Consider the following 133,056-nt stretch of genomic DNA (forward strand, 5'->3'; position numbering starts at 1 on the left):
CTCGCCATGAGGGAGGACACAAAACTCCAGACCCCAACACCACAAACTTGGGGCACATTGAAAATCTGGACAGGGGCCGTGTGGTGCAAAGTACAGCGCTGGGGCCAGCATTCACCGAAGCCACGTCCCCTGCCATGTCCTTGGGGCTGGACCCGCGGACTCCGGCACCAGTGTGGCACAGGCGCCTGTCCTCAACATCGAGAGATGCTGCAGTCCCAAAGCAGAGTCCTCGAGGAACAGGCGGAACTGACAGAGGTGGGCACAGACTGGATAGGAAATCACATATAAAAATAAGTCCCAACTGTTAAACGAGTTGGGACTTGGCAGCACTTTGCCCAGAGTTCAGGGATTCTCTTCCTTCCCCTCCTGCTCCAGCGACTCTCCTGCCCAGGGGATCGGGGACAAGAGGGTTTACACACCACCAGCTCCGCCAGCTCTGCCCTGGCACGGCACTCGACCTCCTGCTTCGGCTCCCAGGCACTCTGACTCGTGTCCCGCTTTGGCACGCGTGCCCTCCGCCATACGGCTGCGGGATGCTCTGCGCCAGTTCTAAATCTTCCATCCCTCCGGGAAGGTGGAGCTACCATGAAGGAGACGAGTGATGACCGCTCAGAAGAGCCTCAGCCTTGCTGTCCACAGGCCAGTCCTCGAGAGAAGGGCTTGCTTTGTGCCAAGCAGGGCTGTGGCTCTGGCTTTGCCCAGCTGCCCGTGGTGCGGCATCCCTCCCGCCCTGTGCCAACTGCAAAAGTTGAGCTGACAAGGGGTCCTGGAGGAGAGTCTGCCAAAGAGGAGACAGCAGTGTGAATCCTGGCACGCGTCTGAAAGGAAGGCCGCCAGCTTTAAGTGAATTTCATGAGAAGTGCATTGGGCTACTTATCATTTTAAATGAGACCCGCATCTAAAATGAGAGGCACAGGAGGACGTAAGTAATGTCAGAACAGAGCCCTTTATTAATTAATAAACAGGAGTGCAAGCTAAAAGCTTTACATCTACCACTGCTAAATGCACAGTTAAAAGCCCTATAATAACCTGTGTTCATAATATATTCCAAGTGTTCTGCCTCGCTCTGAAGTGCATGTGATATGACACCATCTACCTGCTGCAGCATGCAATTAAAATTAAGCAGCAGTTCAGCCTGTGATGAATACGAAGTGAAACGCTGCACAGCAATATCACCTGGCAGATCAACCTAATTGTCACGGCATCTGCAATGCCAGAGTTCAGCTGGAATGTATGTGTTCATTACAAATCCTGGCTTTGCTGGGATTTCTGACGGGGCGTCGTGCTCTCGCGTGCTAACTGAAGCTTGCCGGTGCGGTATAGCTCTCAGCTGATCTTTTTTTAAAATAATACCTAGGGCTTCCTAAATCATTCTAAAATCAAGGCACATTTTGATTTACTTGGTTTTCTTCTGCCATCATAAAGCGCGTGCCATGGTCGTTACACACAAATTCACATGCTCTCATTCACCAAGCACAGTTACCATAAGCGAACATGCAAAGTAGGTATTAGCAGGCACATGTGGCCACTTAGATGCCTACTCATTTGCATACGCAAATACTCGTTTTGCATGCAAAATGTGATTTACAGAAAATGGACATCTAAATCGAAGTCACAACGCATGTACTAGCACTGGCCGTGGTAATGGCTTTGCCACTGCTGCAGACAATATTGACATATATGCTAAATTATTATGAGTACTGTTGATGAAAAGTGCTGTAAAATGGCCAGGCATTATTATTATTTTTACAGCTAGGGGGATTCATTAGCATTCATTAATTTTTAAAAGACACCTTTGGAGTGGGTCAGTATTATTAACTCCTCTGCCCTGGCCTCCCCTCTGTACAGCAGGAATACGTGGGCTGCCTGGCACTAGGGAGGAGGAGAGGCTGTGAGCCGTCGGAAATGCCCCCCTTCCCTCTCACCTTGCAGAACAGCCGATTTCCGACAAGTCCGCCCTGCTCAGAGCAATGCCAAGGACACCTTTTAAGAGCATTATGAGGACAGTATCTCTAACACTGACTTCCCGAGAGACCCTGGGAGCTTCCAACAGTCGGTGTGTTTGGCAAAGACTCCCCGGGTGTTGCTGAGCCTCCGGGCGCGGCATCGCCCACAGCCCCTCTCACCGTGTGTGCCGTCCCAGCTGCCGCCGGGATGACAGCGTTGGCGCGGCCGTGCCAGCGGTGCTCTGTGGATCAGGGGGTTGGGAAGCGCTGAGCACCTCTTTGTGAAGACAGCCAACAGGCGAAAGATGAGCGCTCCAAGCCCGAGGGAGAGGACTTCTCGCCCCAAGCAGCTGAAGGCAGAGCCCATAAGACCAGTGAACCTTCCCGCTGATGCCAGCAGCCCCGCACCCCGGTCGTGTCCAGCCTGGAAGCACCCCTGCGTGTGCTCCTGGAAGACAGCTCCGTACATCCCGCACCTCCACCACGAGGCTTTCCTGCCTTCCCTGACCTTGTCTTCTGCTTAACTCTTTGGCAGCGTGCTGAACACGCGTGCTGGTGCTCTGCTGCACACAAAGAAGTCATTCTGGGAAATCCTGGCTTTTGGCATGACTGAGGTTTATAGCAAAAAGAGATCCCATTTTCAGGCAGATTTCCACTAATGAGTAAAGACTTGACGACCATATGCTCTCCGCAGCCTCTCCTGCTTACTGCTAGTTCCTTCCACTTTCTTCTTCATAATGGGGAAGAGACATGATAAATTTCTGTGCTGTTTCAGTATTATATTAGGACTGTTAAGCTTACCCACGTTAAATCAAAGAAATTAAAAATAACAGCAGGATATCAAACTTAATTACTTCTTTAAGACTGTGCTGTATAGCTTGATGGGCCAGCCTCCTGCACACTGGAGACCAGAGATCCCTTCCCTCCAACTGCATGGCATTAATACAGTGCACGTGACGCAGGTGTGAGTGGAAGTCAGGACCCCTTATATATGTAACATCGCACAATTATTTAAATACATGTGAACAGAAATACAAAACAGTATTTCTATACAGCTATATGCACAAAAATGCATACATCCTCTTGCAAAACTTTTTGAGCTATTGCAGGTCTCTGCATCCTGTAAGAAAACACAGAACTACTCTCTCCTTCAGTGCGTCTGATTCTGTCTCTCTCATATCTCAGGACAAGCGATCCTTGAAAACTCTGCAAAGCTGGAAAAACTTCTTTATCCTTGGCAACCTCATAAGTAATGTACTGGAGAGCCAGAGAGGTCTTTTACCTTACCTCACGGATATAATACCACAGAGGTACAATTTGCATTCCTCTCTCCTTGGCTAGGTATTATCATTCCTCTTTTAGATTATATTTAGAAAATATGTGTTGGCAGTTAGACTTGGAATGCTTGTTTAAAAGCTTTAATAACAAGGTAATGGGAAATTTTTCTTTGAAAAGGAACTGGGGTGTTCGTATGAAATTCTGGAACTGATGAAATGCAGCAGTCAAAATCGGTCATGTTACATTTACATACAAAATTGCAGCGATGCTGTTGACTTGCACACTAGGGTTGCTTACTGCAGGCGACAACAGCAACCAGAAGGTGAGGGAGGCCGGCCGCCACTCGGTCCCTGCTGGCAGCCCCGTGGGGTGCCTGCCTGTTCTCGGGGGGTCACACCGACACACGCGACCGGCACGTAACGCCATGTCTGTGCTTATATTTTCCTGTGTCTCCAGCTGAGCTGAGCACCCGAATATTCAAAGCGATGAATTAGATAAGGACATGCGATTTACAAACAGAGCCTCCGGCTCCCAGAGCGGTGTGACAGTCAGAGCCTGCTCCCCGGGACGCAGGCTAGATCACAGCCGACAGCGACAGCTTTACGAAAAGAAAAGAAACAGATTCAGAACAAAGTTTGAAATAGTTCTTCCAGTTTGTGCAGCTGCTAAAGGCAAACAAAAAGTCAGAGAAATGCTCACATGCAGTATGACACACTTTGGTTTACATTATAATAAAAGCATGATTTGACATCAATTCTCCACTTTCTGTAGAAAATCCCTGTGCAAAGCTTCTTAGTCACTAGCCCGGTTTGATGTGCAGAGCAGCCAGGCTTCACACAGAAAGGGTTAAAAGAAAATGTTATACTAAAAGAAATCTTTCTACAAGTATAAAAAAGCAAAATGATTGTAAATTCCACCAGGGGAATTCTGCCATGAATATGCTTCACCTTTCGCAGAATCTCCCACCCTGCCTCAGAGGATAACTGACCTTTGGAGAAAAATAATGAAAAGAAGAAATTCCTTGGAGAAAATAATGTGGCCAGGCCTCAGTAATGAGATCTGCTCCCTTTATGTTGCTATGACAACCGCAGTCATTTTATAATACAAAATACATGAATGGGAAAGAGGGCCATCTCCTCTCACCGGAGCCGGCGCCTCGGCACCCTTTAGCCCTCGCACACTTCTCGCAGGACGGCAACATGTTTGATTTGATTTGTGCTCTGCTTCATTTCCCTTTAATGCACACATGATCAAGAAATCCTACTCCTTTGAATACTCTAATTACTGCTCATTAACTTGTTTCTGGGGCTGCAGGCGCTGGGGAGGGAGCAGGCACCCTGGCCCGGCTGGGCTGTGCCCGTGGCACCCAGCCTGCCTCCCTTAGCGGGGCACGCCGGGCACATGCCCCCCGCTCCTTCCTGCAGCCAGCTGGAAGCTTCAGGCTGGAGATGGTTCTTGGAAAGAGTCTCCTGCTCTTGACTTAAAACCGCAGGTTTCCCACCCCAGCTGAGCGGTGACACCCTCTCCGGGGCGCATCGGCCTCTGCCCAGGCGCCGGGCAAGCAGCTGGGCTGCAGCGCAGGGCCCGGGCTTCCATGTGCAGACACCTTCCCCACCGCTGGCCACGGGGACGTCTGTGGGCTGTAACATCCGAGTCCCATTTTCATGACCTTAATTCCTGGTCCCCCTGTCTCCCTGCTGCCTTCCTGCACCGTGCCCATCAAGGCAGAGCGCCGTAACTGAGCCTCCCAAAGCCTCAGTGACTCGCGGCAGCAGCCAGCTCCATCACGTAACGATCAGCAGAAACACATCAGTGACGTACACCCAGAGGATACGTGCCGCAGCAGGAGCTGCAGACATCTCACCCCTCTCCTCCCCCTCCTACAGCTTGAATTTTTCCCCCATCTCAGCTAGAAACCCATATCTGTGTGTGTTTGAGTCTTTGCCTTTCTTGCCCGGTCTGACAGGGTAGCTGGAAGAGGGCAGGAAGGTTGGGTGCGGGCAAGAAGGCTGGGTGCAGGCAGGAAGGCAGGGTGTAGGCAGGAAGGCTGGGTGCAGGCAGCAATGGCTGTGTAAGTCACAAGGCACAGGTCCAAAACTCTGAAAGGAGAGGCCTCGGCTGAGCCAAGGAAGCGGGAGGTCAGGGGGAGAAGGGTATTTATTTCCTGAGAGCTATTCTTGGATGCACTTTCTGGGTGACCCACTTCTCCGAGAAATCCCGCGGTTGCTGTGCTGGACCTCCTGGGCGGCTGGGACAGGCCCCGTCCCAGGGCCACTTCCACGGCACGCCTGGGTGCTTTGCAACCAAGTGCTGCTGGCCAGGGACAGAAACGGGGCTGAGAAAGTATGAAAACAGTGGGAGCAGATATTTGTCAGGATCACGTCCAGAACCGCACAGGAAAAGAAGGCGCTTTTACCGCCGAGACGCCTGTACATGGCCCATGCATTCCTCCCTGTCCCTCACTTTTAGTTTAAATTACACTTTATTTTGTACGCCACTTGTAGGCTGGAGCTGTGCACTTCCAGCCACTGCTCAGGGAGGGTAGTATTTCAAAAGCAGTGCAACCAGCTCCATGTTGCAGACACAAAGGCAATTCCCTGATACCTCTCAGCCAGGCAGAGGAAGGCGTTTTACTCTTGCAGCTCAGGCAGCTGCGACAGAGGTGCGCACTCATGCCAGGGACGGGGATGCACAGCGGCCGAGCGCCCAGCTCAGGTCAGAGAACAGGCAGCTACAGGGAGGTCTCGCAGGCTGGTGGTGCTGGCTGGTGCCCACGCCATCCGTCTCTCGGGCCAGCGGCTCCTGCCTACAGAAGGATGTGGCACCAGAAGTGTCTTGTCAGATCCTCAGCGTATGCAAAATCCTGGGGTTTACATTGCGATTTTGTGAAGAGGTTGCTGATGCAATCTCCATTCCTCGCTTGGGACTTGGGAGACTTTCCCAGGTCTACAGGCACACTGCCTGTGTTTGTGCAGGACTTTACACCTTAGCCAGCTGAGCAAAACATTGCAAGTAAAACAGAGAAGTAGCTTGTGACAATGAGGAACGAGGGGCCAGACGGTGCCAGTCCCAGAGCAGGTTCGAGGCCACCGGGGAGCTGCCTCATGAGCACTACCCCTGCTCTGCAGGGCCTCAGAAAGCCGAGCTTTTGTCAAATCGGATGTCAGCAAAGTGGGAATATTTGTATGAGAGCCTGAATGTACATCCCAGGCTTTTCCAGAGGAAGATACACTTACTCGTTGGCGTGCGGGGCTCTCCAGCTCGCCTCGAGCCACTTTCATGTGTGAGCACGATTATGACTGCTAGGACCAAAGGCCCAAAATCAGACCAGGAGATGGAAATGGAGAAGTCAAGGGGGAACTAAGTATGGTCTTTCAGTTAATCCGGAGCTTCAGCGCGTTTCCTGTTTCCCAGGTGGTCTGCTGGGAGACCTGAGCTCGCCTGCACAGTCAGCAGAATTGCCAGGCGAACTGGAAGAGCGCTGGGAAAAAACTACAAAGCCGAGGTTTGCAAATGAAGAAAACAGCCAGAAAAACGAGGGAAACCAAGAGGGTGGAGAAAAAGGAGGCCAAGAAACAAGGAGAAAAAGAGGCTCCAGTCCATGCTTTTATATAGCTCAAGCAAGTAGCAGCATGGAGGAGGGTGCCGGGGCTGTCTGACGGGATGGGGCTGTGAGGAGGACAATCGGGACAGGGTCACTTTCGTCTCCCTCTCTGCTGTCCTTTCATGGCAACATTTCCCAAAGAACAGAGGTTAGCAGAAAAGGATGAAAAGCTGAGGGAAACAGAGTCTCAGGCAGGCAAAATCCAGACTGCTAAAATCAACTGCCATTTTCCAGCTGTTTCCAGTATGGTGATAGACATTTCCAGGACAGGTTTCTGGGTCAGCACTTCTGAGGATAGAAATCGAAGTGGGCTCTGCCTCTTCTCCAGCATCTGAGGCAGGCAGCACCATTAGTCAGATCTCTGAATCTCCTTTTTCCACTCCAAAATCCTTTCACTTGCCTCTGGTGACTAAGTCTGGGGACCACGGAAGGATTTCTGCAACCTTCTAACTATCTGAGCAAGCCAGAAAGGTGTCAGGAGTAACCACTACATCAGGACAACTCTGAACCACTCAGATGCAGGGAGCCAAGGTATTTCCAAAGCCAGAGTAAAATTTAAGTTGCCCTCTGACTGGTGCCTTCTCTGCATACGGAATTTGCATGTGGCAGCAAGATCCGCCTTATATCAAATACCAATGCAAAGGCTAATTTAAATTCTTTTTATGCAAATGTTCAGTAGTATGGAACAGTAATAAATCTGGGACACCACTGGAAAGATGTTTAAGAGGACATACAAATTCCGGTCACACATCAGCAATTAGGAATCCCAAGAAGGAGAAAGCACCTGTCTTGGCCTTTATTGAATATTATTCTCAATTAGAATATTCATCATATACACAAGACAATTCCTTCATTCAAACTTCCATAGACATGTTCAAATTACATCATATCTGCAAAACAGAGAGATGGAAGTTATCATAACCTGTCTCTGAATAAAGCGTTATTGAAACTATAAATGGTCCTGTCTGAAGCTTGCTGAAGTGCAGAAGCCTGACAGATGCTGCACAGAAATATGACTGCCTGGATGATGTCTTCTGAAACAGCTTGCAGGAAAATGATCCCATTATGACTGAGGCTTTCCAAGCAGCCACCATGAATATCTAGCAGGAAGCCGAGGTCCTGATGCGGGGAGGGCCATGCACAGCACAGCAAGCGAGGTGATTCTGGAGATGCTGCTGGCCCATGGGGAGCACGGTCCCACCTGGAAGGCTGTCCAGGCACGTCGCTGCAAGATTTCCAGTTCAGGAGCCGGGTAAGCCATCAGGTGGGCAGCCACAAGTTCATGCTGGCTGGAATCGAAAATGTGAGCTTACCGTGTTGCTATTCATCGCTCGAAAAGCCGTGCTCTGGGCAGAGTACATGCGTCTGTCTGTGAGGTTAGTAAACTCTGAGGTTACTCTTTGCCTGGGGCTACCCCTGTGCACGGCTCTGGGAGCAGAGCTTCAGTTCAGAAACGCTCCTACCCCGTCCCTTCCCAGTGATGCCAGTCAAGCTGCCAGGTGTTTTCTAATAACAGATCATACATTTAAGGCCAGAGGGATCCTCACGCTCATCTGGCCTGTGTTAAGCAGGAGATCAGACCTGAGGGCTTTTCTGTGTCGGTTCCTGATACAAATCCCGTGTCTGTGCTTGAAGTTTCGACAGGACTCCTCTGTGATAAGGGCTCTGTTCCCCAGGAAGCAATCTGGAGACTCCTCACCTGCCCCTGCACGCCTTTTTCTGAATAATCTAACAAGACGGAGCTGCTGACATCTCTCCTTATTGCACACATCTGCCGCAGCCTGAATTCGATCCAGTGCCTCTGCTGTGGACCCTGCTGAGCTTCCCGCAGCCTCTCGATGTGTGGACACCAGCCCCACACACAGTTCTCAGCCCGGGCACTTTCCATCCTGCTCAGTGCTGCCATTTATCCCCCAGCAGTTGTGTTCCTGCCCCGTTCTCCATCACCATGACGGCTCCGTTGTGTACCAACCAGACGTAAACCCTCAATGAAATGTGAAATTCAGGCTGCTTTCTCAAGAGCTTTTTTTAACACCTTTCATTCAGCCTGTCAATAATTTTGTCCGAGATTGTCAGCTGACAAACCTCTAGCAGTTCAGCTCACCCTCCTCATCCTTTGCCAATCCTTGCACAAACTTTTCTCCTCTGGAACATCCTCAGTGCACCAAAAAGTATGCAAAGTTACTGTTAACAGTCCAGGAAGGATCTCATCCTGCTCTTTTAAAATGCCTGAGTGCATATGTTAGCTGGCTCTTTAAAGGTCCAATCTCAGTGGCCTTTCCAAGGTCTGTCAGTGAACATCCTCCTCAGCGAGGTCGTATTTTGTACTATATGGTAATGAAATATTTTTCAAAACTGCAGTGAAAATGAGAAACATTTACTGAACACTTCCAAGGCTGTTCACAGCCAAATGATCTCTCTCTGCAAGATCTTCACTCGCCCCCCAGGAGTCAGCGGTGCCAGCTCTTCTCACTGCTTGGTATATTTGCAAATGCCTCCCTGCATTTTCCCATGCTGTTTTTCCTGCAGGCAGAACCTCCTCGTTACCGCTGGAAAAGCCATGGGAACATTCTTCTTTGATTTCTGCAATTTTTTTGTGAAATTCAGCAGAAGCGTAGCAGCAAGGCTGAGCACACAGCCTGACACCATGACCCATATTCCCATGCTTCCTTGCACTTTCTGCTCTCTCTCTGTCATTCCCACTACACATCCCTTGTCCCTACAACGTCAGCTCCCTGAACGAGGACCACTGTAGTGGTACGTGCGAGCGCAGCCGGGGTACGACCCATGGCCATGGTCTGCAGGCGCATGAACAATACGAATAAGTACTGATACTGCGAGACGCTACGGTTTGACAATAAAATCCCATCATCGGTGGAAGGAATCAGATGAAAAGATTAATTATCAGGCTTAGCCCTTGAAATGGGGCACAGTATCTTTAAAATATCCAGGTCCCTCCCTGTCACTTCATCCATTAAATTTTGGTCAAATTAGCAGAGGTAGAAAAATGAACAAGGAAGAGTTTGGAAGGACGCGGCTGTAATAAGAAGCAGTATTGATTGCCACCAAAAAGGCTTTATAACTCTTTCATGCTCTCTATCCATCTAGACCTGCCCCACTGAATTTCCCAACACTGCTTGTTTCTAAGGTGAACTCCAAATAAAAATTTGTTAATATGGACCAGTGGCTCAAAGAAATCCCGTCTCTCCTTTTCACCCCGTGGTCGAGCTCGCTCCAGCCCAATCACCGGTGGAGCCTCTCCTCGTGCCCGAAACGTGGGGCCACCGCGCCCAGCCGTGCGGCCCGCCCCGAGATGCCTCTTGGTGCCGGTTTGGATGGGAGCGGCCCCGAGGGGGTCTTGCCCAGACAGGCCCCACATTTTCGGGGGCCACGGAGTGGGTTTATGGGGTATCTGTGGCTCAGGCCCTGCACAGGGGGGGTCCTCTGGAGAGCCGAGGACGGGTCTGGGCTGAGCCCCTGCAGCGGGGTGACTTATCACCAGCCACGACTAGAAAACCCCGGGATGATAATTGTGTTGCCATAGCAGCGATGTTCATTTCTGGATCGATAAAACCAAACCCCGGAGTGGGGACACTGCACAGTGACGGTGTTTGGTGGAGCAGGCAGCAGGACCCCCTCGCAGACCTGGACGCGGCCGGCTGCCAGGTCCCTTGCCCTGGCACATCCAGGCCGGGACAGGTCACTGCACATGCTGTCCCCATGCCATCCCCACACTGTCTCCATGCTGTCCCCACACTGTCCCTGCGCTGTCCCCACATGTGCCATCCCCATGCGATCCTCTGGGTCTCGGCCACAGAAACCCAGCCTGCATTGGCATGAGGGCCTGGGGAGGGCGGCGGCGCCATGGCGATGGGGGACGAGAGCAGCAAACAGGGCCCAGGCCAGGCCAGGCCAGGCGGGTCCCGAGCTCCCGGCCCTGCTGCCCCGGCCCCAAGGCAGCCAGAGCCAGAGGGAACCCCCTGCCCCAGCAGCTTTCGGCTCTTGCAAGAGCCAGGGCCAGGCCACCGGTGCAGGTTCCCATCCTGCCCACGGGGCCGTGGTTGTGGAGGTGCACGGCAGCCATGGGCTGTGGGGGGGTAACACTGAGCTTCCAGCTCTGTCCTACACCAGCTCCAGGAGAAGTCCTATTGCCCAAAGTATCAGATTTAGGATAAAAAATAAAGCTGAGGTAATGTGCTTTAAACAGAAGTCACCACCCTGGAGAGGGCTGCCTGACTTCTCAGACCAGCCAAAGAAGGAGATGTAAATCTGCACGGCGAGCAGCATCCTTGGCCCCCCGCATCATCTTCCCCCCTCGATCGCGGCGGCGGCAGCCCGCGTGCTGTCAGCACCGCGCACCGCCGCGAGCGAGGTGCCACCACGGCCGCTCAGCGCCAAACCCCGTGGGAGCTGGTCCTGCCGAGCGCCTGGGCAGGCAGAGAGGAGCAGCAAAGCCCTGCCGCGTGCTCTGTGGTATCCCAGAGGGAGCCGGGGCCCCAGGGCGATGCCTGTGATCCTGCCCACCTCATAGATCTCCTGGGTCCCTTTGAACCATCACCTCTCGCTGCAATTTATCTGGCTTGTGCAGAAATAAAAGGTATTGAGAAAAATCAATGATAATTCATTGTATCCTGTGATTTTTAAAGGCAATTAAGGCTAAGACAAGGTAAGAGGTTAGCAAAATCTCTCATTCTTTAATATATTGTATTTTCTCATTAATTCTTTAATCTTGTGACAAATTCTCCTAGGCAGAGGGCCAGCTTCCTGCCCACTTGAACTCTGGCTGAGTTATGAGGTAATGCCTCAGCCCCAACTGCCGGGCTGGAGCTAACGAGTGGCACTGGCCGTGTCCGGCGCTTCACCTTCCCCGTGCTTCCCAGTCGCATCTTGGGAGGCATGGGGGGCCCCATGTGGGATTTCCCCCGGCACAGGGAAGCGTCACCTTGCAAGCAGCTTGTCCTTCTGACCCTGCGCCTGCACAAGAAGAGGGGCTTCTCTGCAAACCACCGCAGCAAACCGAGGGTCTGGGCAGATGAAGCTTCCCTGGGGCACGAGACCTAAAAGCAGCAGGCAAAACACTCCCGTGCAAAAAGAAGTCAACGCTCCCCAGTTCTATCCCTGCTCATTTGCACCAAAGAGTTAATAACTAAATTACTGCTAATTAGGGATACTATGAATGAGAACACATCACACTTCTGCTAATCACCAGTGTTTCTGTGTAATGTCTGGAAAATCAAAATTATTAATGAAGAAGTTATTTTGGAATTCAGAGTTTAATTCCGCAAATTCTGGATAATGGCAGTCTAGTTTGCCAGCTAATTTTCACATCATAACATCAGAACCCCTTAATTAATAGTGAAATAATTAGAAAACACTAACTTAAAGACAGCAATAGAAGTTCCTTTCGTAACGAACGGCGGGTCAGAGCAAGGCAGCTGCGAGCCCTCCCGGTGCAGAAGGCACAGAAATGGAGAAGGCAGCTGCAGGACACAGGCAGAAGATGAGGGTCGTCCTGTCACCAGCGCGCGTGCCGAGGGCCACCCTCACAAAGCCAGGCTCCCCACTCAGAAGGTGAAGGTCACTTTCAAGTCCCTCGGGCACCAGCACTCCCAGTTGCACCCCAGTGACCAACCACCGCTGCGGGGCAGACCTTGCTCCGGGGGTCTGCCATCAGACACACCCTGCGGAGACCACCCCGGTCTTTTGGTAGAGGTGTATTACAGGGACCAGCAGGACCCGCCACTTCTCTCCGTACTTGCATATCACAACAGTCACTGCCGTCTGTCTGTGCTGCGAGAGGTGCAAGACTTCTTCACCCACCGCTTTTTGTTTCTGCAGCCCAGGTTTGCTCTGCCTCCCTCCCTCATGCCCTCCAGGCTTTGCTCTTCTCACCAGCATCCTTCCTTGCAAATACAAAGCCGGATTGAGCTCAACACTAAAATTCAGCTAAACACTTCAAGTAGAATATTTGATTGAAATCTCCCTGTCGCAGTTGTGCAATCAAAAACTTGCAGATGTTTCGCCTGGTCTGTCCTGTACTGATGGGTATGGGCAAGGGGCGAAAGGAAATTCTCAGTCTTGTTTCGAGCAAGTTTAAAATCTATTGCTCTTTGGATGGCTCGCCATGAGGCCTCTCTTTGGAAGTGCTGGGAAATGTCTCCTTCCCTCCTTCAAAATAAGGGTGAGAGCTTTAGCCCTGTGTAAGGCAGACACAATGTTAACAACCTAAATATTTACCTGCTTCATTCTGTGTCCTATTTATTAGGAATATTTTCCATCGCTCCACCTAACTAAGTAGAGTTTCCCCTAAAAATGGCAAATATTATGGCCCTTCATTCTACAGAAATTTATTACTATGGAGTAAAAATGCTACTGTATTCCAAACATTGGCAAGAAAGCTGGGAGGCTCTGGTCCTGCCAGCTTTTAATAAGATACACATTTAAGCTGCATGTTGCTTGCAAGTTGCATGTTTATTTAAACAAGAATTTCCAAGTGTTTAGGGACAGAGGTTGCTACAACAAGTCCTTATCATTAAAAACAATGGTGCTGAAACTTTCAGGAAGGAGAATTACAAATGGAGTCGCTCTGCAGAATAAATCACTGATAAACTTTCAGCACAACTAATTTTAACCCAGGAAGAAGTACTGCTGGATCTTAACTCTCTCCTAATGGATGTGCACACTCCCAGGATGGTTTGGGACCTATTATGAGATGAAATGATTTATTTAGGGATTTCAAACGCTTTAAATAAATCTTTCTTTTAGTCTCTGAATTATGTATTTTTCTAGCAGAGCCAGAGATATGATGCTTTCTCGAGGTAATTCTACAAGGCCAGGATTACCCAAACCTTTCCATTCGCCTGACGATAGAAACCTCTTCTGTGACTTCCAAAAAATTAAGTACAGAAACGGGTGCTCAGGGGCTGACATTCGCCTTCGGTAGCGATGATAAATGAAGCTTCTCAGCTTAATTGTGCCAGGGGGCATTGTCACACCCAATTAAAACATTACAGGCACGATGCCTGCTGAAGGAACGCTGCTTGGGCCACAGGGTCACGCTCTCCCGCGTGAGGAAACGTCACTTCACAGCTGCCCGCTCGAGCCTTACCCCAGCTCCCAAGCACTGCCCGCACACCGAACGCGAGACGTGGGGTTTGTACACGGCCTGTCATTATTAACGAATGGCTACCAAAGACCTTACAGGGGCAGGTTGGCCAGTGGGGTGACGAGCCTGGGCATGGAGGTGGCAATTGCCACCAGCTCCTCAGTGCCCAGCACCAACCCGAGTCGCTTGGGGAGCATCACGAGGGCACCGGCACCAATTCTGCTGTCGCAGCTTCGCACGGCCCAGCACAACCAGCAGCTGCTTTAGCCTCTGTAATTAAAGATATAAACTGCCGACAAGGGGACACACCACACTGGAGACGGGAGGCCGCGTGGCTGGGGATCCCCTGACGCCCTGAGATGCCCCAGCTGGCCCTCTGCCTGTCCTGAGGCAGCGTCATGGTTTAGCCTTTGGCCCCTCACCAGAGGAGGGACCCGGGCCCCAGGCTTCTCGTCCGGATGCACAGGCCGCTCTCCCAGCCGTCGGCCGTGCACGGATCCCGTAGCAGGGATCCCCAGCTGGTGCCTGGTTCAGTCTTGCTCTTTACGCCTGAATCTCTGCGTGCCGTCCCGGAGGGCTGCCGGGAGCCGGCTCAGGGCAGAGGCGCACGCCGAGGCGGCCCCGTGCCCGTCCCCGGCAGTGCTGGCTGTCAGAGCTGGGTGCAGGAGCACCCGTGGGGCTCGACACCACCGCAGAGACCCTCACAGGGGTCCCGCCAGGAGGGAGCCGCACACCACGGTGGCCTGGGGGGAAGGCAGGAGCGTGGCCCTGATGGGCGCCGTCCCTGGGACCAGCCCCGACCCTGCGGCAGGAACCATGAAGGGTCCAGTTTAATGAGATCTGAAAGCTGAAGAGCCGCACATTGGTCTTGCGGGATCGCCGGCCGGTCTGCTGTATGGGAAATCGGCAAAGATGTCAGAGGCGATCGGATCTCAACCCGCTCACGTGTCAGAAAAGAGCTTGCAGACGTGAATCCTTCGAGTTTACAGCTCTGTAGTCTAAATGCACCCATATGCCTTCCACGTCCAAATTACCCTTGGTTGCCAACCAAATCACAGGGGCAAGGGATAAAGTCCGCTCCCCCCGACCTACTTTCGATACCCACCATCGCTCGCTGATGCCCCAGAGATGGAGGAGGCAGGGTTTTAATTCACTTCGCTCTTACTAATCTTAATCAGGCTCCAAATGTGGTGGCCACTTATTGCATTAAAGCAGGACAGTGATGCAGGCTCCAGAGCTGCTCCCACAGCGCATGCATCGCTCCCCTCGTTTCACGGCCGTGCTGCAAGTGCTGCACCGCGAGCCACATCCAGCCATCGGCCCCAGGCCGGCTGCTGAGGAACCGGAGGAGAAAGATAAGCGATCCTCTGCCACGGTGCCTACAGAAAACTGCTGGGGCTCAGTAAATAAAAGGAGACTCTAAATATTATTTTTGGTAGGGATTTTCATATGAAAAAGTAAAACACCATAAATCAGGCACAATGCTACAATCAGCACATACTTGTGAATAAATGCATCCTGTAGTACATTTCAGCATAAATTATAGCCATTTGATTTAGGCTTTGCTGCACAAAGCCATATTATTTAAATTCAGCCAGAATTGAGTCCACTCACATTGCTACACATTTATAAAACATATTCATGGTTATTGTCATAAACTCCTGAGAACTGGCTGTTGAGTTATTTTGCCACATCATCATCTATAGTAAACAAGACTTATTTTACATTTCTCTTTTCTTTCCTGACAATCTGCTACAAAACGCTCTGCAGAATTAATGCCGAAGTTATGACGAGATTTCCTCCAGCAAGTGCGAAATAGTACCTATACCCAGTATAGTAAAGGCAAACCTGTGCACAGGCAGAAGCTTTGAGCTCCGCTGCAAGACCCCGTGCGAGGTTCCCCGGGCCCGCTCCCTCCCTCCCTCTCCCTTTCTCTCAAAAAAATATCAGCTGGTACAAGCGCACAGGCCTGAAGGCTTAGGGGAAAGGAGGGGACTCCTCCCTTATGGCAGGTAGTTCTCCAGGCAAAAAGGGGTTTATCTGTAACACGGAGAAGGATGACTGGGAACTAAAAGAGAAAAGTCAGGATTCTACATGGCCAAAGTCTCGGTTTCCTGGGATTCTCTGTCTGGGTGGTGAGTCCCGCTGGGGACCAGCTCTCCCAGTCTTTGCAATAATTTGCAATTATTCTCAGCAGTACCCTGCTTCACCCTGGCAAGCAAGACTCTCGTTGCCCAAGTCAGCACAGCCACCCATGCCGTTCGGGGAGCGGATCAGCCGGCACCTCCGGCCGGCACACCTCGGGCACCCACCCACGGGAGTCCCGATTCCCGAGCCTGAACACCCGCCAACATAAGGGAGCAGCCCCAGGCGCTGGCTGATCTGCTGAGCGCTTTGATCTCCCACCTCAGAAGGGCAGCTGGGCTTCAGGAGAGAAAAATCAAACGAAAAGGTAAGGCTATGGGGTGTGTTTCAGTGCAGGATTTCAGGGGAGGTGTCTCAGTGGCGTGAAATGGCACCCTGTAACAGTGGCACCGGCAGCGTCCCCTCGTCCTGCCTGCCACCCACGGGTAAAGCAGCGACAACCCCAGCACACATCTGCCCGATGGGCTGCCCCTCCGCTCACCGGGCAGCCACGGCCATCCAGCCTGGAGACGAACGTCTGGGATTAGAGCGTCAATTGGCTTTGTTTGGTTCCAAAAGCATTTACTCTAGATACAGAGTTTTTGGTTGTGAATAATTTTTTGTTCTCCATGCAGAAGGTAAACCCATGATCTCTTCAGTAGAAACCATAGAGACAGGAGCAAGACAGAAAGTGCACTGCAGTTTTAAAATTTTCTGAGTTCATCAGAGCAAGTCATGGAATATCTGGCCTGAATAATAAAAACTCCCACAGTTACAAAACTGTCCAGTGCCACTTTTGCCCCCCGCCATGATGGCAGTGTTCCTCCACTGGCCTGGGAGGATCAGTCACTTGCTGGCTTGCTTGTCTAACTAAATTAATTTTCTACATTTCTCCTCTAGTTTGCAAACTTTTAAAAAATTAATTCCATCATTTCAACAAGTGTAACAACTAAATTATCATCTTTGCATGATTAAAGTCTGTGCTGCGTCTTTTCTTGGCAAACATTACATGCACATAATTTTACTAAATGTAATAAACCAACCATAGAACTATTAATTTTAGCATGGTATTCATAACAATTAGAAACGTATGAACCTTAAAATGATAAAAACTGAAATGAATACCAAAATAGCATGAAACACAAGAATCCAGCTCCTCAAACCAGGGAAATGGGTATTATTGTGTGGTGTCACAATATCCATTTCAAGAGACAAAACCAAGCACCGCCAGGGATGCCGCCCTCCTCACTGGGGTGGGTTCAGCCTGTCCCCCGCTCCCCAGGGAGGAAACCTGCAGTGCCCGGGGCGGGGGCTTCACCCCCTTCCCTGCCACCCCCGGCTCCGGCCGACCCTGCTGCCCAGCCCTGCCACCGCGTGCTGGCGGCAGTGGGAGAAAACCGGCTTTCCCCAGAGCCTCGCACGACGGCGGCACCGGCACCGGCAGCGCAGTGCTCCCCAGACCAGCTCAGCAGGCAGGGTGGACGGGCTGCAGCAACGAGCGTGTCAGTCCTCAGACCAGGGGTCCCAGGGGCTTTGCTCTGAAACGGTCCCGGCTTCAGAACGGCCACAAGGAACCCCGCTTCTCCATCCACGTGGGCTGGGTGCTCGCGGGGAGCTCGAGCTCTCCCTGCGTCTGGGGGGGCTGCCTTTCCCCACAGCCCCCACCTGCGGTGCCGGTTCCCCCCACCTCTGCGAGCTGCCAGCCTCAGTGCTTCCAAAGACCTGGAAATTATTCCTCTTAACTCGAAAGAATCACATGAGTGAGAAGCTTCACAGTTTTCTTTTCTTTTCTTTTACTCACTTTCAGCAGCTGAACTCTTTTTTTTTTTTTTTTTTTTTTTTTTTTCCAAAAAAAGGGGGGGAGGCAAAAAAACTAGACATTAAGTATTTGATCAAAAGCCAAAAACAACCTTTGGTATCAAGGCATTCTTGAGCTGCTTTGTTTATAGATACCAAAATACACACACCATCCCACACTGCTGTAACCACTTAGAGCATAAAACACTTCCATCAAGAGCAGCCCGTTGTTACAAATCACACACTGCCGCACTTCCGAGGTAACGAACACCCGGGAGCGAGCGGCCAGGCTGGAGCAAGGCTTTCTGCGGGATGGCATGGGAAAAGCCACTGCCACGGGGACGGCAAGGGCCGAGCCAAGCCCTACCGCTCGCCGGCTTGCTCTGCTCGGAGTGTCCTAGTTTAGAGAATTCCTGACGGACTGGATGTTTCTGCATTTCCTTTCCCGTTATCGCCGATTGCCAAAATATTTGTGCAGTGATGGAATTTGCCTGCCAGAACTAGAGCAGGAGGAGGGAGCTCTGCTTTCGTCTGACCTCGAGTCATGAGAGGTTCTGGGTCCCCGGCTTGAACTACTGGAGCTGAGCTCTGGCAGGAGCCCAGAGCTCCTCATGGGAAGAGCCCAGCTGGGCTCTGCCTCCCCAGCGCCCGGGAGGGGACGGCGGGAGGGCTCCTGCCTCCTCCAGGACCAAGGGAGCCGATTGCAGCCACCAGAATGTTTCCACTTTGCCTGAGCGCACTAGGAAACTTTTGGAGAGGGACTACTTTAGCAAAATATGCTAAGTGCCTCCAGATCGATGCCTGTGAGTAGGAAAAATCAAATAGCTTTGCCATCACAAACAGCAGAAGGATGGCAAACAGAGGAGTGCAGTGAGCAGTGGGACAAACAGGAAAGACTTGGAAATTTCCAGGGTATTGTTTGAAACTCAAGACAGAACATTCTGATCTACTTTTACTGTTTTGATGTTACATTTCATGTTTTAAAACACTCCGTGCCTTTACAGAAACACTGCAAAGACGTCAAAAGAATTCAAATACACCAACTGCTCTTTATTTGGCTCTCCTTAGTTATTTCTGATTAGCAACATTTTCATCAGAATGGGAATGAGACATTTAAGGGCAGACACACGATGCCACTTTGCTAGTTACACGGCCCACATGAAGGACAGGGGACTTTTCCTCCTCTTGAAGAAGGCACGGCAGCTTCCAGCTGTGGCTTCACACCGCAGCAGGGCACCGCGCCCCAGGTCGGAGGCAGGTACCCCACAGCACGGCAGCAACACGCTGGGGCACAACCTTTTATGAGAACAAGCATGAACTTCCCAACTGAATGGTGACTCACTTTCCATAGAAGGGGCATGAGACAGCTCAGCTGTTGCGGGACGCTGGGAAGGAGAGACCCAGCACGCCCGCTGCCTCCTTGCCGAAGGGGGTTCAAGGGTCCGAGTGCACTTTTCAAGGCGCCGAGCAGTAGCCGGCACCCGCCCAGAGCAGCTGCCCCACGCAAGGTATCGCTGGCAGCTGCTGCTGACTTTGGACAACCACAGGGCAGCCTGCTGCGCTCACTCCCGCTCGCCAGGCTGGGCATGCAGTTAACGCCCTGCACGGGGAGATGCCAATGCCGCTGTGGCAGCAGCACCCTGACCTTCCCCACGGGTGCAGGCAGTGGGCTGCTGCGAGACTGACGGCAGCCCCCCAGTAGTCACCCCCCCAGCAGCCGCTCCCAGGCTCACACATAAAATCTTATCCACGACACACCGTTTCCAGTGCCATCGCTCCTGCGCAGGCATCTGTGCTCCTTCCCCGCTGGGCACACGGCTCGGCTGGTCCCCTGGCCCCGGCGAGGCTTTGAGCCGCTCTCCAAAGGCTTTAGATCTGAGGACGCCGTGGGTCATGGCTCTGTTGCAAACATGTGTCCTGGACACTTGTGATGATTTTGGCAACAGAAATGGCCTAAATATTTGTTCAGGAGTAGCGAGTGTCTTTGTCTGTCAGGCACAGAGAGACTTTTCTTCTGCGTCTGCTTAGCCATTTATACTTCTTTGTTGCTGCCAGTTGGAAGCTGCAGTTTGCAAACCAGGCCCTCCCAGAGCAGAATGAATTTTAATGCAGGCAGAGGAGCGTGTTGCCGAGCCGAAGCCCTCCGATTCAGTTTTACAATACGTGCTCACCGCTCTCTCCCCCAGCATACCTTGATGGCAAGGTAGGTTCCCACTGTGAACTCAGCTCCGAGCCTGTGCTCTCCAGAGCCTCCCGGTGCACTGTGCCCTCCTGGGGAGCTGTCGCCGTCCTCCGTGAGCGGACGCTCTGCTCCCCTCCGAGGAACAAAGCCATTCCTCTGCACTGACGACTGCTGCAGAGCACTCCTGGCATTTCGGCTGAGCAATTTCCATGCTTCCAGCATTTTGAGTGCATAATATAAGCTTCACTCCTGGTTCAAATTTTAAGTAAATGGGCATTTCACTGTGACAAACAGTGAAGGGAGGCAGATCAGATTTGTTCATCTATCTACTTAGATAGTCATAGTATTTGAAAGTATTATTATGCTCCCAGGAACATGCTCTAGTGGCTTACAACCAGGTTCAGGAGAAAGGTGGAAGAGCGCAAAAATCCTCTAATATGGTCACTGCACGTGTTCCACCTCCTCAGGCTGGAGAACAGGACGCTAGAAATAGGTGGCAGATCAGGCCATCTTACAAGGCATCTCATCACAACAGGCTTTACCCAGCTTTCCTATACTGGGGGAAAAAACAGGCTTTTCAAAGATAGATGCAGCCCTGAAGATGCCATCCCACCAACGACCAGCCAATGCTCTCCTTTTAAAGGACGTGCCGTCAATGGATGAGCTTCTCCCGCAGCCGGTGCGGGCAGGGAGGGCAGCGGGAGGCTGGAGCCAGGCAGGACGTGACAATTACTTCTACATTCTACGCTCTGGAGAGTTTTACTTTTTATTGTCTAGCCCTTCAAACAGATATCGGAGCTGTCAAAACATAAAATCTCCTGCCGATAAAAATACTTTGCAGCGTAGGTCCTGAGGCATTCCTGGGCGAAACACCCTGGGAGCTGCAGCAGGCTGAGGGTCAGACCTGTCCCCGGTCCCTCCCCAGGGCTGCGCTGAACAATTAGTCTCAAGTGAAAATCAACCACAGAAGTTCAGATTTTTTTTTTCCTTCCACTTCCACAGATCACCTTCTGCTCTGAACATGGAAACCATATGGCAGACAGGTCCTATCCCCTGCCAAGAAATTCCTGCTTGATGAGATCCCTGTAGCTATCACTGAGGCTACATGGGCTTCCAGCAAGGGAGTTCACTTTCTGCTTCAGACAAACTCTCCAAGCAACCCAGGGAGGAAGAGCAGGGCCTGAGGTGCCAGAATTTGTGCTGTAGCTGTTGCCTGTTGAGAGTAATTGCCCTCAGAGGGAATATTGTCATGCTTAGATCTTCCTCTCTGGCCCTCCAGCTGATGGAGGCTGTGAAGCTGGCCCCGCTCCACTCTGCTGCGGGCAACAAGGGACACCTCGGATGGAGGCAGGGATCGGCTTCAGACCCTCTTCTCCATCCGAGAGGCATGGGTGGAATGCATGGAGAGCACTTCCCCCTGAACTAGGGAGCTCGCACTGCAAAAGGCAAGTGTTTTACCCACGTACATGGTCCGGGCTTTAGAAATACTGCGAATTTCACCATCCCTGACTGGTAAAGGAGTCACATGAGTGGCTGGGTTTGTAGAGGAGTAAAATCCAAAATTCAGCCACATGTTGGGAAGCTTCATCTAAATACCATACAAATCCATAGAATAGCCCAAGACAGGGAGGGATGATTGTAAGAGGTTGGAAAGTATATACCAAATGACCCAGAGTCGACTTTGGTCAGGGCACAGCACCCACACAGCCACTCTTTATGGAGACCGAAGCCTGCAATGCCAGCACTACCCCAGCTTCAATTCCTCCTGTGGTACAAGTACCACTTCTCATGCTGGGTTTTCTCCTGAAACAAGTGCTGATGTGGGAAGGAGTGATGTGGATGGAGTAATCGTTGGTTTGAGTGATTGCCTTGTGAAAAGGATGGGGTCTGATGCATGGACAGGCTGGTATCAGGGGATCAGTGTCTGCACAGGGCACTGGCTCTTATCTACATTTGTGTCTTGTTTGCAGGGTGCTGGTGATGTGCATCCATTTGTCAGCAAGAAAATGATTTGCAAATACAAGTGCTGGTAAGAAGGAATCATGAACGAAAGCGATAACAATTGAAGACACGGCCTCTCCTCAGACACATCCTCAGCCTGAACCCAAGTCCTGTCTTGCTACCGACAGCTCGGGCTGCCGGCACAGGCGAGAGCAGAGCCCTGCCTCGGCGGAATATGGCAAGACTCACGTAACCAGGAGCCTGCAGGAGAGGGGGCTGCCTTGGAACTGAGAAACCAAAGGCCCTGACGCCCCGGGAGGCAGGGGGACGCAGCAGCCAGAAGTGGGTCTGGGGAGCCCCGTGGGAGCCTGCAGCCGCAGCCTGCCTCTGCAGCCGGGCTGAAGGAGGGTTGCTCATTCTGAGGCCCCCCACTCTGAGAGGGATGCCCACGACGCCAGATACCAGCCCGCAGCTCCAGTTCCCGTGGGCACACCCAGCACACCAAAACGAGCAGCAGTGCCTCCCGAGAGCAAAAGCAGAGGGGAGCCGCGCCTGGCCCCCACGGCAGCCACACCAGGGTCCAGCCTGAGGCCCCACCAATGGCAACTGGACCCAGCACCGAGTTGGGGCAGTGCCCCAGCACCACTGAGCCCCTGCCCGTGCCCACCGCCTCTCCGGTGTCACCCTTCTGCCTGCGCTGGGAGGCAGCCCTGCAGCGAGTGCCCAGGGGCAGGCAGCTGGCACTACCCCCACGCCCATCGGTGACTCAGAGCTTTGCAGGAGCATCCCGTCCCCAGGGGCTGGGGATCCCCACCTTGCTTTCTGGGGGGGTTACCTTGCATTTAGCTCCTTGGTGATGCATCATGTTGGCTTGTGACCATTGAACCAGGAGATTCACAGCTCTGCCCTTGCTGCTTACAACAATACCAATCTCCATGTCATCTGCAGACACTACCAGCAAAGGTTTTTATCATTACTGTTGTTAAATCACACATTAAATCACATCGGAACGCTCCTTGGGAACGCTGCGGGAAGCGACACTGCCATTAATGGCCATACTTTGAAATCTGTCATTAAGCCAATTTTTAATCCACATAATATGTGCTATTAGCTACAGGTTCTCTGGGCAAAATGTCAAACACCTTCAAAAAAATTGAAATGCACAGCACCAACTGCATTACGCTTCCTAACCAGGCCCACAATGTGATCATACTGGACTATTCATATGGTTTTCCCCATCGAGAGCTACCTGTCCCTGCTTTGCACAGCGCTGTCCGATCAGCAAGGGAAAGTGCACGAGATGTTTGGCCATTGTTGTAATTAACTGTTTGTTCCTGCAAGGAACGCTGAGTTCCTACTCCCGGGCTGCCCTTTGCTTTCCCGAGCAGACAGAATCTCCCCAGGGCGTGGGACTTGTTCACTCTGCATGCCCCCCTCCAGCGCGGCACAGCGTGCCAGCCACGGCTGTAAAACAGTTGTGTAAAACAGCCCCAGAATGGTTAATGGCAGGGAAAGCTTGCCAGCAGCCAGATCCTAAATAAAATATATAGAACCACAGCGAGCCTTACACTAACCTGGTGACTGTGCTATAAAATCCTACTTATTAGTCGATCATAGGAGATCGATAGTCTTCCCAGATGCCTGTGGCTCTCGGCCAGCCGAGGCAGCAGCTGCCCACGGCTGCCGGGTCAGAGATTGCAGGACACCTCGGGCAGCGCCAAGCCTGGGAGCACGGGCGAACGCTGGGCAAACCCTCCCCAGCATGCCGGGGAGATGCTGCGCGGCTGCAGCAAGCAACCCAGAAACACAAGATACTCGGGGGACCCCGTGGTGCGAAGGCAGCAGGCTCTGAGCAGCAGACAGCACTTTGCACTCATAAATCCCCAGATTTAGTGGTCTTATTACTTACTCACAGGTCTAACACTGCTCGAGCCTTTTTGCCTTCCCAGAGCCCTGCTGTACTACTTCAGCCAGCGCAAATGAGGTTAACAGTATGGATGGAGAACTATTTCAAGAATATAACCTCTATAGAAACTATTGGGCTGGATCAAGCCCTGTTCCTCTCGGCCCAAGCTCCCCACCAGCGGCATTGCTGCCAGCGGTCCCAGGGGAGGCCTGGAACCATGCAGAGGGGAGCAGCAGGGCAGCCTGGCAAAAGGGAAATAAGCTCTTTACCCCAAATTCCTGAGGCTCTTCTCTGTCCTGAAGATGCAGTTATTCACACTGCCAAAACTCCTGGTTTTATTTGCACCGATACCTCTAGTACAGCTTTCCCTGTTTCTTACGAAGGTGTAACTTTCTCTCCCCTTTCCCCCAGCACAGGGTGGGTAAGTGCTGGGGTGCTGCTGGCTGTCCTGGAGCATCAAGTCACAGCTCCATGCTGACGGACAGGGAGCCAGCAAACACCACACTCAGCAAATTAATTACCATTACTCCAAACACCGACTCTGTCGGCTGGGGACGGCTGCAGGCCCTGGGAATGGGGGTGTCCCTGCATTCTCCACTTCAGGGGGAAAAGGTGAAATTTTGCACCGTACAAGTGACTCGCATTTTAACAGGAGGAATTGGCTTTTCTTCCAGAATTTCCCACATGCATTTGCTGTCATTTGCCAGGGTCTAAGCTATCACCTTTCTGACCTCCAGCACAACACCGGCTCTTTTTCCCTGCCGTGCCTCAGGCAGCACCCAGACCCCCGGTGCCATTCGGTCGCTCTCCCCAATGGCTTTTCCTGGTCCGTGATGCACAGCCCAAACCGTGCCTGGCTGCTGCTTTCAGCAGAGGGTCTGGGCCACCTGCTGCCTCCCCTCCCTCACCCAGCTGAGGCTATGCTGCCATCGGGCTGCTTTTTGGGGGGTGCCTGTGCTGGGGGCAGGGCTGGGCTGCGGTTGCACCCGCCGGCGCTGGCGTGGGTCTGCGGCAGCTCCCGGGGGTCCCGCACCGGCAGCCATGGTGTGGGGCACAGCTGCCTGTCCCGGCTTTCCCGAGGGGGCCGGCAGGACCACATTTACTGAAGAACTGGGAAGAAAATCAATGAACGCGGTGCAGTCAAAACAGATTCTGGCGGAGCCTGCGCCATCCTGAAGTGAATATTACTTGGGACTAAATTGTTTTCCTTATCTAGCAGTTTGTCCTAAGGAGCTGGACTTAGCCTCCCAGCGAACCCAATAAGTCTTTCGGTTTGACTGGAAACTCCACATTTTTCCTTTTTAGAAAAATGTCACAGACATTCCTCCGTTTCATTACTCTCTGCTGCTTCTCCTTTCCCTCCTATTAAAGCTCCAGCAAGGGGAGGCTGAGCCGAGCGCCAGCTCGGAGCTGGACACAGGCCCAGACTGTCTGGACGTGGCTCAACAGTGGAAAGACCTATTGTTTTGCTTGGCAGGCTACTGGTATTTTTCCTTATGCCCAGAAAGGCTGCGCCAATTTACAGCCCATGACCTGGGGAGGGGGAGGAAGAGCCAGACTTGCGTCCCACCCTTTTCCCCTCCAGTAATCTCAGTCCGTGGCGGCACCGCATGCCCTCCCACTGGGCAGAGAGCATCGTCCTGAAAATCAGCTCCTATATCCACAGCAGCAGTCCTCCGCCCCCCCTAGATATCCTGTGCCCCTCACTCAGGTTTATCATCTGGATGGGATCTGATCCTGAACATAACCCCAGGGAGCGGGTCGCCTCCCCGGCTCCAGAGCAGCCTCCCCAAGCCCTTCCCATGCTCGCGAGGCCGCCCCGGCCCCCTGGGCGCCCCGGGGGATGGCTGGCACGTCCTGCTCCTGCCTGGACAGAAATCCCACCAGCACGGTCCCCCGATGCTATCTTGGTACTTCCAGCGCCAGAGCGAGCAGGAAGCACAGGGCTGTGGGAAAACTAAACAAGGAAGTTAGCCGAGGTTTCTCACACCACCGAGCAGGTTTGCTCCCTTCTCCTTGAACGTGCTGGGCACAAGTTCAGGTCAGGACTTGCCTTATCACGAATTGTTTCTTCCAGGCCCCGAAACCATCAGCAGCTTCCACCGTCCTGCTCCTGCAGCATCCCTGGGCTGAGCCACAGCCCCATGCTGGGGCAGCTGCAGCAAGGCTCCTGCGAGCCCTATGTCTGCCTAAAAGACAAGGCTTGTCCCTAACCATCACGCTATGCAGTGCCACAGCACCCTTTCTCACCCCGTGCATCAAAGTCTGGGGGATCTTTAGGCAGTTTCCATGACAGAACCAGCACACGAGCTCTTCCCCTCCTCACCACTTGAGCCAGCGCCATCAATCTGCTTGGCCGGCTGTCAGCGGCAGGAGTTGGGGGAAGCGATCCGCACGCCATCGCCAGCATCGGCCTCAGCCGCAACACCCTGCTGCCAGACAGGGCCCTGGCGCAGAGAGCGGCTCTGATCAAGCTCACCTTCTGGAGGCAGAGCCGGTTCCCGTGGCATGCCAGGCTCTCGCGGCACGCGGTACCCGGCGCTATCAGGAGCCCAAGCAGGGGCCTGTGGGCCGGTGGCTCCCGGACCGGCAACATGCGCTGGGTGGGTGAAGCCAAAGCCAGCCCTCGCACCCACGAGGAGCGGTGGCAGCACAGGGACTGCAACACAGGGGGCTGGCTCACACTCCCCGCATTTGGGGGAAAGGAGCCATAATTCCACACGTGCCGAGTCTGCCAATATCCTGAATCGGCCTCAGGAGAGCTCCTTCTGGGGCATCAGAATGGGGAAAAACTCAACATTTCATCAAGGACTTGCTCCTGAGCCCTCTAAGACTCTCCCCACCCCAACTCCTGAATCGTCATTTACCTTCCCAAGACAGGGATTGCTGCAGTGCTTTAGAAAACTGTAAAGTCCTGCACTTCAGCAGCAAATCTCCTCCCCGGGGCTGGGGGAGGTTTCCAGGCCTGCTCTTTTATCCATCAGCAGGGACAATGCTCAAAAAAGGAAAAAAGGAAGGAGTAAAGCAGAGGGCTCGTTTAGTTCATGCATCCCTCCAGCTTTTCACATTAATTACTCCTCTTTCCTCCCAAGCCTCTGCTTGCCAAACACTTTGCACCGCAAGCCAGGCTGTGCTGTGGCGGACAGCACGAAAGGCGAAGCCCCTTCAGCCTGAACTGCGCTTCCCCGCTGCCTGCAGCACGCACTGGTAGCTGTTCACAAAATCTGGGTTTAAAGGTGAGCTGAAGAGCAAGCGTGAGCCCAAGCCAAGGCCCACCATCCGCGCCAGTTCCTGCCTCATCCTCAGTCCCAGACTCTCCTGTGCCCCTGGCTCACACCGTATATCGTGCCTGTCATGCAGCTTCTGCAGGGTGCCCAGCGTGGCAGGGAGCATCGCGCTGCCCACTGTGCCGGTGGGGGCTGTGGGCACAGAGGAGCTGACAGACCTCCACAGAGGGAGGTTGGGTTTGGACTCTGCCCTGGAGAAGTCCATCTGTCCTCACTGCCTACAGCCAGAGCCTGAGGAGACGAGACCCCTTGCCCGGACGCCTGCGGCACACACCACGTGCGGGGCAGCGGGGACATGCCCGCTCGTCCTGGGCGTGCTCTCAGGAGCAAGGCAGATGGCTGCGGCCCGGTCTCCATCCAGCGCAGGGTGCAAACTGCAGCAGCCAGAGCCGACAGCTGGCCATGCCCAGGCTGTGCAACTGCCGAGCGTGCACAGCATGCCAGGGAATCTGTGTTTCTCTGGTCCTCTCTGGTTTTTCAAGGACAGAGCAGGAGTAGGTAATCCAGACTAGGGGATGGCAGAGCAGCTGTAGGTACAAAGCTTATCTTGCAAGTGTTCTGTTTGATTTTATACTGGAAATGGTCCTAGAATCTAGCAAATGGAAACTAACTACAGCAGAGCAGCACTGGCAGACAGAGCTGACGGCCCCAAGGCTTCAGCTGAGGGCTGGTTCCAAATCCCCGTCTGTGGTTGCATCCAGCAATCACCCTGGTCCTCAGAAGCTGCATCTGAATGCCCCGATCCTTGGGAAGCTCTCTTGGAGAGCACTTTCCACCATACGACAGCAAACGTGGCAGGTCTTTGAAACCTGCCAAATATTTAGCAGGATGATGACAACAAACACTAATTATTGCTCGGGTTCTGTGGTCCATCTACCACATTTCTACAAGCTGCACAAAAACACCCAAACGGTCTCAGACAGAGACTTCCATGACCACAGATATAGATGGAAAGGAAGGGAAGCTGAGCGACAACGGGGCTAATCAGAAAGGAAATGGCCCTTGTAACTCAGCCAAGTCAAACTCTGATTGTCTCCTGGATTTAAAGTGCTGCTTTAAAGAAGCAGGAAAGCTTTAAGAGCACACACAGTAATTGTCTTGCAAATAGGATGGTGCTGAGCTTTCCTCCTCAGCTTTGGAAAGGACATAGCAGGACGCAATACATGGCCATCAAAGGTCACAGAGCGGTGATTCGGCACGCAGCAGAAAGCTCATCTGTCAGCTCTGCTAACTGAGAGTCCCTCCAGAGGCTCCCGAGGTACCTGCTCACAGTCCCCCGAGCCCCAGCAATGCGCTCCAGGCAGGGCAGGACACCCCCGCGGGGCTGCATGTCCATTCTCAGGGGTTGCATCTCCCCCCGTTTGCTTCTGTGGTCCTTTAAGAGGTGATTATTCATCTTTCCGGACTCTCCGTCACACCTCATGGCGGCAGGACTGCAAAGCTGCTCTTGGCATTTCCATCTGTATTATTGCTGGCCGGGAACGCAGCTTCCAGTCTGGCCCCTGCCCCTGCCTTTGACTCCTGAGAGAGTGGAGGCTCCTGCTGGGGACTGCTCCAGCTGTGGTGAAGAAAATAGTTCAGAGGGATTGTTTTCTCAAACCTTTCTATTGCCAGTTATTTTGATACCACAAGTCATCCCTGCAACGGGGAGGGAGAGGCCTCCCTTCCCCTTCCCGCTTTGTCGGGAGGCTGCTGGGTGCCAAAGCAGACCTCATGGAAAGCGGGTCGAGGGCTGCTCCTCTAATCAGGGAGGTCCTTCCTGACTCCTTTTCAAAGCATTTTCCAAGGAAACTGGATGCATCGGCAGCAATCTGGACGACTTGCACGAGAAATTTCACTGGCTTCAGAGGCAGACAGTTCCACAAGATGGAAAGTGTCGGACATTTCTTGTCCTTGTAGCAAATTCCCATCAAATGATTCAGTTCTGCCTAGGAGGTATGGACAAGCCCAGAAGAGCTGAGGATGCTTTCAGCTGCAAGCCACAAGTCTTTCATCACCATGGCTGGTGAAATTACGCCTCCAAACCCACAGCAGCCGAAGAGCCGCTCAGAGGACCCTGCTGCCCAACAAGCCCCGGGCCCAGGCAGCCAGTTGGGTGGCAAACAGGAGGCTGCACCTGGGAGGACCCGGGGATCGTCCTCATCCGTGCTCTGCTGGGTGGCCATGGAGTTGAGCGAGCAGGGCTGTGCAGGAGGGGATGCAGGGGCTCAGTCTAGAGCGATGACAGGCTTAAGTACTTTGAAACAGGGAAAGAAAAAGTCCCACGTTATGCCAGGTTTCCAGCTCAAGCCTTGCTTTGCCGCAGCTCTTGGTCTGCTCAGCACAGGCAGGAGGGAGAGGGGAGCTGGGGCCACGTGGGGCTGGAGGTGGCTGCTGAGCACTCAGCCCTGCGGCCAGGGCACGCTCCACGCAGCCTGAGCAAGCCCAGAGCCAGGAGCCCACCCCGCTGTACCTCAGGGGTGCTTGAGCTCGGGACCCCCTCCAAGGAGTCCAGGTGGTCTCCTTGTCCAGGTCACAGCATGGTGTTGCTCCCCCATGGGAGCACCCACGTTTGCACTACACTCTCCGCCTCTCTTGGCTCGGGGACCACGGGGCGCACACAGCATCCTGCTGCCTTTACCCCAGCCCCGTGGGGCCAGGAGGAAACCAGGCGGCTCCTGACCTGCCGGGCACCTGGAGCAGCCATCCCACAAGCTCCCCTGTTCCCTGCCAAGTAAAGAGTTAAGGGGCTGGGAGCAGAGCATCCAGCCGAAACAGGCCTAGCAGCGCTGGAGGAGCATGACTAACGCCACACAGCCGCTGGTAATGTGAGCCAGTACCACGTACACCCCAACGCAGGGGCAGGCGCCGCCAGCACCCAGCCAGTGTGAACACGCTCGTCTGGTGTAATTGCTTCAGAACCAGGATAAATAAGGAAGCGGCAGAGAAGCCAATGACACCAGGCATGAGTAAACCCCAGTCCCGCAGACCAGCTAACTTCGTTACCCATAATGATTTGCCCTGCAGCTGGTTGTTCAGACACCAAGGGGGACGTGTCTGGGGCTGGGCTCTTCCCAGCTGAACCGCATGATCCCATCCACCGCAGCCGCCGAGAGAGCTCTCCCAGGGACTGCCAGTTTGGCCAGTTACAAAGGATTTCATCCCCCTTTGGAAGAGGCAACACCACAAACAGTTTTCTCTCTCACCCGTGTGCTCACCCACCGGGTGAGCTTTGCACATCTCCAAGGGGCGAGACCCTCGTGCTTGGTCACAGGGCTCTGCCCTGGCCTGACGTCAAAGCGCGGTGCCCCACTCGGGAGCACCCCGAAGGGCTCAGCTGCTCTGCAGGGACAGGTCTGCTACGGAGCGGGCTGGGTGCTGGGGTCAGACGCCTCCACTGCCTGCAAAACCCAACTCTCCTGTTCATCACACCGAAGCAGAACTTCTCTCAGGAACAAAGGATCTTTCCATTTGCATATGGGCAGCCCCAGGTTTTTTGTCTGGGTGTTCTGGGAGGTCAGCTGTAGCTTTCAGAAAAATGACTAGCACAAAGCAACGCTGTAAGTATATTCATATGTACACACAGGAAAACAAATTGTGATTTTTCAACATCGCAGATCAAATAATATTCCAGTTACAGCTAATTACACACCCCCAAGTACATCAAAGGGAGTGGTGTTTTTCCAAGATCCTTTTTCTTTGATTTACAGCGTGCATAGGGATTTCACGCCCGACTGTCATACGCCGCATTATCTTCTCCTTGCCATTATTTAAAGGTATTCTGCACTGGGTGTGACTTCAGTGTCTGGGGAAAAACAATGACAAGGGTGAACTCAGCCACCTACGTGGCACCAACCAGAGGCCAGCCAGCTAATGGTTTTGAACACTGATGTGAGATGTGCTTTCATAGGCTCCTACAAATTTATGCCAGAAGGCATCAGTAGATCATACTGTCTCATTTCCAATACACCACAGGCTTTTCTGTTTTAACCAGTTTGCCCTGTATTGAGCCAAATAGCTTCTTTGGCCAAGACACCTTTCAGAGAAACATTAATCTTGGTTTGAAGATGTCAGTTTGGAGCACCTACCACTTTCCTTGGACCTTCCTTCCAGCAGTTAATCCCCACCACTGTGGAAGTACTTATACCCTCCCATTAAATCAGCTCTCAGTCTGCTTCATGATAAGCTGAGCAGGCTGAGCTTTGCGAGCCGCACTGAAAGACATTTTTCCACAGCAGGTCCCCTAGCCCAGGGGCATTTTCCCCCAGACTCCTTCATCACTACGCTGTTTGGACTGCAAGATGTCTCGACCTTCCCAGCCAGCACGGCTTCGGGTGCTCCCCAGAAGTAACGGGCCAGGGTCAATGTCAACAGAAAGACCTCACTTATGGCAGGGAGTGCAAACCAGCCCCAAAAACTACGTTGGTCTCAGCCTCCAAGCCATTGGCAGACCTTGCCTGAGGCACCAGGGACCACGCTTCCCCTCGTAGTTTTGGAAACCAGCATCAACCCTCAACTAACCGTGAACAACAGTAATATAACAGCATTGGCCAGCATCAGGCATTACAAGGCTCTGGGGCTGGAAAGAGCAACACAAGGGCATCGGATGAGTTTCCCATGTCAGTGTAAGCAGGAACAGCACTGTGTACAACCCTCGCTGTGTCCATTCCAGAGACGTGAAGACAGCCTGGTCAGAAAAAACACACTCCTGCTCCCTTGTCTGCCCTGCTCTCCCCGTACTCCCATGGTGCTGGCAGCCGGATCCACAGCGCCCACTCCTCTGCAGAGGGCCTGCCCTGCTCAGCCCCCCACCAGCTCCAGCCCCCCACGCCAGCGGTCCACACCAGTGTGGCTGAGCTCCCAAAAACCAAAGTGCAAAGTGAGAGACAGCAAAATATTGAGGCAGGACTGCACACCCATCACATAGCGTATTTCTAAGCTCACAGACCGCGTGGGCAGCGAGCAAAGGTCTGTGCGGCGGTCAGCCGCTCACCCCTGCCCGGCTGCCGGGGACGCCGCAGGAGCCGGGGCAGATGTGGCCGGGGCAGGCACCGGCAACTTTTGCCCAGCTTCTGCAGCCCTGCTCGGCAGCTCACGCACAGTCCCACAGGAAGGCTGAACTGATTGATTTAAAAGAATTACAAGGGCTCTGTGGAAATGATTTGTTACCAATTAAGGCGGAAGTCAATTAAGGCAATTGGTACAGGTTAAAGAAAAGATGGCCTAAGAAATTCCTAATTGACAGGAAAAAAAAAATACAAAGAACAGCCTTCCAGAAGCACCGCATTAACCAAAGAGACCAAGGATGCTGTGAGGTTTCATGAGTTCATTGCGTTTATGAGCAGGAGGAATACAGAACTCCAGAGGCTTGCTGTCCAGATGAATGGCTAAGAGAAGGATATTGCATATCATCACTTGTCTCTCGACTGCTTTAATTTTCCTCTATTTCCATTTTCTCCCCTTCATTGTGTCAGCTCTATCTGGACTCTGACACTCATGTGAGTTTTCATGCACAAGCAACATATAACAGCATGCAACCTTTCACATCCACCCATCCAAACAACCAACATCCGTCGTTACAATTCCAGACACACATTTATATCCAGCTCAGGAAACCCTCGAGCTAAAAATATTTGGAGGCTGGAAATATCCTCAGACACCAATCACCTCTGCTCACCCAGGTCCTGCTCTTCCTGGCGCAGGCTTCTGGCCACTGCTCTCACCGGTCCTCCCTCGGGGAGGAGCATCAGCCCACGCTACCCAGACCGATATCCCTTCGGAGGAGCCAGGAGCTGCAGAGGCACCAGGCAATCCCAGGGAACAAAGGCGCAAGGGCCAAAGAGTCAAAAAAGCAAAGACAGAAAGGTGGAGGTAGTGCTGAGGAGAGACATCCTCACCACTCCAGCAGAGCTGCGAGGAAGGGCTGGAGAGCCCGCGGGTGCTCCCAGCGATGGCAGGACCAGGGCACCACGGGTGCTCCCAGGATCAGACCTCTCTGGAGCCAGGGACAGCAGCACAGCCACAGGGAGGAGAGCAAAGCGGTCCCACGTGCCGGCAGGGCAACGTTTCAAAGAAATCACTCCATGGTGCTGGAGGAGCTCCTGGTGCAACTCAGCCCTGGTCCTGGGGAGAGGGTGACAATGCTGTCCACGAGTGATGAGGAGCACCTCTGCCACCAGTGCCCCAGGGCTGGACAGCCATCCCAGCCACCCCTCCAGGAGCAAGCTGCCCTTGTCCCACCAGCACAATGCCAGGCTTTGGTGACCCGCAGAAGCGTTCGTACCTTACCAACTGCTGTGTGAGCGGGTGGTTGCACCTTAACCTCCCCTATGATCTCTACAAACCATCTGCTGAACACCTCTGTCACCACCTCTGGCCTCCACCTCCTGCCCCGAGGAGCTCTGCTCCCGCAGGTGCCGGCACACACATCCATTACAGGATCCTGCGGTCCTTCGCAGGAATAACTCTGATGTGCTGCAGACTTCAGATGGGGCTAAATCACTTGCCTAGTATGAAGGATGCCTTCCTTGGTGACATTTTTAACACTTTTTAAGGAGCATATTGCCCAGCTGGAAATGAGAATCCATCAGGCAATAGCATATATCGTAGGTCCTGGTCAGTAAGTGGAAAGAATTGGGGTTTATGGCTCAATAAATCATAGAACTTTCAATTAGATGAGCAGCTTAATTACTCTGCTGGATTTAGCATCCTACCTCTTTTGTAAGATCGTATTCTTTTAATGGCAACACAGCAGTTACACAAGAGCCTGACAAATTAAGCTTCATTCCTTTCTATTCAGCATCTGAACTAAAGCAGATGGGACGCTACATCTTAAATTCATGAAATTACTCTTAACATACAACTTCCTTTAACTTTCGGTAGATTATTCAAAATAAATGGCATCCCACAAACCCCCCTCTTCCACTGGGCACAGGATTTGCTTCACTTTCGTGATTCTCTCTAAACAGAAATGCACACTGAATAAAGGAAAAGTGAGGTAAGCACACGTTTGGGCTTTGGGGTGCTTCAGTGGGACCAGACTTCTGATGCTTAGACTCCTGGTCAGAGCAGCCGCCACAGACGCCCTGGCTGGCCCAGGGACAGCACGTACGTGTCCCTGCCATCTCCTTACGCAAGTGTCCTCCAAAGCCCGGGCTTCTCGGGGCAGGCAAACAGGGCGTGTTGTGGGTGAGCTAAATCAAAGGGAAGGCTCTAAGAGATTATCCAGCTTCACCAAATACTGCCACCTGAAGCGTGTCCGCTTGCAAGGAGTTCAGGATACTTCCAGACCCGGTGTCACCACATCAGAATGATACATGACATCATCCAAAATACAGTGCTAGGACACAGTGAGAAACAGCTAGTTCCTTTAAAATATCTGAATGTCAGGTTCAGCTGTTTGTTAGAGTGCTGCTGAGTCCCTATTGATCATCCAATATGGATGGCACGCGATACCATCCTCACCTCAGCGGTGAGAGCGCAGTGACTTGCAGGTTGTCCCCAGCACCCGCAGCCACGCAGGTCCAAGAACAGCACCTGCTGCTCCTGACTGTCTGCAGCAAAACACCAGGGTTTAGTTTCTAATCAACCTGAGCTTGCACTGTACAAACCCTTAATAGGTTTACAATACGAGGCGCTCATTTTGAGCACATTCCCCCATGTTATGTAAAGGTTAAAGCTCAGAGCAGGCTGGAAGCATGTCTTTCCTGAGCAAGTCAGGGCCAGCAGCTGGCAGAAAGCTCTGCTGTGCCATAAGCAGCACGCTGGCAGCACCCATGGGGCAGAGTGGGCAAGGGGAGGGGACGGGCCACCCATCACAGCACGGAGGAAGGCGCCCATGGCCTCTGCAGAGCAGCCTCCTGCTCACAGAGTCTCAGGGCTCCTTCCCTCTCTGCAATAGCACGAGCTCAGCTCTGCGCTAGCCCGAGCTGTCTCCCCGCTGTCTCCAGGCTGCAGCCCTGCAGCCCCCAGGCCCAGAGACACAGCCGTGCACGCCCAGCCAGACCCCACGGGGAGGGCCACGCATGCGGTCTCAGCTCCTGTGCCTCGTCCCAAGCACCCATCCCAGCAGGGCAGCTGGCAGCGTCCCTGCAGCGTCTCCTGGCCAAAGAGCAGAAGCTGTGCCATCGTGCCGCCCTTGGCACGAAGGGTCAAGTCACACTTAGCCGCTGCCGCCCAGCTGCAAACTCTTAGCTTAGGAACCCATACCATGAGCAACACTAAGAATTTGTCATTGCTTCCTGGATTGTAAGTGTGGCTGCAGAGGTATAACTAATACGTGCATGTTTCAGGCACCTGAAACCTCCCACTACCAGTTTCTGGTTTAGCGGTCCCACCTCTTTCCAGTTAGGTACCGGTGCAGCACAGGCTGCCTGCTGTGTACCTGCTCTCAATAAAGATTAAATTTTTAACAACATCATCTAGGGGCTGAGCAGCTCCTGAGTCCTACGGTCGCCGTGTCTCAGGGCAGGTTACCGGTACTTCTACCCGTGGTGGGTGATCATTTCCTGCTGCTATCCGGCACTCTTCACATGGGATCAGGACACTTTACAAGGCATAAGTGGAGATATTAGAGATAAAACCTCGCATAACTTTAGCAGCCTTCCAAAAAAAGAAAGAAAAATGTCTGCAAAGCATTAGCAAAGCATGCATCCAGCAGAGCACCAAAGATCAATGACATCCCCGTGTCCAGAGGAAAGGAGAGCTGCGCTTCTGTCAAGAAATGTGCACATTTACAAGTCGCCGCAGTTCAGGGCCCCGAAGAGGAGAGGCACACGCTGACGTGCACAGCTCTCAGCAGCCCGCAAAAACGCGGATGCGTTTGGCTGAGGAGGTGTTTGCCAGCACACAAACTAATCACTTACATCCACATAAATATTGCTACAGAGCTGGAGATAAACAAACACAGCTTTTGACACAAAATAGACAAGACACTTCTCACCCGGTCTGAGTGCTAAAGGCCTGACAGGCAGCAAGCGGCAGCAGGACCCACCAGCAAACCCAGCCCAGCCCCGGCCCCGACGGCTGAGCACACCACACGCGAGAACTTCAGGAGAAAATCAGCAAGGTGTTTCAGGAAAAGACAGACTGTCGTAAGTTTTCCAAAAGGTTCTGCTGGCAGCCATCCTGCTCAGCTCTTTGAAGCTATAAAATTTTACTGGGGGGAAAGCTCTTGACTGCTAGCAGAGTCTCCCGGGATTAGGGCTGCAGAGCACACCCTGGGTGCAGGGCAGGGCTCTGCCAGCAAATGCTGCTTGGTCCTACCGCCCCTGCCCAGCGTCCTGCCCCCTCCATGGACCCCCCTGTCCCAGAGCATTCCCTGCACGCCGCTGCCCTGTTACAGTGAGAGCCAATTTAATTGCTGATCGGTGCCAGGGACACATCACTGGCACAAACAAAGCTGCAAGGCCCCACTTGACTTTACATGCCCCGCTCTGGGGTGCTAGAACACGCAGAGCTCCGAGGGCTGGGCGCAGGGCAAAGCAAACAGCAAGGGTAATCTCCAGGAGAGCGGCAAGACGTGCCTCTATCAGCACTCTGCAGGAACAAAGAGCACCTGAACCTGGGTAACAGTGTGTAGCAGCGAGCCGGAGGGATTTAAATCAGCCTGGTACTGCTGGCAGACAGGTGCCCAGTGCCTGGAGGAGCTCAGGGCTGGCATGTGGGCGCCCAGAACCACTTGCCACACCTGAACATCTTGACCCATGGTCATGACTCATCCCTCCGCACCATCAGCCAAGAGGAGCAGCCCAGGAACATCTGTGGGGTGCGCCAGTCTCAGGGGAAGCTTTGGCAATTGGTGCGAAATGCATCTTTAACTCATCTTCACTTCTGAAAAGTCCGGGTTTTAATTGAAAGCGAGCCCTTCCCATATACTAAACAGACTACCTGATCCATGCAGACTGACTCCCTGTCTCCTCACTTTCTTCCCATTGCACCTCATGAGTTATAGATCTTTCACACTCATAAAAGATAATCACCCTTCATGGGTGAAGTAGCCTCTATTTATACCACAGCAGCAGGATTGATAGACTGTGCAATTAAAACAGGAGCTGCAGCAGAAGGGCTGGGCGCAATTCCTATTAAAGGGAAAATCCAGTATTTAGGTGGTTTTTACCCCTGGGGTAGAAGCCCAAGAGTCAAAGATTTAATCCCAAAGCTTAGCCATGCCACTTCCCAAGATCAGCACTGCAGGAGGTTAGCACCGGTCCCACGTTCCCCGCTGGGGCTTTGTCCCAGCACCGCCGATTGACCAGAAATGACTCCTGCCGTTGAGCAGAGCCCCGTGCCCACACAGCTCCCTTAGCCAGCAGCGTTCAGGGTTTTCCTGCAAACACCCCGGGTTCCCCAGGGCCACTCCCAGCACCAAGAAAACCTTGCCCCTTGCTTTCTGCCCCGTTTCCCACACGTGCGGCCCTGCCCGAATAGGGACAGTTTTTGCACAAGCAGCAGCACGCTTCACATGCTGCAAACATGCATGTGCACAACAGCTGCTCCGGGCACTGCACCACGGTGCCCATGTGGGAGCTGCAGCCGCATCCCTGGGCGCCCGCCCAGCAGGAGCACGGGGGTGGCCGACATCCCTGCCCAGCCAGGGCCTCCCTGGGAGCCTCGGCCCGCTCCCACCGAGCCCCAGCTCTCCGGGGGATCTCCGCCGCGTGCGGCTCCGCGGGGGCATTATTTACCTTGTTAATTTCTGAGGGAGGCGTTTTAATTGCTTTAAATTACTGCTGGAAAAACTGGAGTGGTCAACAATCAATCAGGCTGATTTACCACCCCGTGCCCACCCGCTGCGAGCCGGCAATCAGCTGCCGCCACAAGATCTATTATTGATGAACTTTGCAGGGCTGCTAATTAGCTGCAAGCGCACATCCCCAGCATTGCTGCGCCAGCGGAGCAGCGGCGGGTGCCCCGGCACGGTGTCGGTCACCGCTGCCCGTGACAGGGGACCCACATGGCACAGGCAGCACGTGGGGGCACAGGGAGCGATCAGCCCCCACCCCGGTGCCACGGGGGCCATCCTGCCCGGCCAGCCCCACCGAGGGGCTGCCGCACAAGCCAGCGGCGGCTCAGCCTCCCCAGGCCGGGCTCCCGCAGGCAGCAAGCGCTGCCTGGTAAACAGTATTTATCACTGCCATTATTAGATTACTTAAAAGAAATCTTCTTTTGAATGGGGCTATGAAGCAAGAGACTCTCTTGGTGCATTGGGCATTTATCTCCTATACCATTAAGTGGAACAGCATTAGCGTTACCACAAACGCCTTAATTACTGCTGGTGCAAGTTGCTCCCAGGGCCAGGGGCACATGGGGGCACCGGGGGCTGCTCCACGCGCAGACACTGCACCAGCCCCTGGAGCATTTGGTGACCGACAGCTGCTCGCAGGTTGCTCAGATCCGCGTCCACCCAGGGCTGGGTGAGATGCCTCCAGTGACAACAGGAGCACCTGGAGCATCCCCGGGGCCAGGGGCTGGCGGCAGGTCTGCTGGCAGGTGCCCCCACCCGCAGGGCCGAGGGAGACGCTGCCAAAGCAGCACGGCTCTCCTTCCCCCCCGGGGCAGGAGGTACCCCGTTCCTAGAGGCAGCGAGGCGCAGGCCAGCACACGGGTGAAGGAGGCTCCGCCGCAGCCCAGCCATCGGGCACTGCCCCAGCAAACCCCGGCCCAGCCATGGGCCAACTTGAGAGGCAGGATAGCAGAGAAGGCTGCAACCTTCCCCAAAACGCAGGGGACAGCTGTGGGGGGAGTAAAGCTGCCTGAGGAGCAAAGTCCCCAGTACAGACCTGTATTTAAACAAAAGCAGGGAGGGAAGAGGGTGGCATTGCAATTCTGTGCAGGAAACTGTAGCTCCCATCCCTTGCCAAGAGCGCCTCGGCAGCGATGGGTGCTCGCGTGCCAGTCATCCATCAGCCCACTGATCTCATCCTTGATTTTCATGGACATCTTTGATTTTTCATCATAAATTATCCTTGTTCCTCACTGGAGACTGACAGGGATTTTAAGTACAGAATGAAATGGAGAATATTAAAGTGGCTGCTATTCTATTGTGCCCGTCAGCTGTTTCACTTTAAACGCTGTCCTTATTAATGATAACACCGTAACACTTTAAGACCCTCAGCTAAGGCCTTCAAGGACGTCTCGCTCCTGGAAGACCCTTCCTTTTCCTTAAGTGCCTCCCATTTTAAAGATGAGGCAATGGAGGCACGAGGGTCCTGCCTGTGCCGTTCAAGGTCACTGCCAGGGCCGGGTAGGACTGCAGCAGCCCCAGAGCAGCTGCCCTCAGCCCTCACCAGCTCCTCCTGCCAGACCCCTGCCGGGTGTCCCCAATGCCGGTGACACCAACGGCCACGCTGGCCCAGCTCCCCATGCACACCACCGCAGGCAAGGATGCAGCAGGATCTTTTGGCATGGGTTACAGCAGGGCAGCTGCTGGGAGGGGAACTGGCGGGGATGGGACCCAGGCCAGGTAATTGCTCCTGAGCTGCGAGGAGGAGGGCGAGAAGTGGTGCGGGGCCAGCCAGGGCTTTGCGGCACTGGCCACGTGTTCCCCAGCCCACGGGAGGGGGTGGCACATCCCCCCCAACCACAGGGGCAAGGGCCTTACCCCAGAAAGCTCCTCATCGGACCAGTCCTGAGAGGAGCTCCTTGCCATGATCCCAGGAGCCCAAAGAGTGGGGCCAGCCCTTGGGGTGCCCAGGCAGAGTGGCAGCACCATCCACGGACGCCCAGGCACAGGGAGCTCTGCTTGCAGCTCAGCAGAGCCAGACCAAAGCAGCCCCCATCCTTGCTGCCAGGGAGGCCGGGGGCATCAGCTCCCCTTCCACGCCAGGGAGAAAGCTGCTTTATCATCCTCTCCTTGTCATAATCCCATCAAAGCACTCCTGGCTGACGGCTCCCTCTCGCCCAGGGTGCTGCCCTGCGCCTCTTCCGCAGGCACCAACGCAGCACCTGTGCCAGCCACCTCTCCCTGGCAAACCCATCCACAATTTTTTATCTCCAGACGTAAAGCAGCAGTGCCCTGCAGCTCCTCCAGTAACAGGTGATTAAAAGTGCATAAAGATTTACTCATTTCCCCTTCCTGGTGCTGGTAAGCAACACAAAAAATAAATATTCCAAGCACTCAAATATTAGGACTCCAGATTCAGAGGGAAATGACAACTCCAGGCTACGAGGCAGAGGTTTCCAGCCAGCTGCAGGAGGGGACTGTTTGCTAATTCTGCTTCACAATCACTCACTTTGTGCTGCTGCGGCAGCTTCCATGCATTTTTCTCAGCAAAGGTGCTCAATGCACCAGCTGTCAGCGAGGCAGAGCAGCTCCACACAGGGGAGTGTCCCCAGCATGGGTCTGGCCCGTGCTCCCACGGCCCCCAGCCCCTCCAGCCACCCACCACCCACACAGACACCGTGGTCTATCAGGGCACAAGCACCAGTGGAGTGAGCATACTGCTCCTTCCCAGGACAGGGCTGGACATGGAGAGGTGCCCTCACAGGGGAGGGGGGTCTCTGGTCCGGGTACATGGGCCAAGAGGTTCCAGCCACAGCCCCCAGCCATGACGCCGTGCCAGGATACCCTGGCAAGCGTGCCGGAGGTGGCCCAGGCTGCGGGCAGGTTGTTCTGGGTGAAGCAGCTCAGATGGGTGAGAACAGCTCCGGTCTGTGCCTTTACAGGCAGGAACGTTGCTGATGTTCAGAGTTTGCATAGCATTCCTGACCTGCCTCCAGCACCGCTTATCTCTGCTGTGCATCTCGCTCTGCTCCCAGGGCAGGAAACAGCCACAGTCCCAGGAGCAAACAGTAGGTTTTGCTCACACTGCGTTTACACCTGAAAGATCAGTTGTTTATCCAAAGCTGTGCAAACTTTGTAGGCCTGGAAACAGGACCAAAGCCCTTACGCAACCACCCTTCTGAGCCAGAAACAGCCCAACACTGCTGACACCATCGCTCTCAGCAGTCCAACGCTCGCATTGTTTGACCCAGAGCAAGGAGGGTGTAAAAACTGGAACAGAGCCAGGAGCAGGTCCATATGCTGAGCATCCCTGTGCCTCCAGAAAGGCACGGCCTTCTGGATGACGCTGAGGTGGCACTTCTGTGCTCCCAACACACATGTTCCTGCACAGCTGGGAGACTCCTCAGAGGCTGGAGAAGGGGAATCCTACACTGAACGGCACCTCTAGCCCATGCCCAGGTCTCATGCTGCGCAAGACCTCCCCGTGCAGAGCTGCCCTCTGCACAACCTCTACCCAAGGAGAATATGCTGCAGGAGTCCCAGGTTTGAGCTCTCTGTAAATCACTGCATCCTCTGCTGGACCACCCAAGACCTTACTACATCAGCTCTTCCAAATACAGAGCACAGGACAGCCACAGCATTTGGTCTGAGTGTCACATGCCAGGAGGAAGATGTGACCACCCACTCCTCACTGCTGCCAGTTTGTTTCCAGTCTAAGAAAAATGCTGGTTTGTAGTCAGACGCACCAAGATCACCCAGAGACATGGCATCTCTGCTTCCCTGGTCTCCGTGGCCAGGTGAGTCACTCCAGCCAGAGGGGCAGGATACATCCCCCACAGCACCCAGAGCCAAAGGACCCCCTACACTCCCACAACACAGAGGCAGGGAGCTAGGGGTGCAGAGCCCCCCATGCAGCCCCTCATGGGGGGACCCTCCTTCACCAGCCCAGGGCAGGGAGACCAGCACCCTCCCACAGCCACAGCACAGCATTCAGATCTGACCCTGGCTGTTCATCATTAGCCACCCAGCAGCATCAGTGATGCAAGCAACAACTGCACTAATCCCTAGCAGTTTATCATCACCACTATATTAACCTCCATGAAAATTACATTTTGATTTGTCTATTGATTTTTAAATTTTCAAATCAGCACAAACTCACTTCTTACCTGCTTCCTCCTTGTCACTGCAGCAGAGCCACCACCCCCAGCACCTCCAGCTCCCTGGAATCTGCCTCTCCCTGCCCTGGCTCCTGCTTTATAAAAACACACCCCTGACAGCACGGCTGCACCATTTAGCACATTAGGGCTTCCGACTCCAGTAAGAAGCCCTTGGTTCCAGGGCACAGCTGCTGCCAATTACCACTACTTAACTGGCACATTAAACACATAGTAAGGAATGAGGAGGTTCGGTCTGCTCTCTACTTAACAATAACAAAGTCACTTGACCTTTTTTCAGCCACCACAATGGCTGTGTAAGTGACTGTTTGACAAACGCGCTTTGTAATGGTCTCTGTTCTTTCTCATGCGACTGGTGGAACAGTTAATATCTTGAGTCACAGCATTAGGACGAGTGCTCGTGATTAATTTAAGATGTCAATTAATCACCCCAAATGGACTGGTTTGTCATCACTTCCTAATGGGAAGATGTTGCTTTGTCCCACAGAATTTGTAATGGGAACGTAGGCTGAAGCCCCTGCTCGGGGTGGCTGGAGCAGCCTGGCTACAGGCGTTGCGACCTGGCTGGGAGCTGCTGCTGCCCAGGCTGCGGCACCAGTGCCAGCGGGAAAGAGAGAAAGAAAGGAAATAAACACTTCCACATACAAATGGTCGATTTTGTTCCCATTTCAAAAATGACACCGCCCTGGGAAGAGCTCTCATGTATTTTTTCCAAAGTGCCCGTATCGATTTTGACTTTAGACACCTTCTCCGAGCAGTCCGAGGTGCGTCGCCCGCAGCGCAGGGCGAGCGGGGCAGTGCCAGGGTGCGCAGCGCGGGCGGGCGTCGGGGGCACCCTGCGCTCGCTCGGTGGGGTGACACCGTCCCCAGTCCGACCTGCAGCACCAGGCAGCGCCAGGCGCATGTCTCTCGCCCTGTGTTCTGCATCCAGAGCACGCAGAAACAGCTCGACGAGGGGAAAGGGAGGAGGCGGCCGAGGGCGGCGGAGCGGGTTCGCACTGTGCTGGAGGCCCGTGGGCACTGCCAGCCTGGTCTGGGGCAGCCCCAGCCCTCTCCTCACTGGGAACCTTCAGAGGGAGTCGGAGCTGAGCATCACAGCCTGCCCGCCTCGTCCTCCCCCGTTCCCTTTCCTGCCCTTCTCGGGTCACCTTGCTGTCACTACCTGAGTGTGAAATCAAATGGGTTTCCAGCCATCTCTTGTAGAACAACCCAGGTCCCACGTTCGCTTTGCTGGAAGGCTTAGCTGAAGTGAGAGGTCCTTTCTTATGTCAACTAGTCTTATTCCTATACACAGATGAATGGGTTCAGGTGGGATTTTCAGAAGCGCCCAAGCCTCATGAATATAAATGAGACTTGCGCTTCTAGGTCACACACTTGGAAATCCTGCCTTAAGTCCTTGCCTTACACACGTTCTCATTAGGAGGGTCCTGCACAGCAGCTCATGCTGCAGCCGCCCAAGTTCACATGAGAAGAGCAGGTGGGATACCAGGGCAAGAAGGCATACCCTGTGCTTCAGACGCTGCGTATTGGTATCGGGTCAGCATTTACCCTAAGCCAAAGGAGTTCGGATGTCCAACGCTGGTGCAATTCTTGTAGCCGTGCTTTCTCACCTGTGTATAAACATCTCTCCTGTTTAAGGTGTCCAGTGCATACTGCACTCTAATTTTACATTGTACTGTTTGGAGATAAAAAATCCAGGTCCAGTCTTTAGGAACCCCACGCATTCCTTCTCTCTAGTGTAGACAGCAAGGACTGGAAAAATCTTTGATTTTAGCCGGACGAAGAAGACATTGACGATTTCAAATCTGTCCTTGGTGTCTTTTTATAGAAACAAGACATGTGCAGCGATGATTCAGAAATGTAGCTCAGAAGATTGCCAGTGCTGCTTTGTACCAGTCCCTCTGAGCTGAACAGCGATCTCTTGCAGACCCCTCCTCGCTCGGAGCCGCCTGCCAGCGGGGGTCCGTGGACGAGGAGCCGCTCTGGGTCTCGGCTCTCGTCTTGCCGGATGCGGCCGGCAGCCCCGTTTCTGGAGGGCCGGCAGAAGCCTGTCGGTCACCGAGAGCGTTGCAGTGCTCTGCACCGATGGTCAAAACATGTCAGCCGATCTGACACATGGTACGGTTGTTGTGGACAGGCGCTGCTGAGCCCTGCAGTTTTGTTCCATTTCTTAAAAAATATGTTGTTTACTACATCTGCACTGATTGCTGAGCCAAATGCCACTGTGGCCAGCACACACTGCCTCTAGGAAGCCCATCCCTGACTTTAGATTGTATAAGAACATCCTCCATTGGGAAATGCAAATGCCCAAAATACCCCTGCATCAGCCCTCGCACTAGGAACAAGCTCCAAGTTTCCCTGTGCTCTAGATTAGATGAGCAGGCTTTGTTTGAAAAAAATCGTGTGCAATAGTGTGACAACCGTGGTGAAAAGGAACTGAATCTTTCTGGATTTCAAGTGGAGAAGTTCATACTTGATCTCCATCTCTTTACGTTCTGCAGTGTGGTGTTGATGGTGCAAAATCAGATCTGTGGTCTGCCCCGCGCTGCCTGGCTGACCATGGTGGGCGAGGGGTCTCCGTGTCCCTCTGGGTGCCCACAAAAGCAGGAGAGACACGTGTGTGTGTGCCGGAGCGCAGGCTCACGCCTGCACAGGCGTGCAAGCAGCCGTGTGCTCGCGGTCACTCTGGAGAGCAGGGCTGGCTGGACAGGGCAGAGCTGCCACATCATGGCACAGCGCTACGGCACGGCGCTACGGCACAGCGCTACGGCATGGCGCTATGGCACGGCGCTACAGCACAGCGCTATGGCACGGCGCTATGGCATGGTGCAGCGACAGCAGACTACTCCACCACGCACCACAAGCCCTTCCCGCCCCGCTCCCCATTGGCAGGCGGCTGGCAGCAGGGCTGCGGTGTGGATGTTTGCAGGAAGCCAGCTTCAGAGTCCTGCACACAAACCAGACGGGGAACCTCCCACCCCATCGCCCTCACCAAGGGCGCTTGTGGAAACGACTTCGTAAAGAGGTATGGTAATGACTGTGGTTACACTCCTCGGCCTGAGCAGCGGCACTAGGCATTGAGCATCCTCCTCCTCCCAGCGCTACGATCTCGATGCCAACGCCTGGCCGTGGAAGTCGCTGCTCAGCCGGTGCAGGTCCAGGGGCTCTGCCCGCCGAAGGCTGGATGCGGCACTGCGCAGCCCCAGCCGCAGTGGAGACAGCAGGTCCCTCAGGAAAGCTGTGGCCAGGTGCCCAAGCTGGGTTTTTATCTTTGCCTTTTATAAATGACTCTGCTGTAAACTCTGTCCGAGAGCCGTGAGCTTTCTTTAACCAGCACGAAATGCCCTTTTTATGCACATTACCAGCTGTAGGAGCGTCTCCTGTTTGATTGCTGACATGGATGGATGTGTTGACAAACTTTCAGCCACGACTAGTTCTTAATACAACACAAACCTGTCTCCTGGCCCTGCTGATGGCACGTAAAACGTAAGGAGTGCTTTCCACAGACAACTAACTGACAAGTTTACCGGAAGGAGAGAAAAAGCACCGTTCCGATGGAAATAGGAAGCAGGGGCCGAGCGCTGCAGTTTCCTCTTTCTGCTGGAGGAACCGGACTCGGAGAGCCTCCAGCCAGCAGCGCATGTTTGCAGATACCTCCTGCTCCTGAATTGGCTCCTTGTCTACAATCTCCTGCACACTGCGAGGATGTGTATTAAAGCGAGTGTTATCGCAGTGGTGGGGCTTAATGAGCTCAGTGTGCTGGGAAGGCAGCGTGCCGCACGGCAGTGCACGCAAGCCCCCCCGCACACTGCCGTGCCCCCCGTCTCCTCTGGCACCAGCCTTTAACTTTTATTGACAATTAATACCGCAGGAAGGAGCCCTGCCACCGAGGCGAAGAAAAACCCAGGGCTGTTTTACAGCACCATCGTTCAGATATTCGTGAAACAACTAAACAAAAATGCCAGCTTCTTGTAGACATAAAAAAATATTTCAGACTTTTCAACAGATCTGCTCCACGACACTGCCCGTGACCAGACTTCGCAGTCGCTGACGTTGCCTAAGACCAAACTGCTGGGGAAGCGATGCTCCTCTCCCTGATCACAGCAGGCACCGAGACTCAAGAGACAGCTAACGCCTGCAAACACCCTGACTTACTCCAAGGGGCTATTTCCTTGGCTGCACTTTTCCAGGATGTTTCTGGGTCACTTGCTACCGTATGAGGCATTACCTGGACTCGTGTGAGCTGTGTCACCCCTAATCAGTCTCACACTGTGGCAATAAATAGAGTCCAAGTGGAGACAGAATTTTTTTCTACCCCGAAGTCTGTGAGAGAAAGGGCTGCTGGAGTCAGAGATAGAGCATCACCTGCCTCTGGCTCCCATGCAGCTCCCAGCAACACGTAAAACTCCAGGCTGTAAGTTCACAAGGCATATTAATCACATAACAAAGAAGTCACTTAGGATGTTAGAAAATAAAAGCAAGGGCGGAAAAAATAAACTGGAAGTGGGGTGCGGATGAAAAAAGCCCACAGAAGGTGTAACAGAGACGTATAATTGGACTCTATCACACTGCCTCAATGTCTAGTAATGCCAGCCATCAAAACAGCTTCGTCTTTCCCTTTTCACTTGTTTTTTCGTCCTGCAGCTGTACAGAGACATGGGGGCTGGCTGGCACGTGAGCCCTCAGCCCCAGGCAGCGCAGCCCCCAGCTCAGGTCAGCTCTGCCGGCCCCGCAGCTTGCCATAAGGGCGTTCGGCATGCTCAGCTCCAAATAAAGAGACCCAGGGTACGAGTGTGCTCCAGAGGTTTCCTCTGGCTCACTCTTCGCGTTGCTGCTGGCACTGCTGCATGGGCAGCCAGCTGCAGGTCTGGCTCCCCAAGATGCCATTGCTCTAGCACGGCTCTAACAGGACTTCTTCGTCCTCACGCTGACATGTGCAGCATCTGCTCTTCTTTAGCATCTTTATAATGAGCCACGTTTTCCCCCCATGCAGGCAGGTACCTCTCCAGGAGCCAGGAGCCTCTCCTGGCTTGTTGCATGCCCAGGGGCCCACGAAATCCCGCTCTCTCGTCAAACCCTGGGAACCGTGCTCCTCTTCCCAGAGCTGCGGGAAACACGTACTCTTTTCCTACAAGTTCCCATGAAATCACAAAAATGTTGGGGGCCTGGAGGAAGGACTGCCTTTCCCATCCATCCACTGCCTCCCATGCAGGAGGTTTTAAAACAACTGTCCTTCTGTCCATGTGCGATTTGCTGCACGGCAGCCACAGGACGGGTCCTGCTTGCTGGGCTGTGCGGGGCCGCCAGCGCTCGCCCCACGGGGCGGCTGCGTTGGGGACCCCACGGTAAGTGTTAGGAGCCTGTTTCTAATGGGGTGCCCCCAAGAAAGTCGGAGGAACTCCCCCGCGCACACAAGACGAGCCCAGCTCAGGCAGGAGGAGGCGCAGCATGGCACCCAGCGTGCGCTCGCTGGGATTTCTCCACGGCTTTCGCTGGCCAAAGCTCCATGACAAAAACGTCAAATCTGGAATTTTAACCCATAACAAACCCATGAAATCTCAGCTGCATTTCCATGAAAACATCCAGCCCCTTTCCTAGACGCTCCTGGGCTCACACTGCGGGATGCCGGTGCCTTGGTGCCAGCACCAGCACCTCCAGCAGAGTCACAGGGTTTTAGCAACTGGTACCAATGGGGAAACTGGTCTTACTGGGCAGTCAGGTCCCAGGGAGGGAGGTACAGGTGGCACAGTGCTTCCCACCACTCAGGAGCCTTCCCAAGGGTCTTCTCCAGCCATCACATACATGCACACACATATGCATGTTGGTCCCTTTGTCCGTAGAAGAATTATTTCTAATTCACACCAGCACAGAGGTGACCCATGAGGTGGGAGACGCTCTCCATCCGCACAGCCCCTGTGGCAAACCCACTGTGGGAGACGGGCAGAGACCCTGCACCGGGCCAATGCCACTCTGCAGATCATCCTCTCGCACTGACAAGGAAGGATTTCGGCATGAAATCAGAGTGTGAGACTACACCGCAGACGGCTGTGTAAATTAGGGAAAAAAAACTCCAGTAATTAATTTTCTTCCTTTAAAATCACTCTTGCAGTTGATTCAGAAAAAGCAAGGTTGTAATAACAAAAGAAAATATTAACCTATTTATTTTATCTCAAGCCCCTTAGAATAAAAGTAAGTGCACGTAACGAACATCTGGAGAATGCCCAGAGAGTGGCACTACCCGGTGGGACAGCAGAAGGGATCAAGGTGAGCTAAGCAACAGCCTTTGAAAAGTTTCTGCTTTATTCAGACTTTGAAGTGGCAAAAGCCACTCGGCTCACTGTTCCCAGCCTCGGGAAGCAGCAGAGCCATCACCCATCGCCGACGAGCCGCAGCCCCCCTTGTTGCCCCCCTTGCTGCCTGCCCGGCTCAAGTCGGTCCCCATGTGGGACGCAGACCCGTGGGCCCGACAGCCAGCACCGAGCCGCTGTGCGAGCCTCGAGCTGCCAGCACAGGCACATCGTCTCATGGAGAGACCCTTTTCTGTGCAAACTCCCGAGAAAAGAGCGGGTCTGTCCTTCGGGGTGGGCAGGACACGGCCCCGCTCCCGGTCCTGCTCCGGGTGCAGAACAGGGCTCGCCTAATGCCGCTGTTGGGCAGTGGCAGGAGAGCCCTGGCATGCTCATCTCACCCATTTCAGAGCCGCTCTGCTCTTTTGTTTATTAGCTTCCCTAAGACAGACACTGGAGCTGTAGCATGTCATCTCCAGCAGCGTCCTGGGAAGCAGCGGAGAGCGTGGCCCTGGGAGGAGGCAGCTCTGCTGCGTGGCGGCACTGCTCTGATCTAACTGGGAGTGACACGGCGGCTTGGGGTGCTCGTCTGCGCCCACCCCCCTTCTTCTGCGCTTCTGGACGTTTTATTTGCAGCACTGCAACAAGAAAAAAAGTTACAGCCTAACCCCAGCTATCGTGGGCAGCCAGGCAGCCTGCAGGAGCAGGCTCTTTTGTCGCCGGAGCCCCACGGCACAAAGCAGAAGAGTGGTAACCCCAAAGATAATTTCCTTATTCTGATCGGGGATCAATTGACCACTTGCTCCCGTTTGTTCCCCCCTGGGACCGGCGGCCTCCAGCTCTGAATGCAAAGCAGTCACTCCTTATTTCCAAATGCAAATGAGGTCTGTGAAAGGCCTTGCTTTGAAACCAGTATTATTCCCCGGGGTCCCGACCCTCCCTGCCACGTCCCTCACCCCAGCCTCTATCTCTGACTCTGCGCTCTGCCTTCCCAGAGTAACAAAGGTTACGGGAAATAAAAGCAGAGCGATTACCATCTGGGAATCATCAAGCAGGAGCCCAGAGGGGAGGGAGCAGGCTGCAGAGACCGGGCTGACCCCACGGCCCGCCACCCGTGCATGCCTCAGCCCAGCCGAACCCCAACAGCCTGGCACGGGCTGCAGGGAGCCGGCCCCGGCAGCACCCACTGAGGCACGGCACGAGGGGTGCCAAGCTGAGCCACACCGCGAAGCCTGCCCAGCACGGGCGCGACACCCTGCATCTCGCTTAACGGGGCTGGAGGGAAGCACGGCTGCCACTTGCCTCCTTGCACGCCGGTGCAGCAGTCCTGCACACCCAGAGCCGGGCACAGGCAGCCCGGGATGCCAGAAAGCGCCCGGCAGCTCCGTCTCACCCCGTCCACATTGCACGACCCGCTGCCAGTGCGGCTGCAGACCTGGCGGCCAGACAGGCTGCCTTCCTCGGGTCACGCGCCTCTGCCGGCCCCGATGCTGGGGGTCCCCTGGGCACGGTGGGGACAGGGCTTGGTGGGGACAGCGCTGGGAATGGTGGGGATGGCAGTGGGGATGGGGACATGGATGGGGATGGGGGTGGGGATGGGACAGGGGTGGGATGGGGATGGGGATGGGGATGGGGATGGGGAAGGGGATGGGGAAGGGGATGGGGATGGGGACATCCCGCAGCTCCACCCTTCCCGTGTCCCCTCGCAGGCGGCCGTGCCCCTGAATGGGGCGGCTGCTCCTCCCGCTCATCCATCAATTCCTGCTCTGTCCACTTCGGAGCCTGGAAATAAAACCTCCCTGTAAATCTCCGCCACAGCCGCTCTGTTTTGGTGGCGGAGGGCCCCGCATTCCTGAGTTTCAGGCTGCAGCCACGTCTTCAAGAGCGAGCCACAAGAGCTTTCTGATGGTTAATTGCTGGCACACTCTCACTGAAAACATGAAACACCCCCTGACAAGCCGTGTGATTTATTACTGCCCACTGCAAAACGGAACAAAATCAATTGGCTATTACCTCACTTAGCGAAGGCTTGTCACCGCCTGGGAGCAGGGTGTTAAAAATAAAAGCCAGGCACGGCCCCGGCAGCGAGCCCCTGCGCTGGGGCCACTCCACCTGCTTCGTGGCAGATAACACCGGGGCTGTGCCGGAGACGGGCTCTGCTTTTCCTAATCATTGCCACGCTGGTGCAACACCAGCTCATTCCTGCTTTGCAGTTATTAATTATACAGATGTCATCGCGAGCGCCGCGTACAGTAAATTTCACAAGAGATGCAGAGCAATGACAGAATATTTGTTTATGACAGAAACATATCCCGTAATTAATCAAATTCATGCGACCCGTCCCTGCCCAGGCAGAGCAGACCCTCCGTGCCCAGGAAGCCACCCCGTGCCAGCCATGGCACCGCTGGCTGGGAGCAGCGCCAGCCTGGCAGGGGCAGGTTGCCTTTACTGGCAGGTACAAAATGGCCAGCACGAGCGCCAGGGAAAGGGACTGTTCGCCTGTGTGTCTGCGTGCGATGGCCGTGGTTTTCTTTGGCTGTTAGCATGTCTCGGAGAAGACAACTTCGGTGCGTCCAGCAAAGGCTGCTGAACACCCACACTGTGGCAATGCTGATGCAGCCCGCCTCCGCCTGGCATTTCCAACAAAAACTGACGGCTTCCAAACATGCAGGGAAACCCACACATTGCCCTAGAAAACCTACCAGACAGAAAGCTGCTCTAACAGAAATTCGCCTTTATTTCCCCATTGCCATGTCTTTTCCTTAGCAGGAAAAGGGAGCGAGCCAGAAATCCACCGCCACAGAAGCAGCCGAGGTCAGGGAGCGCTCGCTGCGGCCGCTGGTGGGAGAGCTCGCAAGCCGGGGCTGACACAGCCGGGGACGCTGCCGCTCACTTGGCAATTGCAACCAGTGCCAGTGAGAACGCGCCGCACCCGGGCAGCCCCGGTGCCGTTGCAGTTACCGATGAGAGGCAGGGCCACGGGAGGGGAGGCAGGGTCCCTGCTCCTGCAGATGTTTTTATGGTCAGTTAGTGCAGGGTCAGTGTCAGGGGCCATGTCCTGGTGCACGTGGGCACAGCCCATGGGGTGCTGGTGGCAGCGCAGGAGCTGGCCATAAGTGGCTGAGGCAGATTTGCAGGATATTTCAGAAACTGAATCGTCCCTCTCTTTGCATTTCATCGCCTTTGTTTCATTCCCAAATCACTTACAGGCTCTTCCAGTCATAGCGGGGAGATGCTCCTCCCATGAAGCTCTGAACTGTGCAAAGCATAAAGAGGCTGCATTATTTATAGACTCCGGATAGATATTTCACATGCGGTCCGGCCCATTCCCAGCATTCCCTCCATTCACAGATCATTAAGTAGCACTTGCTGACATATAAGGCAATGCAAGTGGAGTGGTTAACTTTGAATATTGCCATCCAGCCCAGTGTTAAATGAGATTCAGGAAGTAATTGTCCAAAGAGAGGGGACAGCTTTTGCCCTGCCAAATAAAGCTCAGCTCAGAGCATCCATGAAAGCGCCCAGCAATACCGTTATCACAGGGGCACCAGGCTGCACGACCCGTGCGCTGCCCCGCACTGCCTGGTCACCGCCATGGTGCCGAGGGAGGACACAACGGCCGCCTGGGGCCCATTAGCATCATTGTTGAGCCCAAAAGGGCTTTCCTACGCACTGAGCTCACCGCTGCGAGGTGATCCTCCTTGGGGAACAAAAATCCTCCAAGACCTTTGGAGCAGCACGGTGCAGAGCAGCCTGCCCCAAAGAGCCTTAAGGGCAAAAGCAGACCCCAACTGATTTAGCACGGAGCCCAGCAGGTACAAGAAGGGGTCTCTGATGTGAGCAGCGCAAGCAGATGCCTGTGTTCAGGGGCGTGCGCCACAGAGGTGCAGCGGCATGCCTTTGACGGCCACTGAGGGTTTTGTGCCCCTGTGACCAACCACCCTGGCCCCAGCCCCAGAGCAGCCAGCGGCTCCGCTGCCGGCCCCCAGACCCCGCTCCGGGCAGGCGGACACTCTCCCTGCCCAGAGCTCACGACCGCCACATCCCTGCCTACAGTTAGGGGGAAAACTAGCGGGCGCGTCTGCCTCCGCCTCTGCGGGCAGTTTGGAGTAGCCGAGCAGAGACAATGGCAGGACGTGACTGTGGGGACATCTGTGTCTGATCCAGGAAATGTTTTGGCGTCAAAATAGAAGCAGTGGGTTGTTAAAAAGAAAAAAAAAAAAAGACGTGTGAGCGCGAAAAGATCTGGGATACGTTCACAGGCTGCAGCAGAGCATTTTAGAGGAGGACAAGGCTGAGATTTAGGTTCCCAGGTAGCCTGACACCCTGTTCCACAGACTGTGCCCCTGCCGGGGGCCAGTCGCTGCACAGGCAGCTTGTGCCACCTCTCCAAGGGCTCGTCCCTTTGCCCGGGGGCTGCCCGGCAGGCGGAGGCAGAGCAGTGGCTCTGTGCCTGCATCGCAGGCTTGTGCCTTTCAGCAGGCACGACAGATTTGCGTCTCCCCTTTAGTCCCTGCTGCTGAAGGCCTGCCAAGGAGCGACACGGGGAGGTTTTGAGGTCTGCAGCAGAGTGCCTGCATCCCCGTCCCGAGGGTGGGTGCCACCGCCAGTGCAGCCCGGCCACGTGGGCCTCCCGAGGCAGAGCAGCCTCCTGCTGCCATTCCTCAGAGCGTTTCATTTACCTTAGGTTTGGGGACCAAACATTACCCCCCAGCTCTGTACCCTGCTCTTAGACTCAGGTTTCCTCTACTGAGGCCAATGCTGCTGGTCAGGGCAATTGTGCAGGTTGTGCAAACCTGCTGGTAAGCAGACTGCGAGGTTTTGCTGGTGCACATGAGGTTTGCAGCACCTTCTGCTCCAAAGAGAGCTGCAGCTTGTCTGGTTCCCAGCTAAAAGCCACCCCGCACTGCAGCACTTCCATTTCAGTCCATAGCGTGGTGTGCTGCAGCGACGGGAACCATGGGGCCAGTGGAAAATGGGGCTCTGAGCTCATGCATCTTATTTTAGCTCCCCATCCTCTCTGGAAGCTATCTCAGGCATGTTTTGGGAATACAGCAGGTATTTTTATGAGTGGGATTTGCAAGGGTATTTTCATCTTAGACTTGGAGACAGCTGGGCCTGCTGCCAGGTTTAAGAAGCGCAGAGGCAGAGGCAAGAAACATAAAACTAGCAAGAGGTAGGCTTCCTACTGGGGCTTATATTTAGCTGAGAGGAGCAGGAGCACTTGAAAATGTCCTGCTGGTTCTCCCTGTGCCAGACAGCCCCTCAGCCAGTTCACGGAGGCCAACCTTGACCAGAGCCAGGAAAGGCAAGGGGAACGTGTCCCGGCCGATGGCACTTGTCCGGCCTGGCCCACCTGGCACCGCCGAGACCCCAGCTGCCCTTCGGATCAACTGACACCAGTGCAGTGGGTGCAGGAGCGAGCCGGCCGTCACCCGCGTGCTGGGGGAGAGCTGCCGCTGGGAAGCGCTGAGCTGCGCTCGCTGCACGCTCCCGTGGACGAGGAAAACATGGGATGGGGGCACAGTCAGCAGGACCTCCAGGCAGGCTCGCCTCTGCATCAGTGTTTCAGACACGCTCCCGCCGAGCCGGCCAGCTCTGGCACCGAAGCAGCACCGCACTGTACGCCAGGCGTGGGCTGTCACACTGAGCTAACCGTGCAGCTCCTGCATGCTACATGCACTTGCTGCACACATCCGCCCTGGGCAGGGGATGCTCCTCACGGCACCGGGCAGGGGCTGAGGGCACGGTGAACAACTGACTGACAGCCAGCAGCAGAAAGCCTTCCAAGGGCCCTTCTAGGCGAACCCCGTGCCGCACGCCAGCCTGGGTCCTCACCCCACACTGCGGCTGAGCTGCTGGTCCGGGCACAGCGTTGGTGTTGCTGCGTGCTTGGGGGGAGCAGAGCCAAGCTGCCCCAGGCAGGCCTGAGCGATGGAGGGGCAGGTTCAGCTCCGCACCGGCCCCCCCAGCCCGGGCTCAGGCACAGGGCTGGCGGCAGGGCAGCATGCAGAGCGTGGCCGCGGGGCTGAACTAGCGCACGACGTGCGGTGTTCCCTGGCCGGCGCGGGGTCCCCTGGGCGCGGTGGGGCGGCAGGGCTGCCAGCCCGGCGGGGGACGACAGCTGACGGCCGAGCCGGAGGGGCCAGGGGCTGCGCAGCCAGGGAAAAGCACGACCTTGCAGTGACACGGGGGGTGCCAGGCCAGGCCGGGCCGAGCCATGGCCGGGGAACATGAGCCGAGCAGCTGCCCGGCGCTTGGCCGGGGGCCGAGGGGCACGGGCTGCCGGTGGCCAGTGTGCAGGGCTGCTCCGAGCTGCCCCGTGAAGACCCTCCCCGGCGAGCATGGCCAGCTTGCTCCAAAAACAAAATGCCTTCCCGGGGGGGAAAAAAAAAACAAAACAAAAACCAGAAAAAAAAGAGACAGCTTCAACCAAGAAATAGCCACAGGCAGGTTTTGTTTTTTAAAGCATTTTTATTTTGTTCATTTTGAATTTTTATGTGATTTGTTTCACTGAAAACGGACAGATTTTGAAATACCATGTGTTCCATCCTCTCTGCCCAGAGGGAGGTTGGCTGCTGACCCAGAGCAGTGAGCTGGAGGGCTGTGCCTGCTGAGGAGGGACGTGCCACAGGCTCTTCATTTTCCATAGTAGCTTTGCACCTTTTCCAAAGTAAAGACAGTCCTCAGAAAGGGGGAAGCCTCAGGCGAAATACCCACCGCTCTCCTGTACCTGGTACTGATTGTGTTGCACCTGGCAAAGAAGAGGGACAATAGCTGGGGGAGGCAGAGGAAGAAAAACAAGATTTCCTTCCACCTTTTTTTTTTTTAATAAAACTAAGTGTAATGTCATGCCCACATCCAATGCAACCCATCACCCCTGTGGGGGTCTCAGGCTAGCACTCGCTGCTCTCACTGTGTCTTCCCAAGAGCCTCCTGAACAACGAGCACCTGCGAGAGCCCCGTTCAGGCCCGGCGCAGGACCCCGCCAAGCCCCAGCTCCATCAGCACGGCTCGGAGCGGGTCGCTATTCCTGCAGCATTCCCCTGCCGCCTCCCTCAGCGGGCTGCAAAAATAAACACCCACCTGCTGTGCAGGTCGGCACCGCGAGCCGGGTCTGCTCCGCTGCCCTGCAGCCGCGCGGCACCGAGGGGACTTTGCCCCTCGAACACAACCACGTGATGCTCCACCATTTTGGCGGCCATCCTCTGCACGTGAAATGGTGGCGGGCACAGCTGCACCCATCAGTGGCTGCCACCGCGTGCAGATCTACTGATTACATCTCAGTTGTCATGCCACTCAGTGAGAAGCGAAGCTAAATTAGAGCAACTAATTGCACCTCTCTTTGAAACAATCAGGATGACAAATCAGTGGTAATCTCTTCAGTTCTAGAGGGAAGCTATTGCGGCTCGCTTACAAGGATTAATCAGCTTTTCATCAGTGTTATTATACCAATGCTGCCTCAGGAGGAGCCCTGAGGCCACGCTGGCTGGGCTCACACCACGGGGACATCAAGGCTTGCGGCCGCTGGTGGAGAAGGCAAGCACCGCCAGGTTGCTCACTCCCAGCCCTTGTCCACATCAGCAAGGCTGCCAGCTCGCAGGCTATCGCATCTTTTGCTCAGCGCGGTGGCAGTTCTGCTCAGCGGGCATCTGGATGCCACACCGCACCGGGCAGGAGGACGAGGGCTGGGCTCCAGGAGCTAACGCAGCTCCACACGCAGCACAGGCGGCCCAGGTGAGATGGCCAACCCGCAGGAGACACCAGGCCAAGGAACGGCAAGCTTGTGGGGTATCACAGAGGGGCACCAAGGCCACCCTGCTGCCACTGGACCCACATTGACCAACCCTGCCAGCTCAGCCAAGGGCCCTGGGGCCACGGGCTGCTGGGACCTGGCCAGTGGAGGACTGGGAGCGAGGCGGCACCCTGGAGCCAGGGACGAGCTGGGCACAGCAGAGGGACGACAGGACAGCCGAGGCAGGAAGGAAGCCAGCATGGCCACAGGGTTTCTGTTATGGCAGGTGACCACTTTGTTTCCCACAGTCATTAAACTCTTTGTTAGATTTATGTGACCTAATGGGAAGCCTAGAGGCTCAAGTCTTGAGTGCACCCCTATCAGAGTGACTCTCTAATACACAAAACCATCTTAATTACTGCAGTGGCATGTTAAGAGATCAGACAGGGAGAAATGACTATAAGGTATCTCTCTCTTCTACATAACGAGTTGCAGGAGATACCCTGGTACACCCTCCCAGCGCACAGTGAAGGCTTGCTGCACGTGTCCCAGGGTTAGCACCACCAGCACTGCTCTGGGTCCATCGTTTGGGGCTGCTCCAGGGATATCCCACACACCCTCTTGAGCTGGAGCTGTCAGCAAGCAGTGTTGGTGCCTTTCAACTCTTCACCACCTGCAGTCAGCGGAAAAGCACTCAGCAGCATCCCTCCTTGGCTGATGCTCAACATCCAGAGGACACAGGCTGCTAGGATGAAGGACCTAGGCTGGGTTCTCCCAGCCTTACCACTGCTCCATGGCATGACTATGCCCAAACAAGCCACCTTCTGCTCAACAAAAGCTAAAAGAGCAGGTCTACAGTCTCTCATGGGAACCGATTCATCAACTTCTGCACTTCCACTGCACTTTGTGGCAATCCCAGAGCACTCTGCACCCCACAGAAGTTAAGACCAATGGTGGCAGACAGCTTTTAGTGAAAATGCCCGAGACCTTGTGCTGCATCAAGTGGTGGTGGCCCTTGGCCAAGGCCCAGGAAGGAAGGACTTCTGAGGGAAGAGAAGCAATTCATGATACAACTCCATGGACAAAACTAACCCACTTGCTTTCTGTGGACTCACTTTCTTACTATCAGAGGCCTTCCCCTGGTCCACAAGGGTCCCTCTGCCCAGCCAAGCAGGAACTAAACACACAAGCATGAGCGTGGGGTGCGTGAGGAGAAGGGAAGGCTACGGTGCTGGTGCAAAAGCCCCTGGAGACAAATTCTTGCTCTTTCATGCACTCAGACCAACAGCCCTCAGAGCCCTGGACGAGAGGGCCCAAGCCCTGCACATGGCTCTGTTGTGCCCTGTAAAAACTCTGCGGAGGGCACGTGGCATTTCAGTCCCCTCTTTCAGTTTACGCAAGTACAGGTCACTCCGTTCCCTCCCCAGCACAGCCCTGCTCTCTCTGGCGAAGGGGCTGATGCAGAGCTGGGGAGAAGCCCCTGCCTGGCCTTTCTCGGGGAGTTGCACGGGGATGGATTTGCAGCACCTACACGCTGGACCTTGCCCAGGCAGGTACCTGTCTCATAGACCCCAGCCCACTACTACCCTGGAAGCTGAGCAGGAGGGGAAGCAGAGCCCAAGGAGACCTTGTCTGCTGTTGCCCCAACTGCATCCCCTCTGTGGCTGAGGAGAGGGTCCTTCCCGCAGGAAGGGCTGGTCAGCATCTGCAGCGAGAGCCAAGTCCTACACTTCGCACCCTCGCTCCAGAAAACACCTTTGGGAGGCAGTCTCTGTGAAAGCAGCTGGCTGGTGGCATTCATGCAATTAAGTCAGCCCTCCCAAAGCGGTACCAACCCCCAGCATACCCCCACAAACCTATATACACCCCACCTCGCGCTCTCCACCAGCGTGACCGTGGTGCATCTGCCTGTGGGCAAAGGCTGGCTGAAACTCATGTCCGTCCTGCCTCCCACTGGGAGCCTACCAGATCTACTGGGCATTGGGCATGGTGCTCACTTAGGTGCAGGTCAGCGCCGCTGCCAGGGAGCCTGCCCAGTGCAGCAGCTCCGAGTGGGAAGCTGCCCAGCCATGCAGTGGAAGATGGTCCTTGGAGTCCAGGAGACAGTCGGCAACAAGGCCGGCATGGTGCTGCGTGGGGACGCTGTCCGAGAGGGCGTCTCCGTGGCTCTGGGACGAATCACCACCTGCAAGGGATGGAGAGCAGACGGGATTAGCAAAACTCAGCCATGGTTACAGAAGCCCAGCTCCCAGCAGCTCCGTTTGGCTGCAGATCCAGTCCCTGCTCGGTCAGGAGAGAGGGTGACGTTAAGGGGTCCTGGATCGGGGCCTGCTGCCGCATCTTCCATGGGAAAAATATCAGGCTGCAGCCCATTGCTAGGGGCCCGTGAAGGGCCTCCAGGCCATGCTGGGATCCTAAGGCGTGCATGCCGATGTACCAGCACCCAGAGCAGTTTAGCACAGCTCTCCTGTCGCAATCTTATGCACGACAGCTCTGTGCCAGCTCTGCTACATTACAGCACTTGGATTGCACCATAAAAATGCAATGATGCACTGGAGTTACATAAAGATCTAACTCTTGGAGGAGAAAGGACTCTTGACGTTTCCCCACGGCAGGCTTTTTAGGGTACATTACGAATGCTAAAACCACGGATGGAAAGTGCACGGGAAGGTGAACAAGCCAGGCGTCAAGGCCCTCCGAAACAGTTAAACTAAAACTGCTGAAAAAAGTACAAGGAAATGGAAATCTGCAGTACATGCCTGCAACCAAAAGAATTCTAGAACATGTTTATATACTGTAAACGTACACTATATAGCATACATAATTACAATTTCACTTTCCCACTGGCATGTGTGTGGGCACACACCAAGTATAACATGTACATAAAATACTACAGAGAGATATATTTAAGTCATCTTCATGTGCACATACAGAAAGCATCCAGGCAACAAATTTCTCCTAGTGATTTCAAAGTGCTGAATGAGTAGCCATCCTTAAAAACAGCAGAGCCCTCTTTAACTCATTGTTGTCACACAAGAACAAGTACATCCGAATCCTTATTTTTTTTCCCCTCTGAATACCAAACTCTCTCCTACTCGAGTTATTAGAATTTGCTTTTCTGCTGCTGGGGCCTTGATGCACACCGTTTACTCTGTGGCACATTAAACTGCCCACAAAAGACAGCGTGATGAAGATGCCGGCTTACAAAGCTGTATCTGCTCTGCTCCAGATGGATTCTCTGCAGATCCCTGCTCGCAGCTTTACTCAGGCCAAGTCAATTAGAAATGTCTGAAAGTCAAAGCATCGTTCCCGCATGTGATCTCTGGGAGCTTCCCAGTGTATTCCGTAATCGGGGCTCACAAACACAATCCTTCCCTCGTGCGTTGCCGTTGTTGCCCATAACAAAGACGTTTCAGATCAAAGGAAAGGGTTAACCCCCATGCAGTCATCGCATTGAGTCTTGGAGGTCTGAGTGCTGCCAACTCCTGAAAAATGGCCACCAGGCAAGCTGCTGAGAATAATCAGAATAAGATTGGAAGGTGTCCACATCAATCAATCACTTGTTGACAGATGACTGGAAGCCCCCACTGTGACCGTGGACAGCTGACCAACTCTCGGCTTAAGCTGAAGTCTAACATTAGCCTGTTTGTTTCGTGTGGGTGGCTTCTGCGTTATGACCTTAATAGTCAATCAATCTTGCAATGAGTAGTCTGTCTGGCAGAAACATTAATTATCCATACTGTTCATGCATTGAAAAGCTTTATCTTCAAAAACTCAGCATCACTTAGGGAGGAATAACAGAACCCAGAGCAAGAAAATAAGCCCAGCCTCAGTTCCTAAGGGGGAAACCGGACAGCAGGGACGAGCTCCTGAGGCCGCTGCAGCCCCGAGCGCAGCCCAGGATCAGGGGCACTCGGGGCAGGGCTTGGCCTTGCTTTTATTCCTGGTACCTATTCAGGCAGCTTAGAGGCTGCTGCATTTGCACCAGCAACTGCTGGAATCGGTGCCAAGAGGAAGACGAGGGGGAGAGATATAAAAGGACAACAAACACACATCAATTAAACCTTGCAAGCTGTTAGTCACACTAGTTAGTAAGTTCATTCTATCTGTAAAGTGCTCTTAGTGACAAATCCTTTAACTGGCACTCAGAGCGTTATTATGGCTTTCAAGATGCCTCTGTCTTTCATGTGCAGCTTCTTGTACACATGTGAGTGCTCCCCGTTGCGCAGTCTGTTTACACTAGTTGTGAGAAGACATCATCAAAGCAAACTGAAAGCAACACTAAATGCTTGAGAAAAACAGAATTCATTCACTGCTGCCTGCTCTGAAATCGCCTTTCAGTTTGTTTAGAGGCAGCAGTTGCTGCAAACCGCAGTGGCAGCGGGGAGGAGACGGGGAGCCAGGCTGGCACAGCCCGTGTTTGGCCTCTCCGGGGCATTGCCACTGAAAGCACCCGCTCCCTCAGCACCAGGCAGAGACCGGAGCCCCGTCCCGCCGGCTGCAACACGGCAGTCATGTCTCCAGCGATGAGGAGTGGGGAGCTGCCCGTCCCCTTCTGTGGCCAGGGGTCCAGAGCACGGCGGTCTGCGTACTGGAGCTGTGCCCGGCACAGGACAAGGGCAGCCCCTGCGCCTGGGTGGTGGGAGCAGGAGCAATGCCCTGGGTCCGTCTCCCCAGGGAGCCCTCCGGGGGTGCTGGGCAGGACAGACCCCCATCTTCCTGCTGCCATCCCCTTCCACAGCCTCCTTCATTCCTGATCATCGGCCTCCTGTCCTCCCCCGCCATCGCACCCGGGCGCATTCATCCCGGCCGTCCCTGTGCCACAGGGGACCCGGAGGATGGTGCATGCTTTGTTTCAAAGAGCTAAAACCAGACAGAGCTTCGAGCAAGGTGAAGGAAGGAGAAGAGGCGCCATGCCTGGGAGGGGTGCTCCCGCCTTGCTCACCGCCCCGCAGCAGCCGGAGCAGCCAGACAGCCCGGTGCTCCAGCACGACTTCGGGGCAGAGGTTGGTGGGAGCAGCACAGGGCAGACTCGCCGAGCCACTGGAGAACGGCATGCCTGTGCAAGGCCGCCGTAAAGGCTTTGCAAGGACACCCCTTTCCCAAACTTCAAAATCCTGCCGCTTCAGAGGGGACCTGTCTCTGCTGCCCTGGGCACGGAGGTGGCTGGGGCAGGGTCCCCAAGACCAGTGGATGCTTAGCAGGGTGAGGTTGCGGCAAGTCTCCAAGGACCGGCAGGTTCGGTGCCAGCTATGGGCCTAGAGGTCCCATATTGCAGAGATCTGGCGCAGCAGGGAGGGAGCTGGGCTGCAGTGCAGCCCCACTGGTGCAGGCAGGTACCCGGTCCTGCCCAGCGTTCGCCGCTCTCCTAATGCTGCAAATTAATTATGCTCTTCACCCAGTGCTGCAGGGGAAACAGAGCCAAGATGTCTAATGGACACGGGCCAGGTTGACACTCAAGTGGCCGTAGCATTGGCATGGCCATTTCAGAGCAAGCCGCCCCTACGGAGCCCCACGTCAGGAGCCAGCTGGGTGCCACGACATGTCACATCCAGTGTCTCTCACAGCAGCGTCGCACTGCCCTTCTCCCCAGGCAAACCTTCTCCAGCACTGGGCTGCTCTAACGCAGGCCCATGTGCACAACGCCATGCTGTGCGTGCAGGCAGGGGGATTCCTCATTAACCCCTTGTAACCTAGGAGTAGTCACTACAAAAACACCACTGTAGGCTAAAGATCTGCCCATTCTGCCCAGATATAGGGACATGGAGACACTACTGCATGCACACTCTGCATCTTATCCTGCTGCCAAATGCTCTTGCACTCGACAGCAAAGGTGGCCCAGGCTCCACGCCTTGCACTGGGTGGAGAGAACACGGTGAACAGCAGCGGGTGCCCCACAGGGCAGGATGCAGAAGCCCCTTAAATACCATCTGGTCCTGTTCAGGCAAGGAGCAATGAGAAGTTGGGTCCACCAGCACCCTACGTAGCACAAAACCCGACCAACATCCCGGTAGAGCTATATGGGACGTGCAACAGCGGGTAAACACACTGGCACAGGGGAGGCTGGGGACCCAACCCCGACCACCGTGCCCAGGGCCAGCGGCTACACAGACAGAGCACAGCTCCGTGGGACGCCCTTATGGAAACCATCTTCTCTTTAGTCAAAGTCAAAGCAATTAGGCCCCTGCAATGTTAGATTAAAAAAGAGACAGCTAATCAGAGACCGTCCATAATCTTTCACACTCGGGCTGCCAAAGCAGGCCACAATTCAGCAGGCCTTGTCTGGATTGATTATATTTCCTGAAAAATGAACAGTAACTCTTGTGTAGAAGCAAGTTATGTTTCTGCAAACTCTCTTCCACACAAATTAAAGTATTAATCACCTTAATAAACATTAATGTGGAATGGTCATTCATTAAATTCAGGAAAATACACAGCCTCAAAGCAATCATTTCACAATTTCGGTACGCAGCACGCTCACAACACAGCACTTGTGCTCCCCTCTGTGCACAGCATGCCCCGAGCCGGCAGGCGCCCGATGCCCGCCCAGCTGCACCCTGCACCCACTTGCCGGTGGGCAGTGCAGCCATGCGCCGAGAGCTGCGCGACCAAGCCCAGGCATGGACCTGGCAGCAGGAGCAGCACTGCTGCCTGCCTTTGCCGTCATCATTTCAGTGCCATATCATAATCTTCTAGGTATGCAAAGAGAACAGCACAATCTACCAGCCCAGTCAAGGAAGCAGAAAAAAGGGGTACTAAAGTAACAGCAGATATTTCATTAAGCAGATATTTCAAGCACAAAGCCACCAATTTCCAGCTCCGCTGGTAACCGCGTCTAGCGCGGCCAGACCAGTCACAAAGCAGGCCTGCCTTCAGACCAGCCAGCCCTGTTTGCACAGCACAAGCGCCGTCCCCAGGAGCCCCCGGGGAGCCCTGCCGGCGTGCGGCAGAGGAGGTAACTGGCCGGCTGCTCGCTGGCTCTGCTGTGCCCCCGCTGCAGCCAGCTCTTGCTTCCAGACACCATGTGCAAAGGGGGTCGAGAAAGTTGGTGTCCGCACCTGCCTTCAGATGGTACAGCTCGCGACGTACAGCAAGGAGCCAAGAGAAAGGGAGGTTTCTAGTGCCATAAGGCCCCCACACCTCCAAAAGCCAGGGCTGCCAACGGCTCTCCACCAAATGCCTTCCACGGCTGTGTCGCTGCTTTCCTGTATCACCAATTACCCGTTGCAGTGGGGGCAAACCCCTCGCGCACTCCGTGGTGCAAGGCGCACGCACGTGGCACCCATCTCTGCTCCGTATTGAGCAGCTGCTCCTGGAGCAGAGTTCCCACTGACATGAACGTGCAGCGTGAGCAAGGATTGCTCCAGAGAGCTCTGCCCAGGGATGAGTGATCTGCAGCACAAACCTGGAGCAGGACAGAGCCAGTGAGTCAGGCTGCGACCCCGGCTCGGCTGTGCCGTACCCTGCCTCTGGCCAGTTCTGCTCAGCCACAACACCCCGGCTTGGCTGCCCACGCTCACGGCTCCAAATCTGTATTTAAGCATCTGTACAGAGTGCCCCCATCATTGTCATGGCACCGGGTGCCACGCACATGAGTGGCACTAGTAAGGCCACGCTAATGGTGAACGCGGCCCGGAGTCTCCCCAAATGCGGAGCGCTGCCGGAGGCCGGTCTCTCATCGCGCCTCCCTGTTTGCTGAGCGGCGCGACTCAGCGCCTCGCTCGACATGGTGTCTGTCTGCGCGGCTCCTCCAGCAGCGTGCCCCAGGGACGGAGGGGGGCCGTGCAGCTGAGAAGCGGGGCGGCAGCAGCGGCGTTTGGGAGGCCTCCAGGCTATCAGTTGCACGCGATAGCGTTAGATCTCCTGCCCCAGAAGGTCCTCGGGGCAACCTGGCCTCCTCCGGCTGGCGCAGGGCTTCACGGCCGGTGTCAAGTGGCAACTTTCTGGATTCTGACCTTGTTGGAATTTGCTCCTGGGGGGACACGCCAGTCCATAAAGTTCCCATTAGTGTAAAAGCAGATGTAAGCACTTTGTTGGCAGAGTTCAGCAGCAGGGAAGCCTGCAGTTGATCAGTTCTGCCTCACTGGTCACTGCAGTCAACAGGAATTACCACAGAGGATTTCTGTGCCCCCTCTCCCAAAGCCCACACCTCTCCGAAAAAGAAGATTTAAAGAAACCAGCCAAGCTCAGGCACCGCTCCAATATAACGCAATAAATCTGCGTGATGCATGCCGAGGGGAGTTGGCCCCATCCCGGAACAGCCAGCAGCAGAGCAGCGTGAATTTGTTTATTGTATGAAACAAATCTAACCATGGGGACTGGATGCCGCTCAACACGAGGAGCGAGCGGCTCCGGGGCCTTCGTGCTGACCAACTTGACGCAGGACCGAGGCGTGGGTGGGTGGCAGCAGGGACTGGCCTTTGCCACCGGCTCCCCACAAGGACAGCAGACGCCTGGCACTCCTGGATCTTCCATAGCCAGGGAGCGTCACCTTCCCCTTCCCACGGGCACCGAGGACACGAGGGGACGGCCAGGCCCCGCGCCGCCGCCCCGGGCTGGGGACCTGAGCGCAGCCCTCCCCAGGCCCCCGGCCACCCCGTGGGGTCTGTGGGCCGCGGCGCTCAGCCGGAGGGAGAGGAAAAGGCAGCGGTAAGGATGGTGCGCTGCTGTTGCCGGCTGTTTGGGGCCATGGCACTGCCCGTCTCAGGCAGAGCGGGATTACCGGGGCCCTGGGGTGCTGGGGCTCGCACCACTCCCTCCTCAGCCCCCCATGCTCCCTCTGCATCGCATCGCACCGAGAACCAGCACCGGCTGACCTGGTTTCAGCCAGTTTTCCTTCATGATTAACACTCTCTGGGCCCCTGCTCACTCTGTTATTCTCACCAAATTAAAGAGCAGTCCTGGATCCTCGTTAGATTTGCTCACATTTGAGCAGTGTCATGTGGTCAGTAGCCCATGGCAATACACTAAATTAAAGGCCTAATGCCGAATCCACCTACAAGCCTGACAACTAATGAATCGAGGGCTTCAGGCCCCAGAGGACCCGCGCTGGGATGAAGCCACTTCACACCGAGCCAGAGCAGAAGTGCAGTCCCTGGGCTGTCATTCAGAAATAAAGAGTTGTTTAATTTTATTCACCGCAGGACGGAGAAACAACAGCATCTCTGTAACTAAAAGCTGGTTTGCCGGAGAGCCAGGCAGCGACGACCCCTCTTGGCGCTGATCCCTGGAGCACAGCAGCTCCTGCCCGTGCACCGTGGGTGCCGAGAAATAAACTCCCGCTTGGTTTCAATGAACTGGGTTTGAGTCCCCGGCACAGAAAAGCTGACTCTCACCTACGGTCAAAACGAGTACCTCCGCCCATCCCTCCAAACCAATGCCAGCTGCTCCGGAGCACGCAACTTTTAGCCACCTCCCCATGCCACCGGCCCTGCACAGCTCTTCCTCCACGCCAGCACCCGCTGCTCCCCAAAGAAAGGGCCCAAGAGAGCACAACTGCCCGCGGCACAGCACCCAGCCCTCACGGGTAAGCGTTGCTGCCCGCGGGCATCAGTCAACACCGCTTGGGCTACGTGTGAGAAAGACAGAGACTGCAGCTCCCACTTTGGGCTTTTAGACCCCTCTCCCCATCCTCCGGCAGCGGCTGAGTGAGCACTGGATGTAAACACCGGGGCCAATGCAGCGGCCATCAATTTTGCTCTGAAGCATTTCAAGTTGGAGCTGGAGTCTGGAAAGGTTCAGCCTGTTGCATCAGACAGCTCCAGCCCTGCAAAGGTCAGGGCTGTTTTGGTAAGGAAACGTTTGCTGAAACCTTCCCCTCCCCCAGATCCCCGCTCTCGGCTTCACGCTCGCACACTCATGCACACATGCTCACACACTCTCTCACTCTGCTCCAGCCTACAGAAACGGAGAAGCTACACAAAGTGACGCTGCTCTTCACAGAAAACACATGCGTGTCCCGAAGCCACGAACACCACAGCAGCTGCACAGCACTCCCAAGGCATGGGGCACAGAGCAGATCATAACGTTATGGTTAGTGGACCCTTTGGTCCCTTCTGCAGGCCAGCACCACTGGGAATCGCTGCTCCCCCAGCAGTGTACCAAAGGGCTGCCAGGTGTTGGGGCAAATTCAAACCCCAGCAGACCAGACCCACCACAGACCACGTAAGAGGATGGTTAGAAATAGCTGTCCAGAGGAGACCGCTCTCTCGTGATGGAGCCACATCCTTCCGGGCAATCCATGATCACTTCTGCATTTCTTCGTGTCATCCCAAAGCCAGGAGGCTTCACAGCAGAAGGGTTACCCTGGCAGGCTTCACCTGCAGCTCACCTATCACAATGCCGTGCAGGGCTGCTCTGCTCCCACATCTGGAAGCAGCTGGCCATGGACAACCTCAGCGTAGCCACCGAAAGGCAGAAAAGCTGCGAGCAGCACAGCTCCCGGTGGTGGGTCAGACGGAGGGGGAACCCCACACCAGTGGCTCTCAGAGCAGGCATGATGGTGCCTGGGCAGGGCAGCGGAGGCAGAGAGGCAGCGACCCAGCGGTGGGCAGCGGGCTGCAGCCCGACCGTGCGCTGCTCCACCCCAGCACAGACGGGTGTGCAGGTACAGGGTCCGCAACATTGGCTATTCAAGTCCATCCTAGTTTAAGTGCTTAAATCATTTTAAATGCTGACACTGCACATAAAACGCCTCTGAGGATCCCGGTCTCATCCCTGGGGCTCACCCAAGCCCGGGCCTCCATCGTGCCCCTAGTGCCAGACAGCCTTTGGACGCCAGCATCCCTGGAGCCCCGCTCAGCCACGGCTCCTGTGCTGGACCGGCTCCTCTGGAAGGGGGAGGCCAGCAAGCAGTCACTGCTGGAAGCGGCCGTTTCCTAATTGCTGAGTAGTCTCTGATGTCCAAAGATGCAAACGCAATTTTACAACAGGCGGCTCTACTTAAGGTTCCTCATTGACAAATGCAGCTATTTATATGACACTTATAAATGTGCACACACAATGGACTCAGGAAAGCTTTGTGCCTAAATACTGTCAACACTCTGACAACATTTTTATTATACTAGTAAATAATTTGTTTTGTTGCTGCTTAATTGGGAATCAATACAGTGCCTATGTTTAATTACATTCCCTATTTCAGAATGGTTGGGATCAGTCGGTCTGTTTTTCTCCCTACAGAGATTAGGGACTTTGTATTTAGGATTCAGAGAGCACAGAGACTGCCTATAGGAGAGAACAGCCTCCTTAAAGAAATGGACGTAGTTAGCCGGATCATTATTAACTATAAACAACCCACATGAAGAAAGGTCAGAAGCACACTTACCCTTTCCCATCTGTAAACAACCAATTATTCAGCTCATGAAACAAAATAATGCACAAGTATTTACATATGTGTGGTGTTTGTGCATGCACGTGCGTGTGATCAGGTGCATCTGGCGTAGCTAGAGGAAGCCCCGTGACAGGAGCGTGTATGCAAAATCCAGACAGGGTAACTCAGCACACGAGTGACTGATGAACCCCCTTCCTCCGGCGGCAGACCCCCTCTCACGGAGGGAAGAAGGCAGCCGCCTCGCTGCGCAGCCAGGCCAGGTACCGTAACACGGTGGTGCTGGCTGGCAGGCAGCAGCACTGCTGCTCTGCTTGGGGGCAGGGACGCACGTTTGAGCAGCGTGCGAACGGTGGGGATATAAATAACAATATCCTGCGCTGTCTCAGAGACAGCTGTGTGGTAACTCTTGCAATTACTTGCTTGTAAATGGCAACCTTTACATGTGCTTGACTCGTGACATCTTTACGCGCTCCATCTCCAGAGAGCTCCTGGCGCAGCTCGACGGAGCTGCCTCCCACCGCGGTGCCGGCACTGCTACTGCCCCACCAAGGCCACCCCAGCCAGGGTGCACGGTGCTGGGGGATCCCACCTCCCCGCTCCACTGTGGGGCTGCAGCTCTGCACCCACCCCTTGTGCTCCTGCTCCAGCCGGGAGCCCAGGCAAGCCCCCTGCCCAGGGAGTGGTGATCTCTGGCCAGGCACGTGCTGCCACTGCCGCCATCCACTGCGTGTTTCAGATGGGCATGCTCATAGACTTGAAACTCCCTCCTCATCTCCAAAGTACAGGCAGATCTGTGGCACAAGGAGAAAGCAACGTGTGCTCTGTCTGTGGCTGGGCTGAAATACCTCAGCACATCCCTACAAAGAAGTGGCCATCTGAGAACCCGCCCCAGAAAGCACCGTGCTGCAGACACAGGACACTCAAATCTACGGGCTTTGGGGGACAGGAGAACGCTCCCCAGTGACCTTCCAAAATGCCGTAACGGGGTGGGGTGGGGGGTCTGCAGATGCGTGGGTCGGTTGCTCAGAGTGGGTGTGCAGTGCTGGGAGCAGCCAGCAGGAACTGGGAAGGCAGAAGGCTGGAAAATCCAGCAGTGGGCTGTATCATGGCCACCCCTCCCAGCCAGACACGGGTGAAAGCTTTCCTCTCCTCTCTGCTGCTGGCAATCAATTCATCCCCTGTACGGGAGGACGGCGGGGCAAGGAGGAGCACTTTAGGCTGAGACGTGTTTATTTGATGCTGGTACACAGCCCACCCGCCCTGCGTTTCTCCATCTGGACAAAGCATGACCACTTCTCTAAAGCAATTTTTTCATCCCTAATGTGAGAGCTGCATTTTAGCATTAATTTTTTTTTCCTAGACAGACTTCAATCTCATTAATTTTAAGACACTCTAAGCTCTCTTTAGCGGTCTCTAACATAATTCTCCTAACTTAAGATACACTAGATAGAAGTAGCCAATCCCATTCATAATTGTATATATGGCCAGCAATTCAAATTCACTTCCCTTGATTTAATGTCCTATTTGTATTCTATCAATAAATGAAGTTCTCAGGACCATACTTAAATGGAAGCAGCACTATGCTCTGATAGCCAAAGCCAGCAAAAAAAATTTCATCACTAAACCAAAATGTCTTGTAGTATATGATTCCTTGACTTATTGTTCTCTCCTCTTCACTGCACTTGAATATTAAATGTTGTATTAATAGCTCACTCTTAATTATCCATGAGTAATGTACTACAACCAGAAAATTAATGGAGGGAAGCACCACAAAAATGGAAAAAAATTCTCACTATCCCCGATACATTTTCAAACAGCCTGTGAGAGGAAGGGAGACACACACTGCCTTCAACACAGCCAGACAAAAGACCAGCGCTGGGGAGGGGTCCACCGCTGAACCCCTGTGAACGCAACTCCTTGCCCCTCTGGACATCGCTCACCGTGGGAAGGAGATTATGAGCAGGGGTACGATAATGATCGTCTAAATCTGGGGGTGGCCGCTGCCTCTGTCCTGAAGCCCAAGATGGAGGAGATGATGAGCGAGACCAGAGTGAGAAATTCAAGATTGTTAAGGAAGACTTCTCCATAAACAGGTAATTCAGCTCTGGACTTCACTGCTGCAGGAAGGTGTTGAGATCTGAACTTGAAAAGACTGACAAAGGACTGGGTGTTTTTATGGATAACATGGATTCTCAGAGTTAAACGTTACAGCTGACAAGCGTGGGAGGAGACGCTACACCCCCCATCTCATCGCCATGGTTTAAAGTGCTCTCCAAAGGGCACCCGAGAGGGAGGACCCCTTGTCTCTGCCAGCACATCTTCCCCTCCCCAGGGCCAAGGGCCCAGCTCAGACCCTGAGCTCAGTGGGCAGCAGGACAGACCCACAGCACTCATTGGTACGCAGGTTTTGCAACGGTTTGCATCCCATGGAGATGGGCCCATGAGCTGGATCAGCCAGACATGTTTTGACCTGGCAATGCAGTTTGGCGCTCACCAACCTAAATCCCACCCTGGGTGTCCGGCTGCTATCAGCCTCCTGTCAACTCACCCATGCTTGGAAACTGAGCCCTGTGAAATGTCACCACTGGCAGACACACATGGCACGGACCATATATATCACCACTCTCAATGTATTGCCCTACTTTGAGTGTCTTTGTCTCCATAGATCAAAACATGGCTGTCACATCAGCTGCATGCCATGCAGAAGGCAACACACCTATTCCTCTCCCACCACCAGCATGATCTCCATTCACTGGAGCATCTCGGGTCTGTGGAAGCAGAACCGAGATTTCTAAATCACACTCTTGGCAATACCACTGCCAGTGACGGACACTGCGAGGACAGACAGAGAGCCAGCAGACGGACAGACAGACAGACCCACAAGCAGGAAGCCTGCTTCATAAGTAAAGCCAACAGCCTGCTTTCTGGAGCAGCACTCTCTAGCTGGGCTGTGATGCAGCCTCATGAGAGCAGATGACAATCGGCACTGAAGAGGAAACAGGCAATAACACTCCTTTAACTCCATCACTAGAAATACTGCCCGAGGGAGGGAAACGCTGCAAAAGTTGTCTGTACCCTAATGCAAAGCACAGGAATCAAAGCTCTGGTACCCTGATCAGCTCTGAACTTTGTAAAGCTAATTTATTGAACTGTTCAGCACAGGGAAGGGAATTAGTTACTTTGTCTCTTACTCAATACAGGCATTAAAAAATTAACAGGCCATTACTAAGTTTTCTTTGCATTTCTGCCTATTAGTGTGTTATTTAACGACTCGGGGCTCTGCTCCGAGCTCAGCACTGTTGGTGCAAGGAACCTGCTGCCAACTGGCCCTGGCAGGGAGGAGGCAGAGCGGCAGCCCTGGGAAACCCCCATCTGCTGCAGACCCTTTTGCTCTGAAACTGTGCCTGCGCTTGGGAGCCCAGCACAACACGCCGCTCCCAGGGTCCCTCGCCGGCTAGCTGTGCGGTGGGCACCCCAGCACAGGCTCCCTGGGACGTGCCGCCCTGCATCCCGGCAGACGGCCAGTGGGAGACCGGCCAGCCACGGCAGCACATTTCACTTTAGCCGACGGGCACATCAAGTTTTCTCCTGCACAGAGAGCTGGCGCGGTCAGCCACACAACAGGGACAGGCATCAGCTCCCAGTGCAATTCACAGGTAGGGCACCGGGGCACAGAGGTGAAGTGCAACAGGCCCCTACAAGGTCACCCCAAGGTCAGCATGGCTTGGGGAAGACTTGCTCTTCCACAGCAGCCTCCACAGACCATTCCTGAAGCCGGGGGGTCCTCCAAGGACAGCACAGGCTGAACCACTCCGCAGCATGCTATGTCGTCCTGCACCCTGACATGGACCACCCAGAGGGCTATGCTGTTGGATGTCCCCTGAAAGCGCTGCACCATGAAGCCACAACACAGTGCCTCTGCCCCCAAGCTGGGATGCTGGGGAGAGCGTCAGCACGGCTTCTGCAAGGCAGCTGGGGGCTGCGGCAGGCAGGGCCACCACAGCATCCACCTCCACGGGTGCGATCCCGGGGCTGCTCCAGAAGAGTGAAATGGTGAGGTGTCTAATTAAATATGTGCCTCCCATTGCCAGAGCCCTGCAGCAGCCATGAATTATGCAGCAGCTCACTTACGTGTCAGCGGGATCACAATATTGATGAGTTATCCTGTGTGTAATCTGATAAAAACCAAGATAAACTCAGCAAAAATTGAGTGTAATATGATCCTTTCCTTTCAATAAACAATTTCCAGCCCAGCGTTGGGAGCGTCTCCGTGCTCCCCTCTCTCCCTGGGCTCTCTCTTCACCTCAGGCAGCCCAACCCAGCGGCTCCTCAATATGGCCTAACACCGACACGAATAAGCAGCCAAGCTGGCGGCATTAACCTACAAGCTGCGAGACAGCGCTGGGTGTCTGTGAAGCGCTACCTGGGGGATATTTCCGTGCCATATGGAATTAGAGGCTGGTGCTCTCCGCAGCGCCGGCGCATTCCACAAGGTCTGCGTTTTGGCATTTAGATTAATGCTGGAGACAGGGAGGAAGAAGTTGCCATGTCTCACGCTGACTCCCTCCTCTCCGTCTGAGCAAATGACGGATGGCAGAGTGCAACTCCCACTCGGAAATGCTTTCCAGCGCTCGCGCAGACCCGGGTCCGACTCTGGCTCCCATGACAAGCTGACTGCTTTATAATCCTGGCCCACATGCTTTCGGTACCCTGGGAACAGCCAGCGGTGCAGGCTCCCGCCCTCAGCCAAACTGCGTCCCACAAGAACCACCACGAGGAAAGGGGAGATACTTGGTGCTTCTGGCCACGTCTGGTCACCAGGCCCGTGCAGAAGGCCGAGGGCTGCGAGATGAGGATGGAGGATGCTGCTCCTTGCTCCAGCACTTCCCCAGCACAGCGGGGACTGGTGCCGCTCACCCCGAACTCAGCGAGACATTCAGAGAGCCCCCGAGGGAAGGCAGTGCCCATCCGCACGGCTGCTCCCTGAGGCAGGGAGAGCCAAGCCCATCCCTCTTCCAGATAGAGCCAGAGCCGATGAACAGCGAGCAAAGTGACGGTCCTCACCTTGGGGACACGCACCGGACTCTCCTCAGCACAGTCTCGGTCACAGTGCCCCCATACCATCTGCTGCAGGAACATAACAAAGCAACCACTTCATTAACAAGAAACAAGCAACAGATAAAGTACGGACACAGAGGTTACACTGGCTGTCAGGTTTGCCACCTTCAGGAGGTGGCAAGGGAATACCACGTGGCAAAGCGGGAGCCAGCAGCAATGGGAATTCTGGAGCCTGCTGGACACTGCCGGGAGCTGGGAGCCCTGCATCCACCCATAAACCCCACCAGCGACCCCAGCGTTGGCGGGTACTTGCAGAAGAGGTGATCTTAAGTAGGCTTGTCCCCTTCTCCTGAGGGACGTTCACTGCAGAGCACAAGAGCAAAGCTTCAAAAGCAGAGCACTGCTATTTTTCTTTTAAAATAATATTTCTAATCTGTAACTTAATGTTAAATAGAGAGACAGGAAAACAGAAAGACAAAGAAAGAATCAAACTGGTGAGACAAGGGAAAGACAGGAGGAAGGGGATCTTCCCAAGAGAACCAAGAAACTGCAGAAAAAGACCAGTAAACCTTAATGACTTTGACGAACGCAAACGCCGCAGTACCAGAGCGAGCGCCCGGCTCCCAGCTCTGCTGCTCTTCTCTCCAGACCTCTCTCCAGCACACAGGAGGGCATCAGCAGGGTGAACCCCTGGCTGGAATACCTCCCGACAGCAGGGGACTGACACCGCGCAGGCAGCACCACGTGCCCAGCCGACCGCAGGCAGCCCCTGGGCTCTCCACGGCCACAAGCTCCTCTGGTTCAGCCCTAGCCATTGCGGGAAGGGTCTGGATCCAGGCAGGTCCTCCTTGCCCCGAAGGCTGCTCTCCCCTTGTGCCCGGGGGGTCTCAGAGGCATCAGGCTGATGCTGGCCCGGCGGGTGTGGGGAACCGCAGTGCGCCGGGGGGCTTGGGCTGGCCCAGCACCCTCGCAGGGGTCTTCAGCCCCACTGATAAGCCTACGGGGAGGGACAGGAATGGTGCTGCCTGGAGACGCTTCATTTCACAGATGTGCCTGTCTGTGCGTGCAAGAGAAACTTTCACAGTTTTACTGCTTTTCAAATATTTTAATGCAAGCCATTTGGTGTCATATTTTTAAAAAATGGATACCAGCATGAGCTACATGCGCATTAGCAAATGTCTCTATATTAGTATAAATACAAGAAGCAGAAAAGCACAGTCTGACTCCTAATCCATATGGTTATTCCAAATAGATTGCATGGTCTTAAACTTTGGCTTATTAGACTGGATCTTACATATGGAAAGAATTAAAATGCTGGATTTACAGTGCAGGCTAATCAGAACATGTTTAACTTATGATGCCCCAGCAGACCCAGAAGGTCACAGCCTCCCAGACACCTGGCGCAGAATCTGATTCTGCTCACACCAGTGTAAACCTCACAAAAGCCCAGCGTTACGTAGGCTTTACCGTGGTGTAAGGCAGGGCAGGATCCGACCTCCAGCACTCTAATACGAGCAAGCTGCAAAAAGGAAATACCTCATTTCCCACTGACTAGTCCATACAAGCGCAGAGACAATAGGGCCAAGTGTGCACTGCCGGCAGCGCTCCCATACAGGGGTGCTGGCCAGCGTTTGGGCTGCTTTGCCGTGACTCTTCATATCTGAAAAAGCCATCAGCCTGCCTGTTCCTTCGCTTAGAATAAGAGGTCACTTCAGGGCTTTTAGGGTTTTTTTTCCAAACAAAAGAATTATCTCTATTTTTTTAAAAATACTTTGCCCCGAGATCACAAAAGCTATTAAAAGCAAGGCATGATATCACTGTTAATGAAGCCAGAACTCATGGGAAGGTAGATATATGTTATTTACTTGGGCTAATTTATTTCTGGACAAGGCTAGACTCATCTCCGGTGCTTTAATACACGCATTTCCACCACCACAGATGTAAGCACGCTGAACTCCCCCACCAAAGAGTCTCTCTTGCAGCAGCCTGAGCCTCACTCCCTTTGTTTTTGCATGGATTTATTCCACTGATGTTGTTTCCATGTGAGTCAGTTGCCTTTTTATTACTCCTCTAACTACAACCTTCTCCAAAGTTGCTGAATTTCTGGACTTGGAGTGATGACAAAAGAATACACTGATTCACCCACTTTCACACTGCTCTGTCTGCTCTCGCTGTCTGACATCTCCCTACAGGGATCATTTCATATGTTGTCTCAAGTTTGCTTGTTTTTCCAGTGTTGTTTTTTCTATGAAAAGCTAAATTGTTTGATTATGAGCACATTTTTTAAGTAAAAGGCTTTGGGAGAAGCATTCCGCTTTAGCTTCAAACTGGCTCTCTTCCAAAAGCTACCTTTGCTTCATCTTTTACATGTAAGGAAATTGTTTATTACCAGCTTGAACAAACAGGCGCGCTGCTAAAATGCTTCAGCAAGGCTGTCCTAAAACCATGCAGTCTTCATGATGAGGTATTAACAACTGATGGGAAAAAAAAAAATCCATTTTAACAACCTGTCTGCACACACACATCACGCAGGGGCTGAGAAAAAGCAGGGAAACTTTCAGTCCAATGGGTCACTGTTTTCAAGGTCAGTACAAAAGCACGAAGCAGTTGGGCTTCGGAAGAGCTGCTCCGCTTGTATTGTCTCTGCTGCAGCACTACAGAACTCGAGTTCTGAAGAGGAAAGAGAAATTAGAACAGAGAAAGTTTTCACTAAGCACCCCTTATCCTGGTGCTCTGGAATCTGCACAAAGCTGCTGAGTCCGGGAGCATTCGGCTCTGCCATATGAGGTTATTTTCATCATCCTACTAAAAAAAAAAAAAATAAGATGTGGTTGCTAGTCCCTGGCATTGCTTTGCTAAAGGACAAAATGCAGACTATGTTCAGAAGTATCACTGTGGAAATCTGCTTAAAACTGTGTGTTTCTTTTTCTTACTCTGACCAAATTGAGGCAAAATTGACCCGCCAGACCATCTGAAAAGAAGAGGAGAATTTATTGAGAAAAACCCTCTCAGTGATGTCACCCGAGTTCACAGTTCACCTGCGTCCCAATGGCACAGCTCCGGTCTCAGCACATTTGCTGTCTAGTTTTAATCGCCACACCTAACTGTTACAGAAAACCCCTGGAAACAGCACGGGGCGCAGGGAAGCTCCGAAGGCAAAGCCATGGCTGGCAGAGCTGGGGTGACCATGCCCTGCCTATGCTGCAGCCAGAAAACTGCACCAAAAGTCGCATCAAAGCGGCTCCCGCCCAAACAGCAGCAGAAACCACCCGGCTTCTCCCCGCAGGTCTCTGGGCTCAGGCACTCTCACCATGGAGAGGAGCAGACCGTGCCTGAAGCTGCTGGAGACACCTCACCATGGCCAGTATGAATCCAGCAAAGGAGACGTGAACTGGGGGACTGGCACAGCCCCATGCATGGGCAGCCTCAAGGGCATGAATCGTCCTGCACCCAACCGCATCTCCAGCCCGCCTGGGTTCTCCGATCGCCCCTCTGCTGACCCAGACGATGAATCCCAGCCCCGGCTCCACTGCCCAGCCCCAGGGCTGGTCCCATGGTGTGCTGCACTACCAGCGCTCAGCTCCGTGCACCAGAGCCAATGCCATCCACACAAGTCCAGCTCCCTCGGCTCCATCCTGCACCCAACATGGTTAATCAACAGCACTCCCTTTCCTGGAGGGTCACTGGAGGCTGTGCAGAGGCAAGAGGGGAGGGGGTTTTAACAGCGCAGCAGACCCCTTAATGATTATGTGTATCATGTTTGCGTGGCAAGGTTTTGGTAGGCAGGGGGCTACAGGGGTGGCTTCTGTGAGAAGCTGCCAGAAGCTTCCCCCGTGTCCGAAGGAGCCAATGCCAGCCGGCTCCAAGACGGACCCGCCGCTGGCCAAGGCCGAGCCCATCAGCGATGGTGGCAGCGCCTCTGGGATAACAGGTTTAAAAAGGGGGAAAACACCTGCACAACTCCAGCAACCGCAGCCGGAGAGAGGAGTGAGACTATGAGAGAGAAACAGCCCTGCAGACACCAAGGTCAGGGAAGGAGGGGAGGAGGTGCTCCAGGCGCCGGAGCAGAGATTCCCCTGCAGCCCGTGGGGAAGACCATGGTGAGGCAGGCTGTCCCCTTGCAGCCCATGGAGGTCCACAGTGGAGCAGATATCCACCTGCAGCCCCTGGGGGACCCCAGACTGGAGCAGGGGGATGTGTCCAAAGGAAGCTGTGACCCCGTGGGAAGCCCACGCTGGAGCAGGCTCCTGGCAGGACCTGTGGCCCCACAGGGGACCCACGCTGGAGCAGTCTGTTCCTGAAGGACTGCACCCCGTGGAAGGGACCCATGCTGGCGCAGTTTGTGAAGAACTGCAGCCCGTGGGAAGGACTCATGTTAGAGAAGTCTGTGGAGGACTGTCTCCCATGGGAGGGACCCCACGCTGGAGCAGGGGAAGAGTGTGAGGAGCCCTCCCCTTGAGGAGGAAGGAGCAGCAGAGACAACGTGTGATGAACTGACCGCAACCCCCATTCCCATCCCCCTGTGCCGCTGGGGGGAGGAGGTAGAGAATTTGGGAGTAAAGTTGAGCCCCAGAAGAAGGGATGGGTGGGTGGAAGGTGTTTTTAAGATTTGGTTTTATTTCTCATTATCCTACTCTGATTTGACTGGTAATAAATTAAATTAATTTCCCCACGTCAAGTCTGTTTTGCCCGTGACTGTAATTGCTGAGTGATCTCCCTGTCCTTATCTCGACCCACGAGCCTGTAGTTATATTTTCTCTCCCCTGTCCAGCTGAGGAGGGCAGTGATGGAGTGGCTTTGGTGGGCACCTGGCCTCCAGCCAGGGTCACCCCACCACATTATGTCAAGTGGCAAGTCATTTATTAGTCTCCTTAACTGCCAGAAAACATCAGCTCTGAGAGACTGGAGTGCAGTGTTTAGCATCTCTGCGTCTCTCTGGTGCCAGGACAGGCGCAGCATGCCGAAGGGCAGCTGATGGCCAGGGCAGCCAAGGAGCAGGATCACACCCCCAGCCCACCTCTGCCCCCTCCCTGCTCCTCAGCCCCAGTGCAGATCAGGGGCTACAGCTCGGCCTCGCAGAAAGCCACATGCTGGGCTGAGCATCTGACAAGCACTTGCAATTAGGAGCAGAAGACAGCACCTCCGCGGAGCTGCACGGGGATGGCTCAGCAGCGGGAGCAGCAGCCAGGCCAGCCGGCAGCACTGCAGCCGCTCGCAGGCTCCTGGGCACCGGGCACCTCCCTGGGCAAGTCCTGAGAGCACAAGTGAAACCCAGAACTGTTTCCTCACGTGGTCCATACTGCCAACTACAACAGAGGAGCACCTTACCTTTGCTGAAACCATCATCAGCCTTTGCTGTCAAAAGATGCAGCAAAACTTGGAAAGGCCGTAGATGAATAACGATGCTTGAGCCATCCGCTTCAGTACTGAAAGTGGTTCTGCAAAAATACACGTTAGGGAACCACCCTGCACTAACTATGGCCTAACAGGCTCTTCCTCTCTCCAGCCTCTCATTACTGAGGACCAGAAAAAGATAAGGAGCATGTTCTCCTTTTGGTTTTTAAGGAAATGATTAAATGGGGATCAACTTTTCATCTTTCCCACAAAAAAGTGCTCTATCATCTCATGCCCATTCACCTACGCAGAGATGAGATGACATCTCTGGCTAAAGGCCGACAGTTCTGTACCTCCTTGTCACTTTCAACAAGATAATAATCCTGCAGGAACACTTGAAAAACAAAATCGGTGTTGACACTCCTCATCTGCTAGGTACATCTAACGAAAGGAAAGAAATACTGCATTAGCGTTTGACCTCCTCACCTTTTTGACACTCGAAGAAAATAAAGAGGGAGAGGCTCAGAAAAGCCGATGCTGGAGTAACAAAATAATGAGAGCAGGCAGCACTGTGAAGGCAGCAGCCCACCTGCCACGCGGGGAGGCCAGGCAGGGCTGGAGCCAGCCCAGGCAGAGGGAAGCCTTCGCCAGGGCACTGAGGGAGCTGCGAGGGGCACACAGGAGTTCCAGGGACCAGTGCCGACGCTCACGCTCCCTGCCACCTACCGCCAGCAGCTCCTGGCTTGCACCAGTGGCACCTTGTAACTGGTGCTGGAGGCTGGACCCAACTCAAGAGCGCTAGAACCAGAGAGCGAAAAATGACCGCAGGGAGGTACCGCAGCACACGCTGCAGCTCTGCCTGCTCAGCAGCAAGGCTGGCACCTGCTCGGCTTGTTCGGAAGGAACAAAATGAGCTTGCCCTGCCAAGAGCTGCTTCTGTAGGTGAGGCCACGAGGACTGGAGTCCCACACCTTAGAGAACCACCATACAGGGCATCACCAAAATAAACTTCTGAGCACGGGGGCTCTGCACACAGGCTGCAGTCCCTCCACATGAGCAAGCCAATGTCCTCCCACTGTGTCTCATCCTTCCCCCACGGGGGGGGGGGGGGGGGGGGGGGGGGGATGAGTAGACCTGCTCCTGCTCCATCCTCGCACCATTATGTGGCTGTGCAATGCTGAGGGGCTATTTGCACTCACAAGAGAAGACTGCTCTGTCCTGCTTTAAACGCTCACGAACCACCCAGCATGCTTGCCGCTTCTGACCTCTGTAGCCTGTGGGCAAGAACAAGGGGGCTTCCTCAGCTCCCAGCGCTGCCAGCTGCTGCCTTTGGTCTGGGCACAGTGGATTTCACCAAATAAGTCACACTAACCCCATCTCCTCTGCCCTGAGGAGAGGTTACCAAGAAATAAAACTGAGCTTTGTCTTCTGAACAGCCAGACACTTTCTCCAGGAACATGCTACCAGCACAAGCAGGTTTGCCCTTTGGACACAACACTGATGACTTTCCACATACGTGGGCACCAGATGGTCTCACTGCTTCCCCAGTATGGCCGGGTACAGTTTTGCTGCTGCCTCGACAGGCACAAGTCCTTGCCTGTAGGAGGTGGGGGCACTCCGAGGAACTCGCAGAAATATTTTCCCACTGGTAGCTGTCGGCCTGAGCTAATGCAACATGACACATATCTCGCTATGAACAATGCGCTGACATTCAGAGCCTGCTCACCATGTTCCAGACCGCGCCATTGTCACCGCAGCGTGATCGCAGGCGGGGGGATACATTTCCCCTCTGAGCTCATTTCAAGCACCCCTTTGAGGCACAGGTACCGTGGAAGACCTGGCATTCCCTCTGCGAGACGGCTTTGTAACAGGTAGCACGGTGCCCCGGTGATGTCAGCTGGAAACAGGAGGGCAGAGAGCAAGGCAGCGCTGCCTGAACAAGGAGACTCCTGCAAAGCCGCTCTCAGTGTCCAGGCACACTGGCTGCTTCACATCCTGCAGAGACGGCCCTGGCCCCTACTATGTCTGCCATCGTCCCTGGAAAAGGTGCTGCTAAACATGGGAGCAGGAGTCAGCCATGTGTGCCAACCATCCCCAGCCTAAAGACAACCCTTCCACCAACAGCACGTTCTGAGAAACAGCTCTGGTAGCTACCACCGCAATGCTGCTGGGAAAGCAGACGGAAGTCCCTGGGACGGATCCCCTCCAGGCTACAGGTGGGGAAACACAGGGATCACGACAGGAAGCGTGGCTCGAGTGCCAAAACCCTGACACCCGCCTGTGCCCTGCTTACACAACAGCGTTATACAACACAGCACTTCAGCAGATTGCATAAGGACGGGACGGGCACACCTCGAAACGCTGGAGCTGGCAGTGTGCTGGGACGGCAAACCCACTGCTGGTCACCCGAAAGCACGTTCCCTGCCGCGCTGCCTCCCCACTGACCCTTCCAGGCAGCTCCTGAGGGCAGGCAGCACGGCACAGCACAGCACAGCCCGGCACGCCTGAACGCCAGGAGGCAAGAGAAGAAGCTGTTCCACCACATGCTGATCCAACCCCAAATCACAGGACCAGCGGAGCTCCTTGTTGGACAAAGAAAATGTTTTAACTTCTAGAGAATTTAAAATAATTTTTGTTAGAGATCGGCTGGAGGGGCAGCAGCAGTTTGACGCAATCTGCAGATTTCGGCTCGGTGACAAAGGCAGCAGCGTGGTCACCAGCAATTCCTACCTTCTACTCTGAGCTGCTGCAAGCAGAAGCACTGCAAGGCCCTGCCATACAGCAGGTGTGAAATTCTGGTCTCTTTCAACAAAATCCATCCAGTACACCCCAATGTGTAAAAAACCAAGCATCTACCACACCACGCGGCACATAGAGAAGGCTGCTGGGAAGGATGAGGATTGAGTTTCTCCCCGGCTGCTAAAGTTTCCATTTTCTGCATCCGAGCAAGACACCTGCAGCCTGAGCAAGGATTTACGACAGAGTAGGCTTCGGAGTCCCTCTGCTTCTCAAGGAAGTATCAGGAAATAAAAGGGCAATTGCATTAGTCAGTCATCAGGAGCTCAGGGTTTCTGCTTGGTTTCAGATGACAGCAGGTAAAAAAAATTGCTTAGCTGCCTGACTGCAGCCAGCGGTATCCGCACGAGGCAGGACAGAGTTCCCTTTGCAGTGTGCTACGCACACCACGCACCGTTTAATAACTGAGCGGCCACACAGCACCACCACCAAAACATGCCTGTTTTCTGGTAACCACCAAGACCAAGTTCAGGTAATTACGACAGGGCTCCCCCTCCCCCGGCAAGGCAGGGCAGGTCCTGGCACACAGTAGTGCCTCACCCCGGGCTCCGCTCTGCTCCAGCGACTGTTGGCTGCGCGGGGGGCGGATGGAGCTAAACACCTGAAGGGTGCGAGCATGCCCATGGAGGTCCTCCCCGTCTTGCGGGCTGGCATGGGCAGAGCTACGTCTCTGCTGAAAACTCCCACTAAAATGAGATTTGCCTCTTACAGCTGCATCCCACCAGCAGCTCTCAAACCCTCACCCTCCCATCAACCAGTGAAACCAGCCCCTCCTCTCCCCGGGCTCCTCAGTCCACGTTCTGAGCTGTGGCAGAAGCACCCACCAGCAAGGCCACATACTTCTGAGTGCCAGCCCCCGTCTGTCACCCTATTGCCTGCTCATCCGGACAGCCATTCACAGCTGTCGAGAATGCCTTTCAAGGTTACATTATCATCAAATTTCACAATCAAATTCCAGTTTTTCTTGCAACACCATTAACCAAACGCTATCCAGACCCAAGACTAATCCCTGAAAAACCTCACTAACATCCTCCTTCATCTTCCTCGTGCCACCCTCCATACAGCTTTCGGGTGGTGACCATACAGCCAGTTTCACCCACAGTGCTGTCCCCACTAATTTGTTTCTTATCTCATGTAAGAACTCCTAAAAGGCCACTGCAAGCTATTTCAACAAAAGCTGAGGTAGCCAAATCCAGCTCCTACTAGCCTCTTTTCCTCTCCTCCCCCCAGATATAAATTTTGTACTTGAAACTAGTAAAGTTGGCTGAAAATAATGATAACTGACAGATGCTGGGTTAAATAGGCCACAGTCTTTCCCTCAGGCCTAATTTAGACCGGATATCAAAATGATATAAAATATCATTGCTTGCCTTCACTCCATCAGGACATCTGCAGACAGACTGACATTAACTCTTTCCTAGGAGTGTTTTGTTTGCACTGTCACCTTGGAAGAAAAAGCACGTTTTATCTAACTTCCTCCTGCCCTAAACCCAGCCTCCAAGGGAGCTCAGGTGCTCCTCAAAGACGCTGAAGTTCAAGCTCAGCACCAGGTATTGCGCAAGTCGCACAGGCCTGAACCTTCAAAGGTATCCGAGCACCTTGCTGCGATGCTGTCAAGGCGAGATGTTCAGTGTACGTAGGGCTGTGTGCCAACAAATAGCCCATGGCACGAATAAGAGACCTTGAGAAGGGTTTCTGTCCTCAGAGATGGGTAAGTCACCTGCCTCTCTGGTTGGAGTTCATACAATTGGCTTTAACCAACACCTGGTCTGAAGTTAATCAGGAAGAGGCCCCACACAATACCAAAATGCCAGCACCATCAACCCTCTTACTGCTGGTCCCAGATGGACTGGAGAAGCAAGAGAGCCATCACACAGCAAGCTGCAGTCTACTCCGAGTAATGTTTCATCCAGGCACTCCTGCGAGGAAGACCACCAACGCCAGGTCGCACATAATAGATGTTCCTGTTCTTCCTTTCTGTGTGACTCCCCATATAGCAGGCGCTATCATAACTTCTAAACTTCAGGGAAAGCCTCTTCATTGCACCTGTAAGTCCCTGAGCTGGTTGCATGTATCACCTGCACAAGACACTGCTGGAGCTTTAACTTATCAGCCCTTTAAAGGGACAGCTGAGGGAGATACATCAGGATAAAACCCAGCGAACGCTGACCAACAAAGCTCCACAGCTATGGGCAACTAATAGCGACTGTCCACTGGGTCACTAACTATGCCTTGCACAGATAAAAACTCCACTCGTGGGCAGCGGTGAAGAGGTGCAAGCCCTCACCATCCTCAGGTAGCATCCAGAGGATTTCTTTTGAAACGCCATACGAATTTGCTCTCAACAGAACTCATCCCCTATCAGCTGCATGGAGATGCTGGGCAGGGCAAAGAGCTCACCTGAGCTCTTAACAGAGGAGCTAGGACACCGAGACACCATACACTTCTGGCTGGCTTTACATAGGATTAAGCAGCATATAAATTCAGTGCAGGCACTATATATGAATCACTGCTAGTGCAAAGGTGCTGTGTGGAGAGCACAGGCGGGAAATCAGAAATCAAAAAGCCAATATAGTTCTGATGTTTCTAGATCACCAAAGCTATTTCCTCCCATTTTTGTCTTATGCGCTATTTCTAATCAGAGAGGGATATTTTGAACAACAGCAGCAAAATCTTTTTAAAATCCTCTGAATCCATTTTCTGAGGCCAAGAAAGTCCAGCTGAGAACGCACTGCCACATCCTAATGGCACTTCTTGGGTGGCTGAGCCTGCAAGGCACACATGGTAAGTGATGATGGCTCAGCTCAGAGCCCTTTGTGCCTCGTTACTGAGGTAGGTCCGTCATTCTGCGTTTACACCACAGAAGGGAGGTGGGCACGGGCTGGGGTTCCCCCATTTCACTGGAGCCTGGCTGAGGCAGCAGGAAGGTCTGTCTGCAGCCTGACCCCCAGCCTGCGTCGGGGTGGGGGCAGAGCACTCGGCTGGGCCCCAGTGCACCCTGCCAGCTCGCTTCGGGTACCCACTGCCGTCAGTCCAGTTGCTCCAGGTTTATAACAGCACCAAAAAAGTCAGAACGAAAAAAACCCAAATCTTAAAAGTGAACATCCATGGGTATTGGACGGATGCAAGCAGCATCTCCATCAATATGCACCAGCACAGTGACAGCACAGGAGTCAGATCTAATCTGTGGCCACACAAAGGCAGAGCAGCACGTGGCTGCACAGCGAGGCACTCGCACGTCTGACTTGGCAGAGCTCGCGTCGCAGCAGCTGCCTTTAACTTAGCAGCCTCGTGGCCTCAAACCGATAACCCACCCGCAGCATCACAGCGTACAGTACAACAGAATTTTCACTTCTGTACTTAAGGACACATGCAGCTCAGACAACTTACGACATGTAATTAGAGACTGTATTTTAATGAATATGCACAAGGGGGCAGAGTCAGAGTTGCGCACCTGAGGTTAAGTTTTGCATATTTTAACTTTTCAACACTTAACAGTGCAGTCTCACTTCATTAACTTGACCTTCTGCATCTCATTTCCTAGGAGGCTTGTTGGTTTTGTTTCTCTTAAAAGGAAAAAGAAACATTACAGGAGGGTTTCCTTTGTTTCCATCAGGCACTCAGGATAAGGCCCACCAGGCACCCCCGGAGCCCTAACCCAGCCTTCCCCGGCACTCGCATCCTCACCGGACTGCAGCTGGGTCTGACCGAGCTGCACACAGCATCCCCACCCCACACCTGCCTGTACCAGGGGCAACAGTCCCATCCGCTAACAACACTGCCTGAAACATCTAACTAGAAAGCCTCATTTTCAGTTGCTTATAAATTTGGCAAGGGTTAACTGATCAGACCCCAATTTTTCATGGCAAATACATCAGCTGGACTGAATATATTGATTTGAAGATGTAATTCAGAACTTCGTGGTTATTTCTGAGAAACATTTTAAGGTAAACTCTCCATCTCTCCCACTCTCTTCACTTCACAGGGCAAAAGTATATTCCCATGTTTTGAAAAAAGGTTCAAGATCCAAGAGGACTAAGGATCCCTGGCAGGTTTAATACCAGCAATGGCCTTTTTCTGTCATCCCATGAAAAACTGCACAAGCTTGCCCACTTAGTCTTACAAAAACTTGCCCCTTCCTTGCCAGCTCTCGGATTTTAGCAGCTAAGCTCCCCTGAGACCAATCCCGCTTTGAGATGCCCAAAGCAAAGGACAAGCAGGGCTTGCCCCACGCTTGCGCCCCGAGCTGCTGGAAGCATCCGGAGCACCACGTCCATGCCCGGACACACGATGGCCAGGGAAATGCGGACCAGTGCCAGTACCCAGCACCCTGGCGAGGAAGCCATCCTGCTGCCAGTGAGGGACACAAGTCAGCAGAGAATCAGCTGCCACCAGGCAAGCTGCCCAGCTGACTTCCACCATCTTTACCACTTGCAAGCATGTGTTGGTGACCTTCTCAATCAGTCCATCCTGGACTCAACTGACTGGTGAATCTGTGATATTGGCAGAGATGAAAAAATAATTTCTTCTACCTTTGGGCACGTTGAGCCAAAAAACGGGGAGGGGGGATTTTTGCCCTCTACAAACCTAGCCATGGCGTGTCAAACAAGACTTTGGTAAAGATGGTTGCCATGTAAGAGGAAAAAAAGAGCTTTGGCCTTGGATCATTTTGAAAACAGGAGTTTGATTTACAAAGATATCACTGTTAGACAGTTACCGCACTAAACGTGCAGTAAAACGTAGCTCAAGTCAAAGTAGCATCATTACAGCCACCTCCACTCCACACCCACCCGCAGCTGGCTGCATGCTTGCAGTCCTCAGAGCTCTCCAGCTCCAAAGGCTCGTAGCTCCTGAGGTCTCAACGAAACCCACAGAGCTGGCCACGACTGAAGAAAACACAGTCGGTGCTTTAAAGTGAAGCAGAATTCAAAGAAAATCAGTTCATCAGTTTTAAAGTTATAAATGTTAAACTCAGCAAGGGGACCATTTGTGCTTCCATAGACTCATAAAACTATTACACATTAAGTACTATGTTAAAATGACATTATTTCTATATTTCAAATCCAGCATTCAGAAGTTAGGAATGCCTCTGCAACCTGAATTTGACCTTCTTGTTTCTTTGGATTGCAACAGACTTAGGTTACACTGGTTTTCCTCCGAGAAGCCGGGGTCCAGCCAGTGCACTGGGTGCTGGAGCTCCTCTGTGAATGAACTGGAGATGCAGAGTGGTGGACACTGATGCCGTTAAAATCCAGCTTTACCTGCTGGAGCTGGAAGGTGCATGTATGGGAGAAAAAAATGGTTGTTTTGTTAAGGGGAGACCACATGCCTTCCCGGAGCACTACTTGCTGTACTCACCACTGGCGGATCTTGTGTGTGGTGCTACCCAGTCGCTGCTGCCAGGATTCTAAGAGCCCCATGGGGCTGGAGAGCAAGGGGCACCCCAATGGCAGAAGGGGGGATGCGACTGGCTGGCAGCAGCCAGGGAAGCGGCTCATTGCCTGCCGGGCTTCACTGGGAGGCAGAGCGCAACGGCCCTGCAGAGCCAGCGGCTCTCCCCAGCCCCGCAGAAACCCTGCCCCTGGGCTGGACGAACCCTGCTGCGCGTCTGACCCACTTTGCAGGGCTGCAGGAAGACGCAGGGCTGCAGGGCGCAGGCCGAGCCCGCCAGCGGGCAGCACGCACACGGGAGCAGCGGGAGCGGCTGTACTCGTGCGCTGACAAATTGCACACTTAACTGGACACCGAACAAGGCCGACCTGTCAGCGTGTCAGCACGGGGACTCCTAATCCGAGTCTGTGTCAGGGACGGCCAACAGCCTAAATATAATTGCGGGGAGGCACATGCTCATGATCTGGCAGCAGAGATGCTGCTACTGATCTGACATGATGGAGCAGGGGAAGGCGGCAGCGGCCACCAGATCCTCCGACCTGCCATGCAGAAAGGAGCCCCACAGCCCGCGGAGCTGCCCCGTCTGTCCACCAGCCCCACGCCAGCCTGCAGCCCCCCACCGCGGGCAGCCGGGGCACAGGTCGCACCCCAGCAGAGCCCAGGCCCCTGCTATAATTAAGCGCTCTCTCTTTCAGAGGGCAGGGAAACCAGGGATGCCACAGAAAAGGGATTGCCTCAGCCCGTGGGCAGCCAAGCAGTATTTATACCTATTTTAAAGCAACAGCAGGGTGTGCAGTACCCGCCGCTCTGCCAGACGGAGCTCAAGGCCGCCCATGCGGAGATGTCATGTTAAAGAGCCAAAGTGTGTCAGAGCCCCCAAGAGCAGCTATGGCGTTTTTACTCACATTATTAATAATTACACTGAGATTTGGAGAAGAAAATGGCACAGCTGTTTACTGGCATTGCCGACTGATTGCACCTTGCCCCCATGACAGAGCGTAAAACATACAAGACCAGGATCACCTCCACTCTCACAGCAAAACGCAGCCTCCCCTGAGACATCACATGGGAAACACCACTCGGGGACAGCCGCAACACGAGGGAGAGGCAAGAGAGCAGAGACCAGTGCCCCAGGTTGTCCTGACTCATGCGGATGGTCGCTGGGATTCCTAACATCCACAAGCAGGAATACATTTTGCCATCTTACCCTCCAAACAAGAAACCCAGTTTTCTGGACACAGTATTAACTGCAGACAATTATTATGATGGGAAGCGCAGGGAACAGGGTGCTCACCCCGCTCCCCAGCCTCACATCACAGGGCGCCGACCAGGGCATGCTGAAGGGCGAACACAAAGCTGATGAGACAGCCCACAGTCCTGAAGGGCACTGCTACCGAGCACCTTCCCGGCAGGAGAGCTCGGGGCCTGGATTTGTGCTTCCTACCTGGTGAGGCAGAGGCTCAGGTTGCACTAAAGCACAAGGAATAAATCTCTCCTGCAAAATGAAGCACTGCGCATTGCACAGCGGGATGTGCCACTGAGCTGACATCACCACCAGCTCTCAGACAGCACATCCATATGGCAGGCCGGCAGCATGCATGTTCTTTCACTTACATTTCCCTAAAGTTTTGATATTGTACCAGGAGCTGCAGCAAAGCAGTTTAATGCCTAGGCTGATCATGTAGCAGGATCATGGTGAGCGGGTTTTCCCCAACAGCAGTACAAACAGTGATGAGAGACAGCACTACCCATTAACAAGGTTCTGCTAGGCTCAGTCCAGAGACATAGCTGACCAAAACCTCCCACATTGCTCCAGCCTGTGCACTGAGGGGCACCCACATGTACCCCCGCCCTGCCCCACACACACCTTGCACGCTCCCAGCAAAAGCAAACACAAGCCCACTAGCAAAGCCACAAACAAGGTGGCTGTCTGCGTAAACAGCTACTCCTCCCTCTCCACCACCAACACCCAGGGTGCAGGCAGCCGGCGCGGGCTCCATAGCCCAAGGGTGCTCCCACAGACACCAAGGAACAGATCCCCCAAAGTCCAGAGGGGCAGACCCAGAGCGTGGGGTGCAGAGGGCAGGCTGGGGGGGCAGCCCTTCCCCCAGACAGACACTCACCAGCAGCTGGGTGCATCTTGCCTCTGTGCTCAGCACAGCTCCCTTGCTGCCCCCTTCCACCCAGCCCAAGGCAGGCAGCCCCATCCCTGGCTCCAGCCGCGCTCCAGTGAGACTGAAGAGCCATCTCTTCTCCCAGGCTGAGTGGTCTCTCCTCTGTGAGTAGACAGAAGAAGGTAACAAACTATTTCATTTTTACTATTTGTATTTGACCTTTTTATATTGTTTGCTTTTTCCAGCATAATCTCTTAAGAACATGACTCCGATGATTTATAACAAAAGAATATCTCTATAGTGGGTGCCTTGCAAGATCTCTCTCCTGCTGCTTTAGAGTGATTTACTTTTGGATTAGCCTCCGATAGAGAAGGGCTCGGCTGACGATTTGCCCTCGTATATCAAAAGGGAAATCCTTAAGACATCACTATAAAACAGCAGGAAAGAGCACCTGCCTGACTCATAAACTTATATGATGTGGTTTAGTCAGATAGGCCATCTGCTTCCCTTACATACCCATATGTCCTTCGCTGTTCCCTGCTACCTCACTGTTAACTTCAGTGATTTTCCCCTTCACTTCTGCAAAGCTAAAATAAAGAGAAATGAATCGAATGATAAACTTTCATGCAGATGGGAGCAAGTGAAGTGGCCACTGCCTCTGCCTTCTAGTTAACGCAATAAATAACAACAGTGAAGTTGAGGAAACACATATCTTCTCTTAATTAGATCCACATTATAAACTTAATGTGCCAAATCCTGCCCTAGCTTACACCCACATAGCTCAGCCAACTCAGGTGAAGAGAGAAAAGACCCACTCTTTAAGCATATCCTTGCCAACCCCGGGTGTTCACAGCAGGAGCAGGGTACATCCCCTAGCATGGCTGTGCCCCTGCCCCGCGGCCGATGGAAGGCTGTCCAGCCAGGGTTTGCCTCAACCATGGCCCATCCCAATGCTTAGGGAAAAAATACAAGAAACTGGACCCAGGAGATTGCTCCTTTCCCCGGGATGGGACAGCACCCTCCTGCCTCGTGATTACCTATTTAGGGATTGACTGAGCCAAACGGTGTATCAAACCATCATCACCAATAACCACAAATGGACTTTTGTCCCATGAACTCACCCATTTCCCTTTTGAATCCATTTCTGCTTTGGCTTCTACAACAATCCATAACCATTAACTTCAGTAACATAGTTAGACACCATAATATAAAAGATACTTCAGTTTCAAAACTGCTGGCTAAATTCATTACGTACCCCTAGCTCTTGCACTATAAGAAAGCAATTAATTATTTTCTAATCAACCTTTGCCTTCCACACATGACTATACACAGCTGGCTAGCACCCCCAGGACCAATGCAACACTCCTTTCCCAGCTGGACAGGCCTGCTCTTCTAGCCTTCCTTGCACAGAAGCTGTTTCATGCCACCTTCTCCTCTCACCCTCTTTAGAGATTTATCCTGCCTTTTTTCAAGACAGGGCTTGACTAGAACAGCACTCACTATATTTAAAATGCACATGCAAAGATCACTGCAGCTTCTTAACAGTATAATTAATTTTGTCTGGTCCTCCATCCTCTTTGGCCATGCATGGCCATCAAACACTAGCGTCCCCCTACATCTCTCATGAGGAGACAACCGATAGATCCTGACCCCAGCCACCATCCCAAGGAAGATGCCAGCGTCCTCCCCCAGTCCTGGCTGGTCAGTCACCAGCTAGACCAGCCTGTGGCTGAGAATGGCACTGGTGGAGCAAGACAGGACCTCCAAGTCTTCCCCATGATCAGCACTGTGGTCCACAGGCCTCCTGGGGAGAGGAAGCCTTGAAAAGCACACAGGAATCTGGATAAACACCATGGGGCTTCGATGGCCAACCCCACACAACAATGCAGAAGCTTCTAGAAGGGCTGGAAGTGAACAGTGCTGGTGCATGCTGCTGGGCTGACTCATGCTACACCCTGTGCAATAATTTCAAATAAATGCATTTGAAGCAATCATCGTCTGCTGGCAGATAATGCGTGGCCAGCAAAAGAGTCAGCATTCCCCAAGCAGGCTGCCTGCTCTGCCTGGCCGCTTGCTGAGGCAGGGCCCGATGAGCTTTTCAGCCTGTGTCTCTCGAGAGTCTGGTAACGGAGCATCTGCAAACAGCTCCGGGAAATTGAAAGTGCCCTCCACGGAGGTGGCGGGAGCCGTTGCGAGCCCGGGGCAGGGTGCTTGTTCTGCAAGGAGAGCATGTCTGCATCCACCCGGCCTCGGCAGGCTGCTGCAGCTCAGGGAGAAGGGGGCTCACGCTGACCGCCGCTGGGGGCATGGAGAAATCAACCCCTCCACGGCTCAGTGGGGATGAAAAGCCTCCTGTTATTTATGTTCCTTTTTAATGTTAGTCTTGCTTTTTAATTTCCCAAAACCAAGACTCTGGGAGTTCGTTTTTTCCCCTCTGCAATAGGGTAAAGCAAGCAGAGGTTTTTCCAGCTCTCTGGAGAGCTGCCTATAGCCTACCACAGAGTGGATAAAAACCTGCATAAAAAGACCACCCAAGGGACTGGGAAAAGTGGTCCCCACAGGAAAGAAAGAGGCATTTTGTTTAGAAAGGCTGAAGCGCAGACAATTACCCGAAGCAGAAAAACAACAGCATGAAATCTCCTGCTCTGCTTTCCCCTCTGAGAGCCCTGACCAGGAGCGCTGGCCGGCACCATGCTGTGCCACAGGCGAAGGAGCGGTCTGCACGGAGCGGGTACCAGGGAGTGTATGTGTGCGTACGTGCACACGTGTGCACGCACTGGCATGTGTCCTTACGGAAAAAGAGAAAGCGTCTCAGGCACCGGAAACTCTTCCCTGCCCAAACACTTTACACCACTTTCCCCTTCAGAGACCCTAAATTATTGCTCATTAACACTGTTGAGCAAACGACCCCAGTCAAGCAGCTGATCTCTAAAGACATCCAGCTATTGCAACACTCAGACCAAGCTTATCCACAACGTGTCCTCCCCGTCTGCTCTTACACACCCGGCAACAATGGTCTTGCACAACCATGAGGGCAACAGCCTTCCTGGGCACCGTGTGCCTCCCGGCCCTGCTGCCGGCGACACAGCCACGGTGAGCGCCCGGCAGTCCTGCCCGGAGGGACAGCAGGAACGGGCAGGGCAGGCAGAGCAAGGCTCAGGAATGGAGCTCTCCCACCCCACTCCCCACCAGCCTCCAAGGACATCCTGGAATTCAAAGAAATTAAAAGTGGAAAAGGCACCACATTAACCTCCTTAATTTTTCATTTCTGACACAGATTGTTTTCTCCTCATTTCAAAGAATTTCAAGTTAATGTCTGGAGGGCAGAAAAAAATCCATTTCCCAATACGCCTGCTGCAGCTTTTTCACAAATCGACTGCCCTTCCTGGTACAATCACTGGGACATCGATTTTTTTTTTTGCTAGAGCATCATCCAAAAATCTATCAATGCAAACAGCATCTTTGAAAAAAATACCAGCAATCCAAGACAAGCTACTTTCTCCACCCTTTAACCCCAGTGCTGCAGAAAAACCTCTGCCCGGTACCTGTTCTAGCAGCGTCTATCTCAGCATCGCAGCGCGGCAGGGACCAGAGGCAGACCCATGAAGCACACGTCTGCAGCAGCCTGTGGCCCATCTCTCCCGCTCGGCAGGGATGGTGCCTGGGGGAGGGCGTCCCGCCCAGGAGCAGTGGGCGAGGGACACATGCCAGGGCCCGGCTGAGAGGAGTGAGCAAGGCTGCTCCATGCCTGCCGACTGCAATAGGCAGCACCAAAGGACGGCATTTGGGGAAGACCACCGCAGGCAGCCCCCGGCTCGCTGCCTGCCCCCCGCCCGCAGGCATGCCAAGGGACAGACTCGGCCGTCACCCTGTGCCACAGCCCGGTCCCGGGGCTGCCGCCTGCAACGCTGGGCTCACCCTGAGACCAAGCGCCTGCAGCCACCCTCCCCAGGGACGGAGAGCTTCGTCCTCCACCTCACTTCGGGGAAGCAGCAGCAATGCGGACGGGCAGCAGGCAGGAAGGCGGCTTTTCTGCCCGTGCGTTGCCCTCGATGGGGCAGAGCGTGCAGCACTCGCTACCCAAGGTTACATATACAATAGAGACTCAGTTCTGGTGAGCCTGGCAATAACTGCCTCCTATTACTATGCTAAATAAACACTTCACTCAACAGTCTTGGCACTTATTAAGCACCTGGGAGAGACACTGCCTTGTGTTGTCCAAAACACTCTTAATTACTGTTTAATCAAGATCTCTTCCCCTCTAGAAAAAAAAAAGGCAGCTAAACATTTGCATGTATTTTCCACTGCAATCACATTACACATCTCTGTGACAAGCAAATTCTTGGCAGTGCTTAGGAAGAATGCACTGCCTGTGCAGGAGCATCGCAGCACAGCGTGCTAATCCAAATAGCCTTAGGTCTCCCCTTCTTTAGGTAAGGAAAGGAACCAGGAGAATTTCCTGGCACATGGACTAATGTTATCAAATGCTTCTTTTATTTGTTGTTGATGCATGTATAACAGTTGAAGAATCACTAAATAACCTTGTAATATCTTGATTTATGGATTATTCTTCCATACAAATAGCACATGGTAAGGACAACGTGCATTCAGCTCTATGTTGTATCTCTGCTGGTACAGGAGCATTTGATGCCTGCTATTAAGCACCCGCAAATCCCAGGCAGCACATGGCTGAGCTGCAGTGCTGTTCAGATGGGATGCCCAATCCCCCGCTATCGGAGTGGGTGAATGCACAAAACACGGCGTGGGCGTTTAGGCACAGATCTTTTTCCTTTTTGTAAACCAACTCCTGGAGCTGGATTTTCTCTGAGCAACTCCTGCACACAGCTTTAGAAGTGTGCCTGGTGATTTGCAGCTGCGTTTCCGGAGGCCAAAGACCCAAGGAGTGCTCCACGGTGCACAGTGGGCAGAGCCAGCAAGCAGCACAGCACCTCCGTCCTGACCTCCCCAGCGGTGCACAGCATGGGCTTGGGATGCGATAACCCGCACAGCAGAATCTCCCTTTTCCTCCACTTTACATCCAGCCCAGGCTCAGCTCTTCCTTAAGATAAAGGGATTTAACTGGCAGTCACAGTGCTCAGACAGCTCCGGCAAAAATGAATTTACATCTGAGTAGCATGAGGAAGAGAAGGGCCTTTGAAACCGCACCACTGTGCCGCTTCGCGCCGAAGGTCAGGTCCTGAAAGGGCAAGACTGGGCTCAGCCTGGGTTGCACCACCACCATCTCCATCACAGCTAGAAATGCATCAAGCAGCACTAGTTTGAAAGCTCAGAAAAGCAGACGCAGCAGGAACGTGTCCACAGCGCATGCTCCCTCCCAGCAGAGTCGCTGGTGGCACCCCGTGTTCTGCACCTGACGCGTTGTTGACTAAGTGACAATTACCCAGGAATCACTGCTGGTGATAGATTATCAATGGCATATGACTTTGCATTTTAACAGCTGCTAATCTTCCTGCTAAACCCAGAATATCAGGTTAAATCACCTAATGTGATCTTTTGAGTACGGTAAAGCAGAGCTCTATGTTGATAGCGATTTAAACATAGTTACTGGTAAAATCATTCAAAGAAACCCAGCTGCAATATTCCGATACAGATGCACACGCTTTGTGCAAAGGGGACATCTGGACTGGAAAGTGGACAAACTGGCTCCCCAGTACCTTTTATGCTGTGACTTCATTCAGAAGATCCAAAGCTCTTCATAATGACAGGCTTTCGGAAAAAGGCAAGAGTTTTCAGAGGAGACGGGCACAGAGCTCTCTTTCTCTAGGACACATAAGCAAGATGTAGGTATAAGGATCTCTGAGTACACATTAAACACAGATTCATTTATCCATTTTTATGACTGACTGAATTTCTTCCATTTCTCGTCCCCATCCATGGTACAAGGGTCATCCTCACGGAGACAACAAGCAATCAGATACATGGACATCCATGTTCATGTGACAGCTATCTGACCAGGAGCTGCATGACTGAACCTAACAGCAGACTTCAGCTCCAAAGTAGTATTCAAATACGAACTGAGCCTGTGTCAGTCCTCATATGCAAACCAAACTAGTCTAAGATTATCTCTCTTCTCAACCTGTTTACCAAATAGGTCTCGTGGTGAGCATGTGCTGACTCTTGATCTAGGGAACGCATCCAAGGAAAACAGCTGCCAGAGGCTTCACTGCGAATGAACACCATGTGCTAAAGGAGTCCCTCGCCTGTCACGGAGCTGGAAAGCTGGCTAGGAGGTTTAAGTGGGGACAGATGAAAAGCCGAAGCTCACTCCCTCCTGTGCCATCTCTGAAGGAAGCCACACACAGACACAAAGAACAGGGATAGCAGTTCACAGCAAACCCCAACCTAGAACGGTCCTCTGCAGTTTGCACAAACTAGTTCTGCCATCCCTGGAGAAGCCCCCTCAGCCCAGCCACATGCCTGTCATGCACTAAAGCCTGCCAGATACCCTGCACTAGCTGTGCAGTACTGCCCCTGCAAGTACCGGCCCGCCTCAGCTCAGAGGAAGGATGGATCACCTTCCACCAGCAGCCAGTCCCACCGACAACCCCTCCTGCCCCTGGGCAGCAGAGCTGCGATCACCCTCTGAGCATCCTCCAACCTGGGCGCAGCTCAAGGACAGCACTGTCCCCTCTCTGCCAGGGGAGGGAAGGGAGCCTGAACCAGCACTAACAAACCTACTAATTAAAAACCTTGGAAGGGCTTAAAATTAACTTTCCTGGGGACTGGGAACAGTTTGAAAAACAAAACAAACTTAAATCTTTCTTGCATAAACAGGGAGCAGAACCAGGATATCGGCATGCTGCAGCCAGGAAAACCAACCCAGGGAAGGGGCTAATGCCCTGCCCTTCTCAGGCCCCCACCTGATGCTCTCCACTGCTGCACTGCCAAGCTTTATCACCACAGGCAGAAACACATCAAGAGGAATGAGCCAGCTGCTGCTCTGCCATTTAAACGAGACATATTTCACATGTTTCCAGTTGTGAAATTAACATCTGACTTCATTGATTTCTCCCTCCCTCACCCTCCAAAAATCCATTTTCTCCAAGATTTTGAGAACCTACAGCAAGGAAGACAGAAACCAGTTAGGGGTACGCAAAAGAAAGGCCAGCAAGTACATCTGGATAACTTTTAAAGATAATTACTCATTTTCATATCCTCCTTCCATTCTTCTGGCTGGGAGCACATGCAAACAGCCTTTCCTGGAGTATTTTCTTGGCACACCAGGGTACCAAGGGTCTTCAGAGGAAGCTCTGAAAGCATTCAGACCTGGGCTGTGACACCCTTGCATCTCATCAACATGCATGTCCCAGTCCAAAGCCAAAGTCTGGTGTAGAAGACGTACATACATTTCCCGCTGAACCCACAAGACGATTACTCCGGGCCTGTTCAGTGAAGTCCTAGCACAATAGTGTTGTAAGGCCCTTAATCACGCTGTGCTTTAGCAGCATTCCTTGGCCCAGAAGAGCACACCAGCAGTATGAGACATGAACACTGGCCAAGCTTTGTTTCCATGTTCCTGTCTCCTGAGCCCATGAGGAACATCTGGTTGCCTTCCTTCTATTGCAGAGGGTGGGCATGGGTGGGTCTCCACTGACAGCAGCAAGGCTACAGCTAGCAGCACACCCCAAGCAGCCTATTGATCAACACAAGATGAGGCAAGACGAAGGACGTGCTTGGAGAGGTGCCTGCAAGACTTTTGCCATGCTGGCAGCAGAAGCAAGGGACACAGAAATTAGGATCTGCATGAATGTCAGCACCGCAAAGAAAACCAGGATAATGCGAGATAAAAGACATTTGACCATGGCCTGCAGAGAAAGTAGCCACCCATTTCCTCATCTCCACAGACTAAAGCAGGAACCACGGCACTTCGCTGCAAGACGCTTCCTGGTCCCTGCCAGGACACGAGCATCCGCTCAGAGGGGCTTTAACCACATCAGAGGGCCGGCCGCAGGAAGGCACTTGGGCTCACAGCTGGTTTGAATGGGGAGGCAGGACCATACACCAGGAGTCAGCAATCCAACACCCCACAGTCTGTGCTTGGTCTTAGAAGGGTTCAGGAGGTCTCCCCCACAGAAGTTTAACAAAAAAACTGCCTGTGCAAACCAGAGACCCGGTCCTGTTTCTGAGGGGCATTCACCACGTGGGACTGCCATCACCCAAGGCAGGTGAGGACACCTCTTTCACCCAGGAACACAGCAGCAGCCAGGGCACTCCCTGCTTCGAGGGGGTTTAAGCTCCAGGTTTATTCCTCCTCTTTGTGGGGTCAGGTAGGTGCTCCCTAGGAAAGACAGACAGCAAGAGCACACACACTTCCGTGTCTCTGGGGGGGAAAAAAAAAAAGAGACTTCTAGAAAATAAGAGATCTTAATCCTGGGTTGTTCTACAAATAATTCATATAAAGTGACTCCATATAGCCAGCTTATCTGATTTGAAAGCCGAGGCATAATTCAGAGAGAGGTTTGGGAGCTATGAGATCTTGGCGGGAGACACCAAGTCCCAAAGAGATTTCAGACACATGCCTGCCCCAGAGTTTTCTGCTGAGGAACTCTGCTAGTTCCCCTACCACACTGGCTTTTGCATGCCACATCTGCAGGGGCCCGTGACTGCAGAGCCGCTGTGACTGGGATTTGGTATACGAATGCAAAAGCCTGTCCATTAGGTTTGCCATGCTTGGGGCAGAGACCTTACCCGCTGGTGCAGGGTGGTGATGGAAAGGCACTGCCTTGGCATGCCTCTCCACCGACGTGACCAAGCAGTCTGTCCCGGGTCCTCAGGGGCAAAGGCTCTGCCAGCAAGTGACACGCTGGCTGCAGGCTCAGCAGCTCCATGCAGCTGAGAGTCCAGCACAGAGGGAAGCCTGGATTAGCTCCTGGCACTGTAGGAAGTGCGATAATAGCAGAAGCAGAGCAGCAGGCAGCAATTGTGGAGCCTGAGCAAAATCCCTTGTTTTCACTGGCTAGTTCTGGTTTCATGTTTCTGATCTTTTAAACATCAGGCACTCCCTGAGCCCAGCCAACAGCTCCCTAACGCAGCACTCTACTCTGCCAGTAGCCTGACCTGTGCCAATAGGTTTCCTGCAAGCTGCCAGCTCCAGGCTGGAGACGGAGCTCTAGTCCCACTGTGTATGGACCAGCAGCATCCCTCAACGGCAGGAGCAGCTGGGCTCAGCTCCCCGGAGGAACGCAGCAGCATCCCACTCTCCTCTGGCCAAGGCTCACAACAGGCAAAGCTACTTTTCCCAGCCTATCTCTGCAAGTGAACCTGCAAGTATCCCAAACCAAGGCAGTCAAGGCATGAGGAGCACTCTGCAACAGCAAGACAAGACCAGTAATAAACCAGCGCCAGCCATGGGCATTAACACATGCTTTGCTTTCAGCCCAGCTGCTCACCCACACTGTTTTTTCCTGGCTGTTAAGGCGGCCGCTAACACAACCTGCCCGTCTCCCCTTCTAAAGGAGGAAGAGAGAAGGGAGCTTGTGGAAAATAAAATCACCCTCTACAGCCTGGAAAAAGCTGGGTGTTACAAGACCACAGAAGCGATGAGAGGTCATGTGGGCAGGTGAAGGGTTAACAGGTGGAAGTCAATGCCCCTCTACCAGGCAGCCAATATTTCTATCAATAAATTATGCATCAGCATCTAGTAATAATGACCTAGCAGCCACAGCTATTTAAAACAAACCAATCAATGGCATTAACGTAATCCCCAGGAGAAAACAAGACACCATGCACAGAGCTGGGACAGGAGCAGATCAGGCCAAGGAGAAAGGGACCTTTGGCTGGGAGAGCAGTCGGCCGCAGGGGAAGGAGAGGTCCCCGTGCTGAAAGGCCAGGCAGGGGCTTCGGCCGGGCCAAGAGCACAGAATAGAAACCACCTCCCCAGCCCCTGCACCACAGCCACCATGGCCTCAGGAAGGGCTGGCACCGAGACCACCAGCCTGGCTCATGTGCGCAGCAGCTGCAGCCCAACATGATCTCCCAGGCCAGATCCTCCCTGTGCAAAGAGGCGAACGGCCACTGCACAGCACTGGCTGCTGCCCAAGGGTCTGGGCCACCCTGCATCCCAAGCGACCCGGTACATCAGCCACCAAGGCTTGGCCCCTTTGCAAGGACACGGAGTTCCCCTCAACACTGAGGCTGCACCCTACGCTCCCCATCTTTCTGTTCTTCCAAAACAGACAAGGGGTATCTCTGGTGCTCATCTGCGTGAAGAGATGCTGATAAACAGCAGCCCATGCCCTGCAGGCGCTGGCTTGGGCAGTGACACATGCCAATTGGTGGGCAAAGGACAGCAAGCCACAGACCTCCCTGCGAGCAGGCAGGGGCTGGCTGAGCGCAGCTCCCAGCTCTGCTGCGAGCACCACGCTGCCCACCCGGGACCAGCCCTGCACGGAGGGTTCAGACACTGCAGTGACGGTGAGAGGTCCCGAGAGAGGGAGGGCACCCACAGCTCCACCAGCCACAGTGGAGCACAGGGGCAGAGCCATGCTCACCACCAGCCATCCTCACTCCACCACAGCCAGGGGCTGGCCCTCACCCATCACTAAACGCCATGCTGGCACAGAGAGGTGCTAAGAGGCAGCACGGCAGGGTGATGAAGGCAGCCGAGCTGGAGAGGGCAGATCCAGGACCTCCCAAGTATCCCTCGGGGTGCCACAAGGCAGGAAGAAGGTTCACCATTTGCTCAGATATGCATGTGCATCCCTGACATTTACTGACGCTAAACACTAAAAATCATATTTTCCGCATTCACTGTATAAGTAAAAGCATTCTTGGCTGTTACTTGTTTTATCCTTTTCAGTAACTGGCCCAGATCTTTTACCCCATCTGATCGGCAGACAAGTATCACAGGGGATTCCTTTGAACACCTGAAAAAGAAATCCTTAGATAAAGACCAGCACACAGGATTGCTTCCCATTTCCTTGCATCAGCACTGTACTCTGTCCCGAGAGCACATCCCACCCAGGGACACAGAGCCATGCAGGGAGGATAGGCATCGCCGCTGCTAACACAGGGGTTGTGCTGCCTGGAGATAACGCAAGGAGCTTGTTTGTAAACACTGAGAGGAAGGTATCTAGAAATTGATATTCCAGGATCCTGACCTACAATTCAAAAGGTGAAAAAAAAAAAAAAAAATCGGGGAAATTACATTAGTCTGCACCATTTTCTTCAGTTCCTGAAAGCTGCCAAATCTTTTGCCCTAACTGCTCAGCAAGAGGACAGCTGGGCACTGAGTCCGCTTGCTGCTTATCTATAATGAGCATCTTTACCAGCAATCTAAAGCAGAAGGGTTTAGTTTTGCTGTTGTAGCCCTTTTGAATAATGCCCAGCTCACGAATGCAAGAACATCCTGAAGGATTTGTCAACAGCATCAAGCCAGATGAAACAACAGCCATCCCACCCAAGACAGCACCAACACTGGGTGGAGTTAAGTCCCAGGCCACAGGCCTGATACATCCAGGCACAAAGCTAGTTCAGAGGGACATGGTAGGGCCAGGGTGCCGAGTATCTCTTGTTTCTTCTGATGCTCGTAACTGATTGTGAAGTCCCTGAAGCAGCTCTGCCAGAACTTTGCTTTGAACAATCAGTTCCTTTTCCCCTGGCATAATTAAACTAAATCAGCTCCCAAGTAACCCTACAATAGCGAGACAAGGAGCACAGACATACAGTCCTGTATAATCAGCACGTGCAGCTCACTGTCCAGAACACCAGCACATACCAACAAGCAATTTGCAGCCAAGCTCCCACCAGCCACCACACAGTGCACGGTGAGGTCTGCCGGGGCTGTGCCACAGAGAGCAGCAGAGCCTGCCGGAGAACGTGCCGCCAGCCCCTTGGCCTGGGGCAGGCTCGGATCACTTTCTGGAACGGACAGACTGCTTCCATCTCACACTCCTTAATAATGCAGCACATCTCCTCCCTTCCCCTGGGACTTGCACCTCTTCCCCCTCCGGGCCCACAGGACACCCTGCCTGGGTGCACACTGAGCACCCCCCATGCTGCACTGGCCCTCAGTGCAGGGCAGGGGCCACAGCCCACCCACGACAGGCACGATGCATTTAATCCTGCTTGTCCTCAGTGCTGCTCGCCATGCAGAGACACCAGAACCTGGAGGGACAACAGGGATGAAGGAGCCATCGTACCCCAGCAGCCCCCACCCCCCTCGCTGTGGCCAGGCCCCATGCACGAACACAAGGGCTCACCAGCCCATACATATAACACACTTCATGTGCATTCTCCATATTAATAAATGGGGAAAGAAGGAACCATAAATCTATGAACTGCCAATTTGCACAGGACTAGCTCTTTTACTGGCTACGCACTAGCACCTTTTACAGCCCATTAATTACTTTCCCTAATAAAGTTTGACAAAATGATAACTTGCCCATGAAAAGTGTTGTAATAAATACATTTTCTCTAACTTTGGACCATTCTTGCATGTCTGGCTCATAAACCCCTCCCACGGTTCAGTAACTTACAGCCTACCTGTACTTTTCAGCCAAGGAGGGGGCCCTGGTATGACACCCCTGTGCATGTCACCCAGTACAACGGCACCAATGCCACGACCAGTGAGCAGGGTTCCTCCTGCAAACCGGGCAGGAGCCAGCCCTGGTCTGGTGAACGTAGCCTCCACCAGCCTGGGCTGAGCAGTGGAGAGCGCTTCCCATGCTTCACGCTGCACTTCCACTGCACACTGGAGCCCCTGCTTCCCTGGCCGTCCTAGGTACCCCATAAAGCCTGTGCCCAGGGCACCCCTCTTCATTACCCACTTCTTGGGTCACACAAGACACCTCTCAGCTCAAAACTCAGCAATGCCCATGGCACAGTTAATCAGCTGCATCCACAGCAGCGCCAGCTCCGAGCTGAAGAGGGTCAGGGTCTCCAGAAGCCCAGAGTGCCATCACCACCTCCAAGATGCCAGATACCTGGCTGCCACACACACACAGCACCTGCGCTGCTTCTACATGCTCCCTCTCATTCCACTTCTCAGACCAGGCACCAAGAGGCACCCCATTTCCCAGCCCAACGCTCATGGCTTGGGGTGCTCATTGCTCACAGTATTTCTTTGTTTACATAAAGCCACAGTTGAGCTCAGCAGAGACTACAACAGCTGAACCCGGTCTTTCCTAATACAAAAACAGGAAGCAATAGGTATGTTTTAGTATTTTAATAATTCCAAATTATAAACTGTTTAAAGACTTTGTTTTATTATGATTCAGAGGAGCACTAAGAGACCCAACTCACCTCCTGACACAGAAATTCAGATCTCTTATCTTACCAAGTCAGCCCTGTAAATCTGAGCACTGGAGACTGGCTCCCGAGCTAATGGTCAGCACAGCTGGGCATTACTGCAGCCAAAGCACAAGGCACATCCACCCTCAGTCCCTCTGCCCGCCTTTTGCCCTCGCCCAAGGCCGACCAGCCAGCGCCGCTCTCAACCCCCAGCGCCTTGCCAGTCACTCTCGCCTGGACACGGCCAGTGCTTGTAGAGCTGCCACCACCACCTCTGCAGAGGACAGAGCAAGTGCAGCAACTTCTAACGAAGGCTCGAGCGGGCTCATGCCACGATACCCCAGCATTGCCTGGCATGTGCCCACGCTGCTATGCTGGCCACACATATGCTGGCAGGCTGTGCTGCACCCCAGGCAGCTGAAGGTTTCTTTCTCTGTTTAATTAGTTGAGTGACTCTGCTCTGCCCAATAAAATCATCACCCCCCTCAGCAGTGCCATGCCATGGAAATTTATGATCATAATTTAGAGGCTGAATTACCACTGTCAGTACCTGTGCCATATGAATTACTCAGTCATATTAAATTCAACTGTTGATTTTGCAGGGTTATATGAAGCAGGAACACTTAGAGCCAATGAAATAATGGAGGAGAAAGAATTATGGTCAGGGAAGTTCCACTAGCTGTTCAAAGCATCCTGTGCAGAGCCCACCTGCCTGGCCCCGGCCGAGGGCTGTCTGCCCGCAGCAGCATGCTGTGCCAGCAGTGCATGGGCTCCCCAGGACCGTCCGAGCAGTGCTGGGACCTGTGGCGGGTCCTCTCCCCACTCCAGCCTCCTGGGTGGCAGCAGACCCTGCAGCCAGGGTCCTGGCCATGCACGGCTCCGCTGTCAGAGGATCAGAAGCAGGATCCATCCTTAACAAAGGGTTAAGGAACTCCAGAGGCCTGCACTGGCATGAAGAAGTCCTTCCGTTTTTGAAAACGGTGTTCCCCAGGGCACATGTAATGATAAGACTTTATGCCCATATACACACAGAATTTGCTGGTCTGTAAAGCCCCAGCAGGCAGCTCAGGGACACTCAGCACAGTCCTGTCTGCACAACACCAGGGACCTCAAATCCCAACACGACAATCTGAATCCAGCACTGACCTTACTTTCACAGGCAGATACTTCAGAAGAGTCACTCAGCCACTGGTCTACCCTACAAAATCAGATCAATGAACTTGAATTCCAGCCAGCCTAGACACAGTCCAAAACTTCACATCCTAGCAGCCCGCTCTGACAGTACAGCTTGACTTGCTTAGACTAACAACCTGGAGCCCTGCAATGCCACAAACTAGAATTTAGCATTAGACAAATGAAAACCCTTTGACTTGAAAGCCTAAATATAAAGCAAGCTGATTTTGGAGTGATGACGTTAACAGTATGTCCAGCTTATGGGTAGGCAGGATTTCTAATGCACAGACAAAAGGAGCAATGTGCATTTGTATATGCAGCAAGTATGAGGCAACTACTGCAGAAAAAAGGTCCATCGACAAAAAAGGGAGCATAAACATTCTCATTTATCTCCACTCACAGGCAGCTGAAGCTCCAACTCAGAACGAAGGAGAACAAGGATATGTTTTCTCTCTTATTTACAGGCAAGCTTAATTTACAATTTACAGTGGGTAATGCTGCAGAGGAAAGTAGCTGAGACAATTGTCACAGAGAAAATGCAGCATCGGAGCTCCCACTAACCGAAGGCTTGGCATTTCGTCCAGCCTCTCCCAGGTCCTTACGCAGCCCAGCTCTCCGGCACTGTCCTCGCCATTCCCGGCATGCCAGAGATACACTCATCTCCCACCCCACCACGAGCACTGGCCGACCCCGTGTCAAGGCACAGGAGCTGCCCTGCACGGGAACCTGGCAATGCCCGGGGTGGCATGCTCACCCTCTGCTCCACGGTCTCCCCAGGAAAGTTGTGGGATCTCGAATCTTTGTACTTCTAGGGCAAAAGGTGTGCATCTTCTGAGCCTCAGCACAGTGGGAGCTCCCTGACCCACGCAGAGGGCCTCCTCTTCCACCTGCAGGTATGGCCCTGAGCCTGGGACACTTCATTACAATCCTGAAGTTCTTGGTATTAGCAAAACAATTTCTTTAAGGAAAGTAAAATCACACAGGGGCCTTCCCCCTGAGATTGCAAATTATATTTGTTACAAAGCCTCATTTTATACAGATCTCCTAATGTCCATCCAAGACCTCTGTAATCATGGAAGAAAGTGCATATAAAAATCCACATCCACGATTTCGATTGAGTGCATTTATCTGTATAGATAGCCTTTTTTTTTGCCAAGATAATGTCAGAAACTCTACACAAATCATCACAATTTACACTCTCCTCCTCTTTAGTATAAGGCAGACTCCACCAAATCAAGGGCTAATATATCACATTATTTCTAGTAATCCAAGGGCTGCCTCCTGCCACATGCTTTATGAAATACCTATGTCTTTGATTCATTGATTCCTGCCTCACCTTGTGGGTAGAAAAGCTTTTCTCCCTTCTGCAACTTCCAGCTTAACATGCTATGTACTGTGCTGCTTGGCCAACATCAGCCCTCCACCCTTCAAGCCAGGATTAACCCCTCCCATGCTAATATAGGACCACATGTATTGTGGAAAGCTTGCCAAGGATTTATTTTTTAGAAAAGAAATAGGGTTTTTTCTCCTTCCAGGGGACAGCACAAACACATTTCCCCACTGCCACAACCGATGCAGCCAATTATGCATTTGAGGAGATTGCAGAGGTAAGCACAGCTGGAGGGTGTCCCATCACCACAGCATCTCCCCTGCTGCCACAGCTTGCCTGCTGCAGCCCTACCCTGCCCAGCACCTCTCTCTTTGCCTAGCAAGAGCATATGGACCTCAGGACAGAAATCCCTTCTGTTCTGGCCATGCAACACTGAGCGTGGCAACAGCAGCTGTCACCAGAAACTTGATTTTTTTATAAACCTTCTTCTCCAGTTCACACATAGGCAGTTATTGGAGTTGCCTCCATGAACCCAAAGAAAAACACCAAGCAAAAGCAACTTCTGGAGAGTCACACTGAAAAACAAGAACCAAATCCAGCCGATCTGAGCACCTAAATCCCAGCTCTGGAAGCTTTGCAAAGAGTTCCCAAGCCCCACAGCAATGCTGGGCAGAGCGCAAGCAGCAGCGTGGGCATGGACCGTGGCAGCACACCAAGCAGATCGCTGCCGAACACCCCATTTCTGTGCACTCACCAATCCTGTCTCCTGGGGAGAGTACAGACAGCAGAGGGAACCTCAGCCACCCAGCAAGTGACCCCCAGGCCTCCCACAGCTGCAGGATGGATGGTCATACCCAAAAGCATTTGGGAACAGGATTTAACAGTTCTTTGGCCTCCACCAGCAGGGTCTGCAGAAGTGGTACTCATGCTGTTGTGAAGCAGGGCCTCCTGCAGGAATGAGCCATGCCTTGTGATGGAAACAACTTAGTATTCCAGCTGTGCATCTCAGCACCACACAGTAGATTGAATATGCATTGGTAAATACCGCTTTTGGTGCAAGGGTCCACAGAGAAGTTATCAAGAGGAAAAGCAAATGTGTACAGCAAACAGTAAGCGCACTGGAGAACACAACTGCAATACAAAGCATGTCCTTCTGACACCAGCTCCAGGATGACTAATTCTGTGCAAGGATGCCAGTCACTGAAAGACCTTAGACACCCTTCTTCCACGACTCTGAAAACTGAAATAAAAGTATGAGACTGTGTCTTGCAAATCTGATGCCTGCAGACCCAGGTGCTCCTGTGTACCCTCCTCCCCACACGAACAGGCCCGTCACTGCTCTTCACGCTAACTTGGCGCTCGCCCACCTTCAGTACAAGCACTCGCCAGCTCTCATGAAGCCCCACTCTCCATCCCCTGTCACACCCCGGGGCTGGGAACAGCCCCCCACCTCCCACGTGTTCACAATGGCAGATCTGAGCTCCTTGTCCAGACAGACAGGTCCTTCCCTGGGCTGCCGCTTAATCCCCAGCTTTTGGAGTGAAAATCCAGGGCCAGTGGGGGACAGATGCTGAGATCAGTTCCTGGCCAGATATTCTCCACATTGTGTGTCTTTGTCCAAGATACCAAGAGCAGCCTAAAGCTCTGTGCATGAAGAATAAGATCTAGGAGAACAGCAGGGAGATGGCACCAAAACATACACCAGTGAAGCCTTGTAAGGAAGGGCAGGGCTTCCGAAATCAGCCTGGATGGAAAGCATCCTCAGGTGCTGGCAAGTTCCCACCCCTCCACCAGCTATGCTCACAGCTCCTAGAGATTTGCTGCCAAGAGCCCACATCAGGCTTGCAGTTAGCTTAAGCTTTGCCAGTCCAGCTTCCACAAGGCCTCACTGGCCCTTGCAAGGACTTGGCCACACAGAGTTATCAGACCAGGCTGCCTCATCTGCTGCCATAACCAGCAAGAGCTGTTGCTTGTCCACATCTGGATTTCAGACAGCCCAGTACCTGGGAAGATCCCAATCGTGCAGGTTCCTTGGTGTCTCCTGGTTCCCTGTGGGCTCATCACATTGTGCTCAGCACCTGGGGTAGCCCAGACAATGGTCCCTGGCTGTGACCACTGCTGCACAACACGCCTGCTCCCACCACCTGGGCTGAAAGCATCTGCTTGCAGGGCCCTACCCAGCCACAGCCTGAGACTATCATCCTTTTGGTACGCATAAGAGCCTGGGAGTCTACAAAGGGGCCATTTTACATATCAATAACAAAGTACATGACAATGCAAGCTGCAGGAAAAGAGAGGGAAGGCATGTGAAGGCTGAGCATCCCCCAGCAGACAAGGGAGGCTATGGCCAAATCCTAGGGAGGCGGGAAATGAATCCTTCCCCTCCAGAACTCAGGCTGGCCTTCACACAGCCTTCCTGCCTGGAGAATGCAAAAGCGGCTTCCCCTCCAAGAGGAGCGAGGGCTCCTAGGTAAGAGGAGCGTGGAGAAGAGAGCCCCAGAGAGGCCCTTCCCACTGAAGAGCCTGCACCACCCCATCTTCCCCATCCCCGGCTCATCAGTGCCAGGGCACTGCCCCATGCACACCCCTCCCGGCTGCGCCCTGCCCACCAGAAACCCCCTGCACCGTGCTGGAGCTGGAGCTCAGCCCCTCACCTGCCATTCCCCACACTTCCCTGCGCCTGGCCAGGATGTGCTGGCCAGCCGAGGGCAGGCATCGGGATGCAGCGTGCTCCTCCACCTTGCCAAGGCTGAAACAGCCACCAGCCTGATCCTCTTTCAGCCTTCCAGCCCCTCTTCCTCCACAGATCGGGTTCCAACCTGGCCACAGGGCTCCCGCACTAGCGGGTGGAGAAGAGACAGCAGACTCAGTATGGTTATTTCCTCAGGAAACAAGGCTAAAAAACCCTCCGCAGTTTCCAAGCCTCTTCAAGAGCCCCCCAGCAGGACCCTCCTTGCTGTTAAGGACTTCAAGGAAAGGAAGCCAGGCCTGAGCCCAGCCACAAAGAACAGCTTTCTCACCTCCTGCTCTTTTACAGATGTCTCAGGTCCCTTTCAGCTAAAAATCTTTAAATGCAAGTTCCTCTCTGGTCTTCCTAAAAGGGCTATAGCCTCTCGCCTAACAGCTTGCTGGCAAGCTTTTTCCTTGTGCTTTTTGATCTAAATGCACTCTTCCCATCTGCAGCCATGCAACACCCTGGGGAGCAAGGGTGGCTGCTCTCATAGTGAGCCCAACGTGAGGGCACTCTGGGGCTGGGAGGGTGCATGAAGGATGCACTTTGTCCACTTACAGTCTTTATCAAGGGCATAATTTCAGACGTTTCTTGCAGATTAGAAAAAAAGGGGATTTATTTTACAGGAAGCAAGTCCAGGGCCAAAATCTTCCCTTGCATCTCATGTCCAGTAGCAAGGTCTCCTCTGTTCATTATAATCTTCAGTGTAACTTCTGCTCTGCAGCTCCTTTAATCACATCAGATATGGGAACAGAAGAATGTCATTGTTCCTTGGCCATGAACAATGACATTCGTGGAGCCATGAGAAAGCACAAGATGGATATAAAAAAGGCGGGCTCTTGTCTCCCCATAATCTCTTCTACAAACTGACAAAAGAGGGTTTTGTATAGAGAAAATTGTCACATACAGAAACAAAACAAAAATAGAGCATGCGAGCTGGGACCACTTTTATCTGGAGAGGCACCACAGGGAGATATGCCAAATGTGATTCATTTTAACAAGTTTAGCCCTTGAGAGACAAGAGCGGAGCCCCCGGTTAAGAATGAGGAGGTTAGCCAGGAGGGTCAGGGGTGAACAAGGCCTGGCACAGCCAGGGAGGGTAAGTGACCCTGAAGACTACTTCTTCCCTTATTACAGGGGCAAGGAGCTCTGGCATGGGACAAGCACGTGGAAAAAACAGACTGGTCCGGGGTGGGGATGGGGGTGTTTAGGGTATTTTGCTGCTGTTAATTTTGTTAGGTTAGCCTGTGCATTGGCTCATTTACAGTGGAGTAATTAAAGTATATAAACAGATACAGAGGTTCTTGCTCTCCCATCCATAACGGGCAGCTAGCAATGATTAACTACATAACCCTTTGGGGAGACTCTTCCCCTACACAGGCACCTGAGCAAACACCCCAGAGCTGCTGAGCAGCTGTGTGCAAAGCACCAAGAGGCTTTAGTAAAATATCATACACGCACTCACGTGTGTTTGGGACCGGCCCTCCCGCTCCCCAGGCTCTGCAGGTAGCAGAAAGACCCAGATCAATACAACTGCGAGATCCTTTGAATGAAATCAATGCAGCTGAACAAGCGTATAAGTCCTGGTGTCATCACATTATTTATTCCCCAAAGTCCCCATCCCGCTTCAGTCAGAGGAAGCGCTCAAGCACATTCCCTCCCTTTGCTCTGCAGCATGCAAATAAATCAGAGGCTCAGATTCTGCTTCCTGATATACAACGGGATTATGAACCGCTGGCACCAAGCACCCTGGTAACCGCCACCAATTCGGAACAAGCAGAGATAACGGGGGAACAGTGGCACTGGAGCTCTCAGCCAGAGAGGGTGAAGCCAGCACCCTTCTGCAAGCAGCTCTGTGCCTGCACTCCTCACAGGTTCTCCTCCTCCAGCTCTTCACTGCCTCCCTGGGATGTCACTCTGTTCACTGCCTCCTTTCAAGCCATTGTTAGTTTATTAAGTGCTTTTTAAGAGATGCAATTTGTGCCCCAGGAGAATGAGCTGCAGAGAAAGAGCTCCACAGTCCTGGTGGCCTCACAGCACCAGCCAAATGTCACATCCAGGCCCAGGAGGCAGCAGCATGGAAGCAACCAGGGCCATCCCCCGTCGTGCCTCCAAAGAATGGGTGAGAGATGGGCACAGCCCCACCACTGCGCTGCCTGCCCTCTGTGGAGGGGTGAGAGTCGAGCTGCAGCACCAATAAAACTGTGGGGCACGACAGGAGACGGCCACGGGGCCAGGCGGCTGAGCCTCCTCCGGAGCAGGAAGGAGAGACATGGAGGTACAGCATGCCCAGCCCTGGGCCCATCCCGCCCTGCCCCTTGAGCCGGCGGGAGTCGAGCAGGGCTCAGGCAGCTCCAGACCAGCACTTTCTCTCCTGGCCATCAGCAAGGGCCTCATGCAAGGAGAGGCTTCCCCCAGGCTCACGTGCCCACAAAGCCCACCAAGAGCAGCCACCAGCTCTGGCCTTCCCTCCTCTCGCCCACAACAGCGCAGCACACACCAGGAAAGGACTGACAGGGCTCCTCGGTGTGACCGTAGGAGCAGACACACACCGGCTCTCCTCAACACCAGCCCTGGCCTGAGCACAGCGCCCGGCGGGTCCCCAGCCAGGCGCCGCAGGGCTGTGGGGGCAGAGGAGACCCCTCCAGAGCACCGGCCCCACCGGCAGGGACGGGGAGCTCAAACACTCCCGGCCTGGAGACGCTGTAGGAGCTCAGAAACACACACAGGGTCCTCCCTTGCTCTGCTTTCACGTATGTTAAAATGCAGCTTAAGTGACTTGTTATATAATTGTTACCCTAGACCACAAACATTTTCCAGGTCCAACAATACTGGGGAGCTGCTTCTCAACAACTGTGGGCTGCACAGCAACCCATAAGCAGGCCATCACCTGAAGGCCCTTCCACCAGCAATGCAGCGGCTCAGGGCTCACCGAAGGCTGTTTGAAGCGAGTTGTTGGGCTGGGGCAATGCAGGAGAGCTGTGCAGGCACTGCAGTCCCTGAGCCTGCCTCGGCCAGTGGCTCCGCTCCCTGCTGCGGCCTGGCACCCCAGGGACAGGGAAAGCAGCCACCCCCCCAGCACATCATTGCAGCCCTCCGCTTTGCCCCAGTGTCAGCTTGGACCTTCCTCGTTCACCCTCCTGGCAGCCTCCAGGTCATCAGGACCCCCAGACCTCAGGTGGAGGGAAGGCCTCCTGGAAATGCCTACTTGCTGCCAAGGATCATCATCAAATCAAGAAATTGTCCACAACTTGCACAATATAAATAACCACACGTTCTGCATACTTCCATGCGGGTTTTAAACTCGTTGCCCGAAGGCTCCAAAGGTGACTCGTGTCTCAAAGCCTCCTGTACTAGCAGCATCTCACATACACTTCACACGCATTTGCTTTTTTCAGGTTAATCCATATTCCCACCCATGAACAAGTGACAAGTGTCTCGCTTGCCACCTTCACCTGATCCAGTCAGCCAAATCCCCAGTCAAAAGCCACGTCACAAATTAGGTTATTTAGGATTCCTAACCAACAGTATTAGTTAAATCCCTAACACTGTTAATTATGTTTCCTATCACCAATTTACAAGGCAACTCTATTGATCTTGCCCCTACTCTGCAAATTACAAATAAATGACCAGAATTAAAAACCAAACATCCAGGAGGGAGATCTTCCCCCCCAGAAGAGAGAAGGGCTGGCTGGGTCCTTGCACACAAAGCACCAAAGACAGGTTTGTCTGCAGGCACCAGCTCCCACAGGAGGCTGTCCCACCGGCCACCCTGCGGAACTGCAACACGGAGCCAAGGAGACTACAAAACCAAGTCAGGGCCAGCAGAGGAAATAATTTCAAATAAAAGGACCGATTAGAAAAAACACAGAGACTATGCCCGCTCCATCAAGGCACCAGCCACATTCCCACAGCCCCCAGCAGCCGCTGAAACCCAGCCAAGCCACAGGTCCGACTCACCTCAGCACCGCACTCCCCTGCCATAAGTCTCCCTGGAAGAAAGTCTGCATGTTGCCATTTTTTATTTGGGCAATGAAGCGGAGGTCTAAGGAGCAATATATTTTTTAGCTGTGGTTATAGCTTGGAATTAATGATCTTCCCACAAGCACAAAGCTAACCTGCGGTACAAGCGGCATTTTCCATTATCTTATTGAGAAAAATACCACAGAAAACATTGCTTTAAGTACACAGTGCAGGCAGGCAGCCTGGGAATACCAGGGAAATTATAATTAGTTCTTCAGAAAAGTGTAAAAGTTTCAAATTAAACTGGGAAGTTTCCTCATTCCTCAACTGGGCAAATCCCCACCGCAATCCCCCCGTAACCCTCTGGGGACACAGCAGCAGCCCTGGGGCAGGTGGATGGGCCACATGGCCAAGGTCAGCACTGCCCTTGCTCCACTTCATGCCAGTCGCAGCTCCGTGCAACACCAGGGCTGCAGACCCAGCTCTCACCAGTGCCTGCCAGGAGCTGAGGTCAGCCCTAAAACCTAACACTCCTTTTCATGTCATTTGCTCTGGTAGCAAAAGGCGTTCTTTGTGATTAGCTCTATCAAACCCTTGTGCACACCGATCTCATTACAGCCAGAAAGCTCATTTAGATCTTCAACAACAAGGGGAAACGAACAGTGATTCTGAGCACAGCCCACCAGCAGATCACAAATCCTCTTACTCTGAGGATACAGTTCATATTACATCCAAGCAAGATATCTATCAAGTCACTTTAATTAATTCCCCTCCTCTAAAACACTCATGTGCAGATTGGAAAGGTCACACCCTCCTGCAAGGAAGAGCTGCCTGCTCACCTGCTCCATTGCCCAGCACCTCCAGCTCGGAACCTGGAAGCCACCCGGCCACGGACATGGCAGCGAAGGGCAGTGAGGGTCCCTACAGCCGCACCACCAGACCAGTGCTGCGTCCCTGCAGCAAAGGTGGCTAACGGTGTCCCGGCTGCATTATGCAAAGCATTGCCAGCAGGTCGAGGGAGGGTGAGCACTGCCACGTGGATCACGCTGGGTCCCTGACCAGCAGCTGCTGGCCACCAGGTGATGGGGCACGTGGGCACACTCGTGCCCTGGTCTATCGCTGCCTTGGCCACAGGAACCATTTCAGGCTGGTGAAGATTCAAGCGAGGCGGGGGCTCTCCCACGTCTTATGCTGGGGATGGCTGCAGGAACATGCCAGGGCAGAGCATGCTGCACTGAATAACACCTACAGAGGATCGCTCCTCCCTTCACTAGACTGTACAAAAATTTGCCTGCACTTCTTTCATTAAATTTTTTTTTTTTTTAGTATTTCCTCATCTACTTACAGCTGCAGGTAACAAAGCTTGCAAAACACCAGAGGACCACTGACCCACACTTGGGAAAGATAGCCCAACCAGAACAGGGGCAAAGCAACTAGGATTGACAAAGCACTGCAGAACCAACCCCACGAGAGATGCTAGCATTGCCCAGTCTCAAAAATAAGTGTGTCTGGACGCTTCACTGACAGTACAGAAAAAGAAAACCACTGGGAAAGAGAAGCCTTATGGAAACTGAAGGGATAGGAAACTGTCATGGGAACACAGAGGGAGGAGCAGGCCAGGAATAAACCCAGGCTAGAGATCAGCAGGAAGCTTCTAGCAACTGGAATGTTTCAGAACAGAATGTCATTTTTGCCCCTTCGTTCCACATAGACTTTATGCAATTTGTCAGTGGAAGCTACAGACCCACAGCAGCACACACTGGACTTGTGGGCCTAAGGACCCTCTGAACCTGTTCTTCCCACACCGCTCCATCTCCACCACCTCGGCCCCATCCCCACCACCTTGGCCCTCCCGAGTCCTCAGCCTCCTGCCCACAGCCCCATCCACCTTCCTCCCCAAGACCCTCTCCTCTGCTTCATGAGCAAACACACTCCTTCCCTCTCCCACCTGCATTCCCCCCACCTCCCCGCAGCCCCACATCAGCCCAGCGACCCAGCCAGGGGCGGCCTGGCATGCAGCTCCCTCCCCAAGGCAATTAGCAGAGCACTGCAGACTGAGGAGCCAAAGGCAGCGTCCATCCTCCCCACCACCTTCGTTAGCAGCCCTTCAGCCACACCACACTGCCCACAGCAGCCCCACTCGGTTAACTGGCACTGACCCCGGCCCACCGCACATGCCTGCACCGGCCCGGTGCAGCCCAGCAGACCCAGGCCTTCCTGACGCAGCCTGCCACCGGCCCACGCGCTCCCACAGGGGAACTGCAGCAAGTGCTTACCTGTGCGAGTGTCTGTGCTGCAGCCTCTCCCAGAAACGCGGGGAGCGGCGGGGAGCGGCGGGGAGCGGCGGGGAGCGGCGGGGAGCGGCGGGGAGCGGCGGGGAGCGGCGGGGAGCGGCGGGGAGCGGCGGGGAGCGGCGGGGAGCGGCGGGGAGCGGCGGGGAGCGGCGGGGCGGACGAAGCCCGGGAACAAACCTCGTGACTGCCGCGCTGGGCCTTATATACCTGCCGGGGGCGGGGCCAGCCGTGATTGGCCAGCGTGCAGCCAATGGTAGTCCAGGAGCTCCCTCCCACCTCCCCGGTGCTGCTGCTCCCTCGGGGCCCGGCACGACCCTGAAGCGGCGGGGCCGGGGCCGGGGCCGGGGCCGGGGCCGGGGCCGGGGCCGGGGCCGGGGCCGGTGGCAGGAGGCCCCGCAGCACCGGCCCCGCCGTGTGTGCCCAGTCAGGGCGGGAGGCCCCAGGGCCCCGTTCGCACAGCGGCGTTCAGCCTGGAGGCTGCCCGCCGGGCCGTAGCGAGCGCTGCGCTGTCAGTAACGCAGCCCTGCAAATGGTTTGTCGTCGGCCACCTCGGGAGCAAAGGGCAGGGCCCCCCCCCCGGTCACCACCGAGACCCCCCCCCCGGGCCACCGCCCGCCCCACCAGCCGCCCCTCAGCCCCCGGGCAGGTGCTGGTGCCATGGCCCCAGCGTGGGGGCTCTGAGGGCGGTTGCAGCAGCCCTTGAGAGGCCCGCCAGCCCCCCAGGTGCCCAGCCGGCCTGTGCCAAGCCTGGTTCTCCACGAGCGAACTCAAAGAGCTGGCTGGCTGCGCAGGGAGACCCTGCCGAGCAGAGCAGGAGGCAGGGGAGGGGAGCCAGGAGGGCTCCCGGCCTTGGACCCGCCGCAGCGGGTGACACAGGCCGTAACCAAACCTCCGTGGAAACGGCGTCCACGGGAATAGCGAGCCAAGTGCGAGACCCTCGTCTGTAACACTGAGAAGCATACCACCTTTATCTGACAAAGGAGCATCCAAAGCTCAACTGAATGAGGACTCTGGAAAGGGAAGCGTGCAGAGCAGTCTTAAGAGCCAAGAGTACCGGGAAACTAAATCCATCTCAGACAAGATAGACATCTCTAGAGGATGTGAGGGGATGGTGAGGGGACTGACAACAGAACAGCCTAGAAGAGGAATTCAACTCCACCACCTTCTCCTTGAAAAATCATACCCCTTCGTTAGCACATTTACCTTATGGGCATCCACTAAACGCCATACTCTAAGACGACAGATAGGGCAAAGAGAAACACCTGTAATTTCGCAAAGGAGAATTTACACAGTAAATCTGTCTGTCTGGACATAGAGACTGTGTTCAGCACCATAATATTCAAACAAATTCCCAAGTGTCTCAAATCAATATTGACTGATCCCAAAAGGCTGACAGATACCGTACAGGAGGAAGCCTGGGAGATGTTCTGCTAGATTTTAGAAACAAAACTTTCCTAAGTATCATGAAACATCAAAACATCCTCATGGCTGCTAACATATTTGCGAAGCAGAAAGATTACAGCAGCCACTGTACTGCTACCCTGCACACTCAGCCAGTTGGGTTTTCATTACAAATCCATTCAGCATCTCATTACTGTCCATCATGAGGGCTCCAACACCAAGACCAGATTCACTTAAGCAGTGTGAGCCTTGCACTGCGCTTCCTAATGCGGCTGGATTAATGGGAAAAACATCTTAGGGAACATCCTCACCAAACAGAGGAAAACAGTAACATCCTCTGACAGTTTTTAGGCAGCAAAGCACGGATCCCTAAAGGGAGAGAATTTCAAAGAATCTCAAGACCTGATGGGGCAGGGACCTCATGAAAGACTGTTCGTGACATGCCTTCCTCTGCAAAAAGATCTCACAGCTTGAGCTGCAAGAACAGGAGGTGCATTTCCACTCTGCAGACATGATTCCACGTGAAAAGAAGATGATACAGCGTCAAACTCTCAGTACTGCAGAGTGAGAACAAAAGTAAGATGGAAAAAATACAAGTGTAAAATACAAATACAAGAACTAAATTACAGTAATCCAGTATGCTAGAAATTTTTAAGAAAAGAAACCTCTGTTAGCTGAAGGACAAATATTTACTGTCATTAAGGAAAGCATTCAAAATACAGATGAAAGAGACAGACTGCTATCATTATGTTACAATCTACCTTTATGTTACGCTTTCTTAGAGCCATGAAAAGGACTTTGGGGGCTCAAGTCAGCTGTGTTAACCAAAAGAGACCCAATTTTTAAAGTTGTTGTCTTGCATCACTGGGCACCTTCTCATAAAACATGAAAAGAAATAATTAACTGTTAAAGCACAGGGTCTGGAGCCAGAGGTTCCAGCTCCCAGTCTTCTGCAAAGGCTATCAGTAAATGTCTTAGATCTCAATGGCTATTGATGACAAGGTACATCAAACTCGCACCTTACTGCTTCATTAGTGGCGAGAACAGCGGGGGTGGAGGGGCAGAAGATTTGCTCCCCTGTTCATTGCCTTTCCCATGACGTTTGCAGGACAGTCTGGCTCTGATACAAGACACCCATGTCCGGTTCTGGGAAACATCCAGCTCTGATCCCTCCTTTTCCCGAAGACACTTTGCAGCTCAGAAGGAGTCCCTCTCTCCATACCTGCATTGTCCTGCTTTCCAAATGGAAAATTCCTGGTTCAAAACAGGCATTTTGGAAGACTGGAGCAGTTACTTTCTGTGCAGCATACGGATGCCTTTAGATTGAAAAGTCACGGGCGATCACCTAGAAGGCCACTAGCTCTCTGCAATTTGAAAGTTTGGAACAAGCCATCACTATACCATATATGACAGCAAAATCCTGTCACGTGAGGTAAAACCCTGCAGCTTTCTGCTCCTTCCTTAAACACTGCAAGGTGGCACAGAGGGCAGGCACAAAATATGAGGGGAAAGCAAGGCAGGGTTCAAAGCTGAATTTCAAACAAATTGTCCGTTTTGTCCCCAGATCGATCCCACAAGCTCGGGCTGGCAGAGGCAATGCTGTGGCATTACAATTTGTTGTTCTGGTCTTTCTAAGAGGTTGGTCTAAAAGAATAAGATAGTCTTAGCGCAGAAGTTTAGCTTCATAAAGGAACAGCAACGGGAGCTCCTGCTGCAGTACATGGGAAGAGGGAAACCAAAGGATACAATTTCAAATTCTTCCTGTGACGCTATAGCTTGTGAGGATGGGTGTTACACAAACTGGATGCTTCCAGAGCTTATATGATAATTACCATCATACCTGGAATTAAGATAATAAGCAGAATGCACAGCCCACTGGGAGTGCACTGGCTCCTCCAGGGCTGTTGCTTAATGTCCCATTAAGTGCAATAAACAATACAATTACTCGATACCCATACCTCAGAGGGGGAAAAAAAGCCCTTCACATATTTAATAAAAGTTAACAGCTGCCATTATAACTTTCACCAGCACAGGGCCCCCAAATTTACAGGACAAAAACTTGAACAAATCAAGAACAAGGCAAATGTGTGCAACAGTGCTTAACTTTCATGAACCCTGGCCATCTTCCAGGTAAGGCTGGCTTCTCCAAATGCTGCTCCATGACGATGGGCCAGTCACTAATAAAGGGACCACTCTCCAGAGTCATCTAGGAGCCAGCCGTTGCTTTAACGCGCATAAGCGAAGCCTAGCCAGGACTGCACAACACTGCTGATCATGGGTGGCTTGCATAGAGACCCGGGAGGGCTGATGTGGACAGCCCTGGCTGCAGCCGTCCCCAGGCACAAGGATTACTGCATCCATGGTGGGACACAGCATGTACGTGAGCCAGCCCGGGCACGGCGTGAGCCTGGACCTCAGGGCAGGGTGCCCTGTGCTTCCAGGGCATGTTGGCTGGGCTTCCTCTCAGGTACCATCAGTGTTCCTAAGCCTAATTTCTGTGGAGAACTTCAACCTGCATGTGAAAATAGAAATGAAAGCAAGCAGTGAGAGGATTTCACAACGAACTGTCTGCCTACTGTCTGGTTAACCTATGCACGCCGTAAGTTTAGCCCTACCTGTTAGACACAGCTCACTCTAAATGATTAGGCTCACCAAACCTGCAGGAAAAAGCTGTGGTGGGAGCAGCTACCAACCAATGCAAAGGAAAAAAAAAACCAGCTTTATTCTCACTGGCTCTCACAGTACAGCCAAGGCCCATTATGGTAACTTTCATGGCATTAGTGGATTTTGCAGGACCTAGTTACACAACCCTTTCCTCCTTGTGCAGCGAACCAGAACCTTTCCACTGAATTCATCAAATTCCCTCCCAAGTGCCCTGCTCCTGGAAGGAACAAATTCCCACATCTGCAGGAGGAGAGGTGCTGTGCCTGATTGCACACTGAGTGAGAATCAGACTGGGTGCTGTGTTGTACCCCTCGCTGCAGCTTGCCCAACGTCAGCAAGAGCTACCTCAGGGAAACGAGAACCTGCAGCTCCAAACATACACACAGGGTACCACAGCTGCTGAAAGAGGAAGACATTGTAAAATTAAAATCTGGTCACCTGCTTTGCCTTCTCCAAAACTAATGAATGATATTCTAAGTATTGTCCTTTATGATGGAAGAACCAGGCATTAAGATGGCAAGTGATGGACAGGCAGCCTATGCACGCAGAGTGTAATGGCACACAGCAACGCTGCTGCACAGACAAGCCACCTAGGTGAGTCACTGCAGACTTTCGAGTGCAATTTCCTTAGATCAACGCGCAGCCTTTAGCTGTGTGCCTCCCACATTCTTCCCAGATAAGTTTCCTCTGCACTCTTTGGACCTTCTTATCAGCCACATGATCCACCAGGTCTTACTTGCAGAATGTGAGCCAGACTGCCTGCTGATTCCCTTCCCCGAGAAGGCATGACCCTGCCCGAGGGATGCAAAGCAGAGCGGTCAGCCACACATGGTGGGAGCGCACCAAATCTGCTCCAAGGGTGGCAGCTCTGAAGGTGCATTTCCATAGCTCGCATTTCCATAGTGTCACGCTGGCAAAGAAAGGAGAGCGCTGGGGAAAGACTGGCTCGGCAAGGTTGAGAAGAAGGCTCTTCTCCACCAGCCTTTCAGATACAGAGGTCGCGGGCTCGCAAGGGTCAGCAACCCCTCTTAATATTCACCAAAGTAGCAACAACAAAGGCAAGCTGGGGAAAGGGAAGCGTTCCTGTGGAGTCCCATCTTCACTCTGGATACCACTCTACAATGAAGTTATTTCAAACCGCCCATAGGTTAAGCTACAGCTTTCATCCAAATAGCAAAGTTCCCGCTGAGCTCTGCCTGCAAAGGCACATCAAGCAGAGACACTCAGATGACATCTAACCTCACCCAGCTCGCTACAGCAGCCACCTTTCTCAGCCAGGCTGGTAATTTAGATAACAGAAGAGAGTGTGTCAAATGGATAACATTTAATAAGTCCAGAAGAAGGTCAGCAGCCCTGTCTGAGCAGCACTTTAAAAGCTCCCATCTGATGTAAATGTTATCTTGGACATCAGCAGCACTTGGTAAATAAAAAGACAAGTTCCACCTTCCAAAGCAAATTACATAAATGATGCTTGGCTTGGATGATGATTCCTAGGAGGCAACTCTCTCTTATTTCCCCTTCATACACCTGGGCATTAACCAGAAAGCCAAGGTCACTTACTGCTTTCTCATTCAAACAATCTGGATTATGTCTCCCTGAAATCATTACCACGTTGTGACAGCAGCTGGGAAGCCCAGTGAAAGCACTTCCCTCTGCCGTTGTACAGCTGCCAGGAGCACGCCTGTGATCCGAGTAACAGAGCGGCCCAGCCTCAGCCACGAGCCGCGCGTTGGGACGCAGTGGCAAACACAGCGTCTGACTATCCCAGCAAAATGATTGAATTCTCTCCTTCAGGTTTGTTGCTTTCATGACGTCCGAAGCTCTTCCAGGTCTTGACACCCCGTAACACCTGCACTTTAAAGCCTGGGTGTCAACAAACCCATAGAGAACTGGCACCCAAGAGTGTTCCCTTCCCAAAGCATGTTTCTCGAGAACCAAAGATGTGGCTGTCACTAGAACAGGTCACCTACCAGTTTTCCTCCCTTGGGCTTCCATCGTGCATCAAGCACTGGAGAGAGGGACATGGCCAGCCCTCCACAGCCCCAACCCATGCCAGACCCAACGGAGAGTGGTGGAGGGGGCAGCACTCCTGTCCCTGCACCCTCTGCCCCACCGTGCCTCACATCGCCCCCATGGGCACTGCGTTAGCAGCAAGCGCTTCCTATCACCCTCGTGCCTTGCTGAGGCAGGCAGAGCTGTGAGAGCACATGAGGAGTTAAGCTTTTTCTTACAAAATGTGTAAAGATGTGGTCTGCACACTTGGTGAGCTGCAGCATTTGTGGGCCAAAACATTTTGCTGCATATTTCTGAAATTATTTGTCAGAAAAGAACGTCAATGACATAGAAAATGAGTTACAGATGTAACCTTTTCAAGCATCAATAATAACTTAAGACATTTGAAACTAAATCTTAACTCACAAGTGACTACATCTCACTGGGTAGTTTCTGAGGCAAGGGCTAGCAGATCAGATGCAGAACTGTAACAGATCCCAGCAATGGTGCCCCCCTCCAGCTCTCCCACTTTGCAAAGAACAATTAAATTCTTGCATTTGCCAAAGCTGCTTCCCTTCCTGGGACCTTTTTTCCTGATTCCCAGTGTGCTCCTGGACCCAGTAGGCACTCTTGGGTGGGAGAGAGGCTTCCAGATCAGGTCCAATAGCCAAGTCCAGCAAAGCGCTGAAATTAGAGTGGTCAGGGTGCTTTCCCTGAGGTCCAGCATAAAGGCAAAGGCACTTTGCAAGAAAGACTCACGGTTTAACACTTCCTCATTCACACACACACGCCCCACTGCCACAGCGGCCAGTCCACACCCCGACTCCTTGGGCTACGCAAGTATTGCTTCGCAGACACACGAAGGATGAGGACGCCGACTAGAATGCACGAATGTGCACGCTGCAGCAGTGCTACAGACAGCGAAGGACGTCGGTGTGTTTCGGTACGTGCAGCAGCGTCCTCAGTTCTGCGTGCTCATGGCGTGGGCACATCTGCAGCCTGCAGGAGCTTTCCTGCTGGCTCAGAGTCCCATGGAATCGTCACTGCTATGGGTCTCCCGACATGGCCAGATAGCCAGGGCTGCCACCACACTGATATTTCTGTAATGAATATCACCACTGTATTCTCGGAGGCACATGCTTAAGGAATTTAACTACTTTAATACAATGGGCTCAAATTGCCAAAGAATGTTTGTGCATCAGTGTGAGATCAGAAATTCGGGGAGGGGGTGCTTTATCTGTCAAAGGGCAACATCAGGGGGCTGACAGAGCAGACAGTGGGAAGCTGGATTGCATTTGATACGCATCAGCCCATCAAACACAAACAGCCTTTAAAGCGCTGAAAGGCCAAGCCAGCCCCGTTACAGGCTGTAACGGCCCCGCCGGGGTCCAACCGGGAGCGCTCCCTGTGAGCTGTGCCGGACCCGCATGGGTCTCCTGGCCTGATCTTGTCCCATAAATCACAGAAAAAGGGATACTTCTTAACAGCTCAAATTAAGATAAAATGCCTTCTTTGTCAGGCCAGCAGCTACCTGTGCTGTCCCCTGGCCACGTGTTACTTCCGAGCGGGGGGCGCGGGATGCCCTGCCGGGGATGCGCCGGCCATGCGGATGGCAGACCTGCTGCAGCCATGCATGGATGGACCGGCAAGCCGGGAAGCAGCGTCCAGGCTGACCTCCCACCCAGCCAGGCCAGCAACTGGGCCAGTTACCATCAGTTAACGACTGTTCCACAACAGCCTGCTCAGGATGGAGAGAGCAACAACACCCCAGACCACGCCATGGGCTGCCGGCACCAGCACACACTGCCGGTCCCTGAGGGAGGCCAACATGAAACTGAGATGCTGTTGGGATGAGCGGACATCAGCCAAGCACGGTCATCACCTGCACGGGCACCACTCCTGCGGCCAGCGTCCGCGCTCAGCTTGGCAGGGGTCGGCAGTCCCGGGGCCGGCTGGGGAGCGGCGAGTGCGCTCCCACCGCCTCGCAGTCCTGCTGGAGGGTTACCAGTGCCTGAAAAGGGCTGAACTTAAATTATTCCAGGGGACAAAAACCACAAAACCTTGCCTTCAGATTAATCCCCGGACCTCCACCCTGAACAGACCCTTTCTGCAGCCCCCCGCTGCCGAGGCTGGCCCCGGCACCTGGGCCCTGGCCCTCCGGCACAGGCTGCCCTCGGGGCTTTTCCAAGGGGCTCCCAGCCCTCTGCAGAGCGTGAACACGGCCGAGGGGAATAAATAACACAGCCCCAACATGTAAAAAATAGGCTTTTCTTACAAAGCAAAGTCTCAAATAGTAAGTGAAGGAAAAGGAAGGGGGGGAACATGCCTGAGCGACCCCTCCTAACCACCTCCAGCGCGGCACGGCGTCACTCAGCCGAGCAGGGTGCACGGCAAATAATACCCGCTCTGCTGTCGCCCCTGCCCCGGCACCAAGACCCCACACACCAGGGAATGCAGGGGAACAGATGGATTTTCCATGGGAAGGAGCTGCGACTGCTCCTTCCAGTCAAACATGTCAGCCCCGCAGAGCCATGTGTGCAAAACATTAAGCCCGCTCCCTTTGCTAGGACAGCAGCGCCGGGAGAGGGCTTTTTGGGATATTCAGAAGGAAATGCCCCTCGCTTGGCACAGGGCGAACAGGCAGCGATTCACAGGGGCCCACAGCCGGAGCCGGAGCCCATCGTTTCTACGCACCCACCCAACCAGGCTTTTCCTCTTCCAGGTGCTTCTTGTCAATGAGACGGAGCAATGGTAAAACATTAAATTGCATTGAAGCAGCAGTAATCTCTGAACACAATGGGCTGCCTTCACTAGGGCTTGTAAGAAAGAGCCTTGATAAGGTGTATCAAGCTTACAAGGCAAACACGTTTAGGAGGTTATTCACACACAGCGCAAGCCACTGGGGTTATTTCAGGCCGAAACCCGTGCAGAGCGTTGTGCTAGATGCAGGGAGATCTCAGAGCTGAGGGTATCAGCCGTTAATTAGGGAAACTGGCAATGCCTAATCTCACTGCATCAAGAATAAGGAACCTTGAGGGTCCATGAATTGAGATCGTTTGATTTAATTACAAATATAATACACGTCTCTCTCTCTTTATTAACCCCGGAAATTTAAATAGTTTAAAACAGACTGAAAAGCAGCCCCTGCCGCATTTGCTCCCAGTGCTGCTGGGAGAGAGAAGGCCACAGCAGACATGATATTTGTTTATAAGGGATTTCAGGCTTAAATCGTTGACCGTTTCCCCAATATCGCCGCAGAGCCGCCAGCAGAGCAGGAGAGGAGCACAGCACAAAGCCCGAGCCTGTACCAGGCACATGCAGGGGCACGGGCACCGCTGCAATCCAAATCCAGCATCTCCCAGCCCCACCATGACACAGGGAGAGCCAAGATCTCCCTGACCCAAAATGCTCACGCCCCACACAGCCTTGCCACGCTGCTGGTCCTCCCTACAAGTAGGTTGGCTTCTCTGGAGCTGCAGGAATGGCTCTCATACGCACGGGCCTGCCCATGAGCAGGGCAGGGAGCTTGCAGGAAAGGACAGCTTATTCCTCGCTCTTTTCCCTAGGAAGGTTCAACCACATATGTGCGTGGTGTTGCCTTGCATTTACGAGAGGAGGTGCAATGCCGATGGGGCCAGGAGCACAGTCAGGTCTGGAACACCTTCAGTTCCTCTGAAAGAGAGGAACTATTTTCCATGGAAATTAACAAAATGCTTCTGTTACCAGCAAGGGGAAATAATTTGAAATTACATGTCATAGGTAAATGAAATTGCACACCAAAAGAGCAGCATTAGAAGAAGACTAGGTCTGCAAAGTCAGAAGGTAGGAGCTGCCAGGGCTGGTGCTGCCAGCAGCCTCCAGCCTTCAGCGCTGCAGAGCCCTCGTGCAGAAGTGCTGTCTCCAGCAGCTGGCAGGACATGCAAGCGGCCATCGTCCGCAGGAGGGGCGTGCAACAGAGCACAGCTGGTTCTGGGTGCAGGTATGCCAGGGCCCCATGGCTTTAATTAATTAATTAATACCTGGTTTCATTCCCGAAGGATAGGACTCACTTGCCTTGGGCATGAGCTGCTCTGTGAAAGGGTCGGAGTCTACCACCAGGCACGTTACTTCTCAGGGAGACAGGCAGTCTCCTGCAACGGCAGCCTGAGAAAGGCACAGCATTATTACTGGCAGGCAGCAGGAACCTCAGACAAACTCATGATTTTTCTGGGTTTCATCCCAAAACACATTTCTTTGGGCTGAGTGATACTCTGAGTTGCTTGGCAGACCAAGACTTGGGAGCACAAGCCACAGAATTCAGACCATTTAAAAATGTAAATATTCTAATAAACAACCCAGAAGACCTTCCTAATATGGGAGGGAGGCATTTTTGGGGATAGGTCTCCACAAAAGCAAATTATTTCCCAAGTAGGCTTTCCACTCGGAAACAAGAAGAACAAATAAGGTTTCAAAGCCTAAAACATTGCAAGAGGTGCAACTCGCACTGTGGACGTAGTGCGTGTGTCTCTCCAAAGCCTCTCTCCAACCCAGCATGCTGCAGAGCATGGTGTGGCTGGCCAGGATGCCGGCTGTAGCCGGGCAGCCGCTCTTGGGGTGCCTTCGAGGCACAGCAGGTGCCAAGAGGGGTGCTGGGGGCACAGGGGTGCGGGGCTGGCCCGTGTACGGGGGCTAACAGCTCAGCTCACCTCGTGCCCCACAGCGATGGCTGAGAAGGGACACGGCTCTTCCGTACAAATGCATTGGACAGATGAATGCTAGGAAGAGCAGGGAATTACTCAAGCAAAAGGATAATCCTGGCTCAGGAACAACTGGACACGAGCTCACCCAAGCACTCCTAGGCGGGGAGCAGGGTTGCCGGCAGCAGGGAGGAGAGGACCTGAGCATCCTCCAGCAGGAGCAGGGACACCAGCCTGGCTCGCCGCGTTGTGCTTGCGGGCGACACCAAGGCCTGTGCGGGCAGGAGGCGGTGCAGGGAGTGGTGAGCCCCACCAGCCCTGCTCCGCCATGCGAACACGCCGCCTTGGACCGGCACCCTCGCAGCTCGGAGTCTGCCGGAGGTTGAACAGCCCGTTGTGAACGAATGAACTCCGCTTTGCGGCCCAGAGCGGCGTGTGGATGCCAAGCGGCACGAAGGGATGCATCGGTGCTGCGGCAGCCCTGGCCGGCAGTGCCGGGCTGCCCGCCTGGTGCCGTGCACAGGTTATCGCAGGAGTCCCACACGTGTTCACGCCTCCAAGCGTCCCCGCACGCCGCAGAATAACCACGCTGAGCATGTCCAGCTTTGTTGTTTTAGCCATACTGTAGAGGCGCCTATTTACTTGGGAATCATATGTTTTCTGCCCTGGTCCTCACTGTATTCAGAACAGTTACTTAGCTTCAATAAGCCCCTTGTTAAAGCCTTTTCCCTTCCGTAATCTCATCAAACTAACCAAAAGGAGTTTGTTCTGAAATAGAGTCCCATTTTGTAACCTGGCTTCCTATAGGAGATCTCCCCATGCGCGCTCGGCCCCTCCGCCACAAAAGGGGTCTGCTTGTCCTGGCGCGCTAACAAAACACTGCCGTCTGTTTGGGTTAGCCAGCAGGGGGTTAATGAAAAGCCCGGCCCTGGGGACTCCCACCTTATCTGCAATCATGAATTTATTGAAGAATGTGTTAATGTGCTGGATTTTATTCATCAGGGGTCAGGGCTTTTCAAATTCTTCCTCCCAGCTCCCCCTCTTTCCATCCCTCCCCAGCAAGCTCACAATGCTGGTTAAACAAAGGACTCCCAACACAAAGAGCAAATTTACACAGTAAAGTTTTCTTGCGAGCCCAGAGCAGAGTCTGGAAGAATTCCAGCTTTATAAAGAGAAAAGGGGGTGGGGGGAAGAAAGGGGGAAGGGAGAGAGGGGCATTTTGCAGAGGATAAAAGGAAATTGAGAAAAGTTCCCACCTCCTGAAGCTCAGCACTGAATATTCTCCGCCAGTTAACCCCGATGCAGTACAAACCCTTGAGGATGTTTCAGCAGGACATGAGCCCTCATAACACCAAAGTTTTCAGCCTCCTTTGAGAAGGAGGTTGAAATTAATGTTTTAACATCAAATTTAGGGTGACGTTTCAACAGCTGCTTTGTCTGTGGATTAATAACATTAGCCCCTAAAAGGACACAGCAAACATTAACCAGGGCTCACAGTTTTTCGCTTGTGCCAGTTTTACAGGCGGTGATATAAGCAAGATATAACAGGAAATAATGAGGCTAAGTGATGGCTTACAGGCCTTGCGGTGACTACGTGTCCAAGGCCAAGCGAGACCGTGAAGGAGCCTCAGTTCCCACCTCCCGCATCCCACCCGTGTGCCACGCACCGTCCCAGGACCGGAGGCCGTGGGGGTCCCGTGGGGAGCTTCCCTGCGTACCACCCGCCTGGGCGCTGCAGATGCACAAACCCACCGCTGTCTGCAAGTGCTAGAAAAAAGGGGGGGTAACTCCAGCACAGCCTGGACAGCCGGCGGGCTCTTTTCCCCTTCCATCACTTCGAACGCTATCCCCACTCGACAGCTGGGGATAAAGGGTTGTTTGGTTGGTTGTTCTTATTTTTTTTAACCGAAAGGTTAAGACTCCCCCCACTGCTCTGTCAATTTTAGTTGTGCTGGTCAGAGCTCTGGGAGTTAGAGAACAGGGAGCAATCCTGCACTAATTAACCAAAGATGACCTAAATGATTTTCTTCAGGTCTTCTTGTCACCTCCACTTTCTGCACTATCATTAATAAGCTCTGGCAATGTCTCAGAAAGAAGGAGAGCTCAGAACAGATATCACCTCTATTTCCACCTCTGCCCAGCAGGCACAGCGTTATGGAGTTCACCTGAGCAAAGAGTTTTCAGATATTTTACAAGCAAAATATATGTGATGTTATTGGCCATAAAGCTAAAACTGCAGGGGAGGCTACAAACTCTGGTCACCAGGCAGGAAAGTAACCGCTTCAGGCATGTAGCTTGGAGACTTTGGGAAATAATTAATATTAAAAGAAACCCATCATAATTCCATTTTCTAACAAGTTTCTCAGCCAAAAGGATGTAGTTGACCCAAATTTTCATTCCTGTGTTTATTTACTTTGGTTTGCAGGGAAAGCGATGCCTTCTGCCATACTCTCATAAAAGCAGCAGCAGCCTGTAAGCAGCTAGCACAGACAACAACCTGGGAAAAGGGGGTTTTAGTGACTCTGGAGTCACACGCAGAAGCCCACAAACAGCAACGCAGCACGCATTTCTGTCCATCTTTGCTGTGTGTGGCTCTGCCCTGGCTCGGACACCCGCGTTGCTGCCACGGCCCGAGACGTTGGGAGGGGAGGCTCCGCAGGCAAACGGCTTCTAACACCTAATGGCCAAACCCGTCCGAGAGCCGTGCCGAGTGCTCTGCCATGCTCGCAGCCTCCCCGCTGAAAAGCAGGCACGCTGGCAATGCAGGGGCAGAGCTGCCCAGACTGCCGCGGGGCTTCTTGTCTTCCCGGCCGCTGGTGCTGCCGGGCGGCTGCGGAGCGGCCGGGCAGATCTCAGCACATGGGATCCAGCTGCGCTGCCGATGGATCCCTGACTGCTGAACATACAATACATATTTATAGGGTCTCCCCCGTGACAGGAATGCCAAAGCCTCGTGCAGAAAATAACTCAAAGGACATAATTAAATCAGTTAAATGGCTTGGGAAAAGAGACACGGCTACAGCCAGATTTCAACTCTCAGCACAGTCTCAGGGCACAGGGAACAACGATTAGGAGAGCAAGAACTATAAAAGCTCTCTGACCAACTACTTGCTTTTCTTTAGTTAATAAACTATAATCCCTGCTTAACACTGACACAGACCAGAAATGAGCCTGTGAGCACAGAGCACCGGGATGAAGGCAAGTGTTCGGGGTAAGCAAGCACTGTGCCAGCATCACCAGAGGTCACAAACATTACCAGATGACAAGTAAAGCCAGCACAAAGAGTAGGAAACCGAAGATCAGTCAGTTTATTTTCATCTGTTAACGTGATGCACAGCGAACAGCGAGCTGCTGCTGGCTTTTTGGAGCCAGGAGCTGGGAGAGGTGCATTGCTGGTGCAGGAGGGGCAGCTCCGGCTGCTGGCAGCAGCAAAAGGAGCCTTTGCACGGAAGGAGAGCTGGCTGTCGAGAAACGGCCATCGCACACCGGAGGAGCTGCGGGAATCCGACTATTAACAGAGCTCACGGCCAGTTTTACTGGAACAACTAAGGCAATAAAAGCAGCAGCGCTGTGTTACGCAGGCTGGGGGGGGCAGGCTCTGGGGAGCTGCCCCACGGCAGCCGCTCTCGCCGCCCAGCCTGCTGCCGGGCAGCACCGAGGCGGCTCCAGCCACGGCCATGCTGCAGGAAGGTCCATCCCCTCCAGACAAGCTCCAGAGCCGCAGGTGACAAGAGGAGAAAGAGAAATGCTGCAACAGAGAGCGGGTACACCGAGGCGAGCCGGACGGCCCGGAGAATCCCAAGAGCGTTTGGGCAAAGTGGCCGAGACTGAAGCTGCACCGAACGTCTCAAATACCCAGCAGCTGAGCGGGTCCTAACGGTCTCAACGTATGGGGTCGCCGTCCCGCAAGCATCTCTGGGGATGGGCTGGAGAGAGGTCAGGAGCCAGGGGTGGGAACGAGGAACACCAGAAGCTCCCTGCTGCCAAACTGGGCACCAGTCCCACAGCGGAACTGGCGGCTGTACGGGGAGAGGGGAAGGTCTCATCTTCTGTGGGTTTCCACTGCGAAGAAGGAACTGCACAGCTGCCAGGAACACTGCTTAGATTTCTCTCTCAGGATCAAAAAGAAGTTCAAACTTAAAAAAACCACCAATACTGAAAAAGTAATTTCAATAATTTCAATGGTTTTGAGCTGAAAGTTGGGGAAAAACATGCACGCTACTTACACAGCAAGGAGCAAAAAGCTGTGAAAATAGATTTACTTCTCAGAAGGGCTGCATACAGAAAAAAAGCAAGTTATTTATTTTTAAAGCTAGAGTTACGAAGCATCTAACATATAATTACCAGAGTTAAGAGAGAACATTTCAAAACAAAATAGCTTTTTATAGCCAAAGTTAACAAATTTCTGTCTGCTACCTCTATACCCAGCCAACATAACAAGAGGTGAGCTCACATCTTTCAAGCAGATTACACTTCTCTTCCATACATTGTTTTGTCCCTTCAAGAATATTAAAAGCACGGTTTGAAAATTAAGCAAAGCTTTCTCCCTCAACAGACTTGAAATGGCTCTCAAAACAGTTTCATTCTTCCATGTGTGCTTTCAATGTTACAAAAAAAGTAGAGGGATCGGCGGGAATACGACGTCTTGGTACTTTATTTATGTTCTGATGCGTTAACGTACGAGTTACTGGATACCTCAGTCAGCATCCAGAAATGCTGGTGGATGCGGGCGCAGCTCACCGGCTGTGCGGGAGACGCGGTGCTCGTCCTGTTGCGCTGCGCACCAGAACGCGCGGTGCTGTGCTGCGCACCAGAACGCGCAGTGCTGCGCTGCGCTGCGCTGCGCTGTGCTGTGCTGCGCTGTGCTGTGCTGTGCTGTGCTGCACTGTGCTGCGCTGTGCTGTGCTGCGCTGTGCTGCGCTGCGCTGTGCTGTGCTGCGCTGCGCTGTGCTGTGCTGCACTGTGCTGCGCTGTGCTGTGCTGCGCTGTGCTGTGCTGCGCTGTGCTGTGCTGTGCTGCGCTGCGCTGTGCTGCGCTGCGCTGTGCTGTGCTGCGCTGCGCTGTGCTGTGCTGCACTGTGCTGCGCTGTGCTGTGCTGCGCTGTGCTGTGCTGCGCTGTGCTGTGCTGCGCTGTGCTGTGCTGTGCTGCGCTGTGCTGTGCTGCGCTGTGCTGCGCTGCGCTGCGCTGCGCTGTGCTGTGCTGTGCTGCGCTGTGCTGCGCTGTGCTGCGCTGTGCTGCGCTGTGCTGTGCTGCACTGTGCTGCGCTGTGCTGTGCTGCGCTGTGCTGTGCTGCGCTGTGCTGTGCTGCGCGCGCTCTGCAGCTCTCTGCACCTCCGCGCATGCTGCACAAATGGAAAAAAAAACGTGAGGCCGAGCACTGCTTCGGTGTTTCCTGCGAGCATGGAAGATACGGAAGGTTGTTTCTTCAGTTCAAAAACGACATGTTTGAACATTGCCTGGGCTATCACGCATTTTTTTTTTGCTTTGGAAAATACCATATGACTTTTCTCCTGAAGGACTCCTTGGAAAACTCACAGGAATGTGAAAGGATTAAGAGCTTGAAATTTGAATAACAGAGATGAAGGGATTTTTAAGAATCTTGGTAACAGCTCTAGCCTGTTTACTTTTTATTCACAGAATTCAGCTCCAAAATCTTGCCAGAAGTGCTGTGGAAGATCCAGCACTCCGGCTTACAAGGCCAGGAGGAACCTCCTCTCGTACCAGGGATCCTCTGAACCCGAGAAGGAGCCTCCTCAAAATTCAGCTGCTGCTCCTGAGGAGCTTTATCTTTCCTCATCGAGCCCCATTTACTGCGGACGGGGTAGCTCAGCAAACCTCATGGATTTGCTGTCTATCAGAGAAGTGACTTTAGCTAAAAAGACGTTTCTGATCGCTTGGGTTAGTTCCACCCTTCGCGATCTCCGTGGCCGTCACTGTCTGAACCAGGGGCGAGGGGCCGGATCCGGCTGCGGGGCTGCACCACGAGCTGCCGGGGAGCCGTGCCGCCAGGCTGCCGGAGCAGGAGGTCACCTTACTGCAGGCAGGGAGGAATCTGCAAAGGCTAGGAGCGCCAGGAACAAACGGCATCCCCCCACCTTCCTGCAGTCATCCGGCTCTGCGCAACAGCCCCATCAGCGAGGGAAGCCAGTTGTTAGCGAGGATTTCCCCAGATCACGGGCAAAATTTGTACCGATCATCGCGAGGCCCAGGGTTTACCTGCATGTGAACAGCATCCCTTCACTCCTTCACATCTTAGAGGAAAAGGGCCTTACTATAAAAATTAACAAACATGGTATGAAATATACAATAGCCACCATTAACATCATATTTATTGTTATTTAGTTGCTCAGTAAAACATATACAGATATGTACAATATGCATGAATACAGAAGACTGCACTTTACATATTTAAAAAAAAGAAAGAAAAATAACACTCAATTTCATGAGCTGTTGTCACAGTCTTCCAACCAAGCATTTAAGAAATGAATTTAACAAGAATAAAAAAAAAAAAAACAAAAAAAGAAAAAAGATTACAGGATTGCCTAACACACAGCAGAGTCAAGTTTTCATATTTTACATGTGCAATAACATTTTTCAGAAGAGTTTGCTATGCAGTACGGATTACCAGTGTTTTGAGTTTTTTTTTTTTCTTTTCCATGAACCAAATTTAGTACAAAGAAATAACATCCTTTTGCTTAAGGCTGTTTTAAAGCTGTAATATTCTTGGGTAGTGAATAGTGATAAAGTTATAACTGCCGGAAATCACAGCCTGCAGTTTCATCAGTCAGAATCTATGAGCGGATGGACTCAAACCAACAATTTTAATAGAGAATTTCCAAGACAAAATTAGACTATTTCCTCCATTAGCCTTAAGCAATAAAGGAGAAACAATTCTATAAAAATGGGTTATGCTCTTACACACCATCCATCGAACAGCTGTATATCTAGTAGTTGAGAAAACCTTACACTGCAGCTTAACAAAAATAACCAAAATTTACCAGTTTTGTTTCTGCCTGCGTCTCCCCACCACCCCCCCCCCCGCCTCCCACCCCCCCAGCAGCCGACGCGTTTCGCTGACCGGTGCTCACCGTACCCCTTCCTCCTCACGAAAGGTGTGAACGTTTTGCCTTACTGTTGGTGCCTGGAAGCCCGATACCGATTCCTGGGTTGGGAAGGGCCAGCCAGCCTCGGAATGACCACGCAGACACACAGTATCTGAAACAGTTCCCTAAATGACCCAGATGACAATTCTGATGCTCATTCCCTTCCACCCTAACCACACAATGAAATCCTTACCTATTTGATGAACATCGCCGTAACTAAATAAAAATGAGTCTAAACCCTCTCTCACTGATGCTCTAACAACCGAGCTAGAATAGCAGAGAACTAGTAACCCTAGGAAAAAGTGATCGGGAGAAAATTCGCAAGAGTATTTAATAAATAAGGCCTATTCTTTCCTTTTTTTCGCAAAGAGATATTTTAACACTCCTCCCAATTTAAATGCAAGAGAGATTTTGCTCAGTTTGCTACTACATTTTAACTTGAAGACTAAGTGCAGAGTTTCTTTAACAAATACCAAAGGAGTCAGCGAGCTGGGTCAGGAGGTCCGTGACGTCCAGGCTCCCCCCTCCCCGGCACCGGGGCACGGGGCCGCGTGGGAGAACCGAAAACCCCAGGCAAGGCAGGGAGAAGTCTCCAAAACAAATGCGAAGCCGCATTTTAGCTGTTCACAATACGAAGCAAAGATTGGGCATATCTTAATGGCACATTTACCACAGGTCTTTGACTTCTTGGTACAACGTCCCCCCGTCTGGAAGCCCTGTGGGACAAGCAGGTGCGAGTTTACGTTACTCTGGCTTTACCCAGTCATTTGGGGAACACGTAGCTCATAAAATTTCCCCCTCTGTTGCACCAGCTCGTCCTCCGAAGGAAGCAAGCCTCGAGCCGTGCGGCTCAGCGACGAGGGCTGCGAGCAGAGGTCAGACCTCGGGTACAGCCCAGCTCTGCCACCGACGTGCCTTTGACCCAGCTCGGGTTGATGCTGTCTGTGCCTCAGTTTCCCTCTCCACAAAAGAGTGCAACTTGCCTCTTGCACAACAGGCTGTTACCTACAGCTCTCAAACGTGCTTCAGTTGGAAGTATTATTCTTCAGAAAATTAAATCATTTCAGTTCTTACCATGTAAGGCTATGCTGATATATGTTAAAAAAAAATCATCAGTGCATTCAGTGTCAAATCAATGGAGACAATGAGTACAATGAAATTACTGCGGGCAACACGAGCTTTGCGACAAAGCTCTAGCCTTCTGCATATGCTGTCAGTACCAAACACACCAGGTTATGAGCACGAAGTGATGCTTGTCCTGGTCAGTCGTATGTACCATTTCTGTTCTGTTTTTTGGCAAAAAGCAAATAAACCATAAAAGCGCAGGCTGGTCCTGGCGCTGCTAACAGCTGCCCCGAGTAGACCTCGCAACGTCTCCTTTTGCTCAGTTGATAATGTCACTAAAATTAAGCAAGATCGAATGGATAGGAGGTTAGCAAAAGGACTGCATGTGATCATATTATTCAGCAAAACTACATGGATAATAAAGCCCAGAAGACAGTAAACCACTGTTTTTAACTCCTCACTATCTAAAAATCCCGTCCTCCCACTGCATCCGCCTCACGGGCCCGGCAGTGCCAGCCATGCGGGAGCAGACCCAGCAGCGGCCGCGTGCCACAGCTCCCACACTTCCACGCCGTACAGCTCGGCAGCTGAAGACACGTCCCCTGGCTTCCGTATAGCCCGTCCTCCTCATTTCATAGGATTTAAAACTGTTAGGATTCCATTGGTTTTTAAGGAATTGCTTCCACTTTGTATTTCTATGAGCAAGTGAAGAAGTGAGTCCCAAGTGGATGAGACCAACAACTCCAGGAGAGAAGCACAAGCTGCAGAGAGCAAACCAGAAGAAAAGGGTGGATGAGACCAACTGAGTCACCACGTTTCTACTTAAAGGAGGATTTGTCTTTAAAAGAGATCTGAAATGTTTGATGCAGCGTTCACCGAAAGGTCTCTTCCTGGTAGCACAGGGTGTGCATCCCTGACCTCAGGAAGCCTGAAAAACCTGTTCTCTTGAATGCAGCAGGAAAAACTAAAAACAAAGAAGTAAGCCATCGGGGCTGCACTCCGGTACAGGAATGCTACCAGACCATGAACTCTTCCTAAATTTTCAGCTGTAAGTGCTGAAACGTGGTATCGTATGTCTAGGCATGTGTTTCGCTGGGGTTATTCCAAGACCCACCCAGCTGGAACGGGCAGGAGCTGCCAGGACAGGGTGGGCGCTGCGGACAGAACCCACCACCGCAGCACTCGCCCCGCTCGGGCGGGCGCAGAACCCCCCTCAGCTCAGCAGCCCCCAAGTGCTTTGCTAGGCAGGATTTAAACTTAAACACATATTTGGGTGAACCGGGACTTAAGAAATCACAGGCAAAGAGGCATCTTCCAGAGC

General features: G+C 53.3%; 1 long non-coding RNA gene across 1 annotated transcript; it reads right to left on the minus strand.

Moving 5' to 3' along the window:
- Positions 1–54,821: 54,821 nt before the first annotated feature.
- Positions 54,822–112,959, minus strand: LOC127022950 (uncharacterized). Its single transcript, XR_007767388.1, has 4 exons — positions 112,816–112,959; positions 88,101–88,253; positions 58,067–58,254; positions 54,822–55,088 (listed from the first exon to the last, which is right to left on the minus strand). It is a non-coding gene; the product is annotated as an uncharacterized LOC127022950 (long non-coding RNA).
- Between the last annotated feature and the right edge of the window lie 20,097 nt (positions 112,960–133,056).

This window comes from Gymnogyps californianus, chromosome 16 (assembly GCF_018139145.2).
Source record: "Gymnogyps californianus isolate 813 chromosome 16, ASM1813914v2, whole genome shotgun sequence".
Lineage (NCBI taxonomy): Eukaryota > Metazoa > Chordata > Aves > Accipitriformes > Cathartidae > Gymnogyps > Gymnogyps californianus.